General features: G+C 44.7%; 4 protein-coding genes and 1 pseudogene across 6 annotated transcripts; 4 read left to right on the forward strand and 1 right to left on the reverse strand.

The window, feature by feature from the left end:
• Positions 1–51,451: 51,451 nt before the first annotated feature.
• On the reverse strand, positions 51,452–78,121 carry SETD4 (SET domain containing 4). Of its 3 annotated transcripts, none has more exons than XM_043474680.1 (11): positions 77,684–78,121; positions 74,882–75,051; positions 71,025–71,120; positions 66,200–66,237; positions 61,366–61,454; positions 59,402–59,831; positions 58,452–58,626; positions 56,702–56,783; positions 55,737–55,817; positions 52,610–52,733; positions 51,452–51,725 (listed from the first exon to the last, which is right to left on the reverse strand). In XM_043474680.1, exons 2-11 carry the CDS (start codon positions 74,952–74,954, stop codon positions 51,591–51,593), a joined length of 1,323 nt encoding a protein of 440 aa, XP_043330615.1. In that variant the 5' UTR covers positions 74,955–75,051; positions 77,684–78,121; the 3' UTR covers positions 51,452–51,590. The 3 variants fall into 3 exon arrangements, with proteins under 3 accessions (XP_043330615.1, XP_043330616.1, XP_043330617.1); XM_043474681.1 differs by lacking the exon at positions 77,684–78,121 and adding an exon at positions 77,075–77,625; XM_043474682.1 differs by lacking the exon at positions 52,610–52,733.
• On the forward strand, positions 72,319–72,404 carry LOC122445652 (annotated as a pseudogene).
• Positions 78,122–86,635: 8,514 nt separating the features above from the next.
• LOC122445460 (carbonyl reductase [NADPH] 1) lies at positions 86,636–89,746 on the forward strand. The gene is made up of 3 exons (XM_043474684.1): positions 86,636–87,041; positions 87,561–87,668; positions 89,083–89,746. Exons 1-3 carry the CDS (start codon positions 86,753–86,755, stop codon positions 89,517–89,519), a joined length of 834 nt encoding a protein of 277 aa, XP_043330619.1. The 5' UTR covers positions 86,636–86,752; the 3' UTR covers positions 89,520–89,746.
• A 700-nt stretch (positions 89,747–90,446) lies between these two features.
• LOC122445461 (carbonyl reductase [NADPH] 1-like) lies at positions 90,447–101,230 on the forward strand. Its single transcript, XM_043474685.1, has 3 exons — positions 90,447–90,886; positions 91,423–91,530; positions 100,537–101,230. The coding sequence occupies exons 1-3, from the start codon at positions 90,601–90,603 to the stop codon at positions 100,998–101,000; spliced, it is 858 nt and encodes a 285-aa protein (XP_043330620.1). The 5' UTR covers positions 90,447–90,600; the 3' UTR covers positions 101,001–101,230.
• A 21,736-nt stretch (positions 101,231–122,966) lies between these two features.
• Positions 122,967–125,128, forward strand: LOC122445109 (carbonyl reductase [NADPH] 1-like). Its single transcript, XM_043474097.1, has 3 exons — positions 122,967–123,438; positions 124,136–124,243; positions 124,441–125,128. Exons 1-3 carry the CDS (start codon positions 123,153–123,155, stop codon positions 124,908–124,910), a joined length of 864 nt encoding a protein of 287 aa, XP_043330032.1. The 5' UTR covers positions 122,967–123,152; the 3' UTR covers positions 124,911–125,128.
• The last annotated feature ends 19,051 nt before the right edge of the window (positions 125,129–144,179 follow it).

Below are 144,179 nucleotides of genomic sequence, written 5' to 3' on the forward strand. Positions count from 1 at the left end.
GGGTGTATAGTTGGTGCTCAGTATATAACTGCTGGATGAGTAAATGAATGAATGTTAGAAGTCAATGGAAGGATGAAGGGAGAGAATGGGTGTCCCCTTGTGTACCTGCCTTCCCCTTGGTAGCCAGGGCTAAGTGCCGCTTGGGACAGGGAACTCTGGGGAAAACAGGGAGTCAGCCCGAGGGCTCTTTGCTCTGGGCTCATCACAAGAGCACAAGCCAAGGAGAAATTCACAGGCAGAGGGCTCTGTGTGCACCTGCCCAGCTCGTGGACCACACCCAGCCTTTCTCTAAATGGTGGCCGTGTGAAATGTAAGGACAAATGCCATGAGAATCACACAGGTGCTGCTTCCCAGGTGGCTCAGTGGTAAAGGATCCACCTGCCAAGGCAGAAGACGTAGGTTCAATCCCTGGGTCAGGAAGATCCCCTGCAGTATGAAACGGCAGCCCACTCTAGTACTCCTGCCGGGGAAATCCCATGAACAGAGGAGACTGGCGGGTTACGGTCCATGGGGTCGCAAAGACTTAGACACAACTTAGCAACACAACAGCGACAGGAAAGGCAGTCAGTCTTCTTGGATCAAGTTGACAGTGGGATGGATACCCACGGTGACGAGAACAGGAAGGGACGGCACATGTCACCCTGGCTTGACCCCCTAGGGAGGTAGACTCACTGCTCAATAGACAACCACCCTTCACCCTTCAACCTCGGGCAGGTAAACATCAAGACGGCCAAAGAGGGGAGAAGGATGCTTTTCCTCACTCTTCAGGAAGACTGGAGAAGAAAAGGCTTCTGCCAACAACATATGTACATGGACTGGCTTTGCCGAGCCTGTGGATGGTGCTGGCCACGGATTTGGACAAGATGCATAAGAAAAAATGACCCAGGGAGCAGAAACCACATCTGCTTCTCAGCAGGGTCCTGAGGGAGGAGATGGAGAGACCAATGAAGTTTCTGTGAAGAAACGTGGACAGAAACAACAGAAAGGACATCTTCTGGGCCATCTCCATTATTAGATGGGCCTTTTCCTGCACCAGGCCTGGAGGTTTTGTCATTTGAGCCGGTGCATTTAGCCGTATCTCCAAAGACCCCTGGCTCTGGATCCATCAGGAGTCCAGAGGAAGACTGGAAACCATCCCACTGGGTTCCAGGACAGGTAACCTACAAGGAGTACAAAGCCATCAGAACCTCTTGGAGAAAGTGTTGCTCTCGGTTTATTTAAAACATTAGGGCAACTACAGAAATAATTCCCTGCAGTAAAAAGACTACTCTTCACTTAAAGCGACCTCTTCACAGCTACTGAGACCCAGAAAAGTCTGTCATCAGGCCCACAGAGAAGAGAAAGGCGTGTCAACAGTGAGGTTTTGTGGTGAGCGGAGATGAAACCTCCCTGGAGTTTGCTGGTTCTGTCTCACCCAGCTACTTTATCCCAGCATGGCTGTGGTTTGGTCTTCAAACAAGCTGAAAGATAAGCAAATACCCTGCCTCCCAGGTTACATTTGATTTCCTTCAGCATCCAGTGTGTAAATACCAGCCGTACAGTAGAAAGCCACAACTCACCCACACTCAACCACAGAACCCTCATCTAGAATAAACCATGACGAGGGCAGAAGATCCTCCCCAAACAACAAAATCAAATTTGATTAAAAGGTGACACCTCCAGCCTCTTTCAGCCACTGATCTTTTTGATGTGGGAAGTGTGAGAGTCAGGAAGATCAAATAGATAATTCAAGCCACTATAAAACACAAATGATGTCTTACCATCAGAAACGAACACCTTGGGATGGATTGATAGACTAAACGTGTACTGTCCAGCTGAGTATCCCTAGACACATGTAGTTATTTCACTTTCAGCTAATTAAAATGAAATAAAATTTAAAATTCAGCTCCTCGGTCATGCTAACCACACATGTCTATGTGTGCTGAGTGCTGGACTTGAGCACAGACATAAAACATATTCAGGAACTTCTCTGTGATCGAGCTAGTGGTTAAGAATCCACCTTCCAATGCCGGGGACCTGAGTTGGATTCCTGGCCTGGGAATAAAGATCCCACCCGCCACAGGGCAACTAAGCCCACACGTCACAACTAAAGAGCCTGAGCCACAAACAGAGAAGCCTGTGTACTGCAATGAAGGCCCAGCACATCCAAAAAGATAAAACATTTCCATCCTCCCAGGAAGTGTTATCGGACAGCGCAAGACTAAATACTAAGCAAGGGAGAAGGAAAGGAGGCTTAAAAAGAAATAAAAGGGATGGTTTTGTTTTTAATTGGAGACTTATGGCTAACAAACACATGAAAAGATGCTCAACATCACTCATTATCAGAGAAATGCAAATCAAAATCACAATGAGGTATCATCTCATGCCAGTCAGAATAGCTGCTATCCAAAAGTCTACAAACAATAAATGGGGGAGAGGGTGCAGAGGAAAAGGAACCCTCTTACACTGTTGGTGGGAATGCAAACTAGTACAGCCACTATGGAGAACAGTGTGGAGATTCCTTAAAAAACTGGAAATAGAACTGCCATACAACCCAGCAATCCCACTGCTGGGCATACACACCGAGGAAACCAGAATTGAAAGAGACACGTGCACCCCAGTGTTCATCACAGCACTGTTTACAATAGCCAGGACATGGAAGCAACCTAGATGCCCATCAGCAGATGAATGGATAAGAAAGCTGTGGTACATATACATAATGGAATATTCAGTCCAGTTCAGTTCAGTTCAGTTGCTCAGTCGTGTCCGACTGTTTGCGACCCCATGAATCGCAGCACGCCAGGCCTCCCTGTCCATCACAAACTCCCGGAGTTTACTCAAACTCGTGCCCATCAAGTCGGTGATGCCATCCAGCCATCTCATCCTCTGTCGTCCCCTTTTCCTCCTGCCCGCAATCCCTCCCAGCATCAGGGTCTTTTCCAATGAGTCAACTCTTCGATAAGGTGGCCAAAGTACTGGAGTTTTATTACTCAGCTATTAAAAAGAATGCATTTGAATCCATTCTAATGAGGTGGATGAAACTAGAGTCTATTATACAGAGTGAAGTAAGTCAGAAAGAAAAACACCAATACAGTATACTAATGCATATATATGGAATTTAGAAAGATGGTAACGATGACCCTATATGCAAGACAGCGAAAGACACACAGGTATAAAGAACAGACTGTTGGACTCTGTGGGAGAAGGTGAGGGTGGGATGCTTTGAGACAAAAGCATTGAAACATGTATATTATCATATGTGAAACAGATCGCCAGTCCAGGTTCAATGCATGAGACAGGGTGCTCGGGGCCGGTGTACTAGGATGACCCTGAGGGATGGGATGGGGAGGGAGGTAGGAGGGGGAGTCAGAATGGGGAACACATGTACACCCATGGCTGATTCATGTCGATTTATGGCAAAAACCACCACAATATTACAAAGTAATTATCCTCCAATTAAAACTTAAAATATATTGGAGACTAACTAAGACTCTCAGTGTCGGCTGAAGGCGCGCTCAAACACAGCAAACACATTAGTGACTGGACCTGCGCCTCCAGGACCACACAAGTCAATATTCCTCCGTTAAGAGGTAGTGATAGTACATGTGCCGTGTGTAATTATTTTTACTGTTGTCATGGCTTTTTAAGCAGACTGAGGACAACACTTTGAGCAAAAGTGTGTTGGTGGTCTCACGCTCATTTTGGTGTTGTGTTCTCCATGCTATCATCTTTGTATTTTTGCTGCGGAAAGCTGAAACAATGAAAGCTTTGCGGTGACTCATTGTAGCTCATTTTTTATGGCAAACATTAATGTTGTATTTTTTTAATTCCATTTACCCACATTTTTCATACTAAAGATTTATTTCTTAAGGAATACTCCTCCCTAGTATTGAAAAAAATAATTTGTTTCTGTTTGGATCTTTCTACCAGGTTATGTTTTCTCTCCCTAGAGTTTGCAGAATAACATAAAGATCAAGTCATTGAAAATGGAACTGGGTCTGCTTTACTGGTTTGGCCCAGAATGCCCAAGCAAATAGGTGAAAAGCTAAACTTTGTCCATCCCATTGGCCTTTCATGTCTTATGGCCCAAATTTTCAAGATTCCCAGCAATACACCCAGTTTCCCCTCTGTTCATGGTTAATGGGATATCAGGAAAAAGACAGATTTTGAAGTCAAATACCAGTGATAAGCTCAATGATTTTGAGCAAATTATTTATTGACACAGCCTGTTTACTCATCTGATAATAAGGTTAATAATAGAAATATCATAGGCTAATTGTAAACATTAAATGAGTCAATGTGCATAAAGCATCCAGCCTAGTCCTCAGCACACAATAATTAAATCTATATTAGTGTAAGCATTTTTGTTGTCTTTCTTTCTATGGCATTGTTTTCATATGTACTGTATTTCTGAAAGTGATCTTCTTTAGTTTGGTCTTGAAAAAATTCCCTCTCTGCTCTGCCCAGTGAGCATACCAGATGGGCACACAGTCTAATGGTCCAAGGCCCTTCTCAGTTCCAGTCCTGGGGGGCACCTCAGTCCAGACATTGAAACAAAGGAACATCAACAGAAAAGCATATTCTTTGAAATAGGTAATACATATAGAGATACTTCTGTAAATCTGGTTACAGAAAAGAGAGAAAGCATGAATTAAAGAGATTAGGAATGAAAAATAGAAGTAGAAATATACATGTCCAAACTTAAAAGACAGAAAATTATAAACAATTTTTGTCAATAATTTGAGAGCCCTCATCTAGGATCTGTTGAATTGAAATAGATAAATAGCAAAACTCTAATTGTCAAAAGTGAATATAGAAGAAATAAAAAACCTGCTGGGTCCTATAAATATTTACAAAATTTAATCACTAGTTTAAATTCTTTCCTCAGCTGGCTCATATGTACATGGAGTTTATGACACTATTCTCTTCACTTTTTATGATGGCAAATTCAAGTACATACAAAAGTAAAATGAATAACTTCCCACATAGAAATGGTTTTGCAGGTAAATTCTATCAAACATTCAAGAAGGAATTCTAATTTCTTTTTTTTTTTCTTTTTTTTTCTTTTTTAATTGGAGGAAAATTGCTTTATAATGTTGGTTTGGTTTCTGCCTTACAACAACGCGAATCAGCCATAAATATACGTATATCCCCGTGGAATTTTAATTTCTCATAAAATTTTTCAGATACTAGGAAAAGAGGAAATAGCACAACTCATCTTTTATGCAAATAAAATCTTGAAGTCAAAAGCAGATGAGGATGAGATGAGAAAGGAAGCTTCAGGCCAGAGGAGTGAGTCACACTAAGAACTGATGTGTGTCCATGCAGAGGTTGAATTCCATGGTGACCTTGCCCTTCAACTAAAAGCAAGCCATATTTTCCATTAAAATCTTTCTCATCCTTCCCCTTTTACGTTGTGATTTATCATAAAACCCTTGCATTAACACCTGATAGATTCACACACTTGCAGAAGTGAGAATAGGGAGACAGAATAGGGGACAGAAGTGAGAAATAAAGCCTGTCATGCACCCACCACCCTACCTCCCAGAGACCCACACAGCACAGAGAAAGGTCTCTGGCCCCTGTGTTCTAGATGAAAGTCATAAGCAGACAGAAAAAGAGACACAGATGTATAGAACAGACTTTTGGACTCTATGGGAGAAGGCGGAGTGGGATGACCTGAGAGAACAGCATCAAAACATGTGTATTATCAAATGTGAAACAGGTCGCCAGTCCAGGTTGGATGCACTGGGATGACCCAGAGGGATGGGATGGGGAGGGAGGTGGGAGGGGGGTTCAGGATGGGGAACACATGTAAATCCATGGCTGATTCATGTCAATGTATGGCAAAAACCACTACAATATTGTAAAGTAATTAGCCTCCAACTAATAAAAATAAATGAAAAAAAAAAGTGATAAGCAGAGTTAGTGGTGAGGATGTAGGTGTCTCTTTTCCTTTTTAAGATTTCTTTTTTTACATGGGCCATTTTTAAAGTCTTAATTGAATTTGGCCATTGAATTTGGTCAATGAATATCACTTCTGTTTCATGTTTTGGTTTTTTGGCCATGAGGCATATGGGATTTTAGCTCCCCGACCAAGGATCCAACCAGTGCCCCTCATTGGAAAGCAAAGTCTTAACCACCGGACCACCTGGGAAGTCCCTGTAGGTGACTCCTAATGGCTTTGCTGTGGCTCAGACCTCATACCCAGGTGACTATTCAAAGAAATGATCTGATCTGGACAAATCTCACACGTCAGCCAGGTGCACCCCACAGCAGCCCCGCAACCACAGCTCAGGACTGGCGGATAGCTTTCCCCATCCCTTCTCATCAGAAGTGAGGTCCACTTCTCACTGCCTCTCCCCCAAAGGTGTGACATAAGAAACATTGGAGGCTCAAGCCATTAATGACTTCACTCCTCTGTCTCTCCTGCTGGCATTGTGATCCCATTCATATCATTAGCCCAACTATACATTGTCTTGCTAAGTGAAACCAATTTTAGTAACTTCAGGCACAAATATTTTCTGGTGGTAAATTTCACATTTTCCAAGGCTAGATCATTTCAAGCAGAACCATGTAAGTGGGGGTTGGCAGGAGACATTTAAGAGTCTGGGAGATTATCAGGCTGATTGAGGTAGAGAGCAATTTGGGAGTATTGAATTGTACGTTTAGTTATACCAAGCAAGCTAGATCAAGATGAGGGTGACTTTACTTGTTTGAATAGGCTGAAGGTTTTCTAGCATTTTTTTTTAGCAACAGTGGAGCTTTGGTGAATGAAATTTTATGTAGGTCTTCAATATATAGAGTTGATCACATCAGAGCTGGTCTTATGGTAAGAGGATAGAGATTCACCCACTTGACCTTATCTTACCCCTCTGAGTTGACTCCTCCAGACCCTAGACCCCAGCCTTCAATGCTCTGGGTCCTGAGCACACGGCTCAAAATCCACTGCCATAGGTGCTGAGTGCCCAGTGAAATCTTCCTCACAGGGCCATGCATAATCTAGAGGCAGAACGTTCATTTAAACCAAACCCTTCATTTTACCAATGAGAAAACAGTGGGAAGGGTCTTTCCTGACTTGTCTGAAGTTCACAGCTATTCACTGGCAGAGGCAGGGTGCATATGTGTCTTGATCCCTACTTCCTCCTATTTCTACCATACCCAACTGATGCCATTAAATAGAACTGAAATTTTTGAACTTGCATCCCCTAATGACTCCTATATGGCTATCTCTTCCCATACATGAATAAAATGTGTACACACTTCTCCACAGTTCTAAGAATATATGTAGCAGAAGTCCCGGCCAGGCTGTGGATGAAGCTTGTAGAGATGGCTGGACCACTCACACACGTGTCATTCACTAAGTATCATAGGGACCAGAGGCCTCCCAGAAATCACTTTAATATCTGTTGAAACTGGGGGCAACCCTTTTACACACCTGGACCTTTGCGCAAAGCTAAGCACCCAAGTTATACTCCATAGAGACTTGTAGGCAAAGAATGGGCAGGCCTGTATGCTCAGTCATTTCAGTCATATCTGACTCTTTGCGACCCTATGGACGGTAGCCCACCAGACTCTTCATCCAGGCCAGAATCCAGGCAAGAGTGGGTTGCCATGCCCTTCTCCAGGGGATCTTCCCAACCCAGGGATCCTACCCACGTCTCCTGCATTGCAGGTGGATTCTTTACCAACTGAGCCACCAGGGACACCCATGAAGAATGAGATGTCATTGCAAACTCTGGAATAAGGGGGAGCCTTTGGGCCAGAGCTTATTAAGCACTGATATTGGGTGCAATTGGATTGTTCAATAGATTCATCCGTTGACTATTTTCAAATGAAAAAGTGACAACAGATCCGGAAGATGTTACAAGAGCATAAAATGACTGGGATGGAAATGTTATGGGAACTCAGATACTAATGTTTATGTCCTTTCCTGTATTGAGCTCTGGAGCAGCATTTGTGACACTGGCATTTCCTGTGGGAAATAAGCCTCCTGCATGGAATCTCATTTGTTATCACCAGGCATGGACTTCTTTATTTTTAACTATTAATAAAAACAACCTCTTTAGTGGGAAAAAAAAAAAAAAGGAAGAAACTGGGGACAGAAAGAACAGGGTCAAGTAAGGAGAATCAATAGAGGGCAGGACTAGAGGAGATGGTGAGGTCCCCTGGGAAAGAGCAACCATGCAGGATAAAGGGTTGGGTCTGAAGGGCCAATTTCACCAACAGGACCTAAAAGATAGAGGGGAATGGCAATTCCAGGTGTGACAAATGCCTCCCCTGGACACTGCCCAAAATCACCATATTGACAGTGCATATGTGACTTGGCAGAGAAAAGGTATGGAATGCAAACTCTTAAGAAAACTGCAAGTCCGTTCACAATAACCAGAATATGAAAGCCACCTAAACATCCATCAACAGAAGAATGAATACAGACAATGTGATACATATATATATGGTGGAATATTACTCAGCCATAAAAAGCAACAAAATTAGGTCATTTTTAGAGATGTGGATGGACCTAGAAACTGTTGTACAGAGGGAAATAATTCAAAAAGAGAGAAAAAAATCATATATTAACAGGTATGTGTGGAATCTAGAAAAATGGTATAGATGAACTTCTGTGCAAAGCAGAAATACAGACACAGACACAAGAGAACAAACATATGGACACTGTGTTGGGGGAAGGGGGAGTGGAATGGACTGGGAAATCAGAACTGATATAAATACACTACTGATGCTATGTATTAAAGTAGAAAACTAACGAGAACCAACTATAAAAATAATGGTTTTAAGAAATTAAAAAAGAAAATTAAGTCCTAGAAGTAATCTAGGACTTAAGCACCCAGCATCTGCACAGATGCCCCCCACTCCATAAGATGGGAAAGGTATCCCTTGGCAGCAAGAGCAGAGTCGAGGGAGCCGCGGGACATGACCAGGAGGCAACAGGCACTGCCTTCTTCCCCACACCAACTCTCCACCCCCTACCCTCAAGCAAGCATCAGCAGTCTGAAGGCATCTTGGAGTTCCAAACACAAGCCCTCTCTGCAAGCCCAAAACTCAAAACCCCACAAAAAACCATAGATAGGCCCTGCTTGTGTCCCATGACAATGCCTCGTACCAACCACCAGGGTGGGAAGGACGAGGTACCATGAGTGGCACACCCCTGGTGCCCACAGGCAGGCCAGCCCCCCAACTACCACACGCCATGGGGGAAGAATGGTGGGACCCCAAAGCTGAGGAGGAAAGCTACTGTTGGTGGGATGAGTGCAAAACGGGTCTAACTAGCAGGTACCTATCAAGACTCCGCTTGAGAAATTTCTAGACTGTTAGCCCAAAAGGTCAAGAATAAAAGGTTTGAATAAGCTGAAATCACTCTAGAGAGGAAAAAGAAGATGTAACAATGAGAATTTAAGAAGGTAACCATCACATCCAAGGGGATAATATAGAAAAAGTTAAGGAGCTGAGGCAACCAAAGACAGAAATGCAGGAACAAAAGTAAAAGGAATAATTTGAAGAATAATCAAAGCCACCCACCCTGTGGTCTCAGATCCTAGCACTACATACATGGTTTCGTTTCATCCTCCCAACAACCCTGCCCTGTAGAGTGTCTTCCCTCCCCTCCTGTCCCTCCCCGTGAGAGCTGAGAAATCTAGGCTTCCCAAGGTCAAATAAACCAAGGTCATTCAGCTGGTTACGTGGCAGAACCAGACATCAAACTTAGGTCCGAGGGCCTGAAACCTCTCCTACCATTTTTCACGTCTCTCCGCTCCCTTATGCCGACCCCCCAGTGCCCTTCTCCACCACACTGTCTCCCTGTAAAGCCTGCATGGGAGTTTACTATGGGGTCATGTGCATCATCTGGGCAGTGATGGCCTGGCCATTAAATGGAGGCATGAAATCCAAAAAACAAAAACAGAAAAACTCTGTAGGGCGTTAAAGCCAAGTCATGAGGGTTTGGGAACTGGTACAAACGTTTTTGAAAATACAATAACGGCCATCCTAGAGGTTGGTGAATAAGAATTCAGTCACTACATAAGAGTGTACCCAGACACAAGAGAAGAGAGTTGGGAAAGCAAGAGGCAAGTATTGGCCGTGAATGCTGAAAGCAGCCCTGGGTCCTTGCTACACCGCACCTTCTGCATTCTCCTCCAGAGATTAGGATTCCTTGGGTGTGAGGTGAAGCCCAGGAATGGCAGCTTCAACAAGCACCAGGGACGCTGGGCCAGAACAGAGTTCAGAAACACTAGTGAGACACCAGGGAGAACTGAGGGTACCAAGTGTGATAGAAATGGGAGAAAGACGTATGTGTTCTAATACTGGGGGAACTGGAAGACAGGAAAGAGAACGTGTCCAAGGCCACTGCTAAATCCACTTATCTGCACTTGAAGATGGATGTAGTCTTTGTCCCAGAAAGAGAATATTCTGGAAGAGCCAGGCAACTGGTGAAGGGGGGGAGGAAGGGGGAGGTGCCTCCTGTGTTGCTAAGTGGCAAAGGACCAAACCTAAGCTAAGGCTTAAAACAACTATTAATACTTGATCTAAGGTTATAAAAGAGTAAGGAAGGAAAATAAGAGGAAAGAATGCACTAAGTCAACGTTATTGATTTACACTCTGAAAGAAATGCCAGAACTATTATTTAGATGTCAAAATAACTCCAAGAAGAGTGCAAGACTGTTTTGATCATTTGAAACCGAATACCTGCCTTCTTTGAGATGGGGCTTTCAGACACAGAGCCTCCTTAAATACCACTGCGATGCTCTGAGCAGATCACATTTCCCCTTCAAAGGTTATACCACGTTAAATTATATGCAATTTCAAAAAGAACAAGTCGTTGTCCTACTTTGAGTCCCCTTCTCTTAAAAGCATGTTTTGACTAAGATGAATTTATAGCCCAAGGAGATTTGAGGAAAGGAAAAAGCCTTGAAATTGCAAGTAAAAAATAACTAAGAATTCCGGTCGCTTCTTAAATATCAAGTGACATTGTTTTGGGACTAGGACCAGAATTGCACAGAGCTACAGGTAGATGGGCCATCTGTGGGACCTGCCGTCTCCAGCAGACACTCAAGGGGGAGAATTCTAGCTGGAGGTGACAATCAGGGAATATCCACAAAGGGAACCCAACATGGGGCGGGGGGCAATCTGCCCATCAAATGGAAATGAGAGAGCAGGAATAGGAGGGTAGATGCTTGCTTCACACGGATGTTGCTAGACTCTTTAGTGAATGTTCCTGGAGCCCTGGCCCTGAAGATGGCTCATGGCTTCTTCTTTAGGTTTCTATAAAACATGCTCTAGTTTCATGGATAAGCGCAGCTTGAGCACTCCTACCAAAACAGCCACAGACGGCTCATCTATTTCTACCCTAAAGAAGATCCTTTACCTACTTGTAAGATTTTTCCATAATAATTTGTCATTAATGTTTCCTTTAAAAGAGAGAGCACATCTTGTGCTTTTTTTTCTCTCCAGGCATATATCTAGAGAAAACTCTAATTCGAAAAGATACATGCACCCCTGTGTTCATAGCAGCACTATTCATAATAGCCAAGATATAGAAGCCAAGTAAATGACAGAGGAATGAATAAAGAAGATGTGGTACCTGTACACAATAGAATGCCACTCAGCCACAAAAAAAAAGAGGGAAAGATTGCCCTTTGTGGCAACATGGATGAAGTTGGAGAACAACACGCTAAGAGAAATAAGTCAAACCGGGAAAGATAAATACTATATGAAACCACTTACAGGTGGAATGGAAAACAAAAGATACAAATGAACTTATTTACAAAACAGACCCACAGACAGAGAAGACAAACTAGGGGTTACCACTGGGGAAAGTGGGTGAAGGATAAATTCGGAGGGGGGATTAACATATACACACTGCTGCATATAAAATAGAAAACCAACAAGGAGCTACGTATAGCACAAAAAACTATCTCAACATCTTATAATAACCTATAAGGGAAAAGAATCTGGAAATATATATATATATATATATATATGTATACATACAATCGAATGGCATTGCTATACACCTGAAACAAACACAACATTGTAAATCAACTATACTTCCATCTAAAATAACCAGCCACCTTCTTGTGCTTTTCTTGTGTGTTTTCTTTATGCATGTTACCAAGCTCTTCATCACTCTCTTCCATAACACTTGCTCTACCAAATCAATAGAAATCATTGTAGAAGTGAAAGAGCCCCAGAAGAGCCTACATGGCAGATAGACCTAGGGTTCATTCACCCACCAAAGGAAGAAAAGCTTCTTAAACTTCTCATCTTTTGCATAGAGTCACTTTGGTAATTCTATTTGCCAGTGTTTGTTTTAATTATTCAAATCCAACTTACTGAAAGGAAAAGATGTTTCCAGTGGGATAGGGGATTCGGTACTTGAGTTGTGGGTTTGATCTGTTGGGGCATTTCCTAAGTCCTGGTCCAACACTTATTTCCTTAAAGAGAGGCTCTATTAGCCTGCTAGGTCTGCAATAACAAAATCTCATGGCTAAATGGCTTAAACAACAGACATTTATCATCTTAGAGTTCTGAAGGTTGGACCTCCAAGATTATGGCGTCAGTAGGTTTGGCTTTTCCTATGGCCTTCCTCCTTGGCTTGCAGACAGCTGCCTCCTCACTGCGTCTCACATGGCCTCTCCACGTGCACACATCCCCAGTGTCTTTACCTCTTTTTAGGAAACCAGTCCAATTGGAATAGGACCTACCCTCCTGACTCTACTGTATTAGTGGAGCTCTCCAGAGAAACAGAACTAATAGGATAGTAGGGGAGAGATTATAGGAATTGGCTCATGATTAACAGAGGCCAGAAATTCCCACAATCTTATCTACAAGCAGGAGAACCAGAAAAGCCTGTGGCATAATTCTGTTGAGTTCAAACGTCTGAGAATCAAGGGGCTGGTAATCTGAATCAGAGAACCAAGAGTGCCAGTGTCCAAGGCCAGGAGAAGATGAACGGAAAGTGAATTCACCCTTCCTCCTTCTTTTAATTCTATTTAGGCCCTCAATGAATTGGATAATGCCCACCCACATTGCGAAGGGTATCTGCTTTACAGAGTTCACCAATTCAGATGCTAGTCTGCTCTAGAACACTCTCACTCACATCCAGAAAGAATGTTTTACCACCTGTGCCTTCACCCAGTCAAGCTGACATATAAAATTAGCTATCACACTCATTTCACCTTAATTGTCCACTCAAGGTTCTATCTCCAAAGGCAGTTACATCAAAGGTTGGAGCTTCAACATGTGAATTTGTGGGAACACAATGCAGACCATAGCAGAGGATATGCCAGAATCATTAGCAGAACCAACTGTTAAAACTCTGAAGACGGTACTTCCCTGGGTGGTCCAGTGGCTAAGATTCTGCACCCCTAATGCAGGGAGCTGGGATTCAATCCCTGGTTAAGGAACTAGATCCCATATGCTGCAACTAAGACCCAGCACAGCCAAATAAATAAATCAAATTTTCTTTTAGAAACTCTGTAGAATGCTGGAGAAGTTTAAGGTATTACTGTCTTTTAACTTGACCCATAAAATCATTAATGTACAAATACCATGAGTTAAACCATACCACTAAAATAAATATCTATCTTTTTATTGTTTAGCCACCAAGTTGTGTCCAACACTTTGCGACCCCATGGACTATAGCCCACCAGGCTCCTCTGTCCATAGGATTTCCCAGGCAAGGATACTGGAGTGGTTACCATTTCCTTCTCCAGGGGATCTTCCTGACCCAAGGATCAAACCTACGTCTCCTATATTGGCAGGCAGATTCTTTACCACTGAGCCACCTGCAAAGCCCATCTATCTATAATAAAACAATAGGAAGTAAATTTATGGGAAGTAAATTCTATTCCTAACCTATACCTTTTAATATAATTTAAAGGGGCTTCCCCTCAATCAGAAACCCTTGGACATTCATTTCAGATCAAAATGATAAAGTAAATCAAAATACATACCTTAGAAATCATCTGTAGTTAGCTTCTGATGGGGAAAAAAATGTGGCTATAGCATTTAATAAATAAAAAACAACAACTTTTCACTCAATGCCCTTATGATCTGAAAAACTGTTGTTAAACTTAATGTCCATTACTGTTTCAATAAGCAATGAGACAAAATCCAGAAGGCACTTAATCCAAGATCATAAAATCTATGCAAATCATCAAATGTGACTAACCAATGAGGGAGTTACAGCTTCCGGCACTGCAATACTATTGGCCCATGGTGTTTCTTATTTTTCTTCGCAAAGATGCATGACTTTATAACTCCCTGAGGACTGACACGTATCTGTTCTGTAAATGAACAGCCAAGGGGTAACTTACAACACGTGAACATTGAGAGGAAGGGTAAGGTCTTGGGAACAGTCTTAGGTTATACCAAACAGCATCTTAAAACACATTTAACCAAAACCTACAGAGAGATTTTTCTGAACCTCCGAGTAACCAATCTTTTTTGGCAGCTCATGAAATTTCTATCAGCTGCCCCACACCTGACATCATCAAAATAAAAATGTGCCAGTGTCTTCTTAGCCTAATCAATATAGTTAGTTTAAATTTACCATTTACTTTTCATTGTCATTTTCTGCCTGCTTCCAGCATTAGGTTCCTTTCAGTTAAGTCCCAAATCCATGCTATTTTGTATGACTAAATCCTCATGCAATGTGTCCGAACTTCCATGGAGGTTCTCTTTCAACTTCTTTGGTGCTGGAGTGCTAGAGTGATGAAGACCTACTAATAATTATTAGCAAAATGGGATGGATTAGATGGTAGGAAGGCATCACCGACTCAATGGACATGAGTTTGAGCAAACTCCGGGAAATGGTGAAGGACAGGGAAGCCTGGCGGCTGCAGTCTGTGGAATCACAAAGAGTTGGACACGACTGGGCGACTGAACAACAAGAGGGAATGGTGCAGTTGAGAAGGAAACGCAAGAAGGAATAGCCCAGAGAACAGATTTCTTTGTAGTAAATGTATTTGTAGATTTATAACATATTTTACCATTAAGGTATTAATATCTGATCAACACAAATATGGCTGATAACAGTGTCAGAACTGAGGAAACTCTCATTTTTGATGCTTCCTCTAAAGTGAGAAGAACCATGGCCAACTTCTTTCTGTCAATGACACCAAAGTTATGAAGAGCTTCCACAAATAGGACTTACTCTGGCCCATTTCTTTCCTGATTGCTGCTCCCAAGTTATTAGCCCAAAAAGCATACGATAGGTCAGGACCTATATTCTCCTATTGCTATAAAATAGCAAATTTTATTTTACTTTAGTAAGGGATATTAAAGGTGAGTAGTACAAAGCATTATATTACATTAAATTCTCAAGATGGACAGGGAGGCCTGGCATGCTGCAGTCCATGGGGTAGCAAAGAGTCAGACACGACTGAGCAACTGAACTGAAATGAACTGAATCATCTTCTCATTTGGTTTAGAGTAAAGATGGCCATATTGGTTCCCCTAGCTTGATTTAAGCTTAAACAACCTAATTCTCCATTCTAGGGCTTGACCTCCTATTACTTAGAGCATTTTTTTGTAGAAGACTTGTCATCATAAAATTCTGTCTGCCACTTTGAGATGTATAGCCTATTGCTAGTTTTACAACCTAGGGGTGTCTTTCTCAAGGACATGGGAACCATCTTCTTAAAATGTAATCATCACGGAAGAGAGTCCCCTATCTTCCAGGCCCTATAGGAGGGTAGGAACCTAATTTGATGACCTTAATCACAGAGATTAAAATTAAATATTTGCAAATTCAGGAAATAACTCCATGTGCTCAACACATCCCACTGATCAACCTCCCTTACCATCCTCCAGTATTTTTCCACTAGCTCATCCCAGCCCTTAAAACACTCCCTGCCCTTTGCTGTAGTAGATTTGAGCTCAGACTTTGTTCTAGCGTCTCGCTCTCCTATTACGATAGCCTTCAGTAAACTTTCCCTTGCCTGTTTAACTTTGACCACTGCAATTTTTGCTTTGACAAGAGTTTATCATTTCTACAACTCTGCCCTTCAAGGAAAAAAAGGTAAAAGATCCTTTTCTTTCAGCTTCAAAGTGTTACTTGTTTCACAATCATTCATAACAAAGGATCTACAATTCCTTCAGGGTATAATGTCTATAAGATAACGGCTGCAAATTGCTGGCAAACATATATGTTTGTTCATAGGGATTTCTACTAGTATTCACCATCATCATCATTACTCAACAAATGCTTATTGGATTTTGACCAGAAACTGCCTGGTCCTGGGAAAGCACTGGGAAGCACGCAGACATAAGCCATGCTGGAAACTTTAGTCCAGCATCAGTGTTACAAAGATAGACGTTTGCAAAGCATTAATATGCTTTTCTGTTTTGCTCCAGTCTTTGGAGACATGCCTTGGCTTGGGAGGGAAAGATAAGAATTATATAAGGAAAGCAAAGAGATAGACCAAGGCAATATTCAACTTCATGCAACTTTATCTAGCATCAGTGTTATAAGGGTAACCATTTGCAAAACATCAGTATGTGTTTCTCTTTTGCTTTTCTCTTTGCTCTGATCTTTGGAGACATGCCACTGCTTGGAAGGGGACATGAGAATTATATGAGGAAAGCAAAGAGGCAGAGGAAGGTAATTCTCACCTTCATGCACTAACAAGAATGGTTTTTCAGCAAGTGATAGTCTTCCAGGCTGGGCTGGTGACCAGAGAAAGGATGCCCAGCTTTCCTTGTCTCTCCATTAGTGTATCAAGAGCCAGGCCTGGAGGACTAAACCATGTAAGGTTCATACACGAGGAGAAGGAGACCCAGAGGCAGGAAGGAGGTCAAGACAAGTGCTTTGAGCCATTCTGGCTACTGAGACAGAAATACCATAGATTGGGTAGACTTAGTGAAATGAAAGTCACTCAGTTATGTCCGGCATTTTGCAACCCCACGGACTGTACAGTCCATGGAATTCTCCAGGCCAGAATCCTGGAGTGGGTAGCCTTCCCCTTCTCCAGGGGATCTTCCCAACCCAGGGATCGAACCCAGGTCTCCCGCACTGCAGCCAGATTCTTTACCAGCTGAAGCACCAGGGAAGCCCTGGGTGGCTTAGGCAACAAACATTTGACGCTCACAGTTTTAGAGGCTGGGAAGTCTGAGATCAGGGTGATAGCACAGTTTCTGGGGAGAACCCTCCTTCTGGTCTGCATCCACCCATCTTGTTGCGTGTCCTCACATGGTGGAGAGAGAGAGAGGAAGCTGTCTTACAAGCACACTAATCCCATTATGGGGGCTCCATTCTCAGGACCTCATCTAGACTTAACCACTCTTCAAAGACCCAAAATCGTCACTCTGGGGAGGTAAGGTTTCAACCTATGAAATTTGTGGACAGGGACGCAAATATGCAGTCCAAACCTACAAGCCAACAGGTACACAATAGTTCAAGTGAGGATACCCACCCAGGACGGAGTTCTGGCCCTACCACTGGGTCAGGCTATGACAGAGCCAGCTTACAGGCTACCCCATATTCCCATCCAGGGTCCAGACACATGCTACAAAATTTGGTGGCGCAAAAACATGGTCATTTTGAAGGACGCCTTGAAGGTCAGCTTCGTGGGGCCAGTTTGAGAATCAGGCTCAGGGATCGGCAGAGGGCAAAACAGAGAGAGCAGATGGATCCCAGAGGTACTGCCTGAGCACGAAGAACAGACTGCCGCTTTCCCAGTTCCAGGCTGGAGAACCACCACGGAGGGTAGAACTGCAAACTCACAACCCAAGGCCATCTTAGGGAAAAAGCCAAGAGAGCCTACTGGAGCAATTTTCACTTTAAAGGAGCTATTTCAACACAATTGAGGCTTTTTCAATTAAATTGGATGGGACAAGATTTAAACTGGATAGAACCAGAAGCCAAATTTTGCCTAATAACCCACAGGTGGGCCCAGAGAAGGATCAGGTCACACAGCCAAAATGAAGGCATCACCTTTTCTCTGCAGCAGGAGTTAAACCAATGCCCCTGTACAACAGCCAAGCCTGATTGCACACAGAGGTATGTTTCAACCTGACAACAGCCCTCAGGCATCAGTGCTTGTCCACATTTACAAATGAGGAGGAGGAGGGTACAAATAGATAGAAACTTTCCGTGGTCACAAAACTAGTGAGTGGTGGTGTACGAGGACCCAAACGCAGGTCAAGTTCAGTTCAGTCGCTCAGTCGTGTCTGACTCTTTGCGACCCCATGGACTGCAGCATGCCAGGCCTCCCTGTCCATCACCAATTCCTGGAGTTTACTCAAACTCATGTGCATTGAATCAGTGATGCCATCCAACCATCTCATCCTCTGTCGTCCCCTTCTCCTCCTGCCCTCAATCTTTCCCAGCATCAGGGTCTTTTCAAATGAGTCAGCTCTTCACGTCAGGTGGCCAAAGTATTGGAGTTTCAGTTTCAACATCAGTCCTTCCAGTGAATATTCAGGACTGATTTCCTGAGTTTCCATAAGCCTCTTATCCTTCTCCATCAGAGGGCAGACAGACTGAAAATAGCAACCACAAAATCACAATCACAGGTCAAGGCTAGGGCCCAATCTAGAACCCATGCTTGTAATCCATACCCCATGTGGTCCCTGATCAGAGTATAGCTAAGCAAAAAGCCCACATCATCGGGAGCCCATTAAAAATCAAAAGGAAGATATCATGTGAAGCTTTTGTATCAGAGTGTTGCAGGAAGGAAGACCCCCTTCCAGGACCGGAGAGTGGGTCTTGTCTAACATGTGGAGACGAATTGTCTGAGGAGACTCACAGGCTGACATAGCAAGTGTACCCCATAGCAAGTGTACACTAAAGGTACCCCCTTTAGTGGGAAGGGGTACCCAGGCAGGATAATGAAACCCAGGAGAACTGCTCTGCCACATGACTCACAATCTCAGGGGTTATGGTAATAGGACTGGTTTCCAGGTTGTTTCTGGCCGGTCACCTCGCTTGGCCCACATTTGGTCTGACTCATGGTCCTTGCTGGTGGCTCGGGCATCTCTCAGCAAGGATGGATTCCAGCATGAAGGATTCTGGGAGGTTGGTAGGACATGTGAACTGGTGTTGCTTCCCTCCTTGTGGCCCCTCCAGAATTCTCCCGGTGAGTTTTCAGTTGCAGCACCATGTTCAGGACCTCTTTTGGTGAGATAACTCGTGCACGTGGTTATCACTGTGCTTGGCCAAGGTGGGCAGTTTCAGTTCAAAGTTTCCCTAACAAATTTTCATAAATACACTGCCGGCCAGCAAAGCTATGTGACTTTAAAGTGCCTTGTGCCTGGTGACACAATCCACCCTCAAAATTCAAAAACAAAAGCAAGCCTAAAAAAAAAAAAAATATATATATATATATATACATATACACATATATATAAGCAGTGGCAATAATTAAAGATGAAATGAGAACAATGAAGAGAAAAGGAATGCTGGAAGAGGTTTCCTGTGAGAGTTGTATTTTTAGGGAAAGAAAGGGAGAAGAATGATTTTTCTACCCAAGACTGGATCAAACTCTGAGGTTTGAGTAAAGAAATGACCTTGAGCCATAGCAGAGAATAATAAAAGACAATTTCCAGTAAGTATGCTAGCTCGAATTAATGACTTACTTTTTATTTTTAAACTCAATTCAGTAGAGATTTACATGCATTAGGTTACAATGATTAACATTTGAAATCTGACCTTGAAATAATCTTTACATTGTAAATACTTAATGATCAAAACAATGTTCTCAGTGATTAAAACATATTAGAAATTAATTATTAAAGGAGAATAATTGCAAATACACATTCCTAAAATCTCAAGGCTTTTAAACCATTTATATAAATGACTGAACATTTTTTACATTTACAAAAAAAAAGCCTCCATCTGATTCTCATTTTCATTGTCAATCCAACAAGAAAAACGGTACCTCTCTGCCTCTTCTTTTCTGTCATCTTGCAAACTAGAAATGAACACAAGTACTTTTGATCCCATCAAAGCCAAAGAGAGAAAATTGTTCCATAAAAATCTGTAACATTAAGGAATAATCCCAAGAACTTTCTTAAGTAAGATTAATAAAAGGTCAGCAGTCTTGATGCTCATTTGTCTTTTTAAAAAATCACTTTAAAAAACAGTTTAATAGCATACAGTCAGGACGCAGTCTTCCTGCTATACCAAACAACCACGATTGAGACTCAAACTGGTAACAGGACAAGTGGAACTATTTAGCAAACTGCATTTGCCTGAACACTTTTTTCTGAGTAATAAGGTTTCAAGAAATAGTTATATCTCATTACATAGAGAAAAAAAATCAACCAGATATGGGTTCCATGTATTTTAAGCAATCTTTCCCAATGCTAAGGCTTTCCTTAACTTGGATGTGCTTATCCTGAATAGATTTCCTTTGGATAGAAGGAACCCCCGAATGTGTACAAGCTGGTGCTGACTGTGGCTTCCCCTGGCCAAGAACCAGGACAAGGGTCACTCAGATGCACTGGCCTCTCAAGAGCTGATCACGCCTGGCCAACTCTCTTGGAGAAGATGCAAGAACATCCCCTACACTCTCCTTGTCCATGGGGTCCCATCAGAAGTGACGATGTTTAATGAAAAAAAAGAAAAGGTAATTTGCTGGGGAATTTCATATATGCCCTTTCCTGAGTTGTTAAACATTACTTTTAGTAATTTACTTTATATTGATCATTAGCATATATTTTCCAAAATAAAGGGGTGATATTTAAAATGCTACCTTTATTAGTTTTTTATTGCTGAATAACAAATTATCCAAGCTTAGTGGCTTAAAGTAACACAGATGTATTATTTCACAAAGTTTCCGTAGTCCAAGATCCAGCACATTTTAACTGGGTTTTTTGCTCAGGATTTCTGCTATGGACTGTTTGTGCCACCTCAAAATTCATATGTTGAAACTCTAATCATTCATGTGATAGGACTTTTGGGAAGTAATTAGGATTAGAAGAGTTCAAGAGGGTGGGTCCCCATGATAGGATTAGTGCCTTAAAAGAAAAGGAAGCGAACAGAGCTCTCTCTTTCTTGTGATTACACAGCAAGAAGGCAGCCACGTGCAAACCAGGAAGAGGGTCCTCACCAGACACGGAATCCCCCAGCACACAGATCTTGGACTTCCAAGATCTTGAACAGTGAGAAATAAATGTTTGTTGTTTAAGTGACCCAGTCTATGGTATTTTTGTTATAGCAGCGTGAGCTGACCAAGACAGGCTCGCAAGGCTGAAATCAACTTGTTAATTGATTAACCAGGTGCATCCTCATTTGGAGGTTCAGTGACAGAAAATCCACTTCTAAGCTACCACAGTGTGGTGGCAGAATTCATTACCTTAGGGCTGTAGAGTTGAGGTCCTCATCTTTTTGCTAACTGCCAACTGGGGGTCACATTCAAGCCCTTGCCATGTGGCCTCCTCCACAGGACCCCTTACACTTCAAATCTACCTCTTCAGGAAGGACTTGGTCCCTTTAGAGGGCTTGCCTGATTAAGTCAGGCCCACTCAATAAGTTAACTGATTTGGAACCTTTAAAATCCCTTCACTTATGTCATATAGCATCACCTAACATGATATTCATAGTCTTGTTCACACTTAAGAAGAGAGGGGCATTGGGACTTTTCTGGTGGTCCAGTGGCTAAGATTCTGCACTCCCAATGCAGGGGGCTTGGGTTCAATCAACCTCTGGTCAGGGAACTGGATCCCACGAGCTGCAATTGAAAGTTTATGTGCTATAACTAAGACTCAGCACAGCCAAAGAAATAATTTTTTAAAAAAAGAGAGAGAGGGAGAGGGCTTACCTGGTGGCTTAGCAGTAAAAGAAAAAATCTGCCTGCCAATGCAGGAGACATGGGTTCAATCCCTGGGTCAGGAAGATTGCCAAATAGAAATTTAAAAAAACAAAGAGAGAGAGAAGGGTGTTATATAGATTATGTACATCAGGGAGCAGGAATGTGGGACTGCTTTACAATTCTATTGGTTTAGATTCTCTGGAGAACCTTGACTAATACACATGGTCATTGTATGAATTACAACTCAGGCCCCTCTGTCTGTCACTCCAAACCCAATCAGTAACTTTATATTATCCACTTTCTTGTGGTGAGCAAAAATGGCAATCCCTCAAGGGTTTTTTAATGTCCATGACAGCCCTGGAAGAGCTATATTCCACATAACCTTGAGGCTGTACTTGATTTGTTTCACGCAGAATGCCGTGAATGTGTAGTCTCTCTTATGATACCTTACTATAGGTGTTCTTTTAGCCTGATGACATATAAGGTGGGAAAAAAAAAAGAGAAAACGGGGAATGCTCCTGTTGCAGATGATACAATAATAACTACCAGGTAGAAATTTTCAGCTGCAGATAACTGAAAATCTAGCTAAAGGGGCTTAAGCAATAATAAAGACATGTGTTACTTCATATAATAAGAGACCTGGGGAGAGAAAGGGAGACTCCAGGATGGATCATTCAGTTGCCATAATGAATGTGGGTTCTTTCCTTCTTTATACTCTGCCATCCTCAGGGTGTTGACTTGAAATGACTCCCCTCACAGTCCCAAGGAAGTTGCATAAATCCAGGCATCATGCAGAAATGATAACATCTAGAAGCACAAAAGGACTATTCCTTCTTACTTGCCTCTCTTAACATTTTAGAATGAAAACTGAGGAGATCTACTTTCTGCTGCAAAATACAGTGAAAAGCACCAATACTTTACAAGGTCTTAGTCTTCCTAAGAAAAGAAGAGCAAAAACTTCCAAACTCATTCCACGAGGTCAGTAGTACCCTGATACTGAAATCAGACAAAGATATTACAAGAAAACTATAAACCAATATCCCATATGAACAGAGATACAAAAATCCTCAACAAAATATTAGCAACATATAAAAAGGATTATGCTCCATGATCAAGTAGAACTTATCCCAGGAAGGCAAGGTTAGTTGACATGAAAATCCATTTGCAATCCCATGGACTGTAGCCTGCCAGGCTCCTCTGTCCATGGAATTCTCCAAGCAAGAATACTGGAGTGGGTTGCCATTCCCTTCTCCAGAGGATCTTCCCTACCCATGGATCAAACCTGGGTCTCCTGCATTGCAAGTGGATTCTTTACTATCTGAGCCACTAGGGAAGCCCGCAACATAATATATATTATTAAGAGAATAAATGGATTGAAAGCAGGAGAAGGGGGCAACAGAGGATAAGACAGTTGAATGGCATCACCTACTCAATGGACATGAGTTTAAGCAAGTTTAAGTGAAGGACAGGGAAGCCTGGTGAGCTGCACTCCATGGGGTCACAAGAGTCAGACGCAACTTAGCAACTAAACAACAAGAGAATAAAAGACAAAAACTACATGATTAGACATGAAAAAGGCATTTGGAAAACCTCAATACACTTTTAAAATAAAATCATTCAAAAATGTAGGAATAGAATGGAACGTTCTCAACCTAATAAATGCTCTACAAAAACCCATAGTTAATGTCAGGCTTAATGGAGAAAGACTGAAAACTTTGCCACTAATAAAGGAAACAAGACAAGAATGTCCCCTTTCCACTTCTTTTCCACAATGTACTGAAGGTTCTAGCCAGGGAAATTAGATAAGAAATAAAAGGCATCCAGACTAGAAAGAAGTAAAACTTTCTCTCTTTGCAGATGATATATAGAGAAAATCTTAAGAAATCCACAAAATAAACTGTGAGAGTTAATGAAGAGTTCAGAAAGGCTGTAGGATACAAGATCAGTTTACAAAAATTAACTGTGTTTCTGTATACACAGGGTAATGAACAATCAAAAAAAAAAAACTTCCATTTTCAATAACATCAAAAAGAATAAAATAGGTAGGAATTAAATATAACAAAAGAAATATAAGACATGTACAGTGAAAACTACAAAACATCACTGAAAGAAATTTTTAAAGATCTAAACAAATGTAAAGATATTTCATATTCATAGATTGGAAGACTTAACATAGTCAAGGTAGTCATAACAGTCAATTTTATATGTCAGTTTGGCCAGGCTATAGTTTCCACTTAATAAATCAAATATTAATCAAGGTGTTGCTATGAAGGTATTTTTTAATAAATGTGATTATTATCTATAAACAGTTAACTTTAAGTAAAGGAGATTACCTTAAATAATTTGGTGGGCCTGAATCAATCAGTTGAAAGTCCTAAAAATATAACTGAGGTTTCCAAGTAGAAAATTGATTTCCTGGTGGCTCAGTGGTAAAGAATCTGTCTCCCAAAGGAGGAGACAGAGGTTTGATCCCTGGGTTGGGAAGATCCCCTGGAGAAGGAAACAGCAACCCACTCCAGTATTCTTGCCTGGAGAATCCCATGGACAGAGCGCTACATTCCATGGGGTTGCAAAAGAGTCAGACATGACTTAGTGACTAAACAATAACAACATTCCAAGTAGAAAATATTCTACCGTGGTCTGCAGTTTCTGCTGATATCCCAGGGTTCTACCCTGCCCTTTAGACACCCTGGCTTGCAGATTTCTGATTTGCCTAGCCAGCCCGCACAATTGCATGAGTCAATTTAGGGCTATGTGTGTGAGAATGTGTGTGTGTGTGTGTGAGTGTGTGTGTGTGTGAGTATGTGTGTGTGTCTTGTCAATTCTGTTTCACTGATAGAACCCTAACTGATATAATGGTTATACCTCTTAAATTCTCTACAAATTCAACACAATCTCGTTCCAAATCCTTGCTGGCTTTTTTTTTTTTTTTTGCAGGAATTGACAGATTGATCCTAAAAATGGTATAGAAATTCAGGAGACTCAGAATACCCCAAAAAATCTTGAAAAAAAAATTCGGAGGACTCACATTTTCCAATTTCAAAATGCACTACAAAGCTACAGTAATCAAAATAGTGTGATACTGGCATAAGGATAGACATTATAGATCAGTGGAAAAGAATTGAGAGTCCAGAAATAGACCCATACACTAATGAGCAATTGACTTCCAACAGGGTGTCGTGGCAGTTCAATGGGGAAAGAATAGTCTTTTCAATAACTGGTTTTGAGACCGTTAGATATTCATACACAAAAGAATGAAGTTGGACCCTTGCTTCATACCATATACAAAAAATTAGTTCAAAATGGATCAAAGATCTAAAAGTAAAAGCTAAAACTATAAAACTATTAGAAGAAAACAGGTGTAAATCTTTGTGAACTTCAATTAGACCCTGGTTTCTAGGCTATGGCATCAAAAACACAAGCAATTACAGAAAAAACTGATTGAACTTCAAGATAAAACTTTTGTGCTTCAAGTGAAAGCGCTCAGTCGTGTCTGACTCTTTGCGACCTCATGGACTATACAGTCCATGAAATTCTCCAGGCCAGAATACTGGAGTGGGTAGCCTTTCCCTTCTCCAGGGGATCTTCCCAACCCAGGGATCAAACCCAGGTCTCCTGCATTGCAAGCAGATTCTTCACCAGAAGAATCTTCACCAGAATCTTTCCCAGCTCAGCCACAAGGGAAGCCCTTGTGCTTCAAAGGGAAGTGAAAATAGAATGGGAGAAGATATTTATAAATCACATATCTGTTAAGGGTTGAGTTTATAAACTATACAAAGAAGTCTTATAGCTCAACAATAAAAAGACAAATAATCCAATTTTAAAATGGACAAATGACTTGAATAGACATTTCTCCATAGAAGATACACAATGGTCAATAAGAAACATGAAAACTTGCTCAACATCATGGTCATAAGGAAATGCAAACAGAAAGCACAATGAGATACTATTTCATATTTACTAGGATAACTATAATCAAAAAGATAGACAAAACTAGTGTTGGTGAGGGTGCAGAGAAACTGCAACCCTCATACATTGTTAGTGGAAATTAAAATGATGCAACCACTTTTGAAAACAGTTTGGCAGTTCTGTAAAATTCCACTCTACATATATACCTAAGAGAATTAAAAACATATATTCACATAAAATGTTGTACAGAAATATTCATTGTAGCCATATTCATAACAGCCCAAAATGAAAATAATACAAATGTCCAATTGATGAATGAATGAATAAACAAAAATATGGTATATCCCTATAACGGGATATTCTTCCACATAAAAATTAATGAAGTACTATGTGTGTGCATGCTCAGTCACTCAGTTGCATCCAATGCTTTGCAATCCTATGTACTATAGCTTGCCAGGCTCCTCTGTCCATAGAATTTTCCAGACAAGAATACTGGAGTGAGTTGCCATTTCCTCCTCCAGGGGATCTTCCTGACCCACACGGATTGAATCCTCATCTCCTACATCTCCTGCATTGGCAGGTGGGTTCTTTCCCACTGAACCACCTGGGAAGCCTCAATGAAGTACTGATATATGCTAAACCATGGATGAACTTTGAAAACATTATGCTAAGTAAAAGAAGCCAGTTGCAGAAGGCCAGCTACTATACAATTCCATTGGTATGAAATGTCCAGAACAGGCAAGCCCATAGAAACAGAGTAGATTAATGGTTAGAAGGGGCTGAAGGGAGAGGAAGTGGGGAGTGACTGCTAATGGACCAGGTGTTCTTTTGAGGGTGAAGAAAACATTCTGGGATTAGACAGTAGTGATAGTTCTACAGCTTCTGAATATACCAAAAAACAACTGAACTGGATATTTTTAAAGGGTGAATTTTATATGTGAATTGTATCTCAGTTTTTAAAAGTACAATGAGAATTTGAAGTTCCTAAGAGTGTTCCCCCAAAAGATATAAGGGGAAGGGGGTGGAAAGGACAACTGTTGCTAAGGCAATGAGAAGCAGGGGCTTCTGTGTGAGTGTGGGGTGGTGGGTGAGAAATGTTTGTTTTGCAGGAGAACTAATGGGATGGAATCAGACAGAGGTCAAAGAGAAACCGGGAAGGGGCCTCGGGGAAGGAAGGAGGAGTGGAAAGGTATGAGAAGAACTAAGACAGAAGAGAAAGGCTCTCCTCAGAAGGGAGAGGACCCTGGGGAGGGATCTGGTGGCCCAAGGACTCAGACCGGATAGAAAGCATGTTTGAGGAAGGCAATTCTCCTGGGCAAAAGAATGAGAGAAACAGATTTTTCTTAGGAGCCACCTTGAAGTATATTCTTGTATCCATTTAAGATTCTTCCAAAAGCTCTAATAAAGACACAAAACTCTTTTGGGGCCGTGCTTCCTTGAACAGCACAACTCGGGCCAGGATGTGAATATGAAACTCCTTGAGGATGCACTCTATCTAAACTATTAAGAGTCCTAATTGATGGAATTTTACTGCCTAAGTCATTTAGAAACAGTTTCTGGACTCACTGCTCTTCTGAAGGTGAGCAAATCAATCTCACTTACTAAATGTGTCAGATGTGCAAAATGACAAAATCAGAAATACAGATGAACTGACTGCCCGACAGGCCTGGCTGGAAATTCAATCCACAGCCTCTCCATCCTAAATTCATTGCGTTTCCACCCACTCTTTCTTTAAAATTGCTCAGTAAAATGTTGGACCACATTCCCCAAAGTCTCAAAGGTCTGCACATCCAAAATCCATTTTAAAAATATGTAAGACATGGGCCTTTTTCTTTTCCTGTATTCAAAATATAGAGCTTATGCTCTTTATATATGGAATCTAGAAAAACTGTACAGATGAAACTATTGGCAGGGCAGGACTAGAGACGCAGACATGGAGACACCGTGGGAAGGGAAGGGTGAAGCGAACTGGGAGATTAGGGTTGACATATGTACACTCCCATGTGCAAAACCGACAGCTAGTGGGAAGCGGCTGTGTAACACAGGGGCTCAGCTCGGCGCTCCGCGATGACCTCGAGGGGTGGGAGGGAGGCTCAAGAGGGAGGGGATACATGGATACATACAGCTGATTCACTCTGCTGTGTGCAGAAATTGACACAACATTGTACAGCAATCATTTCAAAACGAAACAAACCTAAAAAGTATGCTCTTGTAATTAAAGCATGTAAAAAATTGTGTTTCTCCTTTGTAGTCACAGCGTCAATCATGAGAATTCACACTTGTGTGTGCGAGGATTTCTCGTACGTGATAAATGACTTCATTTTTGTATTATTGGTTATTTGCTTTTCAGATACATTACAATTGTGGGAAATATCTATTAGTTGGTATTTATCAACATTTTGTTGGAAGGGCTGATGCTGAAGCTGAAGCTCCAATACGTTGGCCACCTGATGCAAAGAGCCATCTAGTTGGAAAAGACCCTGATGCTGGGAAAGATTGAAGGCAGGAGGAGAAGGGGACGACAGAGGATGAGATGGTTGGATGGCATCACTGACTCAATGGACATGAGTTTGAGCAAGCTCCTGGAGTTGGTGATGGACAGGGAGCCCTGGTGTGCTGCAAGGAGTCGGACACAACTGAGTCACTGAACTGAACTAAACTGATCAACATTTTAGGGATTAAAATGATTGATTAAAGGGGTCAGGGTTTTCGGAATATAAAGTTGTGCTCTGAAGACAATGAAGACATCTAATAGATCCTTGGCAAGAAAACAGTAAACAAGAATTTGGGGCCACCTATTACTGTCATTTGTTTCCTGTGAGTTTACCAGTCAACTCTTCTCTTTTATCTAAAAGCAGTTCCAAACGCTAAAAAAGGCAAGGGGGGAGTATAAGTGCAATCTAATATTACAATAAAAAGATCACCACTTAGATTGTGTCTGTGGTTCTTCTTTGCTTTTGAAGTCTTCTTATCCGAATCCTAACCTATTCTCTTTCTCCATGATCCACTCCAAACAGCTCACTCCTGATGTTTGCTGTCTACCTCTCACAGGAAAGGCCTCTCCACTTTGTTCTGCTCTCCCATCTCCAGAAAATGTAGCTGTAATTCCCGTTTGCACCCCTGTGTATCACTGCAGTGCTTGGGCTGGAAAAGTCCCTTATTTTTCAACAGGGAAACGATCTTGCATATTAAGTACAACTTTCACATTATCCCAGGCAGCTCAAGTTGTGCACAAATAACTTGTTATTAGTAAAAATTTAACAGCTCTGATATAAAGTTATTCTTTCAATAATTTAGAGTGGATTTAATGTTAGCCCTGAAATAATGTCTTCTGGGGGTTTTTTTGGCCACGCCTTGTGACATGTGGGATCTTAATTCCCCAACCAGGGATTGAACCCAGGCCCCCTGCATTTGAAGCATGACTCTTATCCACTGGACCACCATACCTGGTCCAGTGTCATTTTTTTTTAATCAAGAGATAACGATTCACCTTAGCACATGGAACTCTGCTCCGTGTTATGTGGTAGCCTGGATAGGAGGGAAGTTTGGGAGAGAATGGATATGTGTATATGTATGCTTGAGTCCCCTTTACTGCTCACCTGAAACTATCACAACTGCAAGGAGGTTCATCAGTACCATCTTTATAGATTCTGTACGTATGTGTTAATATATGATATTTGTTTTTCCTCTTTCTCACTTACTTCACTCTGTTTAATAGGTCCTAGATTCATCCACCTCATTAGAACTGAGTCAAACTTGTTCTTTTTTACAACTGAGTAATATTCCATTGTATAGTTGTACCACAGCTTCTTTAGCCATTCATCTGTTGATGGACATCTAGGTTGCTTTCATATCCTAGCTATTGTAACTAGTACTGCAATGAACACTGGGGTACACGTGTCTTTTTCCATTATGGTTTCCTCGGTATAGGCCCAGTAGTGGGGTTGTTGGTTCATAAAGTAGTTTTACTCCTAGTTTTTTAAGGAGTCTCCATACCATCTTTCATAGTGGCTGCATCAATTTACATTCCCACCAACAGTGAAAGAAGGTTCCCTTTTCTCCTCACCCTTACTGGCATTTATTGTTTGCAGGTTTTTTGATGATGACCATTTTGCCCAGTGTGAGGTGATATCTCAGTGTAGTTTTGACTTGCATTTCTTCAATAATGAGTGGTGTTGAGTATTTTTTCATGTTCATTAGCCATCTGTATGTCTTCTTTGAAGAAATGCCTGTTTAGGTCTTTTGCCCACTTTTTGATTGGTTGTTTGATTTTCTGCTAGAGTTGCATGAGCTGCTTATATACTTTTGGAAATTAATCCTTTTCAGTTGTTTCACTTGCTATTGTTTTCTCCCATTCTGAGGGGTGTCTTTTCACCTTGTTTATAGTTTCCTTTGCTGTGTGGCTACATTGTTCACTGTCTCTGTTGTTGTTCAGTCACCCAGTCACTCTTTGTGATCCAATGGACTGCAATACGCCAGCCTCCCTGTCCCTCACCATCTCCCAGAGTTTGCCCAAGTTCATGTTCATTGCATCGCTGATGCCATCCAGCCATCTCATCATCTGATGCCCTCTTCTCCTTCTGCCTTCAATCTTTCCCAGAATCAGGGTCTTATTCCAATGAGTTGGCTGTTCACATCAGGTGGCCAGAGTATTGGAGCTTCAGTTTCAGCATTAGTCCTCAATGAGTATTGAGGGTTGATTTCCTTTAGGATTGACTGGTTTGATCTCCTTGCTGTCCAAGAGAATCTCAAGAGTCTTCTCCAGCACCACAGTTTGAAAGCATTAATTTTTTGATGCTCTGTACTTCTTTATGGTCCAGCTCTCACAACTGTACGTAATCGGCTATACCTCAATACAAAATAGAAACGTTTTCTTAAAAAAAAAAAAGAAACAACCTTCTCAATTAAAAAAAAAAAGTTGGCTTAAAATGAAGAGGAGAGTTAACTACTGTCTCACCACTCATCAAGAGCCCACGATACAGCTGACCGTTGTGGGAACTACAAGTTATACTCATGAGGTGTGGTTTTATAGTTTCTGTTGTTTTCTTTTGAATTTCACTCTGGGATATAGTTTCAATAAGAAAGACATCAGGCTCAAAAGAACAGCATGTATACTATCTATGGTGAAACAGATCACCAGCCCAGGTGGGATGCATGAGACAAGTGCTCGGGCCTGGTGCACTGGGAAGACCCAGAGGAATCGGGTGGAGAGGGAGGTGGGAGGGGGGATCGGGATGGGGAATACGTGTAAATCTATGGCTGATTCATATCAATGTATGACAAAACCCACTGAAATGTTGTGAAGTAATTAGCCTCCAACTAATAAAAAAATAAAATAAAATAAAATAAAAAAGAAAGACATCAAGGACAAGCAAAGGATGTGTCAGCAGTCCCTGCATCACCAGGGTGTATGTGTGTGTGCGTGTGCATGTGCATACGTGCACACGCATGTTCAATCGTGTCCAACTGTTTTTCGACCCCATGGACTGTAGCGGTCCAGGCTCCTCTGTCCATGGGATTCTCCAGGCAAGAATACTGGAGTTCTTTCAACATTCCCTTCTCCAGGGGATCTTCCCGGCCCAAGGATCAAATACATGTCTCCTGCCTTGCAGGCAAATTCTTTACCTGAGCCACCTGGGAAGTGCTTCTCTACAATGTATCACCTTTTAAAAAATGGTATATAAGCTCTGAAGCCTAACTATGTCTTTGAGGTTCTGTTTCTTTCCTGTGTAGCCCATATATGCATGAAAAATAAATCTGTTCTTCTGTTGATCTATTGTCAGTTAATCTGCAAGCCCTAGCTACAAAACCAAAGAGAGTAGAGGAAGAGTTTTTCTCCTCTACAGTGTCCTCACCACTCGCTCTAAAGAAAGGTCCAAGTCCCAAGCTCTGGTACCTATAAATATGACCTGACTTGGGAATGGGCTTTTTATAGATGTGATTATGCAAAGGAACTCAAGATTACATCATCCTAGATTAACCAGGTGTACCCTGGTTAATCCAATGACAGGTTCTTTTAAAGGAAAAGAAGCAGAAACAGATACACAGAGAGATACAAGGAGAAGGTGATATGACCCTAGATGCAGAGATTAATGTGATTCTACTACAAGCCAAGGAACCCCAGGGATTGTCTGGAACCACAGAGGCTGGGAGAGCGGTCTGGAACAAATTCTCCTTAAGAGCCTCCAGAAGAAACCAACTCTGCTGACACCTTATCTCAGACTTCCAGCCTCCAGGACAGTGAGAGAAGAAAACTCTATTTTTTTTAAGCCACCAAGTTTGCGGTCATTTATTACAGCAGTCACATGTGTTGTGGCGAGAGAAAAAAAATGGTGATGCAGCACAGGTCAAACTTGCTCTAGGTTTTAAGGGAGAGAAAGAAAGAACCTCATTATTGCTAGTTCAGGCTCTGTTAGGAGAGCAGGTGTATTAGGGCCTGAAGAGTCTGTCTGCAGCTGGAGCATGATACCAAATACCAGGTACCAAATACCTAGTAAAGTGGGTACCAAATGCCAGGTAAGGAGCTGGGTTCTGTTCAAAACCAGTGACCAGAAGGAGGAACCTCCAACAGAACCACCAAAGAAAGTACACGTTTGATTAGATCCAGGGCAGGCGTCAGCAAGCTTTCTCTGCAAAGGGCCAGAAAATAAATATTTTCAGCTTTGTGAGCCATCCTGTCTCTGTCACAACTATTCAACTCCTACTACCGTAAACTCTGCCACAGACAATTGGTAAATAAATAGACCCAACAGTGTTACAATAAAACTTCTTTAACACACACCTGGGTATACACAAAGGAAGTAAAAGCAGAGATTCAAACAGATACTTTCACATCCAAGTTCATAGCAGCATTATTCACAACAGCTAAGAGGTGGAAACATCCCAAGTGCTCATCCACCGATTTATAGATAAGCAAAATATGATATATATACATACCATGGAATATATTCAGCCATAAAAAAAGAAGGAAAGCCTGAGACTTCCCTGGTGGTCCAGTGGTTAAGAATCCACCTTCCAATGCAGGGGACCCTTCCAATGCAGAGTTCGATCCCTGGTCGGGGAACTAACATCCCAGCTGGAGAGCCTGCATGTCCTGACTACCGAGCCTGCAGGCTCTAGAGCCCATGCACCATAACTAGAGAAGAAACCCACGTGCCACAACTATAGAAGCCTGTGCACCACGATGAAGACCCAGCACAGCCAATAAATAACTAAAAAAATAAAAAAGAAGAAGAAGAAAGCAATCCTGTCACATACACAACACGGAGGAACCTTAAGGACAGGATGCTAAGTAAGCCAGACACAAAAGGACAAATACTGCATGATGCGACTTATGTGAGGGATCTAGAGGACCCAAAATCTCAGAAACAAAAGCAGCATGGTGGTTCCAGAGGGGAAAGGGAGGCGTGATTCAGTGGATACAGAGCTTCAGGTTTGCAAGATGAAAAGGTTCTAGGCATCTGTTGCAAGACACAGTGCATACAGTTAACGCTACCGCCCATACATTTTTAAAATGGTTAAGATGGTAAATTGTATGTTGTGTTTTTTCCACAATCAAAAAAAAAAAACAAGTTATGATGCAAGGTAAGTTCTGGAGATCTAAGGTCTAACACTGTGACAATACTGGTGTTCTTGAAATTTGCTAAGAAGGTGGATCTTAGGTCTCCTCAGCACCAAAAACAATAATCATTTTAATTTTAAAAAAGATGGTAACTATGTGAGGTGATGGATATGTTAATTTGCTTGATTGCAGTGATTCTTTCATAATGCGCATCCTCTCATCGTTTACATCTTAAATGCATACAATGTTTAATTATCAATTATACCTCAATTTGGGACTTCCATTGGAAGGACTGATGTTGAAGCTGAAGCTCCAATATTTTGGCCACCTGATGTGAAGACTGACTCATTGGAAAAGACCCTGATGCTGGGAAATATTGAAGGCAGGAGGAGAAGGGGGCGACAGAGGATGAGATGGTTGGATGGCATCACTGACTTGATGGACATAAGTTTGGACAAGCTCTGGGAGTTGGTGATGGACAGGGAGGCCTGGTGTGCTACAGTCCATGGGGTCGCAAAGAGTCGGACACGACTGAGTGACTGAACTGAACTGAAGGTGGTGCTAGTGGTAAAGAACACGTCTGCCAATGCAGGCCACATCAGAGTTTGGGTTTGATCCCTGGATGGGGAAGATCCCCTGCAGGAGGGCATGGCAACCCCATTCCAGTATTCTTGCCTGGAGAATCCCATGGACAGAGGAGCCTGGCGGGCTATAGTCCATGGAGTAGCAAAGAATCGGACACGACTGAACCAACTTAACATGCATGTGCGACCCTAAAAAGCCTCCAAACTATGTCGTTTACACTCTGCTGTGTACCTAAGGGGGCCTGTCTAATCCAGTGTGACGGCTTATAGTTTGGGAGCCAGTGAACATTCATTTCCGGGCCCTCAGATGGTTGGCTTCTGCTCTCTGGGCCCCAATGTGATCAGGTGATTCTCATTTGCTGGTTACAAGACGCTCTGCACCAGAAAAACACATAGCCGCCAACGAGCCCTCAAGAGATTCCTGCATACTGACAGCTGCCACCATCCTCAGGCATAAACCCAGAGGAATAAACATCCTAGTAGGAAGAGACATGAAATGCAAACCTTGAAGTCATAATTCAACGTCTAAGGACTCACAAACCGGTTCAGGTTTATTAGACGGCTAATAAAAATAAATCATGGTCATGTTTTTAAAATGACTTCCCGTGTGTTGTGGTTACTTCTCAGGCACACTGTAAATTAGCTGGGAAGGGCTACTTCCTGCTGGGACTTTTTTTTTTTTTCTCCCTCAAATATAAAGGGTTATAAGGCTAAAGAATGCAGACGCGCATCATGTCTGCAGAAATCATTAAAAAAGATCAAATGTAATATGTTCTTTCAACATGGACAACAGGCTTTGAGATTTTCCATTCAGGCAGCCTTGAACACCGCCTCCAGCGTTTGCCAATTACTCCTGACAAATACCATTTGGGCCTGAGTGATGCTGTAAGTGAAATAAAACAGTGGGAGGGGAAAAAAAAAAAACACAGAGCATGATAAAAGGCATTTTTTTTGGTCTGCTGAGAACTTACTGTAAGTTATCCATTCACAGGGGAAGGCCTTGCTTCCTGCCAGGGACGGCCCCATGCGATCCAGAGTTCTAAGGTGACTTTTGTTTGACAGTAATAGGAAGAGAAGACAAAACTCAGTTTTCAAGTCCCTTGAAAGGGAGTCCGCTCTTTTCTTCCCCTCAGAAAGGAAAATATGTCTATAAACAAAGGAAGGGACGGCAGGCACTGCTGCAACCCCCATTCTGCACAATGTGAGCTAATGGATGACAGCAATGCTGTGAAGTCAACCTGGCTCGGATCTGAGTGTGGAGCATGTCAGAACCTGCAGGGCACCCAGGCCGGCATTTAGGGGGCAGCTGACTAGTCCTTCCCGCATCCTATCTCTCCCGAAATCTCCTCCACTTTTGAGGTCTTTCCATCCCAGAACCCATGGCTGGCCTCCAACAAGTGAGGACCGCATCCATCCCCATTATCACCACTGCCTTGGTCTTCAAGGTTCCAAGGAAACTCGACCCTGCAGTTGACCTTAGTGCTGAAGGGAATCAGAAAGTAGCTCGTGAAAATGGCCAGAAAGAAGCTGGATGGGTGTAAAGGCTACCTGGAAGGGACTTTGCCCCTGCCCTGCTGGGCTGGGCTTTACCCGTGTATCAGAAGAACAGTGCCCGGTGGGGAAGAAACCCATTCACACGTGGCACCCATCTGGTGCAGTGCTGGCCCCTAGGAAGCATGCACTCCCTGGAACTCCTAAGTTAATGGCATAGTCCGGTCTGAAAAATCCCCGGACTCTCCTAGTCCAAGCCCCACAGCCCCGAGGCATTACAGCGGCTCAGTGAATTCACAAGCACACCGCTGCACTGGGATCTATTTTTTCCCCCCTGTGAACGCAAACTTCAGAAATGTAAGAAAGGGAGACTGGGGTTCCAAGGCTGATTGCCCAGCTACCCCCAGCAAGGGGTGTGGGTGAGGAGCAGGGTGGCTTCTGTCAGGCCACCTCCCCTGGCACTTCACAGGTATTTGAGAACCTCCATCCCCCAAACTCAAAGGGGCAATACTGTGATAATCATGAGAATCTGGCCTCCAGGGTCCTCCCAGCAGAGTCCCCAGGCCCCACCTCACTGTCTGTAGGTGAGTGACTCCAACGGCAGCCTCATGTCAAGGGTGGGCATCCCCTAGCTGTGCCAAATATCTGCTGATGGTCAAGCCACTGGTCCAGGAGACTGGGAATTCGCTACCAAAATGGCCTGAAGTCTGCAGGCAGCCACACTTCTGTTTTTGTTTTTGTTTGTTTGTTTTTTTTAATGTATTTATTTATTTGGCTCTGCCAGGTACTGGGTTGTGTCATGCAGGATCTAGTTCCCTGACCAGGGATCGAACCCAGGGCACCTGCATTGGGAACTCAGAGTCTTAACCACTGGACCCCCAGCCACACTTTGAGGAAATGCTTCTCTAACTCTCAGTAGGTCCAGGGCAGGGTCTGAGACTGAATTTCTCAGAAGCTCCTTGATGCTGTTGGTCTGCAGATCACCTTTTAAGGAGCAGGGTCCTAAGGCAAGCGACCCCAGTAAAAGATGCTAAAAGCGCTTCTTTAGCTTCCTGAGGGACATTTTTGGTGGCAGAGGCCTCCCCCATAGATTCCTGCCAATGAGTAAACTATAAAAGATGATGGATTCCAACAGCTGTTCACTGCCAATATTTTGCTCCTACTAATATCCGAGATGCTGCCTTCTAACTATAGGGACAGAATATTTCTTCTTCCATACAATTTCTGCTGATGGCTGTGTGCATGTGAACCATGGCTCCCAAGCTGGGCTGCAGTGGGGCTCTCTGGCCTGAAGGATGAACCACAACAATCAAACCAAACAAAGAAGCGCTTGTTATCCCAACCTGAACACTGGGTGCAGGATTGGTTTCCCAAACAGCCAGCTACCTCTGGTAAGGAAACTCCAATCAGAGACACTGTCATCTGTAGTTTTCTCCACTCTTCCAATTAAGGGGGAAAGCTTCAATACCACAGTAAGGGCCTCACCAGTTCATACTAGCGTGCTCTAGGTGAAATGCCCCGCCCACTCAAGACAAGGCCGTCTGTGTTAATCACTCAGTCCTGTTCCACTCTTTGTGACCCCATGGACTGCAGCCCGCCAGGCTCCTCTGTCCGTGGGGATTCTCCAGGCAAGAATACAGGTGTGGGTTGCCATTCCCTTCTCCAGGGGATCTTCCCGACCCAGGGATCAAACCCACGTCTCCTGCATTGCAGGCAGATTCTTTACCATCAGAACTACCTGGGAAGCACAAGGCTGGGATATGTATAAATAGCAAGAGGAGTGGAAGGGAAAGATGGGAAGGCAGAAACCATGACGATTGGAGCTCTCCTGGTCTGCAAGTTGGATTCGTCCTGATGGAAGGACAGGTCACGGATGCCCTGGGAAAGTCCAGCAAACCAAAGAGCTCTTTTCCAATGAGACATCCCCTCCCCCGCCGCACCCCACCCCCGCTGCGCAGTCACTAGGCCACGCTGTGCTGGGTCACGTCCCATGCCCGGCCTTGCGGGGTCTGGAACCTGTCGGCCACCTGCAGACTCAGCAGTTCAAGGGCACCCTGGCGTTGTTTTCATTCCACTTTGAAGCTTCTGTCCTCAGATCAAACGTGGGCCTGTAACAGCAGACGGGCAGCCCTCCCCTGCTCTGGGAGAAATGGCTCCTTTCCAGCTCTCCACTGAAGGGACCGCTTTCTAATTCGAGAAGCATCTGGCAGAAGAGGAGACACAGGAGTCACCCCCCCTTCCTTTGTGTGGGTGGTCAGTTTAAACTCCTTCAAAAGACCCTTGCTCTGTTTGCCGGCATGTCAGGACCTGTCTACCAGCCACCAGTGATGATGGAAATTAAAACCTGTGACCCTGTGCACGAAAGATTCTTTCCTTCTCAAAACAAGTCCCAAATATCGACCTTTGTTTATAGCCTGTCTGTTGGCAGAGACCGGGCAGTTCATGCCTCTTATCATAGGCCCCTCCTCTCACCCCCACCTCGGAGGGTACCGCACCTGGCCAGGTCCCTGCTCTAGCGGCCCTCACCTTGAACTAAAGTTTATCTGCCTGTGTTTCTCACCCAAGGAGATCCAGGGACCCACAAGAGAATATGAAGTCTGACTTTATCCCAGTAGTGGCGCAGAGAGCACTTTTTAGCCTTGTCTGGATCCTACTAACATCTGAGGGGGAAAAAAAACACAAAAACAAACACTTGCCTGGTTTCCACGGTAGCCTCCATGACCTGAGTCAGCATTGTAGTTGGGTGGGCCTAGTATGCCATCTAGTGTTCAAAAATAGAAGTGTCTCAAGGTCATCGGAAAGTCCCCCAGAATCAGAGATCCGGTTCATATTTTTCAGCCATCAACCACAACACTTGGGACCCTCACTAGTACAGCTTGTTTTTAAAGGAAAGGCGTGAAAAGAACTAAAAGGTACTGAGCACCTGTTCTGATCTGACCACCCTAATTAACCCTACTGACTGAACCAAACGCTAAAACGTTTGTGCTTTGGATCCATCTGTGCTCCACGTGGATTGGTCCTATATTTAAAAAATACTTAGGCAGCATAAACTTGTACAGTGGTGCATTAGTTGGCGTCCTCTGTCCTGCCTCCCCAGACTACTGCAATTATAGGTTTGAAAATCCAGAGTGTTCCAGCTGGGAGAAGTTAAAAGAGTTTGGTCCTGTAGGCAGGAGACTCCGAGAAGGAAGCTTGCTGAACGTCAAAGTCACCTGGGAGCCTGAGGATCTCGGCACACTCCAGGCCAGTTCAATCAGACCCTCTGGAGTGGGACCCCAGCCTCCGCAGTATTGAAAGCTCAACATGTGAGAAGGCGGCGACATCAGCAAGAAGGAGAGCTAGGAGGCCCCAGTGTTTATCTCCTAGGCTAAACAACTGCAAACCGCCTAGCTCAGGAAAGCTCTGGAGTACAATGACGAAGCAGCCAAAAGCCTGCAGAGCTCCAAAACTGAGGATGGTCACAAGGACAAGAACAGGAAGTGTTTCATCTGTGTCACCCCACGCTCGAGTGCTCACCACGCGCAGGGTGGGAGCACGGCGGCCCAGAGCCCTGCTCTCGGTCTCCGTACAGCCTTGTGCCACCACGTCCAGGTCAGCCTCTGGGTCCCAGGTCACACCTGACCACTCCCAGACCTGCCCTGCCTCCGCCTGGGGCCCCACGCCTGGGCCCCAGATTGCCACTCTGAGCCATCACTGCCAAGACACACTGTCTGTGCTTCCAGCCCTGCCCCTGGGGCCCAGGTCAGAGCTCTGAACTGTCCTTGCCAGAGGCCAACCTTTATCACCCTGAGCTCTGCTCCCCAGATCCTGCCACAAGGTTTTAACAGGCCACCACCAGCTAGGTGGCCCTACACCGCATGGTTTAGCAGAGACATTACTTTGCCAACAAAGGGCCATCTAGTCAAAGCTATGGTTTTTCCAGTGGTCATGTATGGATGTGAGAGTTGGACTGTAAAGAAAGCTGAGCGCCGAAGAATTGATGCTTTTGAACTGTGGTGTTGGAGAAGACTCTTGAGAGTCCCTTGGACTACAAAGAGATCCAACCAGTCCATCCTAAAGGAGATCAGTCCTGAGTGTTCATTGGAAGGACTGATGTTGAAGCTGAAACTCCAATACTTTGGCCACCTGATGCAAAGAGCTGACTCATTTGAAAAGACCCTGATGCTGGGAAAGATTGGAGGTGGGAGAAGAAGAGGACGACAGACGATGAGATGGTTGGATGGCATCACTGACTCAATGGCATGAGTTTGGGTGAACTCCAGGAGTTGGTAATGGACAGGGAGGCCTGGTGAGCTGCAGTCCACGGGGTCGCAAAGAGTCAGACACGACTGAGCGACTAAACTGAACTGAACTGAACCAGGTAGGTGCTATCACCATCCTACGACAGCCCCCCAACTGGAGCCAAAGTTGGGACTCTGACCCCCCATCTGGAGGCTGGGTGGTGACTGTGCCCTGACCACCGTTGCCCCTTGTCACTTCAGGACCTGAGCCTCTTCCGCACCACCACTACCACCCCCGCCAGAGTCACTGTGGTGAGACCCCAGAGACCCGGACTTGGGTCTACAGGTGGTCTGCACACACACCCACACCTTAGACACCAGCACCTCTGCCTCAGCAAATGGCCCCAGGGCTCCAGGTCCACTCCAGGTCTGCCAGCACACCAGATCACAGCCAAGAGGGACCCTATTGGCTAGAAGTTCCTCCCAAGGGGAAAACAGAACAGAAGACCCCAGCAACCATCACCTCCAAGGTACTCAAAAGCTTCGTTGCCAGTGCTACCCGGAGGAGGACTTTTGCACAGAGGACTCCAGCCATCTGCACCTCTCTGACCTCAGCCGACAGAGCTGCAGGGGGACTGCTCCGCTGGGCCTTCTGAGAAGGACAGACGCTGCAGCCCACCAGGCTGGCACCCTTGCAGCCACCTCTTGGCAAAAGTCTTCTCCCACTAAAGGCAGTCCAAGAGGTGACGCATGCGTGCTAAGTCACCCCTGTCATGTCCGACTCTGTGCGACCCCATGGACTATAGCCTGCCAGGCTCCTCCAAAGGGTGAACGCACCCTCAAATGCACAGGCAGCAATGCAAAGCCATCAGAAACATGAAAAGGCAAGGAAACAAGGACACCAACAAAGGAACATGATTTCCCAGTAACCGGTCCCAAAGAAATGGAGATCTGAGAGTGACCTAAAAAAGAATTCAAAAGAATTATGTCAGGAAGCTCAGCAAGATTTAGGAGAACACAATTTAATGAATTCAGGAAAACAATGCATGAACAAAATAAAAGTTCACCAAACAGACAGAGATCATTTTTAAAAAGAAGTGTGTGTTAGTAGATCAGTCGTGTCCGACTCTTTGCAACCCCAAGGACTGTAGCCCACCAGGTTTCTCTGTCCGTGGAATTCTCCAAGCAAGAATACTGGAGTGGGTTACCATTTCCTTTTCCAGGGGATCTTCCTGACCCAGGGATTGAACCCAGGTCTCCTGGACTGCAGGCAGATTCTTTACCATCTAAGTCACCAGTGAAGACTTTTTTAAAAAAGGAAACTCTGCAGCTGAAGACCACGAGTGAAACGAAAAAAATGCAACAGAGAGCTTCAACAGGAGGCTCAATTAGGCAGAAGAAAAATATCCGTGTAGACGGATGAGAGAAAAATTCAATTGAAAAAAAATGAAGAAAACTTCTGTGAATCATGGGATGTTGTTGTTGTTTAGTCACTCAGTCGTGTCCGACTCTTTAGTGACCCCATGGACTATAGCCCACCAGGGTCCTCTGTCCATGGGATTCTCCAGTCCAGAATACTGGAGTGGGTTGCCATTTCCTTCTCCAGGGGATCTTCCCGGACCAGGGATTGAACCCACATCTCCTGCACTGGCAGGCGGATTCTTTACCACTGAGCCACCTGAGAAGCCTCTATAATGTGTTGGTTCTCAAGTCATCATGCTGTACACTTTAAATATATACAATTTATTTGTTGATTATTCATTAATAAAGTTAAAAAAAATAAAAGAGCTCCACATGGGATTCCCATGAATGATTGAGGATTTGAACTACTGGTCCCACCTTCCCTATCTGAGACTGGGAGGCCGGTCACCCAGGACACTGGGTCCCAGAGATGACCTGAGGATTAAAGGTCTGTGCTGCCTGCCTCCAACACCCCTGTACTTGACCTGCTTCCTCAGGGCATCCCGAGTCCCCCTTTCCTCTTAATCAGTTTGGAGTCTCCGTTTGTGAAAAGGGAAAAGTTAGAACTACAATTATTTACTGTCCTAGCAACAGCTAAGTACATGCTTTGCCTTCCTGGGTTTCAACCTACCTTCCGATTCAGCTGGTAAAGAATCCGCCTGCAGTGCGGGAGACCTGGGTTCGATCCCTGGGTTGGGAAGATCCCCTGGAGAAGGGAAAGGCTACCCACTCCAGTATTCTGGCCTGGAGAATGCCACGGACTGTATAGTCCAAAGGGTTGCAAAGAGTCAGACACAACTGAGCGACTTTCGCTTTCACTTTCCGATTCAGAAGGCTTCCAGGAGTCCGTAGCTTCCAGAGCTACGGAGCTGGACAAGGACCCTTAAGATCATCAGGGACCCCCCCCCCACCCCAGGACAAATTCCTCCAGGATGGTATTAGCTCTCCTGGCAGGACTACCTTCCCCTCATGCCCCTCTGATCACACCTGCTGCCCTCCATGGAAGGTGGGTCTTCACGGGGCCTGGGAGGGGCTGGAAAACTGAAACTCCACCATAAAAAGTAAGGCTGCAGGGAGGGCGCTTGGCCCGTAGGACCTTCCAGGCAGGCCTTCTCTCTCCTTAAAGCTCGGCGCTGCCTCATTCTTTGTGGCCAGTGAAGTTACCCATTAGAACCCAAAAGCAAGACAAAACAGAACCAACTGCTCTGAGGTGGCCCATTCCCCCCCTGTCCCCCAGGCTGCCCATCTTTGGAGGTAGAAACATGAAACTGACAAGTGATGGCCTTGAACTCAGATGCTCCTGGGGTCAAACCCCAACAAAGTCCCCTGGCCTCTCTACACCTCAGCGTCTTCTTGTCTCATAAAGACGTAATATGTGCATCCGGGTGGTGCTAGTGGTGAGGAATCCACCTGCCACTGCAGGAGACGTAAGAGATGCAGGTTCGATCCCTGAGTCAGGAAGATCCCCTGGAGAGGGAAATGGCAACCCACTCCAATGTTCTTGCCTGGAGCATCCCAGGGACAGAGGAGCCTAACAGGCTACAGTCCACGGGGTCCCAAAGAGTCAGACACGATGAAGAGACTTAGCATACAAGCAAGTGCGTCCAAGAGCAGAGGAGGGGCTGGGATGACAGAGGCTTCTATGAGTCCCTGGACCCTTCAAGGCTGACACTACCACTCCCCTTTCTCCTCCAGTGCCTGGCTCCCACTTTCTGGTTCTTCCCAGAATATAGCTCGGGGAGTTCCTCTGGGGCTGTGTCTGATCTTATACTCTGGAGGGAGGATGCAGGAAAGGGGAACGCCCACTAAAAATGACAAGAAAATGTGACTGCTGATGCTAAGTCCACGGCCCAGAGCAAGCTCCTCACTGCTTGGGGGCTCCACCCACAAAATAAGGGGTCAGAGTGGGTCACCCCGAAGATGTCTCCCACCCCAATCCTCTGATGCGACACGTATTCAGAGACTCAGTGTTGGAGACACCCAATTTAGGGTCAGGTCTACCCAACACATGGCTTCCGTGGTGGCTCAGATGGTAAAGCGTCTGCCTGCAATGCGGGAGACCCAGGTTCGATCCCTGGATCAGGAACATTCCCCTGGAGAAGGAAATGGCAATCCACTCCAGTACTCTTGCCTGGAAAATTCCATGGATGGAGGAGCCTGGTAGACTACAGTCCATAGGGTCGCAAAAAGTCAGACATGACTGAGGGACTTCACTGCCCAACACTTCACATCAAGAGTCCATAGAATGATAACTGCAGGAAGCCCTGGGAAGACCAGGGCTCAGGGTGAGGGAACAGGCCTCCTCTGGTGTCTCAAGGTTAGGACTTTGCAGCCAACACCCCCTGAAATCTCCCAGGAGCTCAGCAAATACACGTTCCTGGAACCCCACCCCCTGGTCCCCTTGAGACTGACTCAGTGGGGTTGGACTGGGCTCCTGCCACCTTTTTCTGACGTCAGTCAGGGGACCCGTCCTGACAAACATGAGCCTCATAAAGGCCCCACCTGCCTGTGGCGGAGGGCACATCACCCCACGCTAACCTGTCCTCTGTCACGATCCCCCTCTCTGCAGAGCCTGTTTCCTTTTCTATAGCTGAAGCCATGCTGTGTTCAGTTGTGTCTGACTCTTTGCAATTTCCATGGACTCTAGCCTGCCAGGCTCCTCTGTCCATGGGATTCTCCAGGCAGGAATACTGCATTGGGGTGGCCATTTCCTCTTCCAGGGGATCTTCCCAACCCAGGGATCAAACCCGCATCTCCCCCATTTCCTGCACTGGCAGACAGATTCTTTTCCACTGAGCCACCTGGGAAGTCCAGGTTTTCTAGAAAATGTGGCTCATAACACGCCCTCTCGGGATCAGTGTGAAGTCAGGGGCTCTGAGTCTGAGCTTTCTTGTATGGAGGGTTCTCTTGTCTGTCAAGGGGAGGTGGTGGTCCATGCCAGGAGGGAGGGTGCTTGACAGCAGGACTGAGGAACCCAGCCCTCCCAGTGTTCGTTCCAGGGAGACCATTCATCCCAGGGAGACCATTCCAGCTGCACCTGGCTTGCAGGAGGCTCTGATCGGGCGAGGGCAGGTGCCCACGGAAGCCGGCCTGTCTCACGAACGGTTGTGCAGCATGAATCTTAGGAGAGTGGGGGTGGAGGGACTCCTAGCTCTGTGACCCCAGCTGTGACCTCTCTGAACTTCCGCTTCCAGATTTACAATACCAGGAAGGGATCACCTCACAGATGGTTTTAAGGATTAAAGAGGGTGATAAATATCACACACAGGCCACAGGGCCTAACACTGCCAGGGCGTTACCATCATCCTCAGATTGACAAACTCCAGGCCTGGCTTCCCAGGTGGGTCTCGTGGTAAAGAACCCGCCTGCCAATGCAGGAGATGTGAGAGATGGGTCAGGAAGATCCCCTGGAGGAGGAAATGGCAGCCCACTCCAGCATTCTCGCCTGGAAAATTCTAGAGGAACCTGGCGGGCTACAGTCCATGGGGCCTCAAAGAGTCACATAGGACTGAAGCAACTTAGCATGCACTCAGTCCTGCCTGTGAAAAAGAGTTAGCTGGGCATGAAAAGACGGACAGAATTTTCCAATAAGTACTAATGCTATATTTATTTATTTTTTGACTGTGCTGGGTCTTCATTGCTACCCACAGGCTATCCACGGCTCTAGTTGCAATGTTGGGGCTTCTCAATTGCAGTGGCCTCTCTCGTCGCAGAGCCGGCCTTCAGTCATTGTGGTGCACAGGCTTAGTCGTCCCCTGGCATGTGGGATCCTCCCAGATCAAGGATGGAAAGTGTGCCCCCTGCATTGGCAGGCGGATGCTTAACCAGTGGACCCCCAGGGAAGTCCCCAACCCTACATTTTTAAAACTAGCTTTATTGAAATATAACTTACATGCCATACAATTCACCCATTTAAAGTTTATAATTCAAGGGGCTTTAGTATATTTAGAGTTGTGCAACAATCACCACAATCAATTTTAGAATCTTTTCATCAGCCCCAAAGAAACCCCGAACTCTTTAGCTGTCACCCTCCAATCCCTCCTGGACTCTGCCTTGCCTTCAATCACTAGTCTACTTTCCACCTCTAGGTGGTGGTTTAGTCGCTAAGTTGTGTAAAACTCTTGCAACCCCATGGACCGTAGCCCTCCAGGCTCCTCTGTCCGTGGGATTCTCCAGGCAAGAATACTGGAGTGGGTTGCCATTCCCTTCTCCAGGGGATCTTCCTGACCCAGGGATCAAACCCAGGTCTTCTGCACTGCAAGCAGATTATTTACGGACCGAGCAACCAGGGAACCGCCCTCCACGTCTAGAGATTCATGACTGGAATTCTTTTATTCAGCGTAATGTTATTAAGGTCCATCCATGTGGCATATGTGTCAGTACTTCACTCCTTCTATGGTAACATTCTACTTGACGGGCAGACCGCATTTGTTTATCCATTCATCCACTGACGGACATTTGGGTTTGGGGAGGCTACGAATATTCATGCTCAGGCTTTGATGTGGACATACATTTCCAATTCTCTTGGGTATGTACCTAAAAAAGGGAAGTGTTGGGTCATAAAATAACATATATGCTTATTAACCTTCTGAGCCACTGCCAAATTGTTCTCCAAAGCAGCTGCACCACTTCCCTTTCCACCAGCAGTGTACGAGGTCCCAGCTTCTCCACATCCTCCACACCTGTTGTTATCCACCCTTAAGACTGCTGTGCTAATGGGTGTAAAGCGGTACACTTACGTTTTTATTAAATCGTACTCTATTTTTGTGAGCAGTCTTATTATTTATTAATGTAAATCCATGGCTGATTCATGTCAATGTATGACAAAAACCACTACAACATTGTAAAGTAATTAGCCTCCATCTAATAAAAATAAATGAAAAATAAAAATAAATTAAAATTTTAATTAATAAATTAATTTAATTTTTAAATTAATTTAATTTAGTCATAGCCTCGTGTTAAAACTACATGGAACAGAAAGAAATTAAACAAGAAATCAACTCCTCAAGGCAAGGTTACAACAGAATGATAAGACAGAAATGTCCTCTGCAAGGTGAGAGGGAACAGCCGTAGGGAGAGCAGATGGCACTGTTGTACAGCGCAATGTACAACTGCATTGTTGCCTGGGTACTACCACACTGGTGTGCACAGTACACTGCATTGTGTGTGGTATGACATTATTGTGATACACTGACACTGGCGTGTGTGTGATACATTGCATTGTTGTATGTGATATGACATTGTGGTGTGACATTGTTCTCTGTGATACAATCACTGGTGTGTGTGGTACACTGCATTGTTGTATGTGGTATGACATTATTGTATGTGATACCATCACACTGGTATGTGTGTGGTACATAACACTGTTGTATGTGACATGACACTGTGGTGTGACACTGTTGTCTGTGATACAATCACACTGGTGTGTGTGGTACACTGCATTGTTATATGTGGTATGACATTGTTGTCTGGTAAAATCACACTGGTGTGTGTGGTACACTGCATTGTTGTATTGTTGTATGTGATATGACATTGTGGTCTGTGACCTTGTTGTCTGTGATACAATCACTGGTGTGTGTGGTACACTGCATTGTTGTATGTGGTATGACATTATTGTATGTGATACAATCACACTGGTATGTGTGTGGTACATTGAATTATTGTATGTGACATGACATTGTGGTGTGACATTGCTCTCTGTGGTACAATCACACTGGTGTATGTGGTACACTGCATTGTTGTATGTGGTATGACATTATTGTATGTGATACAATGACACTGGTGTGTGTAGTACACTGCATTGTATGTGATATGACATTGTGATATGACATTGTGATCTGTGATACAATCACACTGGTGTGTGTGCAGTACACTGCATTGTTATATGTGGTATGACATTGTTGTCTGATACAATCACACTGGTGTGTGTGTGGTACACTGCATTGTTGTCTATGGAATGACATTGTCTATGACACAATGACTGGTATGTGTGGTACATTGCATTGTGCTACATGGTATGACGTTGTCTGTGGTACAATCACACTGGTGTGTGTGGTACATTGCATTGTAGTATGTGGTATGAGGTCTGTGGTACAATCACACAGGTGTGTGTGGTACACTGCATTGTAGTATGTGGTATGAGGTCTGTGGTACAATCACACTGGTGTGTGTGGTACACTGCATTGTAGTATGTGGTATGAGGTCTGTGGTACAATCACACTGGTGTGTGTGGTACACTGCATTGTAGTATGTGGTATGAGGTCTGTGGTACAATCACACTGGTGTGTGTGGTACACTGCATTGTAGTATGTGGTATGATGTCTGTGGTACAATCACACTGGTGTGTGTGGTACACTGTATTGTAGTATGCGGTATGAGGTCTGTGGTACAATCACACTGGTGTGTGTGGTACACTGCATTGTAGTCTCTGGGTACAATCACACTGGTGTGTGTGGTACACTGCATTGTAGTGGGTACTGTGGTACAATCACACTGGTGTTGGGTTGTGGTACATTGCATTAGGTGTGTGTATGAGTCTGTGGTACAATCACACTGGTGCACAGCATTGTAAGTGTGTGTATGAGGTGGTACAAATCACATGTGTGTGTGGTACATGCATGTAGTGTTGGTGGTTGATGTTGTAGTGGTACAATGACTGGTGTGTGTGGTACACTGCATGTGTGTGGTACACTGCATTGTAGTGTGTGGTATGACGTCTGTGGTACAATCACACTGGTGTGTGTGGTACATTGTATTGTAGTATGCGGTATGAGGTCTGTGGTACAATCACACTGGTGTGTGTGGTACATTGCATTGTAGTGTGTGGTATGATGTCTGTGGTACAATCACACTGGTGTGTGTGGTACACTGCATTGTAGTGTGTGGTATGACGTCTGTGGTACAATCACACTGGTGTGTGTGGTACACTGCATTGTAGTGTGTGGTATGACGTCTGTGGTACAATCACACTGGTGTGTGTGGTACATTGCATTGTAGTATGTGGTATGAGGTCTGTGGTACAATCACACTGGTGTGTGTGGTACACTGCATTGTAGTGTGTGGTATGAGGTCTGTGGTACAATCACACAGGTGTGTGTGGTACATTGCATTGTAGTGTGTGGTATGAGGTCTGTGGTACAATCACACAGGTGTGTGCGGTACATTGCATTGTAGTATGTGGTATGATGTCTGTGGTACAATCACACAGGTGTGTGTGGTACACTGCACTGTAGTGTCTAGTATGACATTACTGTAGGTGACACTGGTGTGTGCACACTGCTTTGCTGCCTGTGGTACGACGACACTGGTGTGAGTGGTACACTGGCAGGGACATAGAAAAGTTACATCAGGCCTTCCTCCTAACCTTGTTCCCTTTAATGCACACGTGACCTCCTGGATCTGCAAAACAAAGCTCTTTTCCAGTAAACCCGCAGGGTGGCATTCCTGACAAAGCTCTACATTCAAACGTCAGCTGATAAACCAGAATAGGTTTTGTTATACTTCCTCCTCAGGACAAAACTTACTGCCCCACACTAATCTATCACAGAACGTAGCCGCTATTTACCAAACGAGGGGCTAAAATAAATCCCTCACTTCTGTGCCAATGGCCCCTTCGAGGGGGTGTCCAGGTGCTTCAATGAAAGCCGTCTTCACGGAATTACAGCCCCGGTTTCCTGAAAGGTCATTCCCAGTCTCCAGCTTCAGTCTGAGGCGAGCCTACTCTATGTCTAGCTTGAAAGATTCAAGGACTGCCTCGAACCATCCTTAACCTCTTGGCGTCAGTCCCCTCAGGCCAGTCAGCAGCCGGAGGTTTACCAGCCACAAACTCTGGAACCAGACACCAACAAGGGCAGGAGTGTCAGGAACCTCAGGCCGGCCAAGGCCTAGGAAAGAGAAGACAAAAAAAAATGGTGACGGAGGAGGGGTGGTGAGTGAGAGAAGGGCACAGACTGCACCGCTGGTGGAAGACACAGCGCTGCCCCGCACGGGCGGACCCGCTGTGGCCCTCGGAGGCCAGCACGGACGAGCCCAGGGAAGCGATGCGTGGCCTGCCTGCAATCCACCCTGTGGGCCACACTGTCCACCAGGAGCCACGCAAGCCTTGCAAGGAGTCGGAATCCGTTTACACACCAAGCATCATCTGCAAACTGACGGTCTTAGATTACTGGGGTTTTTTTCCAATTAATTTTTATTGGAGCATAGTTGGTTTACAATGTCATGTTGGTTCCTGCTGTACACAAAGTGAAACAGTGATATGCACACACGCACACATATACACATTATTTTTTTTAAGACTCTTTTCCCGTAATGGTCAGTACAGAGGACTGAGGAGAGGTCTCTGTGTCCCCAGTAGGTTCTTGTTAGACTACTGTTTTCTTTCCAAAGAGGGTAGATCTGTTGCAGATAATGAAATAGTTATTTGCAAAGGTCTGAGTGGTTGTTTCTTGTCACTGTCCATTTTTTCTAATCATGGACAACGAAAGCACACAATTACCACAGGGGCCTATCAAGTTTTTCTTGTCAAGAGGAGGCTTTAGTTTCAAAAGGTGTAAAGCATCTACAAGCAGGAATTAATATGTGTGCGCTCACTCAGTCGGGTCCAACTCTTTGCAACCCCATGGACTGCAGCCCACCAGGCTCCTCCATCCACGGGATTTACTGGGTGAGAATGCTGGCGTGGGTTGCCATTCCCGTCTCCAGGGGGATCTTCCCAACTCAGGGATCAAACCCACATCTCTTATGTCTCCTGTATTGGCAGGCAGGTTCTTTACCCACTCGGGAAGTCCAAGAATTAACATGTTTAGGTCTTAAATGTCCACAAAGACAGAACAGGAAAATAAATGATGGTGCAGTGCAGGGTCAGTGCACCATGGCCCGTGGCCGGAGTGTGAATCAAGCTTCACTAGGACACACCATGCATTTATGTCTGCACACTGTCTATGATTGCTGTGTCCTACAGCTTGGACAAATGCCCCAAAAGCTTATTTACTATTTTACAAAAATATTTACAATTTTACAAAAAAAGTTGGCCAATGCATGGTAGAGCATATCCTGAAACACGCTACAGCTATTAAAAAACAAGCTCAACACCAACTGCATCTATGAACAGGGAAAGGGGTTCACGATACAACAGTGAAGATGTTTTATTTCTAACTCTGACTCCCAAGGTGCCCAGCACAGTGGCGACAGGGGTGGGTAGCATCGCTCCCCCCACCTCAGGGTCCCAGCTTCTCTGCAAGTCCCCCTTCTTCTGACTTATCCAGGGGTCCCTGAGACCAAAGACTGCTGAGGCCTGAGGAGGGACACGTCCCCTTCCCACCCCAATCCTAAAAAGGCTAAAAAATACTGTCTGGTAAGAATCAAGGTTAAAGCATGCCCGTTTTGTCCTAGGTCAGTCTCCCTACACAGAGTCCCTGAGCCAAGCAGAGGGCCCCACTGCGGCCGGGCTGTGCTGGGTGGGGCTGGGACCCCCAGGGAGAGCCTGCACGGGGAAGATCCCAGGAACAGAGCTAAAAGAGCTGTGCGGGGTAAGCCCCGAGCACAAAACTTGACCTCTGATTCCTCCCAACACCCCCATTAAAACAAAGAAAAGCAGCAGAAGAAAGGAGTGAAAACCCCACCACAAACAATGGGCTTCCCTGGGGGCTCAAACGGTAAACAATCTGCCTGTGATGCAGGAGACCCAGGTTCAACCCCTAGGTCAGGAAGATCCCCTGGAGAAGGGAATGGCCACCAACTCCAGTATTCTTGCCTGGAGAATCCCATGGACAGAGGAGCCTGGTGGGCTGCCGTCTATGGGGTCACAGAGAGTCGGACACGACGGAGGGACCGACACACAAAGAATAGTAAGAGGAGGACACCGGCTGAGCAGAGATTCAAACACATTCTGGAAAAACAACTGTAAATAGAGGGAAGACTGGAGAGGAGGTAGGGGAGAGGGGGAGGGGGAAAGGCGAGGGGGGAGGGGGAGCACCCTGTGCTGGCTCCTCCACCCCGCGGCTGGGTGGGAGCACAGGGAACCACCCCCCTGCCCAATCCCAATCCAACAACCTCATTTTCAGATGTACAATCAAGGGTGAAAAATTCAAAGTGAGTCACTCCAGCTCAGGGCAGCCGAGTCCTGGGATGGCTGTAGCTTGCCCACCAGACCGCTTCAAAAGCCGGAATGGTTGGGGGGTGGTGCAGGGCTCTGAGAATAAAGCAGCACAGCCTCTTGTTACCACAACGGAGCCCCGGGCCGACCCTGGCTCTGTCCCAACCTCCCCTCCCCATTCCAGGTCGCGCTTCGCGCAGCCATCTTCCTCCAGGACTAACTACGAGTCACCCCAAGGGCATCAGAAGGGCCGCTGGGACGGATAGCACAACCCCCTCACCAACCACTCCAGGGCCCCCCGGAATCATCCAGCACCTGCTGAGTGCCTCCACATCCCCAAGCAGCCACTTCCCCCCCACAGAGAGACAGAAGCAGAGGGATAGGACTGAGCAGATAACTGTTTAATAGAAACTCTTCATTGACTCTCAGTGAGTCCATATAAAATAAACCTGAGTTAAAAAATGTTTAAAGAAGTCACACCCACCAGAGGAGGTGACCTTACACACGTGGTAAAGTGTGTTATGTAAAAGCTGTTTGCAAGGTGATCAGGGCCTTGGCAGAGGCCTGGAGAATCTTCAACTCTTCGGTCCACAGTGTTTCTACCAAAGTCAATTGGTTCATCAAAGCCACTTCTTCATCCTTCATGCGAGAAACCTGGAAGTTATTTTTAAATGTTTTTTTTAGTGTAGTAAAATACACCTAAGATTTAAGACCCTGATCAGTTTTAAATGCACGATTCAGTGGCAGTAAGTACATCCACAGTGTTGTGAAACCACAGCCACCATCCATCGCCAAGACTTTTTCATCTTCCCAAACAGAAACCGCACCCAATAACATTAACTCCCCACCTCCTCCTCCCCAAATCCCTGAGAACCACTAGTCTGCTTTCTGTCTCCATAAATTCTGGAATACCAGACCTCTCATTTAATTGGAATCATACAATATCTGTCTTTTCATGTCCTGGTTTATTTCACGCAACACAATGTCTCCAAGGTTCAATAAAATCATTTTTTAATCCCAGTCATGTTTTCATTCAAATGAGCTGATCCCTCATTTAATTAAAACATTCACCACACAAAGGGGAAAAAGAATACCTTAAAAATCTATGAAAAAGAATTCATGCACTAATTTACCTACTAAAAGGTATGTGTGTGCTATGTGCTAAGTCACTCAGTCGTGTCCGACTCTGTGACCCCCGTGGACTGCAGCCCACCAGGCTCCTCTGTCCATGGGATTCTCCAGGCAAGAATATGGGAGTGGGTTGCCAGGCCCTCCTCCAGGGGATCTTCCCCACCCAAGGGTTGAACCCATGTCTCTTACATCTCCTGCATTGGCAGGTGGGTTCTTTACCACTAGCACCACCTGGGAAAACCACTAAATGGTATAAACACATGTAAATAGTCAAAAACACAGATTACATCAGTGTGTATTTATTAAGGCATCAGCAGCACCCCAATAAGGTGGTCTATTCCTATCCAACAAGTACAAAACAACTTCTCAATCAAAACACTTAAGAACAAGATATTCCTGAATAATACCTTTTGAAGCACAGCATTAGTCTCCTCTATGAAATAATGGCATATTTTCTGGGCTACGTCCAAACTTGTCTTCTCATTTGTATCAGAAATGATTTCCCCAAGAAGTACTTTTTTCCAGCATGTACTAGAACCAAAAATGTTCAAGGTCATTTCAGGAGGTTCTCACAAATAAAGGCTTTTCCACTTCAACACAACACTTGTCCTATTTTTCCAAAAACATAATAAAACTCATTCCATCAGCACAGTCCCTCAAACCTCCTGCCAAAGTGCAGGTCCTGAGTTGAAGCAGACACAGTAGACAAGAAACAAGGAATCCTGAGGCTCAGAAGCAAGGAGCTGAGATTTACTAGCATCACAGTCCTTTGGCTCACGAGTAAGCGGAGCCGCATCCACCTGCCACAGGGAGAGAACAGAGGACAGATAAGAAGGTGAGTCCAGAGCCAGAGGACCACGGACTAAGGAGCAAAGTCGTGGGGAGGGGGGGTTATTTTCTTCAAATGACAGCATCTCTTGTCATTAAAAAAAAAAAAAAAGAAGACAAACTCAACACGACAAACACACGACGTGTTTCACCAAGTAAAATGCTCAACAGATGGAAAAAAGGAATCTACCATGAAGTCTTTTTCACCATGCAGTCATGCCAATTTTATACTAAGAAAGTCTGTAGGAAATGGGGCTTGGTGGTTAGTGGGGACACAACTTTCTGCAGGCAGAACAGTGCTGCTGTGCCCGGGGAAGGCAAGACACTGAGCAGGAGGCAGCCAGGCCAAAATCGACATGCCGGGAAGAAGCACAAAGAGGGAGGAAGCGGGGTGGACAGGTTCCGGATGCGGAGAACATGGACGTGGGCGCGGCCGAGGAAGAAGAGACAGGTGAGGGCTGCACCTTCTGAGTGCAGGGCACAGAAGTCACTGAGAAATTCCCCACAGCCAAGTCACACAGATATAAAGTCTCAGATGTCTTTAGCTTTAGAGACGATGGTGGCAACCTCAGGAGCCAACAGGTTCTAAGGAAAGGAGGGAGGGAGGAAGGGAGGAAGAAAGGACATTGCTATGTGCTGGGCACAGGGTTTCCTACGCAACTGCTATCTGTTTTAACCCTCATGACTGCCCAGCAAAGAAAGCATTATTATCCCCATCTTTTAGACACAAACTGAGAATCCGGAACAGTGAGGAACTGAGCCTAAAGTGACAGGCAGAAATAAGTGTGCAAACACCAGTCAGGCAGAATCCCAAATGCACGCTTCCTCTGCCACACAGCTCCAGTCAGTCAGAAAGAACTCCAAGGGAAGGCTTCCCTGGTGGTCCAGGGGTTAAGAATCCTCCTACCAATGCAGGGGACACAGGTTCGATCAGGGGGCTGGGAAGATCCCACGTGCCTCCAGGCAGCTATGCCTGTGTACCACAACTACTGAGCCCATGCTCTAGCGCCTGAGTCACAACTAGTGAGACTGTGCACAGCAACTATACAAGCCCGAGGGCTCTAAAACCCGAGCTCTGCAACAAGCAGCCAGCCCAATGAGAAGTCCATGCACGGCAACTAGAGAGAGCAACCCCAGCTCTCCTCAACGAGAGAAGGCCCTCCTGCCTGCCGCAACGAAGACCCAGAACAGCCAGTAATTAAATAAACAAAAATTTTTAGGGAAAAAAAAAAAAAGAACTCCAAGGGAAGGAAAGAGCCCTCAGCAGGACCCCTGGGAAAGACCCAGTTGCTTTTTTTAAATCCGAGGTTGACATGTCTTGAAAAAGCACTCGTATCTTTTTCCAAGGAAGATGCAAAGAAACTTACGTAGTGGGTACACATGAGATAAAATGAAACGGGAGACGAATGGATGGGGAAAACAAGACAAAGGAAAGACGCAGGGAGGAAAGATGAGACGGCGAGTCAGGAATGAGTCGGTGATGACCCGCATGCCTTAAAATCCGGCACACTAGAATGGACCATTGATTTGCCTGAGTTTTCTAGCAAGCAACAAGACGAAGGCAGTGTGTCGGATACAGAATTCAGCGTCTACTGAGAAAAAACACGGTTTCTGGTGTGGAGACCCGGAGGGGGTGGTTTTTCTCTCCCAGAGTCCCTAGGGAAATGTAGGCAACGTCGCGAACGGAACGTCACAGGCGTGACGGAAGGAGCGCCGGCTGCTTCCAGGCGCCAAGCTGAGGGCTACATCTCGGGGCTAACGCACCGAATCCTCCTCACAGCTCGAGGACGGGTTCTGCCACTTCCAGGAAGTACCCCCCGGCGGAATCTCTCACCTGAGCTTCTGCTGAATAGCGGGCATTACTCCTCCCCGACTCCCTCGCAAGGGGCTCCGAGGCTTACAGCGCGGGCCTCTGACTACGCTTCCCATGCTAAAGGGAGGACCAGCAGCCTGCCGGGAGTGCTGAGGACCCGACCGGGATGCGCGTCTCCAGCATGGGCTCCTCTACCTGCCTGCCCTCCAGAGACACCCAGGGCTCTCCTCAGCGGGGGTCGGGGTCTGCCCTCAAGACGGAACCGGGCGAGGCCCGTGCTCAGGAGCCCTGTCTGCTTCTGGGGAAAAACCTACCTACTCGGAGACTCTCCTGTCCGTCAGTGCGCACACTTTCTGAAGTGTTCACCCTGAACAGCGAACTGCAGGTCACCCGGGTTGGGGGGGGGGGGGGGGGAATATCTGGAGAGAGACCAATTCTCAGGACTGTGCACTCAGATTATGACTCTAAAACCAGACACTTCCAGAAACCGTAGAAAGCTAGACATTCCCCACGCGAGGCAAGTTACACAAAGAATGTGCATGCTAAGTCGCTTCAGTTGTGTCTGACTCTGCCACCCCACGGACGGTAGCCCACCAGGCTCCTCGGTCCACGGTATTCTCCAGGCAAGAACACTGGTGTGGGTTGTCATGCCCTCCTCCAGGGGATCTTCCGGAGCCAGGGATTGAACCCGTGTCTCACCATCTCCTGCATTGGCAGGCAGGCTCTTTACCACTAGTGCCACCGGGGAAGCCCACACGAAGAATAAGCAGCCCCAGTATACAAGGGCGTTTCTTTCTCCTCTGAAACAGGGCGTTTGAGTGTCGGCCAAAACAAAAGCCAAAGTTATGTCCAAATTGTAGCGGCAGCTGGTGACCAACAGACAGGGGACTTACAATTCTTCAGCTTCCAGACATAACAATTTAAGAGCTGTGAGCAACCGCCAAGATGGTCCATCCCATCCAAAGGTCAGGTTCCTAAAGCAGAAAAAGGACAGGTCATGTATCGATCACTGAATCTCTGTGTCCTGCACATGAAACTAACACAACAATGTACATCAACTACACTGCCATACAAAATAAAAATTAATTTTAAAAAACGACAAATCCATCATTGTGACACTTCATTACACCCCAGTAAATGGCTCAAGGGCCACACATTTTTTTAAAGGGGCCGTTAAACATGGTGCAGCCCGCAGTCTTAGTTGCAGAGACAAAAGAGAAAAGTGGGTCTGCCGATACTTAACTAGAAAGCTCTTTCGATATGGTTAAGAAGCTGAAGCTGGATGAGGAGACCACAGTGAGACAGATGGAGAAGTGTCTGGGTTATCCTAAGGATCAAACCAACGGTGGCATCACAGCTAGCTTGGCCCTCACTCTGCTGCTGGACTATTGAGAACTGTTTTATCTAAAGAAGAAAATCTGCAAGGCTGGGGGGGGGGGGGTGGCGGGTCTCAAACCCAGTTTATCCTATTTGGTGTGGAATCACCTCAGCACCTCCCATCCCAAGAGCCTGGACCCAGTTGCTAGGTGACTGATGGCCAGGCTGGCTTGCAGGAGCGATGCCACGATGCCTGACTGCATGTCAGCAACAAGCACACAGGGCCACCAGTCAGGACATACAATCATTTAAGACATCAAGTTTCTATCTCAGGTCCCCAGAAAAGTCTCTTGTTAAGTATCTTCCCCTCGTTGTATGCCCCACCACACATCAAGCACAGTGTACTATATACAGTAAACGCTCAATAAATAGCTACCCGTCACCAGATCTGAGCCAGGAGGCCTCTCACACCTTTCAAAACCTGAACTCTCAATTTTTCATCAAGACTTCCTAAAGGAAAAATTTCAAGACAAACACTTACTCTATAAAGTCATGATCCTCCAAAATGGAAATCTTTTTGTTCATCTGTTTATCAGTGGATGGAAGATATTTAACAAGCATATCTGCATTAAAAAAAAAAAAAAAAATGAGGCTGAGATGTATAAAATTCAGGCAAAAAGGAAGACCCTTCTCAGCTTACTTTCCATCCCATCAGCAATTAAGACACATGTAAACAATTTTACCTCTCTCACATCAAAAAAAAAAATCTAGTCTTTTGGTCCAACTCAATGAGGTCATGACTTAGCCCTTGAAAGGCTGCAAGAATTACTAGACAGCAGACAAAACATCCACTTCCTCAGCTCCTGCTCCCATGAAGCAAATCAACCCACAAAATCTGGGAATGAAGACATGACAGCACCAGTGGGAAGCCACACCCACTGAAGTACAGGCTCCAATCATGAGGAAATGTTTCCAGGCTTCAGGTTTTTAAAAGTCAGAATTCAAAACTATCTGGATATTAGTGATTGCAATCATAAAACAACTAAAAATGATGATGTGAAAATTAACAAAGCTTTTTGGGGTAATAGGATAATGAAGGGTTTTTCTATTTTTTATAAAATTTTTTTATTTTTTTTCCTTACACGCAAAAATAAAGTGTGAATTTTGTTCAAAATATTTAACAAATCGATACTGCATGGTCATCAATATTAAAAGTTATTCTGATAATACAATGCTAGTCTCAAAGCTAGCTTTCTAAGAGACCCAGCAAGACCCAGTTTTTGCTGTCCTATTTCATTTTGAAAAACATTTTATTACTCTAGCTAGAGGATGGAGTGGTAGCACTTTGACCAAGTTTCTATTTCCACTGAACTTATATTAAAATTACTTCAAATTATACAGTTGGTAAAGCTTCAGCCATTTCTTCAACGCCTAGAAAACTGCTTCTCTGCTGCTTTAAGGGAAGGGGGAATAAATCAGCCTTCCATGTATTATTTTTAACACTATATTTGGAATTTTTACAACTTTAATATGTAAAGTATTTTTAAAATATGATGACAATGATGCTAAGTAACAACACAAATGGAATCCATTTTTTAATCACAGCCTTAAACCCCTTCAAACAAGGGTTGTGTGTAACATTTATCCTGTGATTGATGCAGTGTGATTACACACATTGGTATTTCATGAGTCCTTTTTACTTGGAACTCTCTAATCCTGCACTTTATTTTTTACAGTGTTCCCATTCTTTCTTCAATATTCATTTATTTATTGAGCTGCACCAGGTCTTGGTTGTGGCCCACAGCATCTTCGTTGTGTCATGCGGGGTCTTTAGGTGTGGTGCGCAGGCTTAGTTGTCCTGCAGCAGGTGGGATCTTAGTTCCCCAATCAGGGATCAAACCTGTGTCCCCGGCATCGCAAGGCAAGTTCTTAGCCACTGGATCATCATGGCAGTCAAGCCCCCCACTGCTCTATCTTTAGTGACAACATCTCAGTACAAAATTTCCATTTCTTGTCATCTATATTTCCCTAGGAGTTTTCCTTTGTTTTCATTCTACTGTCCAACCTAATGCAATAAAACTTTTCTTAGTTCTTAACTTCAATATGGATCAAAACTATGTTGCTTTTACTTCAACACTGAAATGACATGGTCAATAAGAATTAGTATAGCCCTACCTAGGAGAAAGTAACTGATACACATCTTAAGGTTTTGTCATTTTTATAAAAAAAGAACCAGACTGGCAGCAGGAAATCCAATTATGTTAGTGATGAGAACCAAAGTCAGTTCCAACCTTTTGAGACATAAACACAAGCATGAGGATTGCGGATGGAGACGAATCCGTACTCCAGAAGCAGGCGGTGGTTATCATGGGGGCCGTAGCAGATGAAAACCTCCTTGTGTCTGCCACAGCGTGTAGCTGTTCTAATTTCGTAACAGCGAGTTTCCTCATTAAATGCTGCTTTTACCTAGAAGAAAAAGACAAAGTGTAAAACATGTTTCTTAAAGCAAAGCAGAAAACCAAAAAGATTAACTGATCATAATCATTTAAGCAAGATGCAGCTTTCAAGTCCTCAGCACGGAATTTATCCACATGGAGAAAAAAATGCCACATCTGCATTTCTTTGGTTTGCCTCGATCTCACTCCACTGGGGATATAGTCATCTCCTTCAGGAGAGGGCAGAAGCCTGGGGAAGAAGAGGTCTCTAGCTGACTTCCAAAGAGGGATCCCGTCATGATTTCCCACAAGTATCCATCCAGTCAGAAACTGCTGGCTGAACACCTCCTCCATTCCAGGCTCTGTGCTGAGCACTGTGGTTATACCAAGTGCAAGGTAAAAGCCCTGTCTTCTAAGGCTGCAGAGGTCCAAGGGAAAGGAGCGAGACCCTCAGCGATCACAGCTAAACCTGAGAGCTATGCCACCAAGTGTGGAAGGGAAAGAGACAGGAAAGCAAGTGAGGCTTTGGTCCGAGGTCTGAAAGGACCGGGAGCTGCTGGTTCAGACCCTCCAGGGGACACAGCACCAGACTCTGCAGGCCTGGAGAGCAGAGTCGGGAACCGGAGCAAAGGAAAAGTATGCTAGGAGGGGGAGACAGGGTCAGGAGGAAGGACAGGAGCCTACCTGACCTGACGGCAGGGAGGCTGACCAGCTGCACTGTTCCCTGGGGCTCTGCTCACTCCTCCGGTCCCAGGTTCTACACGGCCCTACTGAAACTGAACCCGGTCCCCCGGTGGATGTCTCACCTGGACGTCTGGGCTGTGGTTCAGCAGATCCAGGTAGGGGGCGAGTGCGCAGGTGTCTGGCTCTGGGGAAAGGCACAGCCGCGGCGGGCGCTTCATGTACACAGCCCTGGTGTTGACGGTGCACCAGGCCCACCGCAGGGCGCGGTAGCTAAAGATGCTCTCAATGGCCTCAGAAAACAGAGGCTGCAGGGAGGAGAAAAAGCCTCGAGAAGAAGAAAAGAACTCCCGCACGTGGCTTCTCTGCTCCCAGGCCTTTGCTTTCAAAGGGCTGGGAAGAAGATTCACCACTTCTGGCTCCAAACAAACTGGGCAGGTGTAGGCCTTTGGTAAAACCTCCAGGTAAGGCTTCCAGGGAGACCGATCCCCAGCGTGCTTTTCTGACACTAAAAAGGTACACAGAGCCAGCAGAGGAGATGGAGGAGGCTGCCACCTTTTAAAATGAAAATCCAGATTGGAAGAGTTACTTTCATTCAAAATATGGAATAAGCAAGAGATGCAGACATCCGAGGGCTTAGTTCTGCTTCCAGAGGGGCTGTAGCCAAGTGGTCAGTATACTCCATGTTCACTGAATGCATCCAAGGGAGGGTCTTCCTTCCTCAAGAGCCTCCTCCTGGGACCAATACATCCCAATACAAAGACCATGAACAAGCCACACTGACATAAGAACTGGCTCACTAGCCTGAGTTCCAGCTTTGTTTGCAAGAGATTACTTTCTGCAAAAACCTCTTTGCTTCCAACTATTCTCCAGTTTTAAAGCTGGTGCTGGAATTTCACTTGTTTCACTTTAGTAAGGATATAAAATTGGGGGAGACAGGCAACAATTGGTAGAAAGAACATAGATGTGCCCCATTTGACACAGAACCCACTGGGCACCTGTAGCTATTCCAACTCTTGTTTTTTAGTTAAATAATATTGAAAATTCAATTCCCAGTCATAGGAGCCACATTCCAAGTGCTCGTTGGCCATATGTGGCTACCATCCTGGAGAATTCAACATGAAACATTTCTATCACTGCGAAAAGTTCCATTGTGCAGTAATAACCCAGGCAGAAAACTGAATAAGCTCATTATATACCTGTTACAGTTCTGAAGTTTTTGGTATTATACTCACCCATCCTATTGCAAATTATATATTGCTGTATTTTTGTTTATTACAGATAAAAAGAGCTCATGTTGCATGAGTGTACTTAGAAAAGTTTTCATTAATCCTTCAAAGTTCAGATTCCTATGTAACCATGCATTCTACTCAAAATTCCAGAACACAGAAAATGTTAGTACCAAGAGCATCCTTGGCTCTACTCAGGCTCATGAAAATGTATCAGCTTTCTTACAAAAGTAAGCCAGAGGGGCTTACCATGGGTTGAGAAACAATACAATATTTCAACCTTTATCATTTAGAAACCTCTTATCCTGAGGACCTTCCTCAATCTCTCCTCGGAAACCCACCCAAAAGAGAGACCCTCCCTATAACATAAGCCAGAAGATAGTTTTCAGCTCCTATGTTGGCCTCCTCTCTTCTATGCCAGATCTACCCAGCCCCTTCATATTGTCAACAGCTCCTCATAGCTGAAGGAAAATTCAAGCAAGTACAGTTAAGGGAAAACTGAAAGCGTAAATAACACTTGTCAAGACCTAAATGGTGGAGGAGGAGTGGAGTGCTGTGCGTCAAGGCACTCAGTTATGGTGTGTATGTCTATGCTCCCATTTAATCCTCATTTTTTAGTAAGGTCAGCTCTGGATTCAAATCCACTTCCCAAGCAGCCTATTAACAACCTTAAAAATGCAGTTTACCATGAATTAAGAGCCAGCTTCATAGAATAAACTTCTCACATCACTGCTGATATATACTAGCCACACAAAGGGACTGGGTCCTAATGGACTATGTCTTAGCTGACATACTTGCTGACGATATAAACTTGAAAAGAGAAACATCCACGCCAGATGAGCAGGTGAGCGGTCACTTACTTAGCAATGTACGCCCCTAAGTAGCTTCTGATCACTGTGTCCGTGGTGAGCAGGCATCTCTCAGGCAATGAGATAATCGTCTGTCCCTCCTTACCAGAAAGAAAGTAAAGTTTAGAACACCCCTGCCTGGGGGAGGACCTGAGTGAATCTTCTGAAGTCCCTGATTCCACAATCATCTACTAAGAACCCAGCGGAGCCCAACCACAGAAAACCAAAGAGCCTTCCAGGGGACAGGCTCCCCGGGCCGAGTCAGCAGACGCAGGCAAGGACTGCTCCCACGCCGGGTACTACAACCCCAGCAAGAGTTAGAGGTTAACTGTGTGACTGACACCCACCACCACTCAACCTTCCATCAGAAAGGAATGCACAAACTCTCCCGCGACTCAAGTCATAGTGTTCCTTCACGTTCTTACACCAGGAAATAGTGCCACCTACAGGCAACAGACAGAAACCACGCCAAAAATTTCTTCCAGTGAAATGCGCATGCCTGGATGTCTATTCCCAGAAACGGCATACTTGCCATATAACCTGTGACAAGTAGCTGCAGAAAAGGCAAGGTCGGCCCCCAGCACAAGAATTTCACTTGCTCACCTGCAAAAGTAGAGTTTTCAGTTTCTCCCACTGAGATAGAAACATAGAAAAATTAAGATATCAAGGACTAGACCAGTAGAAATAAAGCACTAAGCAGTGATCAAGACCATCCCCCAAAAAAAGAAATGCAAAAAGGCAAAACAGTTGTCTGAGGAGGCCTTTAAAATAGCTGAGAAAAGAAGCAAAAGGCAAATGAGAAAGGAAAGGTATACCCATTTGAACGCAGAGTTCAAAAGAATAGCAGAGAGAGATAAGACTTCCCTGGTGGCTCAAATGGTAAAGTGTCTGCCTACAATGCAGGAGACCCAGGTTCGATCCCTAGGTTGGGAAGATCCTCTGGAAAAAGAAATGGCACCCCACTCCAGTACTCTTGCCTGGAAAATCCCATGGATGGAGGAGCATGGTAGGCTATGGTCCATGGGGTAGCAAAGAGTCAGACACAACAGAGCAACTTCATTTTTCACTTTCCTCAGTGATCAATGCAAGGAAATAGAGGAAAACCAAAGAATGGGAAAGACTAGAGATCTCTTCTAGAAAATTAGAGATACCAAGGGAACATTGCATGCAAAGATGGGCACAATTAAGGACAAAAATGATATGGACCTAACAGAAACAGAAGATATTAAGAAGAGGTGGCAAGAATACACAGAACTATACAAAAAAGATCTCCATGACCCAGATAAGCACAATGGTGCAATTACTCACCTAGAGCCAGACATCCTGGAATGTGAAGTCAAGTGGGCCTTAGGAAGCATCACTACAAACAAAGCTAGTGGAGGTGATGGAATTCCAGTTGAGCTATTTCAAATCCTAAAAGATGATGCTATGAAAGTGCTGCACTCAATATGCCAGCAAATTTGGAAAACTCAGCAGTGGCTACAGAACCGGAAAAGGTCAGTTTTCATTCCAATCCCAAAGAAAGGCAATGCCAAACAATGTTCAAACAATGTTCACAATTGCACTCATCTCACATGCTAGCAAAGTAAAGATCAAAATTCTCCAAGCCAGGCTTCAACAGTACATGAACTTGAACTTCCAGATGTTCAAGCTGGATTTAGAAAAGGCAGAGGAATTGCCAACATCTGCTGGATCATCAAAAAAGCAAGAGAATTCCAGGAAAACATCTACTTCTGCTTTATTGACTACACCAAAGCCTTTGACTGTATGGATCACAACAAACTGGAAAATTCTTCAAGCGATGGGAATACCACACCACCTGACGTGCCTCCTGAGAAATCTGTTTGCAGGTCAAGAAGCAACAGTTAGAACCAGACATAGAACAACAGACTGGTTCCAAATAGGAAAAGGAATAAGTCAAGGCTATATATTGTCACTCTTCTTATTTAACTTATATGCAGAGTACATCATGAAAAATGCCAGGCTGGAGGAAGCACAAGCTGGAATCAAGATTGCTGGGAGAAATATCAATAACCTCATATGCAGATGATATCACCCTTATTGCAGAAAGTGAGGAAGAACTAAAGAGGCTCTTGATGAAGGTGAAAGAGGAGTGAAAAAGTTGGCTTAAAACTCAACATTCACAGGGTGCTCAGGGCTGGTGCACTGTGATGACCCTGAGGGATGGGATGGGGAGGGAGGTGGGAATGGGGGTTCAGGATGGGGAACACATGTACACCCATGGCTGATTCATGTCAATGTATGGCAAAAGCCATTACAATATTGTAAAGTAATCAGCTTTCAATTAAAATAATTAAAAAAAAAAACTCAACATTCAGAAAACTAAGATCATGGCATCCAGTCCCATCATTTCATGGCAAATAGATGGGGAATTAATGAAAACAGTGAGAAATTATTTCTTTGGGTTCCAAAATCACTGCAGATGGTGACTGCAGCCATGAAATTAAAAGACACTTGCTCTTTGGAAGAAAAGTTATGACCAACCTCGACAGCGTATTAAAAAGCACAGACATTACTTTATCAATAAAAGTCCATCTAGTCAGAGCTATGGTTTTTCCAGTAGTCACGTATGGATGTGAGAGTTGGACTATAAAGAAAGCTGAGCACTGAAGAACTGATGCTTTTGAACTGTGGTGTTGGAGAAGACTTGAGAGTCCCTTGAACTGCAAGGAGATGCAACCAGTCCATCCTAAAGGAAAGCAGTCCTGAATTCTCATTGGAAGGACTGATGCTGAAGCTGAAACTGCAACACTCTGGCCACCTGATGCAAAGAACTGACTCCTTGGAAAAGACCCTGATGCTGGGAAAGACTGAAGGCAGGAGGAGAAGGGGAGGACAGAGGATGAGACAGTTGATGGCATCACCAACTCAACAGACATGAGTTTGAGCAAGCTCTGGTAGTTGGTGATGGACAGGGAGGCCTGGCACGCTGCAGTCCATGGGGTTGCAAAGAGTCAGACACAACTGAGTGACTGAACTGAACTGAAGAAACCAGATAAAAGATCTTGCTTTCATCATAACTTACACCTACGTTGTTTAAACATTTCAGCCAAAAGTCTCCTGGTTTCATTTTCTGGTCTCCTCATCTGTCAATCAAGACTGAGCTGGGACTTTCCCAGTGCTCCAGTGGTTAAGAATGTGCCTGCCATTGCAGGAGACATGGGCTCAGTCCCTGGTCTGGGAGGATCCCACATGCCACGGAGTAACTAAGCTCATGCACCGCAATGGCTGAACCCCACATGCCTAGAGCTCGTGCTCCACAACCAGAAAAGCCACCGCACCACACAAGGAGTGGCCCCCGCTCGCTGCAACTAGAGAAAGCCCATGCACAGCAACAAAGACAGTGCAACCAAAAACATTTTTTTTTTAAATTTTTTTAAAGAACAATTATCTTCACACACACAAAAAAAGACTGAGTTGGTATGGTCACTAATATCCCTTCCTGCTCTGACATGCCATGTCAACAACAAAGAAAACTCTGAATACAATGTTCTATATCTTGATTGAGATAAATGTCTTCACCATCAAAAGCCCATCAAACTGGACACTTAAAATGTGTGTATTTCACTATGTGTAAAATACATCTCAATTTTCAAAGTTTTTGCGAAAAAGCCACAATTCAAAGTACATGTAAAGTAACTGCCAAACACCATTTCCTGATCCAAACAACAACTACCCATAGTCACCACTATATTCATGAGAGGTGTATTTCTCATCTTCAAAGCCTGCTACAGAATAGTCATATACCACCCCGCAAAAAGAAAAATACTGCTCAACAATGTGAATGGTAAATGTACTTAAGACTATTCAACTGCACACTTAAAAATGGTTTTGATAGTAAATTTTATGTTATGTGTTCAGTTCAGTTCAGTCACTCAGTCGTGTCTGACTCTTTATGTGTATTTTACCACAATTAAAAATGAAAAAAAAAATTACGATAGCATAATAGAATTACAACTTTAAAAGCTACCATTCTTTAGGTTAAAGGTACAGACACAGCTGGGTTTTATCTAAATTAAGGAGTAAACATAAAACAATTTTTAAACAGAAAATTTAAATAATTACAAATAAGGAATTCATGTCTAGCTCTACAGAAAACTGTGCATTGGACGTCCTTTAAATAGCACGGAAGAACTAAAACAGACCTTGCAGAGCAGCTATGTCATTTCCTTGCTCGCTGTCCAGCCTTGGAGACCGAAGCCGAGAGGGTCAGGGGCCTCGCCTGGCGGAAGGGGACCCCTGGACAGGCCGAGAGGTCCCCTCCCCTGCCTGCTGGGCTGCTGGGTTCTACTTACTCCAGAGGCTCAGATTTGAGCAGCTCCCCTCCAGCCCCAGCCCACCCTCAGCACATTTAAAACACTATCAGACTTACAAAACCTGCTGCGGCAGAGATGGCTAGTCATGCACCCCAACATGCTTTCCCTTCTTGCCCTCCCTGGGCGCTGGCAGGTGAGATGCAGCTGGAACTTCATAGCTGAGCGGAAGCCCGCCCCTCCTCACCCCTTGCTCCCTCTTGCTACCCCCTGGAGCTACACCCAGGGGCTACACCCTGGAGCTGAGCTGATGGAGGCCGGACCACCACACCGGCTCAGGACCACCTACCCAGGCTCGTGACCTGACGGCCAAAGAAACATGTGGTCTGTGACCTTGGCTTTGTTTCTTACATGCAGCAAACAGTTCTGACAGAACTGTATTCAAAGCCATCCATTAAGTTAAAAAAAAAAAAAACTTGTATGTCTAAAATATTTTTAATTCATTTGACTTGAACCCCAAAACCAAGCAGAAACATCCACTTTGGGTTTCAAGGTAAGAGAGAAAATCTCACCTGCAGGGACGTCTTGCTCATCAGTCCTCTTCCTGTACCTACAAACGCAAAGAGAGAAAAAAAGGATAAATCCTATGACAGCTTCAAGGTCTTAGGGATACTATTCTGCATAAGAGATGTGGGTGAATTTCAAAATGACACAAAGCTGAAGCAGAGTGTCTCTCATCCTTTGACTCCCCGGGGAAACCAAGGATCAAGAAGCTATTCTGGACAATGTCTCAACCTCCTTTTGGGTTTATGATCCTTGAAGGGCAAAGTCTGCCTTAGATGTGACACCTAAAGATTGATCACCCTCAAGCAGAAAAGGTGCTGGGTCTTATACAGGCCACCTGAGGCTGGACTCTCTCCCCTGTGGTCTCCTGGCTGAGGTGGAGGACCAACTCCCCAGGATGCCCACCCAACTTCCGAGGCTGGACCCGCAGGTTACTTCTACCCGTTATTAGACCCAGTGCTCTGAAGGAATGTAAAGTCTTTGGCTGAATGACCACTAAAGCCCACTCAGGTGCCACAAAGCCTAGGGCTGTGCCCTCCCCTCCCCAGACAGACAAGCCATGAGGTGCGCTCCCCTTGACCGGACAAGCCACGAGCCTCACTTTCCTTGACAGGACAAGCCACGAGCCGCGCTCTCCTTGACCTGACAAGCCACAAGCCGCGCTCTCCTTGACCTGACAAGCCACGAGCCGCGGTCTCCTTGACCTGACAAGCCACGAGCCGTGGTCTCCTTGACAGGACAAACCACAAGCCGTGCTCTCTTTGACACTCAAGCCATGAGCTGCGCTCTCCTTGACTATACAAGCCACAAGCTGCGCTCTCCTAGACAGGACAAGCCATGAACCGTGCTCTCTTTGACCGGACAAGCTCGGTGAGGTAGATCCAGGACCAGCTGCTCCCACGAGCCAAAGCCTTGACCAGAGCACAGTCACGACACTAGCTTCCCCGGTGGTTTTGGCAACACCACCAACATCTGTAAGTTTACCCCTCCGTGCCCAGGGCTCCCCTCCTGCCACAGTCACCTGACAGCTTTTCTGGAAGAGATGGGCAGGATATGACCTGCAATCATTATATGAACTCTCTCTCTCTAGTCATCTTCTCAAAACCACGGTTTCTGACTTTTTTCTCTCTGCTAGTCATTGTGGTTGTTCAGTCACTAAGTCATATCCGACTCTTTCTGACCCCACGGACGGCAGCATGCCAGGCTTCCTGTCCTTCACTGTCTCCCGAAGTTTGCTCAAACTCTCAGATAGGAGGGAATATAATACAGTGAAGGTCAATGCCTGTGGGCCTAACGGGAGGTCCTAGATCATGAAGAGAATTCTTGCCTCGAGTCCGGAATCAGGTGTCTGGCAAGTTTAATTTGATGAGTAGTCCTTCCTACCTAGAAGCATACTGTCTGCTCAAACACATGCTTCTGGTTCTAAGAACTTAATTTCTTCTGTGTGTCCCACAGTAAAGTTAATCATCCCTGTGGGCCAGAACCTTTAAGAACCCTTAAATGGGAGGAATTTTTTCCTGTGGAGTCCCTGGTGGTTCAGCTGGTAAAGAATCCACCTGCAATTCGGGAGAGCTGGGTTAGATCCCTGGGTTGGGAAGATCCCCTGGAGAATGGAATGACTACCCACTCCAGTATTCTGGCCTGGAGAATTCTCTGGACTACACAGTCCATGGGGTCGCAAAGAGTCAGAGAAGACTGGGCAACTTTCACTTTCATCCTTTAAATTTCATGTGCTAATTTAAGTGGAAATTCCTATCTAAACATATATGAACAGAACTCGGCAGATGGAATAAATCCAGAAGGTACTTTACCTATATGTCCACAACACAGTGTTCAATAGACCAGAAAACAGATCACAGTAACTTGTACTTACTAAGGTAAGGTAGGAAGTGGTCATTAGAATGTTACTAGACTACTCACGGCCTTATAATTTCTGCTGCCATCTATCCGAGAGGCCCAGATTTGGACAGTGCTTTTAGTGTTAAAAGGAAATATTGGAAAAAAATAAAAATAAAAGGAAATAACGGGGTCAGCTCCCAAAGCATAAATCAGATCAAAGTCTAAAGACTGAATCTTGATTCTAACTTGGGAATCCTGCCGTGATGCTCCACAAACTAATTCCCCAGAATTTCATACATTTTGACAGACTCCCATGAATATTCTCTCTGATCCTACGCTGATTAAAAGCTAAAGATATAGGAAGCACTTAGGGAAGGTGTTGTGGACTGACTGTTTGTGTCCCCTTAAATTCAAGTGTTGATTTCCTAACCTCTAATGCAACAGGTTTAGGAGGTGGGACTTCTGGTAAGTGACTAGGTCAAGGGTTGAGCCCTCATGAATGGAATCTGTGCCCTTGTAAGAAGAGAGAAGAGAGCTCCTCTCATGAGGACACGAGAAGATGGCAATTCACAAAGCAGGAATCAGTCCTCACTAGATACTGAATCTGCCCGCACCACAATTTTAGACTTCTTAACCTCCAGAACTGCCTGAAATAAATTGCTGTTTAAGCCACCAGGTCTATGGTAATTGGTTACAGCAGCCCACACTGAAGAAGGTTCCCTGCCCCGAGAATTCTAAGTGCTGGGTTCTGCTCACTGCTGAACCACTTTGCTTTAGCTCCTCCATCACCATGAATCTGGACGTGGGCTCAGAGGAAGTTGCTGCCACTTTTAAAACGGCTCACTCTTCACTGCTCTAAATCATAGACAGATTACTTATTTTCAGGTATTCGATTGAAACCATATGCCAATTCTGGCTTGATCATTTTAAATCTATCCTTCTTAAGGCAAAGTGACACTCAGGGAGTAGGCAGGCCTTAGGCACAGCAAGTCCACTCTGGACACTGCTTTTCTCTTGATCATCTCAAAGAATTCCACCCGGGACTTCCCTGGTGGCCGGTGGTTTAAGGCTCTGCCTGCCAAAGTAGAGGACACCGGTTCAATCCTTGATCCGGGAAGGTCCACATGCCCTGAAGCAACTGGGCCCATGCACCCCAACTACCGAGCCGGCGCAAGGGGAGCCTGTGCTCCGCAATAGGATGCCACCGCGATGAGAAGCCTGTGCCCGCAGCTACAGAGCAGCCCCTCAGCCCTGCTCGGGGCAACTAGAGAAAGCCCACGTGCAGCAACCAAGACCCAGCACAGCCAAAAATACGTGAAGTCTTTAAATACATTTATTAAGGAAAAAACTCCATTCGGTAAAATCTAAGAGCATGTTTTTTCCTAGGCATTCCCTGACACACAGAAAGTTAAACATTGTGTTAGAGGCTAATAAATATGATTCGTCATCATCAAAAAGGAGCAATCCTAACAGAGAATGGTTCAAAATCAAGTATTTTAGACCAACATCATCATGTATTACTGACACATAGGGAACAACTTCACACACATCCCCTCACTAGACCCTGACTAGGAGCACATGAGGTAAACAGTTTATCTTGCGGGCATATAAGGAAGTCAGTGTGCTCAAAGTTAAATTACCCAATGGGTACTTGAATGATCATTTTAATGGCCAAGGGGAACCTTCAGAGGCTTATGACTTAAGTATTCTATGAGGTGAAACGTCTGCACCTGCCCTGTGATACTGAACTTCGAGGCCCTCAGCTCACAACTGTCTCTGTGCTACGGCAAACCCAAAACCCGTTTGAGGAGCACATTGGTCCTCTCGGTGGTGACCTCAAGCCCACTCGTGGACAGAGCTGGGTGGCCTTGTCTGAAGACACATGCCCATAGCCGCCAGCTCCCCAACTTCTGTGAGAGAATGTTCCGGAAGTGAATGCTGACCCAAACTTCCTGGCAAGTTCCTCAATTTTCAGTAAATGTTAATCCAACCTTCACAGGGAAACTCCTCAACTTTCAGAAAAGAATATTTACCCATCCCTGTTCAGTGGCTGTGGACGCCAGGGCCACACAGGGGCTCCCCCTCCAAGGCTTGGTGCCGGGGGCAGCGCAGTTAAGGCTTCCCTCGGGGCTCCTCTCCTGGAGTCACCCACCCAGGGAATAAGCACCCCCGCTGGTTCTTTGGAACCAGCCGGCCTGAGAAAACTCCTGGGATGCACCTGAGCTAGGGGATAATCCCATCAGCTGCACAGGCTTGAAAATCTCACAAAACCACCACGAGCAGGTTGATAGGGTCACCAGTCCCCACGTTACATAGTGTCTTCCCTACAAAAACCCAGTGAAAACATTTCCCTCACGCTTATTTTCCAGAAATACCTATAGCTCTGATGAGTAAATGATTTAGTTGTGCTCACAGAACACTAAGATCCAGATAACTGACCATGTACACTGGGCTGCTGGACAGAGGAGTCAAATTGGCAGCCCGCCTCTGACAGGGCTATAGTTCAGTTCAGTCTCTCAGTCGTGTCCGACTCTCTGAGACCCCACGGACTGCAGCACACCAGGCCTCCCTGTCCATCATTAACTCCCGGCGTTTACTCAGACCCATGCCTGTTGAGTCAGTGATGTCATCCAACCATCTCATCCTCTGTCGTCCCCTTCTCCTCCTGCCTTCAATCAGGGGTACAAGAGGTCATGATTATGGCTTTTAGGTGTTATCCTTATCCCTGCCTTTATCTTATTTTTCTGTTCTCATTTCCCTTTTCTAAATTTTATTTCACCATTTCGGAAATAAATGTCCACAAGCCACTTAAAACTCATTTTCAGAATAAGGTAAAGTGTAAATAAATTACACCTACAAGGCAGGAAGCCTGCCACACAACAGAAGACATGCTCCCAGAAAGAATACAGCCCGCCTGCAAGAATCACCCTGGTTCTCCCATCACCTGGGCCCATGTGTCTCTCAGGAGACAGGTGAAGGAATGCCAGATCTTACCTGGAAAACGAGCAGGAATCAAGTTTGTATCTTCAAACTTCCTGTCTTTCAGCCACTTCTTAAGCTCTATAAATTCAGGCTTGTAGCTCTCATTCACTAATCAAGAGAGGAAAGAAAACCTGGTGACTAAAATCATTATATAATTGGATCACTCCAAACTGACAAGATGACTTTAAAATTCATATGGAAATGCGAAAGACCTGAAATAGCCAAAACCACTTTGAAATACTGATCTCAAAACTTTTTATCACTATAAAATGACAGTAACTAAGATTGTGTGATACCGTCATCAAGACAGAAAAAGAAATCAATGGAATAGAAACGAAAGTCCAAAACAGACCTACACATATGCTGACAACTGGTTTTTTTTTTTAATGCAAAGGCAATTCCATGGAGAAAGAACAATTGTTGTTTTTTTTTTTTTACTAAATACTGCTAGAACATTTGGAATAAACAAATCATGGGCGATAATTCATGTTAAAACAAAGACCTATTGATACATGTAACAACACAGAATTATCTCAAAATAATTATGCTGAGTAAAAGAAGACAGATTTTTTTAAATGCATACTATATAATTAAATAAAACCATAAAACACAAATCAATAGTGAAAGCAGATCAGTGGTTGTCTGAAGATGGAGGGAGGGAGGGTTCAAAGAGGTGCCAGATGAAAGGATTACCAAGGGAAATGAGAAACTTCTTAGGGTGATAAATAATGTTCATATCTTGACTTTGGTAATGGCCTCCTGTGTGTTTACATATGTCAAATTCTATCAAATACGTGACATTCATTGTGGGCTAGTTATACCTCAACGAAAGTGTTTTCTTAAGAAACATATGATCCAAAATATAAGGCTCCTAAAATAGGTTATCACAACCTAAAGAAAAGAGTTCACAGTAAGAGCATTGAAAAAGCAACTACTACACCCCCAGGACTGTTAACCACTGTGGAGGACATCCAACATGCTCTTCACCCTCGAGAGGTTAATGTTTTGGTTGGGTAAACAAGACTTCTACAAAAACCAAGTGGAAAACCAGAAGCATGGAAACCGGGTGACATTAGTGAGAACTGGAAATGGCATTACCGAAAACATAAGACCTCAACTCAGTCTCAAAGGTGAGAGAGAAACGCAACAAGCTGGGAGAAGGGAAGAAAGCTGGTTTGGCTGGAGAAAGACTGAGGAGTGGCAGATGTGGGGGAGGTTGGCAGAGAACATACTTTCAGCACAAGGAGTGGCGGGGGAGCCATTTAGAAAGGGAGTTGATGTCGAATAGCATACAAGAGACAATGAGGTGCTCGCTTCGGCAGCACATATATTAAATTGGAACGATACCTGCGCAAGGAAGACATGCAAATTCGTGAAGCGTTCCATATTTTTACACACCTATAGACACCTTATTTTCAACAAAGGAGGCAAGAATATACAACAGAGAAAAGACAATCTCTTTAACAAGTGGTGCTGGGAAAACTGGTCAACCACTTGTAAAAGAATGAAACTAGAACACTTTCTAACACCATACACAAAAATAAACTCAGAATGGATTAAAGATCTAAATGTAAGACCAGAAACTATAAAACTCCTAGAGGAAAACATAGGCAAAACACTGTCCGACATAAATCACAGCAGGATCCTCTATGACCCACCTCCCAGAGTAACGGAAATAAAAGCAAAAATAAACAAATGGGACTTAATTAAACTTAAAAGTTTTTGCACAACAAAGGAAACTATAAGCAAGGTGAAAAGACAGCCTTCAGAATGAGAGAAAATAATAGCAAACAAAGCAACTGACAAAGAATTAATCTCAAAAATATACAAGCAACTCCTGAAGCTCAATTCCAGAAAAATAAATGATCCAATCAAAAAATGAGCCAAAGAACTAAACAGACTTTTCTCCAAAGAAGACATACAGATGACTAACAAACACATGAAAAGATGCTCAACATCACTCATCATCAGAGAAATGCAAATCAAAACCACAATGAGGTACCATTACATGCCAGTCAGAATGGCTGCTATCCAAAAGTCTACAAGTAATAAATGCTGGAGAGGGTGTGGAGAAAAGGGAACCCTCTTACACTGTTGGTGGGAATGCAAACTAGTACAGCCACTATGGAGAACAGTGTGGAGATTCCTTAAAAAACTGGAAATAGAACTGCCATATGACCCAGCAATCCCACTGCTGGGCATACACACCGAGGAAACCAGAATTGAAAGAGACACGTGTACCCTAATGTTCACCACAGCACTGTTTATAATAGCCAGGACATGGAAACAATCTAGATGTCCACTGGCAGACGAATGGATAAGAAAGCTGCGGTACGTATACACAATGGAATATTACTCAGCCATTAAAAAGAATACATTTGAATCCGTTCTAATGAGGTGGATGAAACTGGAGCCTATTATACAGAGTGAAGTAAGCCAGAAAGAAAAACACCAATACAGTATACTAACGCATATATATGGAATTTAGAAAGGTGGTAACAATAACCTCACATGTGAGATAGCAAAAGAGACACAGATGTATAGAACGGTTTTTTGGACTCTGTGGGAGAGGGCGAGAGTGGGATGATATGGGAGAATGGCACTGAAACATGTAAATTATCATATGTGAAACAGATCGCCAGTCCAGGTTCGATGCATGAGACAGGGTGCTCGGGGCTGGTGCACTGGGATGACCCTGAGGGATGAGATGGGGAGGGAGGAGGGAGGGGGGTTCAGGATGGGGAACACATGTACACCCATGGCGGATCCATGTCAATGTATGGCAAAACCACTACAATATTGTAAAGTAATTAGCCTCCAATTAAAATAAATAAATCTATATTAAAAAAATAATATTTCCAATTTTAATAAGAAAAAAAGAGAGAGAGAGACAATGAGGCAGGACTTCCCTCGTGGTCCCATGGCTGACTTCACGCTTCCACTGCAGACGGCATGGGTTCCATCCCTAGTGTGGGAACTAAGCTCCTACATGCTGTGCAGTGCAACCAAAAAAAAAAAGAAGAAAGACAGAGGGTAACGGGTCTTTAAAACAAAAAAATAAACACAATGAGGATCCTGGAGGCTCCTAAACCAAAAAGGCAGCAGTCCCTTAGGAAAGTCAGCCTGACGGTGGCAACCGGAACTACCAACAGGCAAGAAAAACAAGGATGTGATGAAGAGCCGGCTGAGGTCACCTCTGGGTACATCAGAGGCGGAGAGGTTAATCGAAGAAAGACCAGGTGAGAGTGAGTGGGACATGGCCTATAGGGCAGAGAAGGCCACAGAGTCAAAGATAACCTCCAACGGAGCTGACGTGCTGCGGGTCAGCTGCGAGACATTTTAGTCACTTTCATCAAAAATAACAAGTGAAAAAAATAAATAAAAAATAACAAGTGCACTTATGCAGTCCTCTCCAGTGGGCCAAGTACTTTCACATACAGTATCTTGTTCAGACTGGGTTACACGGAACTTGAGATGATAAACTTATATCCAAACACTGATAACCTATAGGTAGTGAGAGGTCAGGCCTAGAATCAGAAACCTGGGAGTCATCCCCAGAGAAGACACAGTTGAAGCGATATATCTGTCATCCCACAAGGGTTTAAAAGAATAAAATGGCACTATTACAAAACAGTATTCTCTAAGAGGGCTTCCCTGGAGGCTCAAATGGTAAACAATCTGCCTGCAAGGCAGGAGACCCAGGTTGGGAAGATCCCCTGAAGAAGGGAACGGCTACCCACTCCAGTATTCGAAGTATTCTCTATGAATACTGCTCATGTGGCTTTGAGAAAAGCTCTGTGTATCTGTTAATATCAACGAGCAAAGGATTCCTTTTTTCATCACTGGCACCAAAAGAATCAAAACTGTACCTCCTCTTGATTCAGAACTTCTGAAGAGTTTTCGTCTTCTGATCCGGCTTGTTCTTCCTCCTCCGTTCTTCATACTAAAAATGAGGTTTCTGTTTAACTGTCCAAACTAAAACAAAAAGCATTTTCTTTGCTTTTCTTTCCAGTTGTATGACAATCACTGTTCTTTGTACCTGTAAGGATATAGATATACAAACCATTTCTCTAAAATGTTTTTGCATACAAATTGTTTATACTATGAGCTAAATCATGATCCCTGTGCAGTAACAGAATTACCATTATATTGGTCCCTCTAAAACAGTTTTATCTCAACTTCCTACTAAATGCTGATTAATCATGGAAATTCTCATTATCAAGTTCATAACTGTGTGCACATCTCAATGCTAATCAATGTTTATGAAGTAACAGCCTAACTGTACTCTGAATAAACAGTCACCATGCACATGAAAAGATGCTCAACATTGCTAATTATCAGAGAAATGCAAACCAAACTACAATGAGGCACCATCTCTCAACAGTCAGAATGGCCGTCATTAAAAAATCTACAAATAACAAATGCTGGAGAGGGTATGGAGAAGAGGGAGCCCTCCTACACTCTTGGTGGGAGTGTAAGTTGGTGCAGCCACTACGGAAAATAGTATGGGAAGTTCCTCCAGAAGCTAAAAGCAGAGTTGCTATACGATCCAGCAATCCCACTCCTGTGCATATATCTGAACAAAACTATAATTCAAAAAGATACATGCACCCCTATGTTCAAAGCAGCGTTATACACAATAGCCAAAACATGGAACCAACCTAAATGTCCATCTACAGATATGGTACATATATACAATGGAATACTATTCATCCATTTTTTAAAAAGAATGAAATAATGGCATTTGTAGTAACATGCATGGAACCAGAGGTTATCTAAGTGAAGTGAGCCAGAAAGGGAAAGACAAATACCATACAATGCCACTTATATGTTGATCTAAAATATGACATAAATGAACCTACCTATGACACAGAAACAGAGTCACACACAAAACAGACTTGTGGTTGCCTTGGGGGAGGGAGGCGAGGAGGGATGGATTGCACTGAGATGCAAGCTATTATATACAGAATGAATAAACAAGGCTTACAGTATAGCACAGGGAACTACATTCAATATCCTGGATAAACTATAATGGAAAGGAATATAAAAATATATATATGTGTGTTTATACATATGAATATATATATATATATATAGAATCACTTTGCCACACAGCAGAAATTAACACAACAGTGTAAATCAACTGTTCTTTAAAAAAACAGTATCAATGAAACCCCCATCTGCCCAGAAGTTGTACAAGAAAAAGAAAAAAAAAAAAAAAGGTTTCTCTTTCAGTGTGAAGTAATGACTTGTTCTTAAAACCAGGATCTGAAGTAAACATAAACTAAGTAGGTGGTTGCCAGAGATTAGGGAGAAAATGAGACCCAAGAAAGCAGACAAAGCAAAGAGATGATTATAAAATCTACAATGACCACCACAGTTTCTACATGTTACTTCCTCAGAAATACAAAAATGAAATCCATGAATCACACTGGCATGATACAGGTAATGGAGTACTATGAAGCCATTAACTGAAAGTACCTATGAAGATAGAAAAATATACAAGATGTATTAAGTGAAAAAACAAAGTTGCAGAACAAATTCAAAGACCCCTTACTGGTCTGTGTTGGGCACATTTTATGTTTACAAAACAAGAGGATTTAGGAAAATATTCAAAAGCGTACAAGGGGAGGGGGCTTTTACTATTCCTTCTGTAACTTCCTATTCTGACACATATATATATATATATATATAGGTACATAAGTGACATAATCCTAATATTACTTATGTGCATATTATGTGCACTTTAAGACTTCCCTGTAGCTCAGACGGTAAAGAATCTGCCTGCAACGCAAGAAACCCAGGTTCAATCCCTGGGTCGAGAAGATCCCCTGGAGAAGGAAACAGCAACCAACCCACTCCAGTACTCTTGCCTTGAGAATCCCATGGACAGAGGAGCCTGGTGGGCTACAGTCCGTGGGGGTGGCAAAGATTCGGTCACGACTGAGCAACCAACGCTAATAGTACTATGTGCACTTTAACCAAATCACTGTTTTTCTTAAATTACTAAAAATTACCAGGTAGCCCATGAATAACGAGACACGAATCCCAGGCTCTATTACCATACTATTCCTCTCCAGCGATGGAAGGTTCAGTGTTTCATCGACCCGAAGGTGGAGTCGGGCCCCAGGGCCCACCCCGGCTCGTCCCCTCGGCGTCCCCAGCGCCACTTCTGCGCACGGGCCGGGATGCCTCCGCGCGGACCCCCAAGACCCGAGGTCCGGGGAGCGAGGTGTGCACGTGGCGCCAGGGTGACCGCACGGCTGGCGGCACTGTCCTCGCCCCCCGTTCCCAGACGCCAGACTTGAGGCCGCCCCTCCGTTGGCACACACTCCGCACCTACCCCGCCCTGACCCCACAGCTCTGCCGCCGCTGGAGGACACAGGGCTGAGACCCCTGCTGCTTACAAACGCCCTGACTTAGGGCCCTTCACGTCGATTCTCGGGTCGACTTTCGCTAAATGAACGAGTCCCAAATACTGGGGGGCGTTAAGTTTAACGCGCAGCGGCATGGCAGGGGGTGGACGATCTGAATTCAGCTCTCTTTTTTAAATAAAAATAGAAGGGGAGCCCAAGAGAAAGCCGAGTCCCGTTACCCCGGCAACCGAGGCCCCGCCCCGGGAGTTGCCGACCGGCAAGCAGAGGCCCCGCCCCGGAAGTTTGCCAACGCACCTCGATACAGCTTCAAGACGGCGGTGGGCGGGCCCGAAGCGCTTGAACACCCGAAACAGCACGCCAGTTGCTCGCGAGTTATAGAAGCGGGCCGCAGCAGCAGGGGGAACAGCCGAGCGACGCCAGGCCCGTCTCTAGGCCCCACTGACCCAAGTCCTTGGTAGCCAGGCTGAGCTCTCGGCGCCGCGTGCCTCCGCCTACCGGCAGGTACATGCGCATTCTTCCGGGGCGGGGGGTGGAAGGGGACGGCACGGCTGACAGAGCTAGTTAGGGTCGTCCGAGGCTGGTCTAGGGGTAAGAAAACCCTGTGGCCCGTGGACCAGGAGTCTACGCTCGGAAAGCCGACCTGGAGCGTCTTTCCTTCGGTAGTCCCAAGGGAGGAGCAGCCAAGCGTGCGTCTGCCAGGCGGCCGCCCGCCCTCTGTCGCCAGACCACTTCCGCTTTTCCGGGGGCGGGCCTTGCAAGGCCAGGCCATCCCCCATTTCCGGGCTGACTTTGCTTCGACCCTCCGACTGTCCGTGGGCCAGAGCGCCCTGTCGCGTTCCTCTTCAGCCCAAGGGTACTTCAGGTCATCTGGCCCGGTTGGCTGTCCCAGGAACAGTGTAACTTCTCCCTACAGAAGACGGAATTCAATTGCTGCCCTACCCACTATTCAGTTCAGTCGCTCAGTCATGTGCGACATTTTGCAACCCCATGGACTGCAGAATGCCAGGCTTCCCTGTCCAACACCAACTCCCAGAACTTGTTCAAACTCATGTCCGTGGAGTCCGTGATGCCATACAAACATCTCATCCTCTGTCGGCCCGTTCTCCCGCCTTCAGTCTTTCCCAGGAACAGGGTCTTTTCCAGTGATTCAGTTATTTGCATCAGGTGGCCAAAGTATTGGCGTTTCAGCTTCAGCATCGGTCCTTACAATGAATATTCAGGATTGATTTCCTTTAGGATGCACTGGTTGAATCTCCCTGCAGTCCAAGGGACTCTCAAGAGCCTTCTCCAACACCACAGTTCAAGCGCATCAATTCTTTGGTGCTCAGCTTTCATTGTGGTCTAACTGTCACATCTATACATGACTACTGAAGAAACCCTAGCTATTGGTTTATATGGACTATACAGACTTTTGTCCAAAGTAATGACTCTGCTTTTTATTATGCTGTCTAGGTTGGTCATAGCTTTTCTTCCAAGGAGTAAGCGTCTTTTAATTTCATGGCTGCAGTCACCATCTGCAGTGATTTTGGAGTCCAAGAAAAGAAAGTATGTCACTGTTTCCATTGTTTCCCCATCTATTTGCCACGAAGTTATGGGGCTGGATGCCATGATCTTAGTTTTTTGAATGTTGAGTTTTAAGCCAGCTTTTTCACTCTCCTCTTTCACTTTCATCAAGAGGCTCTTCAGTTCTTCTTTGCTTTCTGCCACAAGGGTAGTGTCATCTGCGTATCTGAGATTATTGATATTTCTCCTGGCAATCTTGAGTCCAGCTTGTGCTTCATCCAGCCTCGCATTTCCATGATGTACTCTGCATATAAGTTAAATATGCAGGGTGACAGTATACAGCCTTGACTACTCCTTTCCCAATTTGGAACCAGTCTGTTGTTCCAGGTCCAGGTCTAACTGTTGCTTCTTGACCTGCATACAGATTTCTTAGGAGGCAGGTAAGGTGGTCCGGTATTCCCATCTCTTTAAGAATGTTCCAGTCTGTTGTGATCCACACAGTCAAAGGCTTTGGCATAGTCAATAAAGCAGAAGCAGATGTTTTTCTGGAATTCTCTTGCTTTTTCTATGATGCAACAGATGTTGGCAATTTGATCTCTGGTTCCTCTGCCTTATCTAAATTCACCTTGAACATGTGGAAGTTCTTGGTTCACATACTGTTCAAACCTAGCTTGGAAAATTTTGAGCATTACTTTGCTAGCGTGTGAGATAGGTGCAGTTGTGCGGTAGTTTGAACACTCTTTGGCATTGCCCTTCTTTGAGACTGAAATGAAACTGACCTTTTCCAGACCTGTGGCCACTGCCAAGTTTTCCAAATTTGCTGGCATATTGAGTGCAGCACTTTCACAGCATCATCTTTCAGGATTTGAAATAGCTCACCTGGAATTCCATTACCTCACTAACTTTGTTCATAGTGATGCCTCCTAAGGCCCACTTGACTTCGCATTCCAGGATGTCTGGCTTTAGGTGAGTGATCACACTGTCATGGTTATCTGGGTCATGAAGATCTTTTTTGTATAGTTCTTCTGTGTATTCTTGCCACCTCTTCTTAATATCTTCTGCTTCCGTTAGGTCCATACCATTTCTGTCCTTTATTGTGCCCATCTGCGCGTGAAATGTTCCCTTGGTATCTCTCATTTTCTTGAAGAGATCTCTAGTCTTTCCCATTCTACTGTTTCCCTCTGTTTCTTTGCATTGATCACTGAGGAAGGCTTTCTTATCTCTCCTCTCCTCTTTATTCTTTGGAACTCTGCATTCAATGGGTATATCTTTCCTTTTCTCCTTTGCCTTCAGCTTCTCTTCTTTTCTCAGCTATTTATAAGGCTTCCTCAGACAACCATTTTGCCTTTTTGCATTTCTTTTTCTTGGGGATGGTTTTGATCACTGCCTCCTGTACAATGTCATGCACCTCTGTCCATAGTTCTTCAGGCACTCTATCCATCAGATCTAATCCTTTGAATCTATTTGTCACTTACACTGTATAATCATTAGGGGATTTGATTTAGGTCATACCTGAATGGTCTAGTGGTTTTCCCTACTTTCTTCAATAGTCTGAATTTTGCAATGAGTTCATGATCTGAGCCCCACCCACCCCACCCTCTTTATCAGCTAGCCTCCAAAACAGCCCAGTATGGAAAAGAGGGGAAGGTAGTATTAATTTTATAGTGGAGAAACTTGGCCAACGTTTCATTGGCTGAGTAATAAGGAATAATAGCAGTGATAAGTCATATTGATTGCAGGTTTCCCATCTATAGGAAGGGTACTTGACCTCTGTGATATTACCGTCCAAAACCCATAACCTTAGTTCACTAACAGAAGAACAACCTGGCTCTATGTTGGGTGTGTTCCTTTAAGGCTCTTTGTATTGTTGCCTGTCCTTAGTCATGCTGGCTCTGCACTTTTGTGTTGTTGAACAGAGAAAGAACTTTGTCCATAGCCTGAAATACACATAATAGCCTTTTCCCAAGGCCCTGTCTCCCAGGCTTGAATTTTAAAGGCATAACACGTTGCCTTTATGTAAAGATAAAATTGCTGAATTTGTTAAAGGTTATGCACAACTGCAAAAACAAAGGATTATCTCCCCCCTCCAAGTCCGGGCAAGTACCACGAGATCTGCAACAACCAGACACATCCCCTCCCCTTTCAGTATAAAAGAAGCCTGAATTCTAACACGGGTAAGATGGTTCCCTAGGACACTAGGCCTCCATCTTCTCCGCCTGCTGACTTTCCAAATAGTCACTATTCCTTGCCCCAAAATCTCACTTCTCAATTTACTGATTTGTAGTGTCCCCAGCAGTATGAACTTGGACTCAGTTCTTCCTTGATAATAACATCAGAAACACCCCCCCGCCAAAAAAAAAAAACTGGCCAATAGCCAGTGCTCCATATCCATGAGTTCCATATCTGTGGATTCAACCACCCGTGGATCCAAAATATTAGAGAAAAAGCAAAAAGTTTCAAAAAGCAAAACTTGAACTTGTTATACACTTGTAACACTTACATAGCATTTACATTGTATTAAATATTATAAGTAATCTAGAGATAATTTAAAGTATATGGGAGAATGTGCCTAGGCAAATACTAGACCATTTTATATGACAGACTTGAACATCCTAGGATGCCGGCCTCCAAAGCAGTGTCTTGGATACCAAGGGGTGACTATACTCCTAAAAACTGAAAAAGGTCATGAAAAACAAGTAAGCTTTCTAAGAATCAGTCGCAAACCAGAGGAAGCTAAGGAGACATGACAGTTAAATGTACTGTGGCATTCTGAAGAGAATCTTGGAATAGAAAGGGGATATCAGAGGAAAAAACTAGTGAAATCCACAAAAACACAGAACTTAGTTAATACTGCTGTTACAGTGTTATTTCTTGTTGTTGTTCTTCAGTCACTAAGTCCTGTCCTGCTGTGACCCCTTGGACTTCCCTGTCCTTCACTATCTCCCAGAGTTTGCTCAAATTCATGTCCATTGCATCTGTGATGCCATCCAACCATCTCATCCTCTGTTGCCCTCTTCTCCTTCTGCCCTCAATCTTTCCCATCATCAGGGTCTTTTCCAGTGAGTCAGCTTTTCACATCCAGTGGCCAAAGTATTGGAGTTTAGCCTCAGCATCAGTCCTTCCAATGAATATTCATGGTTGATCTCCTTTAGGATTGACTGGTTTGATCTCCTTGCTATACAAGGGACTCTCCAGAGTCTTCTCCAGCACCACAACTTGAAAGCCTCAATTCTTCAGCACTCAGCCTTCTTTAGGTACAACTCTCACATCCATACATGACTACTGGAAAAACCATAGCTTTGACTATGTGAAATGAAAATATCTCTTGCCATATTAATAAATAAGAAATGTCACAGCCATCAGTGACTTCTGGCCTCCAAATGTGAATGAGGGCTCCCAAAACTGGGATCCAGCAGTTGCTGCCACCGCAAACGGTGATTGCTGAGGAGCTGGGGCAATGCAAGAAACAAGGTGAAGTAGGAAACAAGATTGGCCCCAGAGAGCTGAGGTGCATATGAAAGGAATAAATTCAGTGAGCCCAGAGACTTGCATCTTCCCACACATAGAACTCTAAATTCCTTGATACCTGATCTTGATGTTTTGACTGCCTGCTCCCTTTGTTGCAAACTTGTATATAGCCTAACTTCCCCTCCTGCCCCCTTAGAGCGGTTTTCTCAGAGCTATTGAGATGCTGTCTCCCAGGCTCAGAGTCCTAAATATTCCCACCAAATAACTCTACCTTCAGGTTGTGACTGTATTTTTCAGTCAACAACTCTACAGACCTTTGTCGGCAAAGTGATTGTCTCTGCTTAGTTACAATAAATGTACGGTCACAGCATTACCAAACTGAGCCTGGTTGCACACACACGCAGCAAAGCCAATTTGCTGACTTTGTTGTGGTGAAGGAAAGTACAGCGTGTATTATTGCAAGATCCAGCAAGTACAGGGGTGGCTCAGGCACAAAAGACTTGAACTCCTGAGTGGTTTTCAGGGGAGGGTTTTTAAAGGCAACATTTGAGGGTGAGAGCTGCAGCGTTCATGACTTGCTTCTGACTGGTGGGTGGTGAGGTAACACAGTGGTGTTTCAGGAATCTCAGTCGTCTGCTTTGTGGTTCCAACCAGTCTAGGTTCTTGTGCTTGCGCTCAGCATGTAGTCGCAGTCCTCCACCCAAGGGGGTAGGTTTGGGGTCTTTGTTCTCAAAGAGGAACTCAAAGATATGTCAAGTTGTGTGTATATCCCTTGGGGAGAACTGGGACTCTTTTATCACTGAACTGTTGGTATGGGTATGTAACTACTTTCCCTTTGCTTCTGCATCCCCTCACTTCCCTAATTAGTAACTGCTTGTGCCTGCTCTTTGGTTAAAGCGTCTGCCTCCAATGCGGGAGACCCGGGTTCGATCCCTGGGTCGGGAAGATCCCCTGGAGAAGGAAATGGCAACCCACTCCAGTATTCTTGCCTGGAGAATCCCATGGATGAGGAGCCTGGTAGGCTACAATCCACGGGGTCGCAAAGAGTCGGACACGCCTGAGCGACTTCACTTCACTTCACTTCATGCCTGCTCTTTGGAATTCAGGGAAGACCTAGGAGACTAAAACTTTTTTCTACAAACAAGAAACTGGGGACATGGAGCAGGTTTTTTACCTGGGAGTGCCTCACAGGGTCCTGCTCAGTTCAGTAGTAAGATCTTAATAATAGGAAATTTGATGTGACGTATATGGGAATTCTCTACTATATTTGCAACTTTTCAGTAAATGTATTCTAAAATTCAAAGTTTATTGAAAAGAAAAGGGGGGGGGGGCGCTGGAAATAGATGGTTCTAGATTTGGACCCATGAGTCAATGATGTCATTAAAAATCAAAGCTCTCCCTAATTTTCCACAGTACCATCCTAAGGGAGTTAGCTGTTTACCTCTTAGTTTGTTTCCTCATAATCTCAAGATAGTTGCTGAAGCTCCAGGCATCACATTCTCTCACATAAATGCATTCAAGACAGAAGAAAAGGGGCAGATGAAACTGGTATTTTCCTTTTATGATGGAGAAAGATAATGTGTACTCCCATCTTCTAGATGGGAATTGGTAGATTCTCGTCTTGACCAAACTCTAGGTAGACTACACTCAGCCCTCTTCTCAGTTATGCCTCACCTGGGCCTATAAAATTTACTGGCTAGGCACTAATGATTCCATCCACTCCCCTCTCCCTGCATGAAAAGAGTTAAACACTAACATAGTTTCTAATAGCTCAAGGCTGCATGCCTAGGATGACCTTAGTGCCTCACCCCACTTAAGGAGCTCCAGGCTGCCAAAAGGATTTACTATTTGTTCTAGCCAACACCTGACAAATAGGTCCCTTACTACCCTTTCTTACAGCATTTACTAAAAGAGGACTTAAAATTTGTGAGTTCCTTCTCTGTCCACTTGAGATATATATGTATCTCCTGTAACTCAGGACTGAGTCTTTGTCAAGGACCTGAAAACCATTCCTTTGAAATGTAATCAGCAGAAAGGATAGGACCTGTGTCTCCCAGTCTCTTTGTAGCCCTGATGGGCATTTACACTTACCAGGCCTTTGTAATTTTCCCCTAACTCTACACAGGGCCTTCCATTGCCCCTGCCTACTCCCTCAACTTCTCTTTAAAACATCCAGTCACCTCTGTACAAATCCAAGTTGAGTTCAGTTCAAGTCCATAGGGTCGCAAAGAGTCGGACTCAACTGAAGCAACTTAGCACGCATGCATGCATGCAATAATAAAACACTGATTAAAATCTGTCCTTACCACTTTAGGGAATGCAAGTTGGTGCAGCCGCTATGGAAAACATGGGGAAAATACCGTATTTCACAAATTTATGCACAGTTAAAGTTAATTTAACTATCAGGTTTATGGTCAATGACCTATATCCAGTACTTCTGGGTTACCTTGGTGGATTTCTTCACTCCAAGGCTTTAATTGGAAGGCCCTTAGGAAATTGAAAGAGGTTATGAAGAAGGAATTCACAGCGCCTGGACTCCATCTTAGGCCTGTTCATGCTGATCATGATCAGCCACCTCTCCAATGGACTCTGAACTCTGTGCTTAGTCCCTATGGAAACTACAACAGAAGGATAAGACCCCCTCTGGACAGGGGAATCTTGAAGATCATATCCACGTTACTCATCGCCTAAGAGAAAACATAATCTAATCACCCCTGCCTCCGGACAGGTCATAAATTTTTTCTCTGTCTATCGGAATGTAACCTCGGGCTTATCGATTATTAACTGGTTGGAATGTAACCTCAGGCTTGTTGATTATTAACTGGTTGGAATGTAACCGCGGGCTTATTGATTATTAAATGTTTGAACACATAACACAAGAATGATGGGGTTATTGTGGTTGTATTTACCCTTCCTCTGTTTATGTAAGTCTCAAGGAATTTGGGGTGGTGGGTTCGGACACATACACATGGGGTATAAAAGATTTTCACAAATGCTGGTCGGGGTCCTTGGCTAAGGGGACACTCTGCCTTGGGCCCACCGGTGTAATAAACTGCACTCCGCTATCCACGTTGTCCTTCTGAGTGAGTTTGTTTCCTGGAACGCGTGGCTACAATAGTTAGAGTTCTCTTTGGGCAACAACTGATATTGCTAGAGGGGACTCCATCACTTGGTCAGTTAATAATACCTGCTCTGATCCTGGCCATAAGTATAATTTTTTCTTTTAGAGTCATGCAGGCTCAATCAGAACAACTAACTGAATCTCACTCAAAAATCATAACCTTCCTCAGTTATGGGATGGACTCATGTGGTTAACCCCAAGCTATGGTCATTGACGTTTAAAGGCTCCTTTATGTTGTGATTGTGACATTGTACTATAACTTTGTGAAAACATTACCATTGAAGAAACTGGGTAAAGTATAAGGAATTTCTGTATTATTTCTTACTACTGTTCATCAATCTACAATCATCTCAATAAAGTTTTGTCAAAAAGCAGAGGTCTTTCCCTGATTATTAGTTTTGTTTTTTGCAACTGATTGGAAAACTTCCTTGAAGTTGTAATATAATTGGAAACTACCTAAAGCATAGATGTTCAAAGGAAGTTTCTGCTGTGATGGAAAGTGGTATCTGCACTGCCTGGTACACCAGTCACTAACACATGTGACTACTCAGCACTTGCAATGTTGTTAGTGGAACTAACAGACTGAATTTTAATTGTATTATTTTCATTAAAATTACATTTAAGTAGTCACTAGCTTCTGGCTATCATAAGAGTGTGGACAAAGAATGTTACCTACCATTTCAGTAAACAGAGGATACTGAGGCCATCAAGTCATTAGCCACTGCAGCCCACCCCAACGGTGCACCCAGAAAAGAATTCACAGCAAAGGAAAACAGGATACTGGCCCTAGATAGAGTTCAGTTCAGTTCAGTTCAGTCGCTCAGTCCTATCCGACTCTCTGCGACCGCATGAACCGCAGCACGGCCAGGCCTCCCAGTCCATCACAAACTCCCATCACAAACTCATGCCCTTTGAGTCGGTGATGCCATCCAAACATGAGGATGGGGCTCAGTTTTAAACTGAGCGTTTAACATAGAGAACACGACCAATCAGAATGATCTCTGCTTCCAGGCCTCAAGTCGCCAGCAGCAACTTTTCAGCAGGACTGTTCTGAAAACTCTGCAGAAAGTCCCTCTCTACAGACCCTTCACCGCTGGGAACGCCGGGTGGAGGCCAGCCCCATGGGGCGGAGCCTGCGTCTGCGGCTGCGCGCTCAGCCCAGGTGCCCCGGGGTGGGTCCTGCGTGTGATCGCTCTGCGCAGTGCCTCTCGCGCAGACGCCGAGACGCGCAGCTCCCTACTGAAGGCATCTCAACACCCTGCGCACCGGCCATGTCGTCCTCCACCCGCGTGGCCCTGGTCACCGGGGCCAACAAGGGCATCGGCCTCGCCATCGTGCGTGACCTGTGCCGGCAGTTCAAGGGGGACGTGGTGCTCACCGCACGGGACGAGGCGCGGGGTCGGGCGGCCGTGCAGCAGCTACAGGCGGAGGGCCTGAGCCCCCGTTTCCACCAGCTGGACATCGACGACCTGCAGAGCATCCGCGCCCTACGCGACTTCCTGCGCAAGGAGTACGGGGGGCTCGACGTGCTGGTCAACAACGCGGGCATCGCCTTCAAGAGTAAGAAGCGGCTAGGTGCTCCAGGAAAGGCGGTCACCTCCTCTGAGCAACTCTGTCCAGGAGGGACCAAATCTGTCGGGGAATCGCTGTTAGAGGGGCTTCTCCCGCCTGTGGGGTCCAGAATGACTCCCCAGAGAAGGAGAAGGGAAGGGGGAAGGAGTGCGGCTAGAGGAATTGGGAGGAATTGAATGCTCTCTAGACGGAGAGAACTTTCTGTTTCTTTGGCTCAGAATCCTGGGCACCTCTTCCAGGCTGTTGCATAACCCCTTTCTGATACACAGAGGTCCCATGTGTGCACCCTTTGTAGAGCACCCTGCCAGTGGTGCGTTCTTACAAAACCATACTTCATTATCAAACCGGGAAATTCACACTGGTACCATACTGAATGTACTGTGCACAAAATTCAACAGATTTTTACCTTCACTAGTTTTACACAAAGTTCAAGAGATTTATCTTCTTATGGAATGTTACACCGCACGAGAACCGTTTACTGACTCCACTTTCCTTTTCTCCTGAAAGCTGCTGATACCACACCATTTCACATTCAAGCAGAGGTGACTATGAAAACAAACTTCTTTGGCACCAGAGATGTGTGCACAGAGCTCCTGCCTCTAATGAAACCCCACGGTGAGTCCAATTGGAGCCCAGACTGCAGTGCTTCTGGCAAGATCTGGGCCCACCTGGCTCTGGTCTCATCTACAGGCCCCCTACCACTCCTGCTCAACTTCGCTGGCCTCCACCGTGTCTCCACCCAGCCGGGTGTCCTGCACCTGAGGTCCCTCCACACACTGCCCAGGTCCTTGGCGCTGTCTGTCCACCTGCTTTTTGCATAGCTGGCTCTTTCTTCTCTTTCCTCTCTTAGCTCAGAGGTTTCCTCCTCCAAGAGGCCCTTGACTTGCTCTGTGCCCGTCACAGGGGGAGTTCCCTCAGGAGTCCTTCCCAGACCTTCTCTCCCCTGTCCCCCTCTTACCCAGGCTAGTGGAGCCTGCACCACCACCAGTTCAATAATCCCATCCCCTCCCACCCCCCACCAAAGACTCGTGCTTTCCCCAAAACATCTTGGTCACCAATCCTGTCATCCACCCACCAGAAGCCTGGAGGTCACCCTGCCCATAAGTGGGAGGTAAGCCTGCCCGCTTATTGTCATTACCAGGTCCGAAATTCGTCCAGCTGAGTTTCTCCCCAGCCGTCTGCCCCATCCCAGCTCTACAAACAGGCCTTCAGCTGTTGTTTCTAAACACTTGTAAACCCTCCTAAGGAACCCCCTGCCCTTCTTGAATCCTTTTCTTTCTCGGCAAGGTCACTGCCCCTCCCAAAAATCCTGCAAGTGTGAAGTTCAAGTCCTTAGTGTGGCTAATAGAGATCTCTAATCTGATAACTGAGCTATCAGGGAAGGAAGCCCTAACCTCCTAGGTACACTTGCCAGGAACTGAACCTCTGCAGCAGGTAGCTGAGGAAGAGGATGAGAAATGCTGATGACGTCCCCATCTTGGGAAGATACCACAGCCCCTTGGCAGGGAGGGAGCCCTGTGTCTCGAATGCACCATGGCAGAGTGAAGTTTCCATTGTTATGGTCAGAAAGGAGGAAAGGAAGCAGCAGTCATGGTTGAAATAGATTCTCTCTGTTCTCACCTGAGTTATTGGCGATAGTCTGAGAAAAAAGTTTCATTTGCTGTCCGCCCTCGGGACCATTTCCAGAGTCTTTAAACAGTTGAGTTTTGAAAATAATTTTCACAAGTCATTCTGGGTAGTAGATTCACAGACTTTTTCCTTTGGTCATGACTTATTTATTGAATTTGAGTGAAATATTTTATTCCTGTAATTTTAAAAATAATTAGATGTAGTGTAATTTTTTAAAACATCAGAATAATACTTATATTACTTATATATCTGTTACTTATAATAATAAAACAAAGATAACCCAATGATACATTCTCTTCCTTCCCTAATGTCCTCTTTCATGAGGTCAGTCCTGTCCCCAATTGGGTATTCATCCTTCTCTTGCTTACCTTCCAATGTACTGATTTGTGTTGTATTTTAGGCAGAGTGGTGAATGTATCCAGCTTTGTCAGTGTCAACTCACTAAAGAAATGCAGCCCTGAACTGCAGCAGAAGTTTCGAAGTGAGACCATCACAGAGGAAGAGCTGGTGGGGCTCATGAACAAGTTTGTGGAAGACACAAAGAGCGGGGTGCACAGGAAGGAGGGCTGGCCCGATACCGCATATGGAGTGACGAAAATCGGCGTCACAGTCCTGTCCAGAATCCATGCCAGGAAACTGAGTGAGCAGAGAGGAGGGGACAAGATCCTCCTGAATGCCTGCTGCCCAGGGTGGGTGAGAACTGACATGGCAGGACCCAAAGCCCCCAAAAGCCCAGAAGAAGGAGCAGAGACCCCCATGTACTTGGCCCTTTTGCCCTTGGATGCAGAGGGGCCTCATGGAGAGTTTGTTTCCGAGAAAAAAGTGGTGCAATGGTGAGCTCCACCCATGGGTCCATTTATGTTGCTATCCCTGACTCTCCAGACACTGACAAAAGTATCCCTATGCAGAGAAAAAGAAAAAAGAATCAAAGTATCCAGATCAATTTCTCACTGGGAGAGGGCTGCTAATATTGTAGAGAATTTTGTGATTTCTTCTGTGATCCCAGGGGAGGAAAATTGGGATGGATGACAAATAATAAAAATAAATAATTCTTTATAAATGTTCATTTGTGTCAACTCTTCAATGGTGAGTCTGCTCTATTATTCGTAATAGTTGGACCTAGTTTGGTGGACATGTGGGTGTCTAGTATTAGTTCTACTTTTCTATTTAAAATTTTTCAGGATAAAGATCTGGAACCAGAGAGTCCCGGCTCTGCCCCCTTCCTGCATGACCTTGAGCAAAAATCCAACAAGATACTACTACCTAACACAGGGAAACCAGCTCAGTGTTAGCGGCAGCCTGGGAGGGAGGGGAGACCGGAGAACCGATAGATGTGTATGTGTGGCTGAGTCCCTCTGCTGTCCACCTGAGACAGTTGTGACATTCACAACGTTATCAATCAGCTATGAAAGTGTCATCACCCAGTCCTGTCCAGCTCTTTGCCATTCCATGAACTGTGGCCCACCGGGCTCCTCTGTCCATGGGGTTTCCCAGGCAAGAATACTGGAGTCAGTTGCCATTTATTTCACTAGGGAATCCTCCTGACGCAGGGATCAAACCCGTGTCTGCAGCACTGCAGGCAGATTCTATGCTGTCTCAGCCACCAGGGAAGCCCTGTTCTCCAATATAAAATAAAAAGTTTAAAGAAAGAGGGCTGTGTCCTCTTTTTTGGCTCAAGGTACAGTCCCAGGAAGGAGGTGGAGCCAGGAGTGGTGTTTATTAACCTTATGGAACATTTGATCCCTCCTTAAGCCGGGAGAAGAATGCTGGGCCTCCTTCTCAACTAGTCACTGCACTGGAGCCTAGGACACAGTTCTTTGCCTTCCGGGACTGTGACGGGTCTCCACGTCCCACGCCGCGCCACCCCGTCGGTCTCCAGCCTTGTCAGCTCTACTCCAAGGGGCCCTGCACACCGGCCATGTCCTCCACCCGCGTGGCGCTGGTCACCGGGGCCAACAAGGGCCTCGGTTTTGCCATCACGCGTGACCTGTGTCGGCGGTTCCCGGGCGACGTGGTGCTCACGGCGCGGGACGAGGCGCGGGGTCTGGCGGCCGTGCAGCAGCTGCAGGCGGAGGGCCTGAGCCCCCGTTTCCACCAGCTGGACATCACTGACCTGCAGAGCATCCGCGCCGTGCGCGACTTCCTGCACAAGGAGTACGGGGGGCTCGACGTGCTGGTCAACAACGCGGGCATCGCCTTCCAGTGTAAGTGGGTGGGAGCTGGGGGCGTTATAGCCACTGTGAGGGGAGCCAGACGGGGCGGGGCGGGGCTCCTGCCTGAACCTCCGCTGTGGGATCTAGAACCCCCTCCCTAGGGATGGAGCACAGGCCAGAGGTCACAGGGAGAGCAGGTCCTCCGAGATTAAAAGCTTTTCCAGCAAGAAGGCCTTGCAATAGCTTTGATATCAGTGTTAAGGACAACGCCCAGGATTTTTGTAGTATTGATTTCACTGAACTTTGGATGAGTTGGGCGAATTTTTAACTTCTGAAAACAATTTAAAATTGCAGAGTGGTACACAGGAGGTCATATGGGCTTTTTTCACTCAGCCTCCCCTGATGACGACATCTTACATAAGTATATAGCATTATCAAACCACAAAACACTCATTGGTGCAATACCGTTCACTAACACCAAACGTTACTGGACGAAAACAGATTTCATGGAAAAAATACTGTATCAAGTAAGCATTTTTACCATATGGCTTGTGTTTCTTAGCCCTATTCTTTTTCTATCCTAAAAGTTGGTGATCCCACACCGATTGCAATTCAGGCAGAAGTGACCATGAAAACAAACTTCCTTGGTACCCGAGATGTGTGCACAGAGCTCCTGCCTCTGATAAAAAGCCAAGGTGAGTATGATGAGCCCAAACTGCAGGGTTTCTGACAAGATCTGAGCCCACCTGCATCCAGTCTAGTCTCCGGACTTCCTACCTCTCCTTGTCAGCTGCACAGACTTCCACCTGTGTGTTCACTCGGCAGGATGCCCTGTGGCCTCTGGTCCCTCTGCACACGGCCCGAGTGGTTGGTGCTCTCTGTCCATCTGCACTTTGCACATTTGGCTCTTTCTTCTCTTTCCCATCTTAATTCAAAGGTCTCCTCCAAGAGGCTCTTCACGTGCTCCATGCCCATCACAGGGGGTGTCCTCTCAGGACTCTTTCCCAGACCTTCTCTCCCCCGTGCCCCTCTCAGAGTGACCTGATTTGGGTTTGTGGTGCTCATACTACCACATTCATTAGACCCCTGAAGACTTTTCCGCTTCCAGTCACCAGGGTGTTTCTTCCTATGGTACTGACATGGTAGATTACCAATACTGGTTTCTAGATGCTAAATCAAGTATACATACTTCGGTCTTTGAAGTTCAGGAAGTCCCCAGACCATCCTCAAGTTCAATAATTCACTGTAAGGACCAAGAACTTGGCAAAAAGCTATTATATTCAAAGGGACATGATTTTAGAAAAGTGGACAGTTACTCAGTTCAGCAGTGGTAAAGGTCTCATGGCCCAGGGTTGAAGAAAGCCCAGTATGGAGCTGTGGCTTGACATCTCCCCACAGATCCTGGGGGCAGCATGTATTTCTCCCCCAAACAGCCTGTGTCAGACACAAGGGGTATTACCAACCAGTGGGCTCATGCCACCCTTGATGTCCAGGGTTCTTGGTGAGGGGTGGTCAGGCAGGCATGGCCCACTGCCCTCATGGCTGGCCCTGTTCTCCAGCCCCTCCAGAGGTCCAGCTGATACCAGGTAGGCCACGGCCCCCACCATACTCACACGTGAACATGGATTAGGTAACCTGACTCTCAAACAAGTCATTGAGGACAGTCTTCTCAGACAAGGACTTTCAGGCTTCAGTATTATGTCCCAGATGTCCTGGAATAGGGCTGAAGCTTCCTCTGGCCAACTTAGCCCTTTACTTATAGCGAACACCCTCTGGATCTTCACTAAGGCTCCCTTACCTCAAAAGGATCATTGAGCATCTAAATTTAGCGTAGAATTTTTTTAACAGATACAGAAAGAGTACAGAAATACATCTCTCATCGGGAGCAGCCAGAGTGGAGTTGGAGTAATTTAGAGGAACAGAGATATTCCAGCTTCTAGAGCCACTACTTCCATGTTCATGTGTTTCTATTTATACTAATTTGTTTTTAATTTTTATCGGAAGATAGTTGCTTTGCAATATTGTGGTGGTTTCTGCCATACAAGAATATGAATCAGCCACAGGTATACATATGTCCCCTCCCTCCAGAACCCTCTCCCCCTCCCACCCCACCCACCCTCTAGGTGGTCACAGAGCACTGGGGTGATCTCCCTGAGTCACACAGCACATTCCACCTGGCTCCCTATTTTACATGGCAGTGGGTATGTTTCTGTGATACTCTCTCAATTCCCCCCACCCTCTCCTTCCCTCACTGTATTCACAAGTCTGTTCTCTCCATCTGTGTCTCCACTGCTACCCTGCAAATACATTCATCAGTACCATTTTTCTACTTTCCATACACCTGCATTAATATGCAATATTTATCTTTTTCTTTCTGACTTACTTCACTCTGTATAGTAGGCTCTAGCTTCCTCCACCTTGTTGATACTTACTTGATTCTCATCTTGATCAACTGCTACTTGTACCTTCAGTTCAGTTCAGTCACTCAGTCGTGTCTGATTCTTTGTGATCCCATGGACTACAGCACGCCAGGCCTCCCTGTCCATCACCAACTCCCAGAGTCTATCCAAACCTGTGTCCGTTGAGTTGGTGCTGCCATCCAACCATCTCATCCTCTGTCGTCCCCTTCTTCTCCTGCCCTCAATCTTTCCCAGCATCAGGGTCTTTTCAGATGAATCAGCTCTTTGCTTTAGGAGGCCAAAGTATTGGAGTTTCAGCTTCAGCATCAGTCCTTCCAATGAACACTCAGGACTTACCTCCTTTAGGATGGACTGGTTGGATCTCCTTGCCACACAAGGGACTCTCAAGGGTCTTCTTCAACACCACAGTTCAAAAGCATCAATTCTTCGGTGCTCAGCTTTTTTATTTAGCATAAAACTGTGCAGTCTATTTAGTATTGTTACGAGAGAAAAAGAGGCAAAAAAAAATTATTTTAGTTTGAAACAAGAGACTGTTTGAATGGGAAACCACCAAACCGGACATAGTGAGTATGGCTCCACTGACAGGCACTCAGGAAGAGACTATTGTGGAGAAAAGGCTGACGCAAAGTAAGGAAATTGTGGACTGTCTTCAGCTTCTGGCCCAGGTGACTCTTTGTGACTATCGGTCCTTAGGTTCCCATTTTGTCACCTTGAGGCATTTTCAGGCTTCTGTTTTGGTTTGCTTACAGAGGCCACCAAGGAATTAGAGCCAGCTCAGCCTAATGACCTTTGTGTTTAACTCATTTACATCGTGGAAACTGGCTCATGGTTAGCTATGCCGAGTTCTTCATCAACTAGTTAGTTATTTTCCATTAGTATTACACCCTGCAGAGATTTTACCTTCATCTCCCATCACACTTGATCATCAGTATCAGTATCTTCCTATGGCTCCTTTACATGTGAGAGTTGAATATTACCAGCAAGGCCAGTGATAACCCATATCACAGGACAGTAAGTAGAACATGTGACCTGAAAACTAAGACTCAAGAGATGCTGGCACCTGGCTACAGAAACACTCAGTGATTAACAATTGGTTCAATCCATCACCATGTCTTATAAAAATATCCTACAGAGATCCCAGGGCTTCTGCTTTACTTTCAGTTCAGTCCATTTGTTCAGCAGTGTCCAGCTGTTTGTAAACCCTTGGACTGCAGCATGCCAGGCCTCCCTGTCCATCACCAACTCCCGGAGTTTACTCAAACTCATGTCCATTGAGTCAGTGAAACCATCCAATCATCTCATCATCTATTATCCCCTTCTCCTCCCACCTTCAATCTTTCCCAGCATCAGGGTCTTTTCAGATGAGTCAGTTCTTCACATCAAAGTATTGGAACTTCAGCTTCAGTATCAGTCCTTCCAATGAATATTCAGGACTGATTTCCTTTGGCTGGACTGGTTGGATCTTCTTGCAGTCCAAGGGACTCTCAAGAGTCTTCAACACCAGTTTAAAAGCATCAATTCTTTGGCACTCAGTTTTCTTTATAGTCCAACTCTCACATCCATGCTTGACTTTGGCAGGTCCCAAAGCAGGAGTGACCTTGACTGCAGGTAGCTTCACTCTACCAGGCATCTGGGATAAGTGAGCTAAGAGAGGATATCATCTCCTGCTCTCAGCGTAATATTGATTTCTCTTATTGCATAACCTATTTAAACATTCTCATTTCCATTCCCCCTACTCCCCATTTTTCATTGACTTTTACCCAGACTTTCTCATCTTTCAAAGGGATGTTAAGTTCAGTCGCTGCTCATGCTGACTGCCCTCAGCAATACTAGCCTAACAAGCACCTCCCTTTAGTCCACTCCCATCACACAGGTAGGGTTACACAGGCCCAGACTGGTGGACTCTCAGCCTCTGACTAGACAATACAGCTGCAGTTGCTGTTCCTCCAAATTGGTCAGATAGGTGAAGACACAGTTCATTTCATCAGGCCCTTTGGAATTCTGACAAAAAAGCTAAATTTATAGTTAACTTTCTTGCTTGCCAATTATCCCCTGACTTCTATATCATAAATTGCAGCCTGGTCCCAGAACTACAGTATGGCCAGAAAAACGAAAGTTGAAATGAAGTAGGGAAAAGACTGTAGAGTCACCCTGACATCCTCCACACCTCTTCTTAACCAGAGGAGAAAGGAGTCTATCTGGGGGCTTCTTCCAAGGCTTCCATCATGCTGACTGTGGGCATAAGCTCACGAATGTCTGTGAGCCAACGTTTGAGACAACCAGAGTTTCATATCCGGTCCCAATTCTGTATCAAACCTCTATTCTGAGCATGAAAGTGTGCTCCCTGGCCTCAGGAATATGCCTCATCAGTCCAAATCATGCAGTGTCTTCTGCTCCAATACCATAATACAACTTGGGCACAAGGATCTACTGCCAGCTACACAGAGCCATGCCCACAGACAGCACCTCACCTCATCAGGACATTTTCTACCTTCCCAGGGCTACTACCTGCAACTCGCCTGCTCTGTGCTGATCCTTTGGGTCGAAGAATATGACTCATGCCATGCAAAGACTTTTTCTGTCATGCTGTCAGATACAGCAGGAATGGGAGAGGCATGGATGAACAAGGATCCCATCTCTGCATTCCTGCAGCACCCTATTTGCACTCATCTCATGGGGCCAGGCCCCAGTTCGATTCCAGGGTTGGGAAGATCCACTGGAGAAAGGATAGGCTACCCACTCCAGTATTCTTGGGCTTCCCTTGTGAATCAGCTGTTAAAGAATCCACCTGCAATGCTGAGACCTGGGTTCGATCCCTAGGTTGGAAAGATACCCTGGAGAAGGGGAAGGCTACCCACTCCAGTATTCTGGCCTGGAGAATTCCATGGACAGTATAGTCCATGCGGTTGCAAACAGTCAGACACGACTGAGCAACTTTCACTTTCACGGGGCCAGTTAGCACTTCAAATAAGCACACCTGAAAACGCTCAGTGGTTCCAACTGCTTCCAATTTTGGAAGTGGTTCTTCTGATGAGCCTTAAGTAGTTGTACTTTAATTCCTCCTAACTTCCCATTTGACTCCCAGAGTGTCATGCTCATGTGACCGTCCATTAAATAGTCCAGTTTCCACTGCCGCCTCTGTCATCACACAGCCAGGACTTGAGTCACCACTCACGAGCTGACATAAACCTGAACCCGAAGAAACGAGCATCAGTTCAGCCCTCTGAACTGAGTTGATTTCACCGTCCTTCAACCTGATGCTCCCTGGTCAACTTGGAACTGCCACCCACAAACCCATCAGCACTTTGCTGGTCAACAGAGGCCTGGCCTAGAGCCCTGCCCACGTGACCTAAGGTCCTCAGCTGGTTCCAGAGAAGACCTTTGAGAAAAAGCTGCTGTCTCCTCCTGAATGCAATAAGGACTCCGCCAACGTTTGGAGCTCTTTCCTCGATATACCGTTTTCATTTTCTTATGGAAATCTGGGCACTGCCCTCCCCATTATAGCATATCTTTCTCTTTAGTTACCCTAGGATCATGGTTGAGGCAGGTTACAAGACTGTCTAATACCCTTCACTCATAGTGAAGTCAAGTGGAAGTCGCTCAATTGTGTCCAACTCTTTGCTACCCCATGGACTATACAGTCCATGGAATTCTCCAGACCAGAATACTGGAGTGAGTGGCCATTCCCTATTCCACGGGATCTTCCCAACCCAGGGATCGAACTCAGGTCTCCCACATTGCAGATGGATACTTCACTCACAGATACAATCTTAATTCATCTCATAGGAAACTGGCAACTGGCTCTCCAGGGGGAATTGAGTCCAACATCTCAGCAAATTATGTATTCATTATTCTCATACATCAGTTCAGTTCAGTTCAGTCGCTCAGTCATGTCCGACTCTGTGACCCCATGAATCGCAGCACGCCAGGCCTCCCTGTACATCACCAACTCCCGGAGTTTACTCAAACTCATGCCCATTGAGTCAGTGATGCCATCCAGCCATCTCATCCTCTGTCATCCCCTTCTCCTCCTGCCCCCAATCCCTCCCAACATCAGGGTCTTTTCCAATGAGTCAACTCTTCACATCAGGTGGCCAAAGTATTGGAGTTTCAGCTTCAGCCTCAGTCCTTCCAGTGAACACCCAGGACTGATCTCCTTTAGGATGGACTGGTTGGATCTCCTTGCAGTCCAAGGGACTCTCAAGAGTCTTCTCCAACACCACAGTTCAAAAGCATCAATTTTTCTTCAAATTTTCTTCAAAAGCATCAGCTTTCTTCACAGTCCAACTCTCACATACATACATGACCACTGGAAAAACCATAGCCTTGACCAGACGGACCTTTGCTGGCAAAGTAATGTCTCTGCTTTTTAATATGCTATCTAAGTTGGTCATAACTTTCCTTCCAAGGAGTAAGCGTCTTTTAATTTCATGGCTGCAGTCACCATCCACAGTGATTTGGAGCCCAAAAAAAGCAAAGTTTGACACTGTTTCCACTGTCTCCCCATCTATTTCCCATGAGGTGATGGGACCAGATGCCATGATCTTAGTTTTCTGAACGTTAAGCTTTAAGCCAACTTTTTCACTCTCCTCTTTCACTTTCATCAAGAGGCTTTTTAGTTCCTCTTCACTCTCTGCCATAAGGGTGGTGTCATCTGCATATCTGAGGTTATTGATATTTCTCCTGGCAATCTTGATTCCAGCTTGTGCTTCTTCCAGCCCAGCATTTCTCATGATGTACTCTGCATACAATTTAAATAAGCAGACAATATACAGCCTTGATGTATTCCTTTTCCTATTTGGAACCAGTCTGTTGTTCCATGTCCAGTTCTAACTGTTGCTTCCTGACCTGCACACAGGTTTTTCAAGAGGCAGGTCAGGTGGTCTGGTATTCCCATCTCTTTCGGAATTTTCCACAGTTTATTGTGATCCACACAGTTGAAGGCTTTGGCATAGTCAATAAAGCAGAAATAGATGCTTTTCTGGAACTCTCTTGCTTTTTTGATGATCCAGCGGATATTGGCAATTTGATCTCTGGTTCCTCTGCCTTTTCTAAACCAGCTTGAACATCTGGAAGTTCTCGGTTCACATATTGCTGAAGCCTGGCTTGGAGAATTTTGAGCATTACTTGACTAGCGTGAGAGATGAGTGCAATCATGCGGTGGTTTGAGCATTCTTTGGCATTGCCTTTCTTAGGGATTGGAATGAAAACAGACCTTTTCCAGTCCTGTGGCCACTGCTGAGTTTTCCAAATTTGCTGGCATATTGAGTGCAGCACTTTCACAGCATCATCTTTCAGGATTTGAAAGAGCTCAACTGGAATGCCATCACATCCACTAGCTTTGTTCGTAGTGATGCTTTCTAAGGCCCACTTGGCTTCACATTCCAGGATGTCTGGCTCTAGGTCAGTGATCACACCATTGTGATTATCTGGGTCGTGAAGATCGTTTTTGTACAGTTCTTCTGTGTATTCTTGCCACCTCTTCGTAACATCTTCTGCTTCTGTTAGGTCCATACCATTTCTGTCCTTTATCAAACCCATCTTTGCCTGAAATGTTCCCTTGATATCTCTAATTTTCTTGAAGAGATCTCTGCTCTTTCCCATTCTGTTATTTTCCTCTATTTCTTTGCATTGATCGCTGAGGAAGTCTTTCTTATCTCTCCTGGCTATTCTTTGGAACTCTGCATTCAAATGGGAATATCTTTCCTTTTCTCCTTTGCTTTTCGCTTCTCTTCTTTTCACAGCTATTTGTAAGGCCTCCTCAGACAACTATTTTGCCTTTTGCATTTCTTTTCCATGGGGATGGTCTTGATCACTGCCTCCTGTACAAAGTCATGAACCTCCGTCCACAGTTCATCAGGCTCTCTGTCTATCAGGTCTAGTCCCTTAAATCTGTTTGTCACTTCCACTGTATAGTCATAAGGGATTTGATTTAGGTCATACCTGAATGGTCTAGTGGTTTTCCCTACTTTCTTCAGTTTAAGTCTGAATTTGGCAATAAGGAGTTCATGATCTGAGCCACAGTCAGCCCCCGGTCTTGTTTTTGCTGACTGTATAGAGCTTCTCCATCTTTGATTGCAAAGAATATAATCAATCTGATTTCGGTGTTGACCATCTGGTGATGTCCATGTGTAGAGTCTTCTCTTGTGTTGTTGGAAGAGGGTGTTTGCTATGACCAGTGCGTTCTCTTAGCAAAACTCTATTAGCCTTTGCCCTGCTTCATTCTGTACTCCAAGGCCAAATTTGCCTGTTACTCCAGGGGTTTCTTGACTTCCTACTTTTGCATTCCAGTCACCTATAATGAAAAGGACATCTTTTTTGGGTGTTAGTTCTAAAAGGTCTTGTAGGTCTTCATAGAACTGTTCAACTTCAGCTTCTTCAGCATTACTGGTTGGGGCACAGGCTTGGGTTACCGTGGTATTGAATGGTTTCCTTGGAAACGAACAGAGATCATTCTGTCGCTTTTGAGATTGCATCCAAGTACTGCATTTCCGACTCTCTTGTTGACCATGATGGCTACTCCATTTCTTCTAAGGGATTCCTGCCCACAGTAGTAGATATAATGGCCATCTGAGTTAAATTCACCCATTTCAGTCCATTTTAGTTCGCTGATTCCTAGAATGTCGACATTCACTCTTGCCATCTCCTGTTTGACCACTTCCAATTTCCCTTGAAGATTCATGGACCTAACATTCCAGGTTCCTATGGAATATTGCTCTTTACAGCATCGGACTTTGCTTCTATCACCAGTCCCATCCACAACTGGGTATTATTTTTGCTTTGGCTCCATCCCTTCATTCTTTCTGGAGTTATTTCTCCACTGATCTCCATTAGCATATTGGGCACCTACTGACCTGGGGAGTTCCTCTTTCAGTATCCTATCATTTTGCCTTCTCATACTGTTCATGGGGTTCTCAAGGCAAGAATACTGAAGTGGTTTGCCATTCCCTTCTCCAGTGCACCACATTCTGTCAGACCTCTCCACCATGACCCATCGTCTTGGGTGGCCCCACACGGCATGGCTTAGATTCATTGAGTTAGACAAGACTGTGGTCCTGTCATCAGATTGGCTAGTTTTCTGTGATTATGGTTTTAGTGTGTCTGCCCTCTGATGCCCTCTCGCAACACCTACCATCTTACTTGGGTTTCTCTTACCTCGGACGTGGGGTATCTTCTCACAGCCGCCTTGGTGTACTGGAAAAGCAGCGGCCCGAGTACACCAGCCTCCAGGCCCTGCCCAGAGCCATACCTTCCCAAGTAACGGTTTGTGTTGTTTTTTAGGCAGAGTGGTGAATGTGTCTAGCGGATGGGGCTTCAAAGCTCTTGAAAGCTGCAGCCCTGAACTGCAGCAGAAATTGAGAAGTGAGACCATCACGGAGGAGGAGCTGGTGGGGCTCATGAACAAGTTTGTGGAAGACACAAAGAACGGGGTGCAGAGGAAGGAGGGCTGGCCGGATGATAATATATATGGAGTGACGAAAATCGGCGTCACGGCCCTGTCCAGAATCCAAGCCAGGAAGCTGAGTGAGCAGAGAGGAGGAGACAAGATCCTCCTGAATGCCTGCTGCCCAGGGTGGGTGAGAACCGACATGGGGGGACCCAACGCCCGCAAAAGCATAGAAGAAGGAATAGAGACCCCCATGTACTTGGCCCTTCTGCCCTCAGATGCCGAGGGGCCTCATGGACAGGTTGTCCATGAGAAAAAAGTTGCAAAATGGCAATACATGCCGCAGTTCTTCGCATAGGCCCCACTTTGTTACCTGTCCTGATTAGACTAAGAAAACAGTGTTCAAAATATCTCCCCATGAAAAAAATCAAAACATGCCTACTTCTATGTAAATTTCAAAGCCACTTTGAAATGGCTACTATTCCGTGAGATCTTTTGTGATTTCTTATGTGATCCCAGGGAATAAAAGAAGAATGGATGACAAATGATGAATAAACATCAACAGATGAATACATGATTCTTTATAAATATCCGTTTGTTCCAACTGATTATATGTCAAACCAGCTCAGAAGTCTAATAGACCAAAATGTAGGTCAAGGAAAGTGAGAGTATGACTTGGGGAACGAATTATCATCAATAGGGCCAGATGGGACATACTTTTAGTTTTCAGGTCCAAGTGGTCTCTGTGAGAACTGTTCACCTCCTCTCTTTCATCATGAAAGTGTACCCAAAGACAATATAGAAGATGATGAGCATGGCCATATTGGGTCTGCCAGCTTTAGCTGACCAGCCTCTGGTATAACATGGACCACATCATGAGGGGAAAACATCTGCTCTGGTGCCTGTAAGTGCCAAACTCATTGGGGAAAAAAAAAATTGTACATGTGAAATGTGAGGGAGCGCTGGTATGAAAGATAACATCCTACAAGAATCTGAGACAATGGGGGAAATGGAGAATGGATGGGTATGATGGGTATGAGAGATCACTGTCAAATCTCTTCAGGGTGAATGTGCCATTTTTGTGGGATGAGGTGTCAGGAGGTCTGCAACATTAGCATGCTTCTGGAAACTATACACAGAAGTGGAACACATAACTAGAGTGACATATTCATCACAGTTGAACCTAGCTGGGAGGACGCCTGGCACCCACTTTACTGTGCTTTCAACTTTCTGTTTAATATCTTTGAACCAGAACAGCTGCCTCCGCCCTTTCCTGTGTGACCCTGAGCAAAATCCCGCATCTACTGTATCCCCTAAATCGTAAAATGAAGAGAACTGTTATGGGATTGCTGTAAATTATCCAGATATCAGTGATAGTGCTGAAAACACACTGGAGGGGCCAAGTGTCCTATGTCATGAGTCCCTGAAAGAGGGGCCCAGCTGCACCCAGGGCATTGACGAGAAGCTTCCTGCTGCCCAGGACCACGTCTGGCTCCCCAAGGCCCCAAGAGCTGTCCACCACATCCCCAATGCACAGAAGCTCCATGTTGTACAGACGCCCCTACTGTCATGGTTACCTGTCACTTCCCACCTCTGATTGTCAGCCCTGGGGAAGCAACAGCCCCTGAAGGCAAAGGCAGAGCCCTTCCTGAAGAGTCAGGTTGACTTCACAACTGTAGGCCTTCAACTAGCCTGTTATTTTCCTCCTCCCCCTGCACCCCACACCATATGACAGCAGAGGATTATCAATGTCTAGATCAACAGTCAGCATCACATCTGCTAGTTTGGAAATGGACAGTGGAATCACAACGATCATGCATCCTTAGTTCCAGAAAAATAAAGCCCATGTGATTAACCAGTTGTTAACTGTGACCTAAGACAAATAAAAATGCATGCACTTTCAACAAACCTAAGGATATGTAACTTTTAAGTACAACATTCCAATTATGACCCTGCACACAGTAAGAGGTTCATAAACAACCCTTCAATATGGGATACACTGAATTCCAGAGTCAGATAGCCTGCCCACACAGAAAGTCTAATCACAGGACCTATTGTCAAAAGCTGAGTTTCTATCAAGAGAGCAGGCAGAGCTATGTCCTTAGAGGTGGTTGTATTGTTGTTCAGTCGCTCAGTCATGTCCAGCTCTTTGTGTCCCCATGGACTGCAGCACGCCAGGCTTCCCTGTCCTTCACCATCTCCTGGAGCTTGCTCAGACTCATGTCCATTGAGTCAGTGATGCCATCCAACTATCTCATCCTCTGTTGCCCCCTTCTCCTCTTGCCTTCAGTCTTTCCCAGCATCAGAGTCTTTTCCAATGAGTCGGCTCTTTGCATCAGGTGACCACAAAGTATTGGAGTTACAGATTCAGCAGATTCCTTCCAATGAATATTCAGGGTTGATTTCCTTTAGGATGGACTGGTTTGATCTCCTTGTTGTCCAAGGGACTCTCAAGGGTCCTCTCCAACACCACAGTTCGAAACAGTTACCCTAGGTAATTTCATTGCATCTTAGGAAGAAGTAACCATTCCAATTCTGCGGGTTTGATGAACCCAGCACAAGACAATAACTGCACTCCTTCCTCTTTTTGGAGACCTACACACGCACGCATGCAGCACCTCTAATGACTTTTATTCCTCTACCAGGAATCCTTAGTCCCCTAATGTCCCTTCACTAAGCAGTTTTGTTTGGAGGAATCTCACCACTCCACCCTGCAAACCACAGTGTATCTCAGAGGTGGGATCAAGAGAGGGCTGTGTCCTAGTTTGGCTCAGGATGCTGCAGCAGGGAGGGGTGCCATCAGGAGTGGTCATTAGGAACCTTCTGGAACATCTGGCCCCTCCTAGGAGGGAGGGAAAGGGGCGGGGCCTCCTTCTCAACTAGTCACAGCACTGGACCCGGAACCCTTGGCATTTCTGCCTGTGATGGTCCTCCATGTCCCACTCTGCCCGACCTGGGGTGGCCTCCAGCCTGGTAAGCTCTACTAACTGGAAAGGGCCCCGTGCACCCTGCCATGTCCTTGGCCAATACCCCCACGGCGCTGGTCACCGGAGCCAACAAGGGCATCGGCCTTGCCGTCGTGCGTGACCTGTGTTGGCAGTTCCTGACGTGCTACCTGACACACTGTCTCCTGGGCTGCAGTCCTCGTTTTGCCCCAATTAAAACTTAACTTGCAACTCTCACATTGTGCATCTTTTTTAGTTGACAGTTTCAAACACATCTTTATTCATCAAAATAGGAACCATTACAATGAATACATTTTTGCCAATGAGAAATAAGTTTGTTTATTCCTGTAGCATAATTCCATGCTTCAGGATTCAGTGAACTCTCGGAAAGCATTTTCTGCCTCTTCTGGTTGTGGAAACGTTTCCTCTGTGATATTTTAGCCATGTACATGAAGTACATTAAAGTGAAAAGAAATTGGTGAAATTAGTGTTCACATATTTTATTTAACCCACCACAACCAGAACATCATCTCTGTAATATGTAATGAGGATGGAAATTAGTGAGATAATATATAATTTGTTGTAGTGAGTCTTAACTTTTCTTTTAGTTTCTTTTTGGTTGTGCTGTGTGTTCCTTGCTGCACAGGCTTCCTCCAGCTGCAGCACTCAGGTTTCTCGCTGCAGCGACTTCTCTTACTACAGAACACAGGCTCCTGAGCACAGGCTCAGTAGTTGTAGTCCGTGGACTTAGTTGCCCCTCAGCATGTGGAGTCTTCCCGGAGCAGGGATCAAACCCATGACCCCTTCATTGGCAGGCAGATTCTCAACCACTGGACCACAAAGGAAGTCCAGTCTTGAAATTTTGAGAGTTACAGCACATCACAGTTTAGACTGTTTACATGTCAAGTGCTTGGTGACCACCAAACTAGGCAGCATGGTTTTTTGGTTTTTGTTTTCAAAATAATGATGCAGTCTTTCCTCAAGCATGTGAAGATGTTACTCTGCTAATTGTAATTCTCCTTCAGGATTCAATTTATAAGACTGACTAGTGATTGCTAGTATACAATTTCTCATTTTTTTTTCAAAAGTTGAATTTTTGCCTTAAATGCACAAACTTTTAAAACATAGCTCAGTTGGTAAAGAATCTGCCTGCAATGCAGGAGACCCCAGTCCAATTCCTGGGTCGGGAAGATCCCCTGGAGAAGGGAAACGCTACCCACTCCAGTATTCTGGCCTGGAGAATTCCATCGACTATATAGTCCATGGGGTGGCAAAGAGTCGGACACAACTGAGTGACTTTCACTTTCATACACACACATACACACATTGTAAACCAAAATCTCAGAAACAAAGACTTGAAATAAGGAAAGATTTATTAATATTTGGGGCTTGTTAGGACTGCATCCAGGAGATATATATTCAAGAAGTACTTGAATTGTGTGCCACTATACTACAAAATAGAAGGAAGCTTATAAAGGCAAAAAAAAAAAAAGTAAGGTCACAGTTACATAAGTTGTTTGCCAAGAATTACGATTGGAGCTGGCAAAAATCTAAGGGTTCCCTCCCCCCATTAAACAAGGATTGGTTGAGTTCTGCAATGGTTACAAAGATGCAAGTGGGAACCTGAGAAAACAAGGTTGAAGGTAGCAGGTGTTCCCTTGGATTTGATACAGTTCAGAAAGATTCAGTTCTTACTGATACAGGGACATGTCTGAGTCCAGATCCTCAATGGCTGCCCAACCCCATTATGTTTGTATGAACTATGATGATTCCACGAGGACTCAAATCTGTCATCCACACACAGATATAAAATGTATTTTCAGGACTTCCCTGGTGGCCCAGTGGTTAAGACTTCAAGCTGCCAATGAAGGGAACATGAGTTCCATCCTTGATTGGTGAAGTTCCACATGGCACACACCCAAAAAATGTATTTTCATATGGTCTGTGCCATATTCTTTAAGTTCATGCATGCAAATATTAAAAATACATATAAGACCAGAGTTGACCTAATCTTTACCTGATGATTGACATCGTATTATGTTGGGACTGTCAGTCTGGGGAGTCAGACGACTTTCCAACTCATACTAGCCAGCCAGTCAAGCCAAGACGGTCCCTTGACCCCTGCTGCCTATTCAAACCTTTTGTAGTCTCCTCCCACATTAGACCAGAACTGGCCTGTGTGACCAATAGCCATGGCAGAGTAGTGGTATGTGATTTATGAAACTAGGTCATAAAAAACTCTATTTGCCTTCTGTCTTTCTCACTGTCCCCTGGATCACCCACTCTGGAGGAAGCCAGAAGCTACATCTTGAGGATGCCCTAAGAGTCTACAGAAAGGTCCACTTGGCTAAGAACTGAAGCCTCCAACCAAGAGCCGCAAGAGCCAATAACCTTGGAAGGGATCCTCCAGGTTCCGTCAAGCTTTTAGAAGATGCACTCCAACTGACATCTTCACTACAACTTCACGAGCCTTGAGCCAGAACTGCCCAGCTAAGCCATTACCAAATTCCTCATCTATGGAAACCGGGAAAACAAATGTTTCTTGATTTAATCACTAAGTTTGACTAATTTGTAATGGAACAAAAAGTTGCCAATATACAGCTTTAATTTTAAAATTAAAATTGGCAATGGGGAATCTATATCTGTAAAATTTTCTTTAGATATAAATTAAGGTATTGAAGACTTCTATAGCTTCACAAATTTGGTATTACAGAATATATATTTTCAGTTCAGTTCAATTCAGTTCAGTCGCTCAATTGTGTCTGACTCTGCGACCCCATGAACCGCAGCATGCCAGGCCTCCTTGTCCATCACCAACTCCCAGAGTCCACCCGAACCCATGTCCATTGAGTCGGTGATGCCATCCAACCATCTCATCCTCTGTCGTCCCCTTCTCCTCCTGCCCTCAATCTTTTCCAGCATCAGGGTCTTTTCAAATGAGTCAACTCTTCACATCAGGTGGCCAAAGTATTGGAGTTTCAGCTTCAACATCAGTCCTTCCAATGAACACCAAGGACTGATCTCCTTTAGGGTGGACTGGCTGGATCTCCTTGCAGTCCAAGGGACTCTCAACAGTATATGTTTTATACCAACCATTTCTTAGCACTTTAAGACAAAATTTTTATATTAAGTATTGATGAGCAAAATAGAATACTGAAATGTTTTACTTAGTAAAAATTCTGAACACTGAAATGTTTTACCTAGTTAAAATTCTGAAATTTTGACAATAGTTATAATTAGTTATAATTTTTTAAAGTGACTTCTAAAGCCATATTCTATCAATTTCATTATGTTCAATTAATACCTATAGAAATAAATATTTCTGCAAACTAAAAGTTCAATATAAAATACCATCAAAAATCAGACTTGCTAAATGTGAAGTTCAAAAGCCAATGAGATACTACAGAACAAATAAACCTTAAAACACAATGTGAAAGAAATCAGTAAGTCACAAAGAGCACATATCTTATCACTCCATCCATATGAAGTGTTCCATATAGGCATAACAACAAACAGAAATTAGATTAGTGGTTGCCTAGGACTGGGGGGAAAGGATGCAACTACTAATGGGTATGGGATATCTGCAAGGGGTGGGGGGGGGGCAGGCAGGGTCATGAAACTGTTCTAAAACTGTGGTGATGGTTGCACAATTACGTGAACATATTAAAACCATTGAAATGTATGCTTTAAATGGGTGCATTATTCAGTATTATCTCATAATAAAGGGAAGGTTCAAAGAATAAGAGTTGCTAAATAGCAGGGGATAAATACATCTTTTGACAGCAGCACAAAGATTCTTCCCAAGGAATATAATGTCTCTGGAAACTGCTAAAAAAAAGTCTTCTCTTTGACAGACCACTGATAACTGGGAGTACCCATCACCAGCTGAATGGAGAGGAGCAGAAAACAGTGAGAAAGCTGTAAAAGAACATTGGTGTGGCTACCAAGATGCTTTCAAGTCTGCTTTCAAAAGGGATACCTCAAGTTTACTCCACTATAGAAAGCCTCCTGTCATAATAAATTGAGTTGCAGTACTAAATGCTGGTCAAGAATCCACCTACAATGCAGGAGACACAAGAGACATGGGTTCAATCTCTGGGTCAGGAAGATCCCCTGGAGGAGGGCATGGCAGCCTACTTCAGTGTTCTTACCTGGAGAATCCCATGGACAGAGGAGCCTGGCTGGCTACAGTCCAAAATGTCTCAAAGAGTTGGACACAACTAGGCATCTCAGCATACATACATTAAATGCTGAGAGCAGGAACTCAATAAAGATTATCTACCATTTTTTTAAAAGCCAGGAAGGGAGGGAAGGGAAAGAAAGCTAACAATCCAATCAAGTTTCTTTAGAGACATTTAATAATACCAGATACAAAAAACATAATAGTTATCATATATAATTTCTATGATGATAGAAAACATGTAAGACCAAATTATAGAAAAAGAAAACCAAACGTTATATATGTAGGCAAGAATCCTTATTTGTGAATCAAAATCACAACTAGCTGTTGAACAACCAATAACAGGAGGAGGACGCTAAAGTGAAGTGAAGTGAAATTCACTCAGTCGTGTCCAACTCTTTGCCACCCCATGGAATTCTCCAGGCCAGAATACTGGAGTGGGTAGCCTTTCCCTTCTCCAGGGGATCTTCCCAACCCAGGGATCAAACCCAGGTCTCCCACATTGCAGGTGGATTCTTTTTTTTTTTAAATACTATGTTGTATATTTGAAAGTTGATTAGAGAGATCTTAGACTTTCTTATAACAAAAGAAATGTAGCCATGTGGTGTTGGATGTTGACTAGATTTATTAAGGTTATCATTTCATAATATTTACATATAGAATCCTTATATTGTGCATCTGAAACTAATGTATTGTTATATGTCAATTATACCTCAATTTTCAAAAAATTGAAAGTGCCACTTAATTCTTTTGTCTTCCTAGAATTTGTTTCCTCATAATTTGTTCACAATATTAAGTCAGATTTAAATCATTTCTGTCAAGATGCGCAGGTATAATGACACCTTTCCATCAGGCCTCCTTTCTTTATCTGCCTTCTGACCCACACCAGAGTACTCTGGTGATACAGAGCTAAAATATGCCCTCCTCTTAAAAGATCAAAGTTCTTAGTTGCTCAGTCATGTCTGACTCTTTGTGACCCTATGAACTGTAGCCCGCCAGGCTCCTCTGTCCATAGGGGTTCTCCAGGCAAAAATACTGGAGTGGGTTGCCATGTCTTTCTCCAGGGGATCTTCCTAACCCCAGGGATCAAGACCTGGTCTCCTGCATTGCAGGCAGATTCTTTACCTTCTGAGTCATCTTGTGATACAGACAAGTATGAAAAAAATAGAAATTTGCTCAGACTTCCGTTATAACCTTGACTGAAGGAATATTTTTTCCTCAATAGTTAGAAAGTGAAAGAAAGTGAAGTCTTTCAGTCGTGTTCCACTCTTTGCTACCCCATGGACTGTAGCCTGTCAGGCTCCTCCGTCCATGGGATTTTCCATGCAAGAATACTGGAGTGGGTTGCTATTTCTTTCTCCAGAGGATTTTCCTGACCCAGGGATCAAACCTGGGATCTCCCGCACTGCAGGCATACTCTTTAACGTCTGAGCCACCAGGGAAGCCTTTTCAGTTATTGACTGTAGAACAGCAAATACAGGAAAATAACATCCTTTAACATCCTGGCAATCTTTTATTTATTATTTTTTTGTGCAATATAGTTTTATTAAAGTATAAAGGAGATAGAGAAAGCTTCTGACATAGACGTCAGAAGGGGGCAGAAAGAGTACCCCGCAGGTGGATTCTTTACCAGCTGAGCCAGCAGGGAAGCCCAGGAGGATGCTGGAACCTACCAAAAAAAAAAAAAAAAAGGGATGCCCCATATCCAAAGACAAAGAAGAAGCCGCAGCAAGATGGTAGAAGGGGAACAATTACAATAAAATCAAGTCCCACACCCACCAGGTAGGCAATCCACAAACTGAAGAACAATAATACCAAAGAGATTCTCCCACTGTTGTGAATGTTCTGAACCCATATCAGGTTTCCCAGCCTGGGGATCCGATAAAGGGACTGGGAATCCCCTGAGAATCTGGTCTTGAAGACCACAGGATTTGATTACAAGACTTTCACAGGACTGGGGGAAACAGAGATTCCAGTCTTGGAGGGCACAACAAAATATTGTCTGAACCAAGACTCAGAGGAAAAGAGCAGTGACCCCAGGGAGAGTGAACCAAAACTACCTGTGGAGTTTTGTCTCCTGTGGAGGCATGGTGCAGCAGGGTTCACCACAGGGATGGGGGTACCAGTCTGGGATGGTCTCCTTTGGCATAAACGGTCTTGGCAGTCACCATTGATGATACAGCCTGTAAACCTAAGGTCTGGGTCACCTCAGGCCAAAAAAACTACCAGGAAGGGACCACAATCCCACCTCAGTTCAGTTGCTCAGTCGTGTCCGACTCTTTGTGACCCCATGGACGGCAGCAAGCCAGGCTTCCCTGTCCATCACCAAACTCGGAGCATGCTCAAACTCATATCCATTGAGTTGGTGATGCCATCCAGCCATCTCATCCTCTGTCATCCCCTTCTCCTCCTGCCTTCAATCTTTCCCAGCATCAGGGTCTTTCTCAGTGAGTCAGTTCTTCGCATGAGGTGGCCAAAGTATTGGAGCCTCAGCTTCAGTATCAGTCCTACCAATGAATATTCAAGACTGGTTTCCTTTAGGATGGACTGGTTGGATCTCCTTGCAGTCCAAGGGACTCTCAAGAGTCTTCTCCAACACCACAGTTCAAAAGCATCAATTCTTCAGTGCTCAGCTTTCTCTACAGTCCAACTCTCACATCCATACATGACTACTGGAAAAACCATAGCCTTGACTAGATGGACCTTTGTTGGCAAAGTAATGTCTCTGTTTTTTAATATGCTGTCTAGGTTGTTCATCTTTTCTTCCAAGGAGCAAGTGTCCTTTAATTTCATGGCTGCAGTCACCATCTGCATTGATTTTGGAGCCCCAAAAAATAGTCTGTCACTGTTTACATTGTTTGCCCATCTATTTGCCATGAAGTGATGGGACCCGATGCCATGATCTTTGTTTTCTGAATGTTGAGCTTTAAGCCAATTTTTTCCCTCTCCTCTTTCACTTTCAATAAGAGGCTCTTTAGTTTCTCTTTGCTTTTTGCAATATGGGTGGTGTCATCTGTGTATCTGAGATTATTGATTTCTCCCAGCACTCTTGATTCCAGCTTGTGCTTCAACCAGCCCAGCATTTCACTTGATGTACTCTGCATATAAGTTAAATAAGCAAGATGACAATATACAGCCTTGATGTACTCCTTTCCTCATTTGGAACCAGTCTGTTGTTCCATGTCTGGTTCTAACTGTTGCTTCTTGACCTGCATACAGATTTCTCAGGAGGCAGGTCAGGTGGTCTGGAATTCTCATCTCTTTAAGAATTTTCCACAGTTTGTTGTGATCCACACAAAGGCTTTGGCATAGTCAGTAAAGCAGAAGTAGATGTTTTTCTGGAATTCTCTTGCTTTTTTGATGAGCCAGCGGATGTTGGCAATTTAATCTCTGGTTCCTCTGCCTTTTCTACATCCACCTTGAACATCTGGAAGTTTATGACTCACATACTGTTGAAGCGTGGCTTGGAGAACTTTGAGCATTACTTTGCTAGCATGTGAGATGAGTACAATTGTGTGGTAGTTCGAACATTCTTTGGCATTGCCTTTCTTTGGGACTGGAATGAAAACTGACTTCTTTCAGTCCTGTGTCCACTGCTGAGTTTTCCAAATTTGCTGACATATTGAGTGCAGCACTTTCACAGCATCATCTTTTATGATTTGAAATAGCTCAACTGAAATTCCATCACCTCCACTAACTTTGTTCATAGGGATGCTTCCTAAGGCCCACTTGACTTCACATTCCAAGATGTCTGGCTCTAGGTGAGTGATCACACCACTGCAGCTATCTGCATCATAAAGATCTTTTTTGTTTAGTTCTTCTATGGATTCTTGCCACCTCTTCTTAATACCTTCTGCTTCTGTTAGGTCCATACCATTTCTGTTCTTTATTGAGCCCATCTTTGCATGAAATGTTCCCTTAGTATCTCTAATTTTCTTGAAGAGATCTCTAGTCTTCCCCATTCTATTGTTTTCCTCTATTTCTTTGCACTGATCACTGAGGAAGGCTTTCTTATCTCTCCTTGCTATTCTTTGGAACACTGCATTCAGATGGGTATATCTTTCCTTTTCTCCTTTGCCTTTCGATTCTCTTCTTTTCTCAGCTATTCGTAAGACCTCCTTAGACAACCATTTTGCATTTCTTTTTCTTGGGAATGGTTTTGATCACTGCCTCCTGTATAATGTCATGAACCTGCATCTATAGTTCTTCAGGCACTCTGTCTATTAGATCTAATCCCTTGAATTTATTTGTCACTTTCACTTTATCCTTGTTAAGGGATTTGATTTAGGTCATACCTGAATGGTCTTAGTGGTTTTCCCTACTTTCTTCAATTTAAGTCTGAATTTGGCAATAAGGAGTTCATGATCTGAGCCACAGTCAGTTCCCGGTCTTGTTTTTGCTGACTGTATAGAACTTCTCCATCTTTGGCTGCAAAGAATATAATCAATCTGATTTTGGTATTGACCATCTGGTGATGTCCATGTAGAGAGTCTTCTCTGTTGTTAGAAGAGGATGTTTGCTATGGCCAGTGCATTCTCTTGGCAAAACTCTTTTAGCCTTTGACCTGCTTTGTTTTAAACTCCAAAGGCAAATTTGCCTGTTAATTCAGGTATCTCTTGACTTCCTACTTTTGCATTCCAGTCTCCTATAATGAAAAGGACATCTTTTTTGGGTGTTCCTATTACTATTTTCTTAATTGCTTTGGGTTTATTTTTGGTAGGTAGGTCTTATCCTTCTCTTGTTTCCTGGCTAGAGAAGTTCCTTTAGCATTTGTTGTAAAGCTGGTTTGGTGGTGCTGAATTCTCTTAACTTTTGCTTGTCTGGAAACTTTCGATTTCTCCATCAAATGTGAAGGAGAGTCTTGCTGAGTATTCTTGGTTGTAAGTTCTTCCCTTTCATCACTTTAAATGTATCATGCCATTCCCTTCTGGCTTGCAGAGCTTCTATTGAGAAATCAGTTGATAGTCTGATGGGAGTTCCCTTGTACATTATTTGTCATTTTTCTCTTGCTGCTTTTACTATTTTATCTCTGTCTTTAATTTTTGTCAGTTTGATCACTATGTGTCTCAGGGTGTTCCTCCTTCTGGGACACTGTGCTTCCTAGACTTGGTTGACTATTTGCTTTCTTGTGTTCAGGAAGTTTTCAGATATTAGCACTTCAAATATTTCCTCAGGTCCTTTCTCTCTCTCTTCTCCTTCTGGGACCCCTATAATGTGAATGTTGATGTGTTTAATGTTGTTTCAGAGGTCTCCTAGGCTGTCTTCATTTCTTTTCATTCTTGCCTCTATCTTTTATTCTGAGGCAGTGGGATTTCCACCATTCCATCCTCTAGGTCATTTATCCATTCTTCTGCCTCTGTTATTCTGCTATTGATTCCTTCTAGTGTATTAATTCATCTCTGTTTGTTCGGTCTGTAGTTCTTCTAAGTCTTTAGTAACCATTCCTTGCATCTTCTCAATCTTTGCCTCCATTCTTGGCAGCTCAGCCAAGCTGTGCTTGGGAAAAGCTGAGTCATGATGAGATCGCAGCTCTGCATAAATCTGAAACTCACTAAGCAAACATACTTGGATTAAATGCACTGAAATTACACTAAAGAAGGTGGGTGGGAGAGCTCCGTTTGTCCACCCCATACACACTTTGGATATTGATTCATTTTCAGTTGACCTTTGTGAGCACAGATTTCACTGAGAGCAAAGAAAACATATATGTATCCTCCTTGTGTTGCAGGAAGGGGGACCCCTTCCAGGGCCTGAAACTGGGCTCTTGTCTAACACTCGGAAATGAATTGTCCGAGACACATGTGCTGACAAAGCAAGAGATTTTATTGGGAAAGGGCCCCAGGTGGAGAGCAGGAGGGTCAGGGAGCCCAGGAGAACTGCTCTGCCACGTGGCCCACAGTCTCGGGTTTTATGGTGATGGGATTGGTTTCCGGGTGGTCTTTGGCCAATCATTCTAATTCACAGTCTCTCCTGGTGGCGCACTCATCACTCAGTCAAGATGGATGCTAGCGGGAGGGATTCTGGGAAGTGGACGGACACACAGTGTCTTCTTTCAACCTTTCCCAAACTCTTCCAGTTGGTGGTGGCTTATTAGTTCCCTATTCCTTATCAGGATTTCCTGTCATAAAACAACTCATGCAAATGGTTACTATGGTGCCTGGCAAGGGTGAGCAGTTTTCATCAGCATACTTCCCTTAACACTTGGACAAACCTAAAATTACCCACTTAGCACCCAAAGGAGTTATGCAAGATAAATTAAACACATTGAGGCAAGAGGCTTGGCACACAAGGAGAGTTTCATAAACACTTTCGCCCACGTGGGGGCGCACTGGGATCCCACAGAGCTGGGTACCCGGCCCACACTTGGAAACCTGCTCTTGGGACCTTTTGTCTCTCATTCCCTCTCTTGAGTTTCTCTGAAGCAAGGAAGTGAATCTAGGTCCTGAGAAGCAGGTACGAGGTCGAAATCATTTCACTGTATTCAAGAAAAAAGCAAGCATCCTCATTTTGCATTGGATGACCGGCGCCTGCCCAAGAAAATTGTCAGCACTTGTTTTTCTCCTTTGGGGTTTCTCCTACACTAGTTTCTGCATTCAAACTGCAGTAAATCTTCAGACCCTTTCGACTCACCACCGTCTGGTTTTGCTCTGGGGAACCCCCTCTCCACCCCCGCAGACCACCGCTTGGCTCAGTTGTGGCTCAGAGGTGGGATCAACAGTGGGTGCAACGCGGGGAGGAGTACGCTCGCGATGCGGTGTTTGAAAACCTTCAGAAACAGACAGCCCCTCTTAAGAAGGGAAAACTGGGGACCGGAGCCTCTTTCTCTACAAGTCACAGCGCTGGAGCCTGGAACCCAGTTCTTGCTGGCTTCTCTGACTGTGGACCGGCCTCCGCAGGTCGCGCCGCCGGTGACTTTGGGACAGTTGCGCTCTCCAACTCAAGCACCTGGAGCGCCCCTGCCGTTGGCTATGTCATCCAACACCTGCATGACGCTGCGCTGCGCATAATGCTGGTCACGGGGGCCCAGAAGGGCATCGCCTTCAAAGCTTTAAGGATCTGAGAATATGCGCTCTAGCCAGAGGGAACTTCGTGTTTCTCTGGCTCAGAATCCTGGGCCCCATTCCAGGTAGTCCCGCAGCCTCTTTCTGATTGAACTTTGCGCAGCCCGGTTATTTTGTAATACAATCTTACATAAACCACAAGATGGCAAAAGGATCCAGAGGTCCCAAATCTTCACCCTTGGGGCAGCCTCCCCCAGTGTTGCTATCTTACTACAAAACTATAAGGCATTATCAAACTGGGAAATTCACACTGGCAAAATACTACCAATTTTACTATTGTTTATATCTTCTCATGGAATACCACCACATGAGTACTGTTTATTCACACCACTTTCCTTTTCTCCTGAAAGCTGCTGATACCACACCATTTCATATTCAAGCAGAGGTGACTATGAAAACAAACTTCTTTGGCACCAGAAATGTGTGCCAAACAGAGCTCCTGCCTCTAATAAAGCCCCAAGGTGAGTCTGATTGGAGCCCAGACTGCAGTGCTTCTGGCAAGATCTGGGCCCACCTGGCTCTGGTCTCATCTACAGGCCCCCTACCACTCCTGCTCAACTTCGCTGGCCTCCACCGTGTCTCCACCCAGCCGGGTGTCCTGCACCTGAGGTCCCTCCACACACTGCCCAGGTCCTTGGCGCTGTCTGTCCACCTGCTTTTTGCACAACTGGCTCTTTCTTCTCTTTCCCCTCTTAGCTCAGAAGTTTCCTCCTCCAAGGGGCCCTTGACTTGCTCTGTGCCCATCACAGGGGGAGTTCCCTCAGGAGTCCTTCCCAGACCTTCTCTCCCCTGTCCCCCTCTTACCCAGGCTAGTGGAGCCTGCACCACCACCAGTTCATTAGCACACCACCCCACCACTCCCTACCACAATCTGTCAACTGCCTAGAAAATTCCCAGAGTTCCAGGCACACATTCTGTCTTCTTACCTCTCCATCCTCTCCAGATCCCCCCCTTCCTCCCCTGAATCCCCTCATCTAAAACAAATATTTCCAAAGACTCACACTTTCCCGAGTCATCTTGGTCACTGATCCCCTCATCCACCCACCAGGCACCTGGAGGTCACCTTGCCTGCCCACATATTGTCATTTAGCAGGTCCTAAGAGTTGTCTGATTGAGTTTCTTCCCAACCTTCTCCCCCGTCCCAGCACTACAAACAGGCCTTCAGCTGTCATTTCTAGACAACTGTAAACCCTTCTTAGGGAACCCCTGCCCTTCCTGAGTCTCTTCTTTTCTGAGCAAGCTCACTGCCCCTCCCAAAAATCCTGAAGTGAAGTTCAAGCCCTTAGCATGGCTAGTAGAGATCTCTATAATCCGATAACTGCCTTCCAGTGTGCTCAGTGTTCTGGACAAAACAAACTCATATTCCTTTGGGTTAAACTACTGTAATGTTTACACTGAAGTAAGTGGCCACAACCATTAAACAGATCCTTTTAGAAAGATTAAGAGTGTGCCCAGAGATTAGTAGACATGTTTACAATTTACACCCTGCTTCTGCCCTGTTTCCCTGTCTGGTCCTCCTGGAAAGTTCTACCACTTCTAAGACTTGGCTCACTAGGAGTTCAGAAGTCCACTCCTTAGCGTGTCATGTGACTCTCCAGTCCTCCCAACACTTGAGGGCAGCTGTGGGGTTCCCAGTCAGCTGTACGTGGTCTCTGCCTGCCTCTTGGGCCTCGTGCTGATGACTTCTGCGTGGCTACTCTTTTTATTAACTGGGCGGTTCCTTGCTGTGTTTGGGCTTTTTCCAGAAGGAGTAATGAATAATCTCTGGGTTTGCTAAGGCAGCCTCTGTTTAACACTTTATCTTGCCTCACAAAGCTTAGAGTACACGGAAATTTAAGTACAGTATATTATCAGATGAATGCAAGGTTTACATGCCTTTTGACATGGGAGAAGTCTTCCGTGTCAAGTTTTGTTGGGAAAAGCTATAGTGGATCATCTTAGCATGACTTAATCCAGGGTGTGATTCTGCTTGAAGGGTGTGGGGTCCAGGGAGAGGGCTCCAGGTGACTGGCTCCAACCCCTGGGGACTGGGTCAATGGGCGGGGCTGGCACGGAACACATTGGGAAGAGCAAGCAGGCACTTTCAGGAATTTATTACCTGGAGAGAACTTTGGATCTCCTGGTCAAGCTTCCTAGGTTGGTATTGTCACCATTGAGGTAGACTAGCTAATACCGAATAAAAAAGAGGCTGTCATCTGATTATCGATTATAACCAACCTAGAAGTTAATAGCTTTTCTTGCTACTGTGCAGATGGAAGACATGTGAAAAAGTAAGAAGGCACAGCATAAATTGGGCTTCCCAGGTGGCACTTGTGTTAAAGAACCAGCAGGACACATAAAAGACATGGATTTGATCCCTGGGACAGGAAGAGCCCCTGGAGAAGGGCATGGCAACTCACTCCAGTATCTTTGCCTGGGGAATCCCATGGACAACGGAGCCTGGCAGGCTACAGTCCATAGGGTCACACAGAGTTGGACATTACTGAAGCAATGTTAACACACACACGCACAGCATAAATTGCTCCACAGATTGATCTCGATTCAAGTTAATTCAGACTCTTTTGAAGGGTACTTTTTGTGGTCTGTTCTGAACCAAAAAGGGCTCTTATCCTTAACCTTCTCCAGCAAACTTGCTGATGCAAATGATTTAATCTAAGCTACCAGTCTCTTCCTAATTGCTTTTTAGCACAGCTTTCACTTTTTTTGTTTTTTTACTCAAAGAAGGAAGAAAATGAGCATTGGACAAAAAGTACAATAGTACAGTATAAGAGTATGAAGCCATTTATGTACATTTTAAGGGAATATAAAAATAATACCATTAAGTGTTCAGAAATAAAAGTAATGGTTTAGGTTTCATCACCCTCCCACCCCTCTTCCTAATCTTCTCCCTTTCCTCATGAACAGACCCAGTATTTGATATCATAGTTGTTGTTCAGTCACTCAGTCCTGTCCGACTCTTTGTGACTCCAAGAACTGCAGCACGTCAGGCTTCTCTATCCTTCACCATCTCCCAGAGTTTGCTCAAACTCATGTCCATTGAGTCCGTGATGCCATCCAACCATCTCATCCTCTGTCATACCCTTCTGATATCATAGTGGTCCCTGCTTTTTTTTCATTCTGAGCTCTCAGCCATTAGCCAGGCTATAATAGGACTATGTTCAACATCTGAGTTATTTCTAGTTTTTGGAAATTATTAACAGAGCTGCAATAAACATCTGTGCATGGGTTCTTATGTAATAATAAAATATCATTCACCTAAGGTAGATATCCTAAACGTCCATTTTTTTCAACTCCATTTGTTAAAAAGACTTTTTAAAATAGAATTGGCCACAAAATTATGGGCAATTGATATTTTACAGAGGTTTGCCTCTCTCTTGATTGTGTACCACGTCAAGATTATTCTAGCATCATAATAATTCTTGAATGTTTCTCTTTTCCAAAAATATTTTGGCTATTCTAGTTCTTTTGCAATTGCACATAAATTTTAGAATGTTCGTCTGTATGTACAAAAAAACTTACTGAGATTTTGATTTAAATTGCATTAAATCATACAGCAATATGAGACCAATTGACATTTTACCTGAGTCTTATTAACTCATGAATGCAATGTGTCCCTCCGTTTAGGTCTTTTTTTTACCACCATCCATGGGATGCTCCAGGTGAGAATACTGAAGTGGGTTGCCATGCCCTCCTCCAGGGGATCTTCCCCACTCATGGATCGAACCCGAGACTCTAATGTCTCCTGCTTTGGCAGGCAGGTTCTTTACCACTAGGGCTACCTGGGAAGCCCCCACACTCTGATTCAAATGAAATCACATCCTTTTGGAGGAACTTCAGACCTCTTGGTTTTTATGTCCTATCTTTTCCCCTTTCTTGTGCTAAATACCTAAACCACAGGTCTGAAGGTGGGGGCAGGGATGGTGACACTTCTGAAAGGTTGCTGCTGTGAGCCATGTGTTATGCCTGGATTCGTGACCTTCCCAGGAATGGGTTTCAATTCAGGGTCAGAGACGAGGCTTGACACCCGGAGCTTCTTGGGTAGCAAAGTCTTATTAAAGTATAATAGAGATACTGAAAGCTTCTGGCATAGACTCAGAAGGGGAAGGAAAGTGTGCTCTCTTGCTAGTTTTTCGCAAGTTGTTTTGTCTCTTAGCAAGCTATTAATCAGATAAGAGAGCCGCCTCAAGGCTGTGGGAGTTTCACCAGGCCCCCAACCCACAGTATGCAGTTTAGAGATAGGATGGCACGAGGTGTGTCATCCCCACCCACATAGGCGGCACCATTTGAAGAAAGGCAAATTCCAAAGCAAATACATAGTTTGATTAACACAGATTAAGAAACATGTCCATAAGAAAAACACATTGGTTACCTCAAGGCAGAACCAGGTGTCCTCAACACAGAATTAAAAGATGCCTCTTTTAATTCTGTGTAGAGAAGGAAAAAAAAATCTGCCATTTGCAGTTTGTTTCCTCTTGCCACTTGGGGACTTCTGGCATTTCTACCTGCTCAGTTCAGTTCAGTCGCTCAGTCCTGTCCCACTCTCTGCGACCCCATGGATTGCAGCACGCCAGGCCTCCCTGTCCATCACCAACTCCCAGAGTTTACTCAAACTCACGTTCATTGAGTCGGTGATGCCATCCAACCATCTCATCGTCTGTTGTCCCCTTCTCCTCCTGCCTTCAATCTTTTCCAGCATCAGGGTCTTTTCAAATGAGTCAGTTCGTCACATCAGGTGGCCCAAGTATTGGAGTTTCAGTTTCAACATCAGTCCTTCCAATGAATACTCAGGACTGATTTCTTTTGGATGGACTGGTTGGATCTCCTTGCAGTCCAAGGGACTCTCAAGAGTCTTCTCCAACACCACAGTTCAAAAGCATCAATTCTTCTGAGCTCAGCTTTCTTTATAGTCCAACTCTCACATCCATACATGACTACTGGAAACACCATAGCCTTGACTAGACGGACTTTTGTTGGCAAAATAATGTCTCTGCTTTTTAATATTCTGTGTAGGTTGCTCATTACTTTTCTTCCAAGGAGTAACCATCTTTTAATTTCATGGCTGCAGTCACCATCTGCAGTGATTTTGGAGCCCAAGAAAATAAAGTCTGACACTGTTTCCTCAGTGGGGCTTCCCTCATAGCTCAGTTGGTAAATTATCTGCCTGCAATGCAGGAGACCTGGGTTCGATTCCTGGGTCAGGAAAATCCCCTGGAGAAGGAAATGGCAACCCACTCCAGTATTCTTGCCTGGAGAATCCCATGGACAGAGGAGCCTGACAGGCTACAGTCCATGGGATCGAAAGAGTCGGACACGACTTAGCAACTAAACCACCACTGTTTCCCTGTCTATTTGCCATGAAGTGATGGGACTGGATGCCATGATCTTAGTTTTCTGAATGTTGAGCTTTAAGCCAACTTTTTCGCTCTCCTCTTTCACTTTCACCAAGAGGCTCTTTAGTTCTTCTTCACTTTCTGCCATAAGGGTGGTGTCATCTGCATATTTGAGGTTATTGATATTTCTCCCGGCAATCCTGATTCCAGCTTGTGCTTCATCCAGCCCAGCATTTCTCATGATGTACTCTGCATAGAAATTAAATACGAAGGGTGACAATATACAGCCTTGATGTACTCCTTTCCCAATTGGAACCAGTCTGATGTTCCATGTCCAGGTATAACTGTTGCTTCCTGACCTGCACACAGATTTCTCAAGAGGCAGGTCAGGTGGTCTGGTATTCCCATCTCTTTCAGAATTTCCCAAAGTTTGTTGTGATCCACACAGTCAAAGGCTTTGGCGTAGTCAATAAAGCAGAAATAGATGTTTTTTTGGAACTCTCTTGCTTTTTTGATGATCCAGCAGATGTTGGCAATTTGATCTCTGGTTCCTCTGCCTTTTCTAAATCCACCTTGAACATCTGGAAGTTCACTGTTCATGTATTGCTAAAGCCTGGCTTGGAGAATTTTGAGCATTACTTTACTAGCGTGTGAGATGAGTACAATTGTGTGTTAGTTTGAACATTCTTTGGCATTGCCTTTCTTTGGAATTGGAATGAAAACTGACCTTTTCCAGTCCTGTGGCCACTGCTGAGTTCCAAATTTGCTGGCATATTGAGTGCAGCACTTTCACAGCATCATCTTTCAGGATTTGAAAGAGCTCAACTGGAATTCCATCACATCCACTAGCTTTGTTTGTAGTGATTCTTCCTAAGGTCCACTTGACTTCACATTCCAGAATGTCTGGCTCTAGGTGAGTGATCATACCATCATGATTATCTGGATTGTGAAGATCTTTTTTGTACAGTTCTTCTGTGTATTCTTGCCACCTCTTCTTAACATCTTCTGCTTCTGTTAGGTCCATACTGTTTCTTTCCTTTACCGTTACCCTCTTACCTGTTACCCTCTCACTTCTCTTTCAATGACACTCCTGTGTTAGGAGCTGGGAGGGGGGCTCTGTAGCCCCTGGTCTTCCCAGCATGTTACTTCCCTTTGCATGCTACTTCTGCCTCACAAACAAGAGCAGTCTAGGTTCCAGCATCCTCAGGATGCGCAGCCCAAGGTAGAGCCTTGGTCCCATAAGTGAGGGCTGGGTTGGAGAAGGAAGTCCTAACCTCCTAGGTACACTTGCCAGGAACTGAACCTCTGCAACAGGTAGCTGAGGAGCAAGATGAGAAATGCTGATGACGTCCCCATCTTGGGAAGATACCACAGCCCCTTGGCCGGGAGGGAGCCCTGTGTCTCAGATGCACCATCGCAGAGTGAAGTTTCCATTGTTATGGTCAGAAAGGAGGAAAGGAAGGAGCAGTCATGGTTGAAATAGATTCTCTCTGTTCTCACCTGAGTAACTGGAGATAGTCTGGGAAAAAAAATGTTTCTTCATTTGCTGTACACCCTCAGCACCATTTCCAGAGACTTTAACTAGTTCAGTTTTGAAAATAATTTTCACAAGACATGCTGGGTAATAGGTTCACAGACTTCTTCCTCTGGTCATTACTTATTTATTGACTTTGAGTGAAATAGTTCATTCCTGTAAATTCTAAAATAATTAGATGTAGCTTAATTTTTAAAAACATTAGAAATAACATGTTGTTACTTATAATAATAAAACAGATAAAACTCATTGAGGAACCCCTTCCCAAAATACATTCTCTTCCTTCCCTAATGTCCTCTTTCAAGAGGTCAGTCCTGTCCCCAATTAGGTATTCATCCTTCTCGTGCTCGCCTTTCTATGTACTGATTTGTGTTGTATTTTAGGCAGAGTGGTGAATGTATCCAGCTTTGTCAGTGTCAACTCTCTAAAGAAATGCAGCCCTGAACTGCAGCAGAAGTTTCAAAGTGAGACCATCACGGAGGAGGAGTTGGTGGGGCTCATGAACAAGTGTGTGGAAGACACAAAGAGCAGGGTGCACAGGAAGAAGGGCGGGCCGGATAATATAAATGAAGTGACAAATCAGCGTCACGGTCCTGTCTGGAATTCAAGCCAGGAAACTGATTAGGCAGAAAGGAGGAGATAAGATCCTCCTGAATGCCTGCTGCCCAGGGTGGGTGAGGACTGACAAGGGTGGGGGCAAACACAAAGCCTTAAGAACCCCAAAAGAAGGAGCAGAGACCCCTTGACTCTTTTGCTCTCGGATGCCAAGGGGCTCCACAGTCAGTTTGTTTTCGAGAGAAAAGTTGTGTGTGAGCTCAATCACAGCTGTACCCATAGGTCTGATTATGTTCCTATCCCAGGTTCACCAAACAGACACTTACACTGTCACAAATTTCCCTACACAGACAAAAGAAAGAAAAAAGAATCAAAGTATCCCTATCAAAGTATTGGGAGGTGGCTGCTAATTTTGTAAAGAGTTTTTGCCACCTTGTGGAAGGTAGCACAGGAGGCTTCTCTGTCCACAGGATTCCCCAGGCAAGAACACTGGATGGGTAGCCACTTCCCTCTCCAGGGGATCTTCCGAAGCCCGGGATCAACCCGGGTCTCCAGCGCTGCAGGCAGACTCTTTACCATTTGAGCCAGCAGGGAAGCCCTATGCTCCAACACGAAATAAAAAGTTTAAAGAAAAAAACTGGGTTGTGCTCTGACGTGACTGAGAAGACAGTACGAGGAAAGAGGTGGAGCCAGGAGTGGTATTTATTCCTTATGGAACGTCTGATCCCTCCTTAAGCGGGGAGAAAGCGGCAGAGCCTCCTCCTTCTCAACTAGTCACTGCACTGGAGCCTAGGACACAGTTCTTTGCCTTCCGGGACTGTGACGGGTCTCCACATCCCACGCCGCGCCACCCCGTCGGTCTCCAGCCTTGTCAGCTCTACTCCAAGGGGCCCTGCACACCGGCCATGTCCTCCACCCGCGTGGCGCTGGTCACCGGGGCCAACAAGGGCCTCGGTTTTGCCATCACGCGTGACCTGTGTCGGCGGTTCCCGGGCGACGTGGTGCTCACGGCGCGGGACGAGGCGCGGGGTCTGGCGGCCGTGCAGCAGCTGCAGGCGGAGGGCCTGAGCCCCCGTTTCCACCAGCTGGACGTCACTGACCTGCAGAGCATCCGCGCCGTGCGCGACTTCCTGCGCAAGGAGTACGGGGGGCTCGACGTGCTGGTCAACAACGCGGGCATCGCCTTCCCGTGTAAGTGGGTGGGAGCTGGGGGCGTTATAGCCACTGTGAGGGGAGCCAGACGGGGCGGGGCGGGGCTCCTGCCTGAACCTCTGCTGTGGGATCTAGAACCCCCTCCCTAGGGATGGAGCACAGGCCAGAGGTCACAGGGAGAGCAGGTCCTCCGAGATTAAAAGCTTTTCCAGCAAGAAGGCCTTGCAATAGCTTTGATATCAGTGTTAAGGACAACGCCCAGGATTTTTTCAGTATTGATTTCATTGAACTTAGGATCAGTTGGGTATATCTTGCTTTGAAACCAATAAAAAATTGTAGAGAGTGGTACAGTGAGAGATTGCCTGAGCTGTCTTCGTTCAGCCTCCCCTGATGATGCCATCTTACATAAATACACGGCTTTATCAAACTGTAACCAACTTCCTCCCTGGAGAAGGAAACTGCAATCCACTCCAGTATTCTTGCCTGGAAAATCTCATGGGCAGAGGAGCCTGGAGGGCTGCAGTTCATGGGGTCGCAAAGAGTCAGACAGGACTAAGTGACTGAGCATACATCAAACTGCAAAATTCCCACTGTTACAATACTGTTCACTAATTCTACCCACCTCTTAGACTAAAACAGATTTCACAGGAAAAAATACTGTATCAAGTAAGCATTTTTACCATATGGCTTATATTTATTAATCCTGGTTTGTTTGTTTGTTTTTCTGCCCTAAAAGTTAGTGACTCCATGCCAGTTCCAATTAAGGCAGAAATGACCATGAAAACAAATTTTTTTGGGACCCGTGATATATGCACAGAACTCCTGCCTCTAATGAAACCCCAAGGTGAGTCTGCCTGAGCCCAAACTGCAGTGTTTCTGACAAGATCTAGGCCCACCTGCCTCTGATCCCCAGACCCCCTACGTCTCATTGGAAACTGGTAACTGGCTCTCCAGTGGGAATCGAGACCAACATCTCAGCGAATTGGGTATTCATTATTATCATATATACCTTCCCAGATAATGGTTTGTGTTGCATTTTAGGTAGAGTGGTGAATGTGTCTAGCGGATGGGGCTTCAAAGCTCTTGAAAGCTGCAGCCCTGAACTGCAGCAGAAATTGAGAAGTGAGACCATCACGGAGGAGGAGCTGGTGGGGCTCATGAACAAGTTTGTGGAAGACACAAAGAACGGGGTGCAGAGGAAGGAGGGCTGGCCGGATGATAATATATATGGAGTGACGAAAATCGGCATCACGGCCCTGTCCAGAATCCAAGCCAGGAAGCTGAGTGAGCAGAGAGGAGGAGACAAGATCCTCCTGAATGCCTGCTGCCCAGGGTGGGTGAGAACCGACATGGGGGGACCCAAAGCCTACAAAAGCCTAGAAGAAGGAATAGAGACCCCTGTGTACTTGGCCCTTCTGCCCTCGGATGCCGAGGGGCCTCATGGACAGTTTGTCCATGAGAAAAAAGTTGCAAAATGGCAATTCATGCCGCAGTTCTACCCAAAGCTCTAAGCCCCACTTTGTTACCTGTCCTGATTAGACTAAGAAAACACAGTGTTCGAAATATCTCCCCATGAAAAAAATCAAAACATACCTACTTCGATGTAAATTTCAAAGCCACTTTGAAATGGCTACTATTCTGTGAGATCTTTTGTGATTTCTTATGTGATCCCAGGGAATAAAAGAAGAATGGATGACAAATAATGAATAAATATCAGTAGATAAATACATGGTTCTTTATAAATGTCTGTTTGTTCCAACTGATTATATGCCGAACCAGCTCAGAAGTCTAATAGACCAAAATGTAGGTCAAGGAAAGTGAGAGTATGACTTGGGGAAAGAATTATCATCAATAGGGCCAGATGGGAAATACTTTTAGTTTTCAGGTTCAAGTGGTCTCTGTGAGAACTGTTCACCTCCTCTCTTTCACCATGAAAATAGCCAGAGACAATATAGAAGCTGACGAGCATGGCCATATTGGGTCTGCCAGCTTTAGCTGACCAGCCTCTAGTGTAACATGGACCACATCATGAGGGGAAAACATCTGCTCTGGTGCCTGTAAGTGCCAAACTCATTGGGAAAAAAAAACAATTGTAAATGTGAAATGTGAGGGGGCGCTGGTATGAAAGATAACATCCTACAAGAATCTGAGACGATGGGGAAAATTGACAATGGATGGTATGATGGGTATGAGAGATCACTGTGAAATCTCTTCAGGGTAAATGTGTCATTTTTGTGGGATGAGGTATCAGGAGGTCTGCAACATTAGCATGCTTCTGCAAACTATACACAGAAGTGGAACACATAACTAGAGTAACATATTCATCACAGTTGAACCTAGTTGGGAGGACACCTGGGTATCCACTTTATTATGCTTTCAATTTTCTACTTAAAATGTTTCAAGATAAACATCTTGAACCAAAAAAGCCTGGCTCTGCACCTTTCCTGTGTGATCTTGAGCAAAATCCCACATGAGCTGTATCCCCTCAAATTGTAAAATGAGGAGAACTGTCATAGGATTGCAGTACTGTAAAGGTTAATTGTCTGGATATAGGTGACAGTGCTGAAAATACATTGGAAGTGCCAAGTATCGTATATCATGAGTCCCTGAAAGAGGGGCCCAGCTGCACCCAGGGCATTGACGAGAAGCTTCCTGCTGCCCAGGACCACGTCTGGCTCCCCAAGGCCCCAAGAGCTGTCCACCACATCCCCAATGCACAGAAGCTCCATGTTGTACAGACGCCCCTACTGTCATGGTTACCTGTCACTTCCCACCTCTGATTGTCAGCCCTGGGGAAGCAACAGCCCCTGAAGGCAAAGGCAGGGCCCTTCCTGAAGAGTCAGGTTGACTTCACAACTGTAGGCCTTCAACTAGTCTGTTATTTTCCTCCTCCCCCTGCACCCCACACCATATGACAGCAGAGGATTATCAATGTCTAGATCAACAGTCAGCATCACATCTGCTAGTTTGGAAATGGACAGGGGAATCACAATGATCATGCATCCTTAGTTCCAGAAAAATAAAGCCCATGTGATTAACCAGTTGTTAACTGTGACCTAAGACAAATCAAAATGTACACATTTCCAACAAACCCAAGGATGTGTAACTTTTAAATACAACATTCCTGTCAATGGCCCTGAACACAGTAAGAGGTTCATAAACAACCCTTCCATATGGGACACATTGAATTCCACAGTCAGGTAGCCTGCCCACACTGAAAGTCTAATCACAGGACCAAAGTCTTTAACAAGCTGAGTTTCTATCAAGAGAGCAGGCAGAGCTATGTCCTCAGAAGTAGTTGTTGTTGTTTTTCAGTTGCTCAGTCGTGTCCAACTCTTTGCGACTCCATGGACTGCAGCACGCCAGGCTTCCCTGTCCTTCACCATCTCCTGGAGCTTGCTCAGACTCATGTCCATTGAGTCAGTGATGTCATCCAATCATCTCATCCTCTGTTGCCCACTTCTCCTCTTGCCTTCAGTCTTTCCCAGCATCAGGGTCTTTTCCAATAAGTCAGTTCTTCACATCAGGTGGCCAAAGTATTGGAGCTACAGCTTCAGCATCAGTCCTTCCAAAGAATATTCAGGGTTGATTTCCTTAAGATGGACTGGTTGGATCTCCTTGTTGTGCAAAGGACTCTCAAGAGTCTTCTCCAACACCACAGTTCAAAGCAGTTACCCTAAGTAATTTCACTGCATCTTAGGAAGAAGCAACCATTTCGATTCTATGGGTTTGATGGACCCAGCACAAGACAATAACTGCACTCCTTCCTCTTTTTGGAGACCTACACATGCACGCATGAAGCACCTCTAATGATTTTTATTCCTCTGCCAGGAATCCCTAGTCCCCTAATGTCCCTTCACTAAGCAGTTTTGTTTGGAGGAATCTCACCACTCCACCCTGCAAACCACAGTGTATCTCAGAGGTGGGATCAAGAGAGGGCTGTGTCCTAGTTTGGCTCAGGATGCTGCAGCAGGGAGGGGTGCCATCAGGAGTGGTCATTAGGAACCTTCTGGAACATCTGGCCCCTCCTAGGAGGGAGGGAAAGGAGCAGGGCCTCCTTCTCAAGTAGTCACAGCACTGGACCCTGGAACACAGTCTTGGCTTTTTGGGCTGTGACAGACCCCCCCCCCATCCCATACTGTCCCACCACTGCTGGCCCCCAGCCTGGTCAGCTGTACCTGAAAAGGCCCTGCACACCCCGCGCCTGGCCATGTCCAACAGGTTCAGTTCATCACCACATCTTATGACCATATCCCATAGATATTCCCAGGGCTTCTGCTTGACCTTGTCAAATTTCAAGCAGGAGTGGTCTTGACAGCATGTAGCTTCACCTTACAGGCATCTGGGATAAGTGAACTAAGAGAGGATGTCACCGCCTGCCCTCAGACCCTCCAGGCACCAGTAAATCTGGATGCTGACATCCCCATTGGAGCATTTCTTTCTCTATCATCCTAGACTTCATGGCTATGACAAGCTACCAGGCTGTTTCGTGTACTTCTATTGTATAAGCAGTCTTAACTAATCTCACAGAAACTGGTAATTGGCCATCAAATGGAAGTTTGAGGTCCAACACCCCAGCAAATTGGTTATTCATGTTTGTGCTCACCCTTCTAGGCAATGATTTGTGTTGTGTTTTAGCAGAGTGGTACATATGTCAAGCAGAATGCACTTTGCAGCTTTTAAAACCTGCACACCAAAAACTGCAGCAGAAACTGAGGAGTGAGACCATCTCGGAGGAAGAGCTGGTGGGGCTCATGAACAAGTTTGTGGAAGACACAAAGAGCGGGGTGCACAGGAAGGAGGGCTGGCCCAATACCACATATGGAGTAACAAAAATCGGCGTCACGGTCCTGTCCAGAATCCAGACCAGGAAACTGAGTGAGCAGAGAGGAGGGGACAAGATCCTCCTGAATGCCTGCTGCCCAGGGTTGGTGAGAACCAACACAGCAGGACCCAAAGTCCCCAAAAGCCCAGAAGAAGGAGCAGAGACCCTCGTGTACTTGGCCCTTTTGCCCTCGGATGCAGAGGGGCCTCATGGAGAGTTTGTTTCCGAGAAAAAAGTTGTGTAATGGTGAGCTCACTCACACCTCCACCCATGTGTCCATTTATATTGCTATCCCAGATTCACCAAACAGACACTTACACTATCACAAATATCCCTACACAAACAAAATAAAGAAAAAAGAATCAAAGTATCCCTTTCACGTTCTCACTGGGAAATGGCTGCTAATTTTGTGAAGCCTTTTGCGATGTCTTCTGTGATCTCAGGGGAGGAAAAGTGGGATGAATGATAAATAATAAAGAGAAATCAATAAATGAATAAATAGTTCTTTATAAATGTCCATTTGTGCAGATTATTTATATGCTGAACCAGTTCAGAAGTTTTTTGGGTTTTTTTTAATATTTATTCATTTGGTGACACCCGGTCTTAGTTACAACACGTGGGATCTTCTTTGCCACGTGCAAGATCTTTAGCTGTGGCACATGTACTCTTTGGTCGGGGCATGTGGGATCTAGTTTCCTAACCAAGGATCGAACCTGGGCCCCCCTGCATTGGGAGTGTGGAGTCTTAGCCACTGGACTACCAGGGAAATCCCCACCTTCCCTGGTGTAATATATTACATGTAATATATCAAACGGTAGGTCAAGAGAAAAGAGAGTAAAACTCAGGTGTACAACCTTTATAGACAGGGCCGGTAGGAAATATTTTCAGCTTTTCAGGTTGAAATGGCCTCTGTGGGAACTGCTCAGAGCCGCCCTTATACCATGAAGGTAGTCAGAGACAATATATAAGTCAACAGCCATGGCCACATTGGGCCTGCCAGCCATTCTCTCAATTTTTCTGTTAGAAATTTTACAAGACAAACACCTGGAAACAGAGGGTCCAGGCTCTACCACCTTCCTGCATGACTTTGAGCCAAATGTGTCCTTCAATTGTAAAATGGGGGTAATGGGATAGGAGTGCTGCACAGATTAATTTTCTGGATATAGGTGATAGTGCTGAAAAGAAGTTAGAAGCACCAAGTGTCCTATATCATGAGTCCCTGTAAGAGGGGCCCGGCTGCACCCAGGGTGATGACGAGAAGCTTCACGCTGCCCAGAACCACACCCGGCTCCCCCAAGGCCCCAGGGATTGCCCACCACACTCCCTCCCCTCACAAAGCACTCCATGTTGTATAGATGCCTCTACAGTCACGTTTATTTGTCACTTCCCACGTATGATATTCAATCCCGGGAAAGTGGAAAGTGACAGCCCCTGAAAGCAAGTGTGGAACCCTTATCTGAAGAGTAAGGTCTACTTTACAATTGTTACCCCTCAAGTAAACTGTTACTTTGCTCCCTGTGATTATGTCTTTCTAAACATACACCAGAGGACCATCAATGCCTAAATCAACATCACAGCATCTTCTCAGCTAGTTTTGAAGTATACACTGGAATCACAAAGATCTTTTCTTTCTTAATTATGTAAAATAATACTATATACACCACTTAATAACTATGATACAGGACAATACCAGAACAAAGGCACTTTTAGCAATCCTAAGGATGAGGGAACCATTAAATCATAAGTTCTGGTGAACTTAATGACTTTGCACGCAATAGAAGCTTCATAAACAGCTGTCCCGCCTGAAAGCATACTGGGAATGGCACACAGTTAGGAACCTGCCTACTCTGAAAGTCTAATCATAGGGTCATTTTTTTCTAACTCTGTCTCGAGTCTTTTAAGTGAGCAACAAGAGCTATGTCTTCAGAAGCAATTACACTAAGTAATTTCATTCCATCTTAGGAAATAGCAACCATTGCCATTCTGCCATGGATAATGGTCCCAGCAGATAATAATTACTACTTCCTTTTTAATCTGTTCAGGGCTTTTTTTTTTTCTTACATGCAAGAAAATGGTTTTTGCTTATCTACCAGGAATCCCTAACCACCACCTCACCCTCCACCCCAACCCTTCAATAGCAGTTTTCCTTGGAGGAAGCAAACCTCTTTGCCTTTGTAAACCACTGTGTTTCTCAGAGATGGTATCAAAGGAGGGCTATGTCTGGACTTGGCTCACAGAGCAGCATCAGGAATGGGGTGGACCCAGTAACTGATCATTAGAAGCCTTCTGGTACATTTGGCCTTTCCTTGCAGGGAAAGAATGAGGTAGCAGATGGGGTCTGGAGCAATCATAACCAGGGAAAAGAACCTACCGTAGGACACAGGTGACCCAGTTCCAGGGTAGAGGCCGGGTGAGGTGCCAATAGCCATTGTTGGCACTTATTCAAGCAACAAACCAATGCATCCCAGAACTCTGATGGCAGTCACTCACAATACAAGAATCTCTGTGGGTCCCAACTGCTCTGCTCTGTGGCTCCATAAAAGTGCAGGGGGTCAGGCAGAAGGTCTAGTGTCAGGGATGACCTGTGAGGGACAAAGTGAACTTGCAGCCCAGGCTGAGTCTGAGCAGAGTAAAGTTAACACTCACAGGCACCTGCACGGGCAGCACCGTGGAGACAGCCAGGGGCCTCTGTCTGCAGTCCACCTGACACAAGAACCCATAGGCCCCGTGGGCTTCAGCACCTCGGCTCTCGGGGCAAGGATTCCGGTGTGGGGAGAAGGGAATACACACACTTAAAGGGAAGAGAACCAGCTTGGGCCAGACCCTCAAGGCTTCTGTCTCAGGAACTTGGGATCAGCCCCTGCTCCCAGTAGTGCAGTGACGGTCACGGAGCAGAGTGGAAGGCCCACCTCACTCCAGCTATACCTCTAGAACATTCATCTCCAGCCACACTCAATACCAAGGTGAGAGACGCCAGCATACTCTGAAGAAAAATGTGACTTATGTCCACCTAATTTCAGCCCTCCCATTTAAGGCACTGGGCGCACATAGCCTACACAGGGATACTCCCACATAAGAACGTTACTTCAGTACTATAGTACATAACTGTATACCTGATTGACAGAGGCAGAGAACGTTAACCAAAGTGAAAAAGGCAGAAGAAATACTCAACTAAAACAGCAAGAGAAACCCCAGAAAAAAATAATGAAGCATAAATAAACAATTTTCCAGATAGAGAGTTCAAGGCATTGGTTATAAAAATGTTAACTGAATTAGGGAAGGAAAAGATCTACTGAAAAAAATGTCACATGCAGGTAGAAAATATAAGGGCTTCCCTAGTGGCTCAGATGGTAAAGAATCTGCCTGCAATGCAGGAAACCCGAGTTTGGTATATAAAAAGACCCAATCAGAAATGAATTATTCAATAGCTGAAATAAAAATACAGTAAAGGAATGATTAAAAGACTGTGTGATACAGAAGAAAATATAACTTATCTGGAAGATAGAATAATGGAAATCACCCAATCAGAACAGTAACAAGAGACACAAATTTTAGGGAATTCCCTAGCAGTCCAATGGTTAGGATTCCACACATCCACTGCAGAGGGCATGGGTTTGATCCTGCATGCCTCAAAGTACAGTCAAAAGAGAAAGAAGAAGAAAGAAACACAAATTTTTAAAAATGAAAACAGCTTAAGAGGTTTTTGAGGTAACATTAAGCACACAAACATTTACATTATAAGGATCCCAGAAGGAAAAGAGACAAAGAAGGGGATGGCAACTGTTTTTGATGAAGTTATTGTTGAAAATATCTTGAATTTGAGGAAGGAAACAGACATCCACGTACAGGAAGTACAGAGGGCTCCATGTAAGATAAACGACACCATACCAAAATATTAAGATAGCACTAGTAAAGATAAGAAAATTCTAAAGTCAGCAAGAGAATAAAAAGAGTCATATACAAGAGAACCTCCATAGGGCTATCAGCTGATTTCTCAGTAGAAATATTGTAGGTCATAAGGGAGTAGCATGACATATTCAAAGTGCTAAACGCGGAAAAACCTGCAACCTAGGATACCCAGAAAGGTTATCACTTAGAGTAGGAGAGATAAAGAACTTCGCAGATAAGCAAAAACTAAGGAAGTTCATCAAGAGTAAACCCACTCTTTAAGAAATGTTAAAAGGACTTCCCTACATGGAATGGAAGTAAGAATATTTAGGAAAGAAAAAAATCCCACTAGAAAAGGCAAATACATAGTAAACACTGGGGATCAACCACTGAAATAAGCTAGTATGAAGATGAGAAAACAAAAAATTGTAAAACAAATTATAAATACTACACATATTAAGGGATAAGCATGAAGATGTAAAATATGACATCAAAAAGGTGGGGAAGGGAAGTAAAAATATAGATCTTTTAGAATGTATTTGAACTTAAATGACTGCCAGCTTTATTATAGGTAAACATATATGAACCCCATGATTATCACAAATGAAAAACCTACAACAGACAGTTTTCATTCCAATCCCAAAGAAACACAATACCAATGCATGTTATAAATACCACACAGTTGCACTCATCTCACACGATAGTAAAGTAATGCTCAAAATTCTCCAAGCCAGGCTTCAATGGTACACGGACCAAAAACTTCCAGATGTTCAAGCTGGTTTTAGAAAAGGCAGAGGAACCAGAGATCAAATTGCCAACTGCTGGATCATAGAAAAAGCAAGAGAATTCCAGAAAAACATCTACTTCTGCTTCACTGATGCCTTTGACTGTGTGGATCAACTTTGGAAAATTCTTCAAGAGATGGGAATACCAGACCACCTGACCTGCCTCCTGAGAATCTGTATGCAGGTCAAGAAGCAACAGTTAGAACTGGACATGGAACAACAGACTGGTTCCAAATTGGGAAAGGAGTACGTCAAAGCTGTATATTATCACCCTGCTTATTTAAATTCCAGAAGAGTACATCATGTGAAATGCTGGACTGGATAAAGAACAAACTAGAATCAAGACTCCTGGGAGAAATATCAACAACCTCAGATATGCAGATGACACCACACTTATGACAGAAAGCGAAGAGGAACTGAAGCGCCTCTTGATGAAAGCGAAAGAGGAGAGTGAAAAAATTGGCTTAAACCTCAACATTCAGAAAAAGTGAGAAATAGATTTAAGGGACTAGATCTGATATACAGAGAGCCTGATGAACTATGGACGGAGGTTCATGACATTGTACAGGAGACAGGGATCAAGGCCATCCCCATGGAAAAGAAATGCAAAAGGGCAAAATGGTTGTCTGAGGCGGCCTTACAAATAGCTGTGAGAAGAAGAGAAGCGAAAAGCAAAGGAGAAAAGGAAAGATATTCCCATTTGAATGCAGAGTTCCAAAGAATAGCCAGGAGAGATAAGAAAGCCTTCCTCAGCGATCAATGCAAAGAAATAGAGGAAAACAACAGAATGGGAAAGACTAGAGATCTCTTCAAGAAAATTAGAGATACTAAGGGAACATTTCAGGCAAAGATGGGTTTGATAAAGGACAGAAATGGTATGGACCTAACAGAAGCAGAAGATATTAAGAAGAGGTGGCAAGAATACACAGAAGAACTGTACAAAAAAGATCTTCACGACCCAGATAATCGCAATGGTGTGATCACTGATCTAAAGCCAGACATCCTGGAATGTGAAGTCAAGTGGGCCTTAGAAAGCATCACTACGAACAAAGCTAGTGGATGTGATGGAATTCCAGTTGAGCTCTTTCAAATCCTGAAAGATGATGCTGTGAAAGTGCTGCACTCAATATGCCAGCAAATTTGGAGAACTCAGCAGTGGCCACAGGACTGGAAAAGGTCCATTTTCATTCCAATCCCTAAGAAAGGCAATGCCAAAGAATGCTCAAACCACCACATGATTGCACTCATCTCTCACGCTAGTAAAGTAATGCTCAAAATTCTCCAAGCCAGGCTTCAGCAAAACGTGAACCGAGAACTTCAAGATGTTCAAGCTGGTTTTAGAAAAGGCAGAGGAACCAGAGAACAAATTGCCAATATCCACTGGATTATCAAAAAAGCAAGAGAGTTCCAGAAAAACATCTATTTCTGCTTTATTGACTACGCCAAAGCCTTCGACTGTGTGGATCACAATAAACTGTGGAAAATTCCGAAAGAGATGGGAATACCAGACCACCTGACCTGCCTCTTGAAAAACCTGTGTGCAGGTCAGGAAGCAACAGTTAGAACTGGACATGGAACAACAGACTGGTTCCAAATAGGAAAAGGAGTACGTCAAGGCTGTATATTGTCACGCTGCTTATTTAACTTATATGCAGAGTACATCATGAGAAATGCTGGGCTGGAAGAAGCACAAGCTGGAATCAAGATTGCCGGGAGAAATATCAATAACCTCAGATATGCAGATGACACCACCCTTATGGCAGAGAGTGAAGAGGAACTAAAAAGCCTCTTGATGAAAGTGAAAGAGGAGAGTGAAAAAGTTGGCTTAAAGCTTAACATTCAGAAAACTAAGATCATGGCATCTGGTCCCATCACCTCATGGGAAATAGATGGGGAGACAGTGGAAACAGTGTCAAACTTTATTTTTTGGGGCTCCAAAATCACTGCAGATGGTGATTGCAGCCATGAAATTAAAAGATGCTTACTCCTTGTAGGAAAAGTTATGACCAACCTAGACAGCATATTAAAAAGCAGAGACATTACTTTGCCAACAAAGGTCCGTCTAGTCAAGGCTATGGTTTTTCCAGTGGTCATGTATGGATGTGATAGTTAGACTGTGAAGAAAGCTGAGCGCCGAAAAATTGATGCTTTTGAACTGTGGTGTTGGAGAAGATCTTGAGAGTCCCTTAGACTGCAAGGAGATCCAACCAGTCCATCCTAAAGGAGATCAGCCCTGGGTGTTCATTGGAAGGACTGATGCTGAAGCTGAAACTCCAGTACTTTGGCCACCTCATGCGAAGAGTTGACTCATTGGAAAAGACCCTGATGCTGGGAGGGATTGGGGGCAGGAGGAGGAGGGGACGACAGAGGATGAGATGGCTGGATGGCATCACTGACTCAATGGGCATGAGTTTGAGTAAACTCCGGGAGTTGGTGATGGACAGGGAAGCCTGGTGTGCTGCAATTCATGGGGTCGCAAAGAGTCAGACACGACTGAGTGACTGAACTGAACGGAACTGAGCTGAAGGTCATGGCATCTGGCCCCACCACTTCATGGCAAATAGATGGGGAAACAATGGAAACACTGACAGACTTTATTTTCTTGGGCTCCAAAATCACTGCAGATGGTGACTGCAGCCATGAAATAAAAAGACACTTGCTCCTTGGAAGAAAAGCTATGACCAACCTGTGCTTAGTTGCTCAGTCGTGTCCAATTCTTTGCAACCCCATGGGCCCACCAGGCCTTTCTGTCCACGGGGATTCTCCAGGCAAGAATACTGGAGTGGGTTGCCATGCCATCCTCCAGGATGACAAACCTAGACAGCTTATTAAAAAACAGAGACCTTACTTTGCTGACAAATGTCTGTCTAGTCAAAGCTATGGTTTTTCCAGTAGTCATGTATGGATGTTAGATTTGGACTATAAAAAAAGCTGAGCACCGAAGAATTGATGCTTTTGAACTATGGTGTTGGAGAAGACTTTTGAGAGTCCCTTGGACTGCAAGGAGATCCAACCAGTCCATCCTAAAGGAGATCAGTCCTGAATATTCATTGGAAGGACTGATGCTGAGGCTGAAACTCCAATACTTTGGCTACTTGATGAGAAGAACTGACTCATTGAAAAAGACTCTGATGCTGGGAAAGATTGAAGGCACGAGGATGAGGGGACACCAGAGGGGATAAGATAGTTGGATGACACCATTGACTCAATGGACATGAGTTTGAGCAAGCTTCAGAAGTTGATGATGGACAGGGAGGCCTAGCATCCTGCCGTCCATGGGGTCGCAAAAAGTCAGACACAACTGAGTGACTGAGCTGAACTGAAGGGTATTGTGGTTATGCTTTAACAAGGGTTATCTTTTCCACATGGAAATGCACATATCTCCCACTAATAGGCTCAACAGACATTTCACCATGAGTATGCAGAGAGAAAGTAGTGATTTACCAAAGAAAGAAGAAATTAGAAAATGTTTTCGGGAAGAAAATTTTGTATTTAGCTAGAAATGATGCTGAGTAAGTTGGATGATCAAAAGAGTGACAGAATGTCATTGAATAAGGGTCATGGGAACTAAGTCCTCAAATTGACAAAAGTTCCAGAGCACTGAGTAGGGCAGCATTTTTTGAGCACGTACTAAGTTCTTTATATTTCCTTCTGTTTTAAGTTCAGGTCCTGATACCTGAAATTTGGGGCTTTTTAAAAACTGTTTTCTAATTGATGGCTGATTTTCTGGTATGCCTTAACTTTATCTTGCACACAACTTGGTTTTGTGGAGTTGGCCCTGATTTGGAGAAATCAGAGTGTAAATCTAGAATGAAGTATTGCCTGTAGAGCTAAATACACAAGGTACAGTTCTTTTGTGCCCAAAACTAATATTTGAGACATCCAAAAACTAGAAGGAGATCTTCAAGATGCCAACCCACTCCAAAGACTAAAGACTGCAAGGAGATCCAACCAGTCCATCCTAAAGGAAATCAGTCCTGAATATTTATTGGAAGGACTGTTGCTGAAGATGAAACTCCAATACCTTGGCTACCTGATGCAAAGAACTGACTCATTGGAAAGGACCCTGATGCTGGAAAAGATTGAAGGCAGGAGGAGAAGGGGATGACAGAGGATAAGATGATTGGATGGCATCACTGACTCAATAGACACAAGTTTGAGTAAACTCCAGGAGATGGTGACAGATAGGGAGGCCTGGTATGCTGCACTCCACGGACTCACAAAGTCACAAAGACACAACTGAGTGAATGAATTGAACTGAAAGGACACAACTAGGAGAGTTAGTGGGGAAACTGCCTAACCAGGGAAGTGGATGTTAATATCAATAGCTAACATTTACCCAACGCTTACTAGATGTGTCTTTTTAGACATATTTACACAGATTCTTGTTTAGTCTTCCTAATATCACTTCCATGAGCTGGCACTATTATAACCCCTATTTTACAAAAGAGGAGACAGGCTTCAACTGTAATAGGATGGTAAAGAAATTTATGAAACTGAATGCAAGGGGTCTGTGTGCTGATGCCTACCATCATTCATGTTTTAGTGATCCACAGTTTAAGACTTGTGGTCCATTGCAGGGGCCTGGGGGTTCCATCCCTCTTGGAAGAACTAAGATCCCACAAGAGTAAACAGCAGGCAAGGTCAAAACCATGTGACTAGGACTTATCAGAAAGAGTGAAAGGGCACCATCTAGTGACCCTCTTGGTGGCTGAAAGTATGTTTGTTTTTAATAAGAGAACTGAACTGAACTGCTGCTGCTGCTAAGTCGCTTCAGTTGTGTCCGAACCCTCTGCGACCCTATAGACAGCAGCCCACCAGGCTCCGCCATCCCTGGGATTCTCCAGGCAAGAACACTGGAGTGGGTTGCCATTTCCTTCTCCAATGCATGAAAGTGAAATGTGAAAATGAAGTCGCTCAGTCGTGTCCGACTCTTAGCCACCCCATGGACTACAGACCACCAGGCTCCTCCGTCCATGGGACTCTCCAGGCAAGAGTACTGGAGTGGGGTGCCATTGCCTTCTCTGATTCATTGTAAAAGTCCCTGATGCTGGGAAAGATTGAGGGCAGAAAGGGAAGGGCGTCAGAGGATGAGATGGCTGGATGGCATCACCAATGCAATGAACATGAACTTGGGAAAACTCCAGGAGACGGTGAGAGATAGGGAGACCTGGTGTGCTGCAGTCCATGGGGTCTCAAAGAGTCAGACATGACTGGGCAACTGACCAACAACAAATTCAAGACACACAGACAAACAATACAACACTGATGAACCACTGCACAGCTTAAGGGCCTTAAATTTTTCACTTATTTTAAATAAATACAAGCACATTGATTAAAAATCAAAATGATCAGAAGAGTATATATACAGTGAAATGTCAGTCTTCCTATCCCCCAGCTACCCAGTTCTTCCAAACACACCAGTCTGTTATGTGCCCCTTTAGACATAGTATATTTAAATATTTTTTACACAAAATGGTAGAGTAATACAGTAGTATAACACCTCCTCCCCAAGAGGTCCACTCCCTAATGCCTAGAACCTAAGAATAGGTTATGTTACATGACAAAAAAGGATTTTGCAGATGTCATTAATGTTAATAAGCATTTTAAGATGGGGACATTATCCTGAATTATTCAGGTAGGGCAGTGTCATCACATTAATCCTTAAAGATGAAAACCTTCTCAGCCTGTAGTCAGAAGAAAAGGTGACTATGGAAGGATACTCAGAGACGCAATGTTGCTTGCATTGAAGATGTAGGAAGCCAAGGAATGCAGTCAGACCCTAGAAACTGGAAAAAAGCAAAACATAAAAATAAAAAATTTCTTCTTAAAACCTCCAAAATGGAATGTAGCCTGGGTGACACCTGGAATTTAGCCCAATCAAGACTTGCATCCTGACTTGGATCAAGACCATCCCCAAGAAAAATGCAAAAAGGCAAAATGGCTGTCTGAGGAGGCCTTACAAATAGCTGTGAAAAGAAGAGAAGCAAAAAGCAAAGGAGAAAAGGAAAGATATACTCATTTGAATGCAGAGTTCCAAAGAATAGCCAGGAGAGATAAGAAAGCCTTCCTCAGCGATCAATGCAAAGAAATAGAGGAATACAATAGAATGGGAAAGACTAGAGATCTCTTCAAGAAAATTAGAGATACTAAGGGAACATTTCAGGCAAAGATGGGTTTGATAAAGGACAGAAATGGTATGGACCTAACAGAAGCAGAAGATATTAAGAAGAGGTGGCAAGAATACACAGAAGAACTGTACAAAAAAGATCTTCATGACCCAGATAATCATGATGGTGTGATCACTCACCTAGAGCCAGACATTCTGGAATGTGAAATCAAGTGGGCCTTAGAAAGCATCACTATGAACAAAGCTAGTGGAGGTGATGGAATTCCAGTTGAGCTATTTCAGATCCTGAAAGATGATGCTGTGAAAGTGCTGCACTCAATATACCAGCAAATTTGGAAAACTCAGCAGTGGCCACAGGACTGGAAAAGGTCAGTTTTCATTCCAATCCCTAAGAAAGGCAATGCCAAAGAATGTTCAAAGTACCGCACAATTGCACTCATCTCTCACGCTACTAAAGTAATGCTCAAAATTCTCCAAGCCAGGCTTCAGCAATACATGAACAGTGAACTTCCAGATGTTCAAGCTGGTTTTAGAAAAGGCAGAGGAACCAGAGAACAAATTGCCAACATCCGCTGGATCATCAAAAAAGCAAGAGAGTTCCAGAAAAACATCTATTTCTGCTTTATTGACTATGCCAAAGCCTTTGACTGTGTGGATCACAGCAAACTGTGGAAAATTCTGAAAGAGATGGGAATACCAGACCACCTGACCTGCCTCTTGAGAAACCTGTATGCAGGTCAGGAAGCAAGTTAGAACTGGACATGGAAAAACAGACTGGTTCCAAATGGGGAAAGGAGTATGTCAAGGCTGTATATTGTCACCCTGATCATTTAACTTACATGCAGAGTACATCATGAGAAATGCTGGGCTGGATGAAGCACATGCTGGAATCAAGATTGCCAGGAGAAATATCAATAATCTCAGATATCCAGATGACATCAACCTTATGGCAGAAAGTGAAGAAGAACTAAAGAGCCTCTTGGTGAAAGTGAAAGAGGAGAGTGAAAAAGTTGGCTTAAAGCTCAACATTCAGAAAACTAAGATCATGGCATCTGGTCCCATCACCTCATGGGAAATAGATGGGGAAACAGTGGAAACAGTGGCTAACTTTATTTTGGGGGGCTCCAAAATCACTGCAGATGTTGACTGCAGCCATGAAATTAAGACACTCACCTCTTGGAAGGAAAGTTATGACCAACCTAGACAGCACATTTAAAAGCAGGAACATTACTTTGTCAACAAAGGTCTGTCTAGTCAAGGCTATGGTTTTTCCAGTAGTCATGTATAGATGGATGAGAGTTGGACTATATAGAAAGCTGAGTGCTGAAGAATTTATGCTTTTGAACTGTGGGGTTGGAGAAGACTCCTGAGAATCCCTTGTACTGCAAGGAGATCCAACCAGTCCATCCTAAAGCAGACCAGTACTGGGTGTTCATTGGAAGGACTGATGCTGAAGCTGAAACTCTAATACTTTGGCCACCTGATGTGAAGAGCTGATTCATTTAAAAAGACCCTGATGCTGGGAAAGATTGAGGGCAGGAGGAGAAGGGGACGACAGAGGATGAGATGGTTGGATGGCATCACCGACTCAATGGACATGAGCTTGGGTAACCTCTGGGAGTTGGTGATGGACAGGGAGGCCTGGTGTGCTGCGGTTCATGGGGTCGCAAAGAGTTGGACACAACTGAGTGACTGAACTGAACTGAGACTTGCATCAGAACTGTAAGATAATAAATTTGCATTGTATTAAGCCACTAAGTTTGCAATAAACTACTGCAGCAGCAACAGAAACTAATATACACTCTATTTGGTACCACACTTCTGAGGTTACAGACCCTGGACTGAGCAGCTGCAGTTGGTCTCCTGCTGATGCTGTGAGATACATGCCAACAGAAGCACTGGGCCCTGACTGGGTGCTTTCTTGTGGATTTTCTGGTCAGACACATGCGCAGAGAAGGCCCTCAGTCTAGGGGAAGGACAAAAGGAGGAAACAACACCAGCTGGAATCCATCTTGGCTGAGAGATGTGCACCCACATCAGGACAAAATAGGGGATGACTGACCAGAAAAAAATCTGGAAAACTGCCCTGAAGTAAGCAAGCTAAGCCACCCCTATGGGACACAACATATTCGAAGTTTGCCTGTGTGCTCTTTCACATGGATTTTGTTTTTTCTACATGTATTTTTCTTGTAACAAATACTTTTATCTTTTTCACATCTTGGTCTCTTTGCTGAATTCTTTCTTCAGAGGAGACAAGAACTGAGTCCTTCTTCCAGCTTTTCACAGCAAGAATTACTTTTCTCATTTAATATATATTGAAGTCTCTTCTCTTTTACTGTCTTTAGAGCTGCCATATTCTTTTTGAGACATTCCCTGGTGACTCAGATGGTAAGGAATCTGCCTATAACACAGGAGACCCAGATTCTATCCCTTGGTCAAGAAGATCCCCTGGAGAAAGAAATGACAAGCCACTCCAGTATTCTTGTCTGGAGAATTCCACATATTCTTTTTCAGTTCAGTTCAGTTCAGTTGCTCAGTTGTGCCCGACTCTTTGTGACCCCATGGACTGCAGCACACCAGGCCTCCCTGTCTATCACTAACTCCCGGAGCTTGCTCAAACTCAAGTCCATAGAGTCAGTGATACCATCCAACCATCTTATCCCCTCTGCCATCCCCTTCTCCTCCTGCCTTCAATCTTTCCCAGCATCAGGGTCTTTTCCAATGAGTCAGTTCTTCCCATCAGGTGACCAAAGTATTGGAGCTTCAGCTTCAACATCAGTCCTTCCAATGAAAACCCAGGATTGGTCTCCTTTAGGATGGACTGGTTGGATCTCCTTGCAGTCCAAGGACTCTCAAGAGTCTTTTCCAACCCCACAGTTCAAAAGCATCAATTCTTCAGTGCTCAGCTTTCTTTATAGTCCAACTCTCACACCCATACATGACCACTGGAAAAACCACAGTTTTGACTAGATGGACATTTGTCAGCAAAGTAATGTCTCTGCTTTTTAATATGCTATCTAGGTTGGTCATAGCTTTTCTTCCAAGGAGTAAGCATCTTTTAATTTCATGGCTGCAGTCAACATCTGCAGTGATTTTGGAGCCCCAAAAATAAAGTCTGTCACAGTTTCCATTGTTTTCCTAAGGCCCACTTGACTTCCCATTCTAGGATGTCTGGCTCTAGGTGAGTGATCACACCATCATGGCTATCTGAGTCTAAAGATCTTTTTTGTATAGTTCTTCCGTGTATTCTTGCCACCTCTTCTTAATATCTTCTGCTTCTGTTAGGTCCATACCATTTCTGTCCTTTATTGAGCCCATCTTTGCATGAAATGTTCCCTTGGTATCTCTCATTTTCTTGAAGAGATCTCTAGTCTCCCCCCATTCTATTGTATTCCTCTATTTCTTTGCATTGATCACTGAGGAAGGCTTTCTTAATCTGTCCTTGCTATTCTTTGGAACTCTGCATTCAGATGGGTATATCTTTCCTTTTCTCCTTTGCTTTTTGATTCTCTTATTTTCTCAGCTATTTGTAAGGCCTCCTCAGACAACCACTTTGCCTTTTTGTATTTCTTTTTCTTGGGGACGGTTTTGATCACTGCCTCCTGTACAATGTCACGAATCTCCATCCATAGTTGTTCAGGCACTCTGTCTATCAGATCTAATCCCTTGAATCTGTTCGTCACTTCCACTGTATAATCATTAAGGGATTTGATTTAGGTCATACCTGAACGGTCTTAGTGGTTTTCCCTACTTTCTTCAATTTAAGTCTGAATTTGGCAATAAGGAGTTCATGATCTGAGCCACAGTCAGCTCCTGGTCTTGTTTTTGCTGACTATATAGAACTTCTATACAGTTTCTTCCATACTAGTCAGTATAGTTTTATTTCAAAATAATGATGTAAGCATTCTTGAAGCATGTGTAGATATTACCCTATAACTGTATAATTCTTCAGGATTCAAGTTATAAGACTGACTAGTGATTGCTAGTATACAATTGCTAAACTCTTTTTCAAAAGTTGAGTTTTTGCCTTAAATGCACAAACTTTTAAAATATATGTATACATGCAAAGTAAACCAAAATCTCAGAAACAAAGACCTGATTGAAAGGAAGAGGCATTAATTTGGGATTGGTTAGGACTGCAGCCAGGAGACACAGACTCAAGAAGTACTTGAATTGTGTGCTTATAAAGGCAAAAATAGTAAGGCTGCAGTTACATAAGTCATTCGTTAAGAATTATGATTGGAGCTGGGGAAAAAAAATAAAGGTGTTTGTTAATCAAGGATTGGTTTGGGTCTGAAATGGTTACAAAAATGCAAGGGGAAACCTTGAGACAAAACTGTAGCTAGCAGATGTAGCCTTTATTTGCTGCAGTTCAGAAAGTTTCTTTTCTCAGTGTTATGGTGATATATTTGAGCCCAGATGCTCAATGGCTCCCCAACCCCATTTTGGTTGTGTTAACTGTGATTACTCCACTATGACTCACATCTGTCATCAACAGATATAAAATGTATTTTCAGTACTTCCCTGGTGGTCCAGCAGTGAAGACTCCAAGCTTCCCATGTGGAGGGCATGAGTTCAATCCCTTGTTGAGGAAGTTCCACATGCCACACAGGAGGAAAAGAAATTCTTCAGGTTTAGTGTTCAAATGTTTTAAAAGGTGTGGGGGGAGCAGAGTTCACCTAATTTTTAACTAATGATTGACTCAAATTATTTTGGGACTAACTAACTGTCAGTCTGGGGAGTCAGACAACTTTCCCCCTGGTAGTAGTGAGCCAAGCCTGTTCCATGATCCCTGAACCCTATTCATACTCTTTGTAGTCTCCTCCCACACTGGACCAGAACTGGCCTGTGTGACCAATATCCATGGCAAAGTAAGAGTATGTAATTTATGAAACTAAGTCATAAAAGACCTCACTTCATAGCAAATAGATGGGGGGAAAAAATGGAAAGAGTGACAGACTTTATTTTCTTGGGCTCCAAAATCCCTACGGACAGTGACTGCAGCCACAAAATTAAAAGATGATTGTTCCTTGGAAGAAAAGCTATGACAAATCTAGGCAATGTATTAAAAAGCAGAGACATAACTTTGCCGACAAAGGTTTGTATAGTCAAAGCTACGGTTTTTTCAGTAGTCATGTACGGATGTGAAATT

The sequence above is a fragment of the Cervus canadensis genome, chromosome 7 (genome assembly GCF_019320065.1).
Source record: "Cervus canadensis isolate Bull #8, Minnesota chromosome 7, ASM1932006v1, whole genome shotgun sequence".
Classification (NCBI taxonomy): domain Eukaryota; kingdom Metazoa; phylum Chordata; class Mammalia; order Artiodactyla; family Cervidae; genus Cervus; species Cervus canadensis.

Excerpts from the sequence above, each read along its gene's own strand:
- SETD4 (XM_043474680.1), bottom strand. The coding sequence starts at position 74,954 with ATGAAGAACGGAGGAGGAAGAACAAGCCGGATCAGAAGACGAAAACTC. Across the intron at positions 56,784-58,451 it reads TTGTGTTTATGTCTCAAAAG|ATATGCTTGTTAAATATCTT; the intron begins GTTGGAACTGAC and ends TTTTTAATGCAG. Across the intron at positions 51,726-52,609 it reads CTAATGCTGTGCTTCAAAAG|GTTTCTCGCATGAAGGATGA; the intron begins GTATTATTCAGG and ends AATAACTTCCAG.
- LOC122445460 (XM_043474684.1), top strand. The coding sequence starts at position 86,753 with ATGTCGTCCTCCACCCGCGTGGCCCTGGTCACCGGGGCCAACAAGGGC. Across the intron at positions 87,042-87,560 it reads CGCGGGCATCGCCTTCAAGA|CTGCTGATACCACACCATTT; the intron begins GTAAGAAGCGGC and ends TTCTCCTGAAAG. Across the intron at positions 87,669-89,082 it reads GCCTCTAATGAAACCCCACG|GCAGAGTGGTGAATGTATCC; the intron begins GTGAGTCCAATT and ends GTTGTATTTTAG.
- LOC122445461 (XM_043474685.1), top strand. The coding sequence starts at position 90,601 with ATGTCCTCCACCCGCGTGGCGCTGGTCACCGGGGCCAACAAGGGCCTC. Across the intron at positions 90,887-91,422 it reads CGCGGGCATCGCCTTCCAGT|TTGGTGATCCCACACCGATT; the intron begins GTAAGTGGGTGG and ends CTATCCTAAAAG. Across the intron at positions 91,531-100,536 it reads GCCTCTGATAAAAAGCCAAG|GCAGAGTGGTGAATGTGTCT; the intron begins GTGAGTATGATG and ends GTTGTTTTTTAG.
- LOC122445109 (XM_043474097.1), top strand. The coding sequence starts at position 123,153 with ATGTCCTCCACCCGCGTGGCGCTGGTCACCGGGGCCAACAAGGGCCTC. Across the intron at positions 123,439-124,135 it reads CGCGGGCATCGCCTTCCCGT|TTAGTGACTCCATGCCAGTT; the intron begins GTAAGTGGGTGG and ends CTGCCCTAAAAG. Across the intron at positions 124,244-124,440 it reads GCCTCTAATGAAACCCCAAG|GTAGAGTGGTGAATGTGTCT; the intron begins GTGAGTCTGCCT and ends GTTGCATTTTAG.